General features: G+C 43.6%; 7 protein-coding genes across 15 annotated transcripts; all 7 read right to left on the reverse strand.

Moving 5' to 3' along the window:
• Positions 1–793: 793 nt before the first annotated feature.
• nhsl2 (NHS-like 2) lies at positions 794–59,555 on the reverse strand. The gene is made up of 7 exons (XM_061233485.1): positions 59,052–59,555; positions 12,271–12,423; positions 8,463–8,599; positions 7,200–7,392; positions 3,353–5,677; positions 2,951–3,095; positions 794–2,602 (listed from the first exon to the last, which is right to left on the reverse strand). The coding sequence occupies exons 1-7, from the start codon at positions 59,326–59,328 to the stop codon at positions 2,293–2,295; spliced, it is 3,540 nt and encodes a 1,179-aa protein (XP_061089469.1). The 5' UTR covers positions 59,329–59,555; the 3' UTR covers positions 794–2,292.
• Positions 59,556–62,402: 2,847 nt separating this feature from the next.
• On the reverse strand, positions 62,403–67,808 carry rps4x (ribosomal protein S4 X-linked). Its single transcript, XM_061236500.1, has 7 exons — positions 67,731–67,808; positions 66,925–67,002; positions 66,479–66,659; positions 64,967–65,064; positions 63,534–63,705; positions 63,002–63,159; positions 62,403–62,590 (listed from the first exon to the last, which is right to left on the reverse strand). Exons 1-7 carry the CDS (start codon positions 67,731–67,733, stop codon positions 62,489–62,491), a joined length of 792 nt encoding a protein of 263 aa, XP_061092484.1. The 5' UTR covers positions 67,734–67,808; the 3' UTR covers positions 62,403–62,488.
• Positions 67,809–71,936: 4,128 nt separating this feature from the next.
• On the reverse strand, positions 71,937–76,436 carry cited1 (Cbp/p300-interacting transactivator, with Glu/Asp-rich carboxy-terminal domain, 1). 4 transcript variants are annotated; one of them, XM_061236371.1, is made up of 2 exons: positions 76,311–76,436; positions 71,937–73,446 (listed from the first exon to the last, which is right to left on the reverse strand). In XM_061236371.1, exon 2 carries the CDS (start codon positions 73,437–73,439, stop codon positions 73,002–73,004), a length of 438 nt encoding a protein of 145 aa, XP_061092355.1. In that variant the 5' UTR covers positions 73,440–73,446; positions 76,311–76,436; the 3' UTR covers positions 71,937–73,001. The 4 variants fall into 4 exon arrangements, with proteins under 4 accessions (XP_061092355.1, XP_061092353.1, XP_061092354.1 ...); XM_061236369.1 differs by having other exon boundaries at positions 71,937–73,482; positions 76,311–76,378; XM_061236370.1 differs by having other exon boundaries at positions 76,107–76,368.
• A 2,590-nt stretch (positions 76,437–79,026) lies between these two features.
• On the reverse strand, positions 79,027–98,148 carry hdac8 (histone deacetylase 8). 2 transcript variants are annotated; one of them, XR_009708196.1, is made up of 12 exons: positions 97,784–98,148; positions 97,545–97,597; positions 96,846–96,976; positions 95,171–95,312; positions 93,418–93,530; positions 93,079–93,156; positions 92,637–92,745; positions 92,145–92,317; positions 91,293–91,387; positions 84,273–84,378; positions 79,883–80,026; positions 79,027–79,587 (listed from the first exon to the last, which is right to left on the reverse strand). XR_009708196.1 is itself a non-coding variant. In XM_061233370.1 (11 exons), exons 1-11 carry the CDS (start codon positions 97,895–97,897, stop codon positions 80,004–80,006), a joined length of 1,137 nt encoding a protein of 378 aa, XP_061089354.1. In that variant the 5' UTR covers positions 97,898–98,148; the 3' UTR covers positions 79,027–80,003. The 2 variants fall into 2 exon arrangements, 1 of the variants encoding a protein (XP_061089354.1); XM_061233370.1 differs by having other exon boundaries at positions 79,027–80,026.
• Positions 98,149–98,489: 341 nt separating this feature from the next.
• On the reverse strand, positions 98,490–120,152 carry phka1a (phosphorylase kinase, alpha 1a (muscle)). Of its 4 annotated transcripts, none has more exons than XM_061233818.1 (34): positions 120,000–120,152; positions 119,417–119,567; positions 118,103–118,261; positions 117,657–117,704; positions 116,924–117,092; positions 116,317–116,399; positions 116,097–116,177; positions 114,858–114,956; positions 114,415–114,561; positions 114,247–114,300; positions 114,016–114,138; positions 112,874–112,969; positions 111,873–111,980; positions 111,694–111,772; positions 111,313–111,447; positions 110,886–110,995; positions 110,325–110,469; positions 109,363–109,441; positions 108,983–109,053; positions 106,743–106,913; positions 106,576–106,661; positions 106,226–106,371; positions 104,832–104,985; positions 104,304–104,383; positions 103,787–103,865; positions 103,326–103,455; positions 102,945–103,046; positions 102,358–102,473; positions 101,595–101,633; positions 100,868–100,912; positions 100,472–100,633; positions 100,052–100,105; positions 99,670–99,870; positions 98,490–99,554 (listed from the first exon to the last, which is right to left on the reverse strand). In XM_061233818.1, exons 2-34 carry the CDS (start codon positions 119,492–119,494, stop codon positions 99,381–99,383), a joined length of 3,603 nt encoding a protein of 1,200 aa, XP_061089802.1. In that variant the 5' UTR covers positions 119,495–119,567; positions 120,000–120,152; the 3' UTR covers positions 98,490–99,380. The 4 variants fall into 4 exon arrangements, with proteins under 4 accessions (XP_061089802.1, XP_061089800.1, XP_061089803.1 ...); XM_061233816.1 differs by having other exon boundaries at positions 108,893–109,053; XM_061233819.1 differs by lacking the exon at positions 101,595–101,633 and having other exon boundaries at positions 120,000–120,151.
• A 4,658-nt stretch (positions 120,153–124,810) lies between these two features.
• leap2 (liver-expressed antimicrobial peptide 2) lies at positions 124,811–127,354 on the reverse strand. The gene is made up of 3 exons (XM_061236153.1): positions 127,201–127,354; positions 126,196–126,356; positions 124,811–126,091 (listed from the first exon to the last, which is right to left on the reverse strand). The coding sequence occupies exons 1-3, from the start codon at positions 127,267–127,269 to the stop codon at positions 126,052–126,054; spliced, it is 270 nt and encodes an 89-aa protein (XP_061092137.1). The 5' UTR covers positions 127,270–127,354; the 3' UTR covers positions 124,811–126,051.
• Positions 127,355–136,673: 9,319 nt separating this feature from the next.
• On the reverse strand, positions 136,674–139,584 carry bmp15 (bone morphogenetic protein 15). 2 transcript variants are annotated; one of them, XM_061235848.1, is made up of 2 exons: positions 138,855–139,584; positions 136,674–138,339 (listed from the first exon to the last, which is right to left on the reverse strand). In XM_061235848.1, exons 1-2 carry the CDS (start codon positions 139,297–139,299, stop codon positions 137,486–137,488), a joined length of 1,299 nt encoding a protein of 432 aa, XP_061091832.1. In that variant the 5' UTR covers positions 139,300–139,584; the 3' UTR covers positions 136,674–137,485. The 2 variants fall into 2 exon arrangements, with proteins under 2 accessions (XP_061091832.1, XP_061091833.1); XM_061235849.1 differs by having other exon boundaries at positions 136,674–138,334; positions 138,855–138,994.
• Between the last annotated feature and the right edge of the window lie 4,595 nt (positions 139,585–144,179).

A 144,179-nucleotide genomic window follows, 5' to 3' on the forward strand; every position in this document is an offset into this window, starting at 1 on the left:
CTCTACATCATTACTGCTATGTCTACCTCCACTGTAATACATGTACCTGTAAGAGGCTCAATGAATGATGGAGGAACAGTACAGAGTACACAAGAGTAGTAATGACTATAATAATAGTAATCATAATAACAAAACTCTGCATACTCCTAAGAAAGTGCAATACCAAGGCATTTAAAAAAACACAAAGGCATCACGCCAGAGTACAAGGCAAACAAACACTGGTTTTCTTTTTTGTTTCATTCACTAAATATTTAAAACAAGCGTCACTCACTGGTTTTACGTAATAATTTCATGTTTCTTTTTTAAGTCTTTATGAGTTGTCGGATTACCTGAAAGACTGAAATATGTAGAACATCCAGAATCCAATCTGGAGTACGGTCTCTCCAAGTCTCTGTTACATAGTCAAAACAGATCTGAGCCAGTTGGGTTGTTCCGTCTTGAATGAGGGTGGCATTCTGGCTCGATAGCACCAGGACTTTGTCTGTTTTCTGATTGAGAGCCAGATGCAGTCCATCATAGAAGCGCTGTTCAAGGAATGGATGAGGAGAGGCCTATGAGAGCAGTCACCAAGTGCACTCGTGACCCTCCAGGAATGCTGGCCAACTCTCCCTGTGCCAAGCTCTGACAGACCAGCTCCTCCACGAGTCCTCCACAAGAGTTTGAGCCTTCTGTGTTTTCATCAATGTAAATAGTGGTATTCTCTAAATGTACTGTGCATTCCTGTATGGACCCGCCCACATTGCACCACGCTGTGTCACTCCCTTCCCCAAACTCACCCCCCCCACCCCCTCGTTCCATGAATGAAATTAAAACCAAATCTTAGCTGAATGCTGCTGAAGGTCGCATCCTCTTTAGACATTCATTTACATTCACCAGTCCCAGGCCGTCCATCCAGCTTTGATGCATAGTCTTTATGGCAGTAAAGTGACTGCATTGTGGCATAGACACATGTCGCAGGTGATTATGCGGTGAAATAATGATGAAGTATGGACATAACAGTCCATGCCTCATCACTCCAAAACCCAATGCAGTGCAAACGGGGCGGGGGACAGCTTCAGACACCTCGGCCATTTTGTTGACCACAGGACAAGTGTCTTTCTACTACCTGAAACTTCATAGCTCAAGCGTATGTACTATAGGCATGATGCACATCCACACCAAAACTGAAAGGGCCTCCTGAGTGTAAGGAACACCTGAGCGTACAGCAATACAAGACAGCCATGGTCGTTCGAACATGTCTGTAGCGTATCTCCTGCCTCCTCTTGTGTGTGTCACTCCTGTTTCGCCACAACCTCTTCCCGTCCTGTCCAGTCTGATCTCGAGAGTTCAAAGGAGAGCCATACCCTTATCGACCCTTTGATTTTTGGTGAGTTTAGTTCTGTGCAAACTTGTGTGTTACACACATGCTGCACAGTATGTGTCTAGGCAGTGTGGAGATCCTTGGGAACGATTCAAGCTGTCTTGCAGGGCGGTACTCTTTGTTTCTCTTTGATCCCAAGTGTAATGCAGCGAATACCGTGTAGGCAGTTTTAGCAGGCCTGGTTACACCTATATTTGTATTTATATGGATGTATATACTTTTAATATATTTAAGTATGTACTTATGTATAGCTATATACAGGTTAAACATCATCAAAATGTATAATACAAACAAAACGGACAGTCAAACAAAATGCTATATCCAGAAATGTTCCTTATAATGAAAGTGCTTTTTCCAAACGTGAGGGCTACCAGGTCCTGCTTGCTAATATTTGTGGAATGTTTTCGATTACTCATTTGTTTTGTTTTGTTTTTTTTGTAGAGATTCAAATGAGCCTCACACTACGTCTTCAAAAGACACACATTCAGCAAGGTTCTGAATTTTTTAAAACAAAAACGTTAAATGAAGCTGTCACTACTTTGCTTTACATTATTCCATCCGGCTATGTCCAGCATGTACACAGGTACCTCCATGGAATCTGTCTGTGTAAACTGGTGTTCAGCCATGGGCCATTTCCTTCTGTAACCATAGTGACTGCTCCAGGGTGGCTGATTTCCACACAGAACTTTCAGGCATCCTGTGTTCTAATTTCCTGAATAGCAGGCAGCCCCAGCTACATGATACTCCTGGATTCTATTCCCCCTGTTTACGCTGATTTTGACTGTTGCTCCAACAGCAAATAATAATAATAAATGCTTTCTCAAAATCAGGATTCAAAAACACACCCCCACCTTATAGCACGGTGAAGGAAGATGGCTGTAAATAAAAGCCTCACGACGACACAAAAAAAGTCCCAGCATGGAGCAGGGCAGTCAGTGGTCCTGGGGCGGTTTGGGGGTGCCGACAGACTCCGAGTCGGGCTGTGAGAACTCGGTCACTCTGCGAGCCAGCGGGTTTGTGCTCTTCAGGAGCTCCATGGCAGAAACTCGGGCCCCTGTGCTGGGCTTGTGGCCTTTCTTCTGCAGGAGCGCCATGAAGTTCTCATTGCGGGAGCTGGACCTGGGCGTGCTGCCGAGGGTCAGGGTCCTCAGATCACTGCTGCTCTTCACTGGAGAGACCAAGCTCTGCCGGCTGCCAAACGAGTCCGCCACTTCTTTGCGCCCCAGGACTTTGCGCTTTGACCTGGAGAATAAAAGAGACAGGGTACCCCATGAGGAAAAACAAATAGGCAAAAAAAATGTTTCATAAAAGGAGCACTCAAACAAGATTTTGCACGTTGGGACTTAATGTTCCTGACTAGTAATGCTGCCCAGGCTGGAATTGATTTACAGTACAGATAAGACAAACACAGCATGGCATGCCTTTGGTAGAGAATGAGAATGATTTTTCCCAGAATTGACTGAAAGTGTCATTGCAGCACAGTGGCTGCAATGTCTTCAACTGAAAAATTCACAACCTTCACCTCCCACACATCTTGGCCTCCAGGAAATAAAGGGCAGAAAGTCTCTGGTATAGTCTCGTACTCAGTACCTGTGAATGATGGTGAACAGGTCTTCAGTGGTGTGAGGGGTGGGTGGCTGGGGAATGGCATCCTCTTCAGCTTCCTCTGTGATGTGCAAAGCATTCTTCTCACTGACTGAGCTGCTCTCCGCGATGCTTTCATTAAGCAGGGTTTCTGTTGGCACAACCATTATGATTATTTATGATCAATTTCTGACATATCTTGGCTTTTGGATACATTCTTCCACTGGTATTTCTGTTAATAAATAATAATCATTAACCATGCACAGAAATGGAAGAAAAATAGCGTAAACAAATTTATTTTGAGTTTAGGCATTACACAACCATCACTATTAACCATTGCAACCAATGGCAACTTGCAAATGAGTATCTGAGTATTCCTATTCTAGCAGGGGCTTTTGTGTTTCCTACCTATTAAAGGCTCAGAGGTTGGGGCCTTTACATCGGGCTCTTGTTCGGAATCCTTTTCGGCAACTTCATTTGTGGCGACATGGTTTTCTTCATTGACAGTAGCCTCCTCAGATGTAGGAGCACTAACAGGGGATTGTGAGCCACTGTCCAGTGAGATGACTTGCCTGTCTGTCGTTCCGTTGGTATGGATGGCATTGCTAGGCAACATGAGGACATTAGGTTTCTTGGGCACTGGCGGGGGGACCTTGGGGCGCTTCTTATCCAGCTCAGCCAGGCATGAGATGGTCATCCTGCTGGGCAAGGTCTTGCTCTTGTCTTGCCTGTCGGGGCTGCTGGGGGATGGTAATTCATTGTGGTCAACCCCTTGCTGGAGGTCCACAGCTGGCTGCTCCTGCACCTGCTGTTTGGGGGCCTCCTGGGTCACCCCAGGACTGATTGGAGACTGTGCCAGCTTCTTGGGCTTGGGCTTCTTCATCACCTTGTAGATGTTCCCCAACGGCACGGGCCGATCCACTGGGGAGGGCGGAGGGGAGTCCGGGGCAGGCGGAATAGAAGAGGGGTACTTCAGCATTAAGTTGAGGGGCCGTTTTGGCAATGGTGGTTTCACGGCTACCGGAGGCTTGGGTTTCAGCTCGGGACTGACAGGGGGGCTGAGGTCCCTCCCTTGCTCCTCTTCAATGATGTCAGAAGAGCCATCAGGGCTATCATCGGCTTCTGAGCGGCTAACCGAACGCAGGCGGATGTTCCTGAGGTCGGTCTGAGTCACCATAGGCATCACCGACTGGCTCGGACTGAGCTTCTGCACCGGCTTACCAGCAGTGGAGGAGTCAGAGTGCCTTCTGCTGGCTTTGGGCTTGGGTTTGATGGAGGACAGATCCAGGTGGGAAGTCACAGGCAGCTCAAATGACAGACGTGACCTCGCAGTCCTCTCTCCGGGGGAAGTGGCAGGCAGGGAGGACTTCCTCTCTGGAATTTTGGGTCGCATCTTGCAGCCCAGTGATGACGGTCCAGAAATGAGGGAGTTGGGTATGGTGGGGGTTGGAGTCTCAGACTGGCTAGAATAGCCGCTGGAAGGAGACATCAAACCAAGAGGTTTGAAGGGGGAGATTTTGGACTCTGCTTCTACCGAGAGCTGTGAGGGCGAGGTAGCACGGGAGGTGGAGGGAGAATTGAGGGACTCGGTGCTGCCACGTACTTTTATGCACTCAATCACTGTGGTTCCTGTAGCCGTACTAGAGCCCGACAGTGACCTGTAGGGGTCATTGGCCTTCCAGTCATTCAGTTGCCAGTGGCCAGGGTACGACAGCTCCGGCTCTCTGTCTGGACCCTGAGAGTCTGCAACTGTCTGCTCACCAGACATGGCCAGGTCTTGCTCCTCCTGCAGGGGCTTGGAGCTAATGAGGAAGTCTGGCTGGAAGGAGTCATCCAGGTGGTCCCTGGGAATAAACAGGCTCTTGGGCCGGCCGTCACAGAAGTGCCCCTCCGTATAGGAACTGCTGCCGCTAAGGTTCTTCATCAGAGACACACTGCGCACCGGCGGGGGCGGCTTCTTCTTTGGCTTCTTCAGGGAGATGCTGCGAGACCTCATCCGAGGCCGGCCGTCGGGCAAGAAGTCGGCCGCCGTCACGGATACATTGTCGGTGCTGGCGCTACCCTCGGAGCTGCCGCTGGGGTAGAGGAGGGCGTAGCTCTCGCCCTCCCGAGGCGGCTCCGTGCTGCAGACAATGTCGGCCGAGCAGAAGGAGCCAGAATCGGTCGGTGTGGAGAGGGAGCGCTCCCGGAACTTGAAGACGTTGGCCCGTGTGTACCTCTTCTCCCGCTCTCCGGGGCTTGCTGTGTCGCCTTCCATCTCAATCCTCTTCCCCACACAGGTGGCGGCAGTGGCAGCTGCAGCGTGCTGGGCTCTGGCAGATGGCTCCATTGATATGGAGGTGAAGGAGCTGGAATGCGACCCTGAGCTCATGGACAGCCCTGAACTGCCCTGGGAGGGGCAGGCGAGCATGCCGGCCTCGTGTTGTGATGAAGGCGTTTTGGCGACAGGGCTGGGTGCCAGCACGTAATTGAAGGAGTTGTTCCACGACGGGGAGAAGGTGGAGCCCTTGGGCCCATTCCAGGATGGACTGGGGCACATCAGCGTGGCTTGCTCCATCGTGCCCGAGGAACTCTCAGGTGACTGAGGCAGACTTTGGTCCAAGTTACTGCTGGCTTTTCTCAGCGGTAAGTGGTGACTCAGAGATTCAGAAGACGGTGTTAGAAGTCTTGGGTGCGAGGCTCCAGGGGAACAGGTGCCTTCAATCAGGTCAACAGCCAGAATTTTCCCATCATCTGAGTGAGCACAAGCAGACTCAAATCAATCATGAAGCCCAGTGAAGATACACTCATCTGACTATGCTGAACACACATTCATGTCAACAAGTCCTGGTAAATGAACATGGTATTTGAGATACCTTTGGTGCGAATACCAAAGTGGACATACTGTACCGATATATACGTATATTTTACCCATTCTATTCAGTACTCATTACTCCCAATATGTCAGTGCTGGTCAAAGTAGAACTATAAATGTATACTGGGTAAAGGTGGAATTAAATTAAACCTTGGCCTTTTAGGGAGTTCCTGTCTGAGCTATGGAGTCACCTTGATGTTGTGGTATGACGTCAGGGCCTCCAATCAGGCTCCGCCTCCTCCTGTAGGCAGTCTTTGGGTTGACTGCAGTCTCAATGTTAAATAGGGACTGGAGCACACAGGCATGCTTATCAAAGCTCTGTCCTGAATTGAGACACGAGATATTTCTAAATCCATTGGCATTATCTTCGTACCTCTGGGTTTAGGGAAAAGCTATAGCTTGCATGAGGATGGTGGGTTAGTTGTTAAATTTGGGGTGTGGCCTCATGAACAAAATCAGATATAAGAATGAGGCAGAGCGACTGCAGGAAACATGACTGCTTCCACTGATTATGGCCATTTTATACCTCTTCTAATCCATGGTGCTGATTGTGTTTTAAATTGCCATTTTAATTTCTTAATATTCCTTGCATGACTCATCTCCTAAAAAGCACAAGGAATCTACAATGTGAATCCATTTTAAAACATGCACAAGTGTTTTACACTACATTGTATGGCATTGCAACAACATGGTGCATTCACTGTGCACTAATATTCCCAATGTGTTTTGGTATGTAATTGCCGCAAAGAAAAATAAGTGAATCAGCTTCCTGCCTTTGGAGACTCATTACATGTCTGTGTATGCGCCTGCTTCATTCATGAAAAGAGTGAGGGAAGGGGAGAAAAATATCCCCCTGTCTAACTGCAGCCTCCCTCTGTCCTCGCCTGACAAAGGAAGAGCTAGGGGTTGCCATGGCAACAACTACCTGTTCATCATTGGTCGCAACCAGGGAGCAGAACGACACTTCCTGAGAACCAGGCCCCAGGAAGACCATGGCAGTATTGATTCTGTTTGTGTACTTGACCTACTGTACTATACAATGTAAAGGGGAAGAGAAGGGCAAGACAGAAGTACTGGATGAAGGAAAAAGACAGGGCAGCTTCGTGAAACGGTGAGAGAATTGGTGGCAGAAAATAAACAAGAAAAGAAACTTGGAGGAAAGAGAAATGGAATGGTACAAATAGAACCTAGAAATCACATGAAAGAGAATAAAGAGAGGTACACATTGCACAAGATTATCAAGGAAACAAGAGGCAGAAAAAAGATGAGTGCACTACAACAGAGACATAGATAAAAGAGATGAAAGGTTGAGCTTAGAAATAACAAATATAGTCTTGAAAGCCTCAGCAAAGAGACAAGAGCAAAAAAAACCCTGGCACTAAAGAGGTAGTTATGGCGTACCTGTTACATCGATGGGCACCAGGTGCGCTGGGGTGTGGCGACCCAGGTACCAGCGGGGTTTCTCTGCAACAGGTGGTCCCGCTGAGGAGCTCCAGCCCAGTAGGGGGCGCTCTGACCCACTGCCTGATGATGAATCCTCGGCCCTGATCCCTACTGATGTGTTCTCATCCTCACACACCTGCTTGCAAGCTGGCTGTGGATGGGAACATCAATTTAACAGTTAAGTTGAAGCAGATAAGGTGGAATATAAAACAAGCCATATAGTATGTATTGGCATGTAATTCTAAGAACATAAAACATAATATTGCATCATGTCAAAAACAAGGTGTTCAGCCTCTCTTTTTATCATTCATTTACCAAATGCTCTCATCAAGAGGGATTTACTATGCAAGAGATCATAAGGACATCGACCAGATGTATACAAGCAATGGTGAAAACCTGGTTATCAACATTCCCAGACCAACAAGTGTTTATGCAACATCACAAAAGCAGCTTTTCTATAGTGTAGTACTATAGTTAACTATAGAAACTAAGCAGCAAAATACAAATTCACAGTTCATACAGATTACAGCCATAACAAGACCTAAAAACTGAACAAAGTTAAACTATGAAAGTGGCATAACATGAATTAATCTATGCTCAGTTTCTATCTCAGTTTCTATCTTATATAATATTTAATTGTATTTACTGTTATTCTCGAGAAGTATACATTATTAAAACTGCATCAGAAATTGTTATATTTAATACAGTATTTAACACCCTGTCATTTTATTTATTTTACACATTATTAAAATTTTAACACTGGGCTTAAACTGCCAAATGTTTCACTTTGACTAGTTCTTGAATTATGTCATATTTTCATGGGTATAAGCAAACTTCATGATCACAGTTTTCTAAAAACAATAGCACACCATTTGAGACCAATGCAAAATCCAACAATTAAAAGTTGTATTTTAGTTAGTCTTCACCATATTGTTGCTTTTGACTACCAAGAATACATGTAAATAGGACTACAGACTGGCCAAAGACAGACAGGCCAAATAGTTCCATTTAAATTCAAGGATAACTAAAGGAGCAAGGACCCTTCATTTGCATTTCAGCTGTTTATTATTCATGATTGTCAAATGATTGTGGTGTGAAAAGAGTTTCCAACCCACTGAGTACAATGGGATAGCCTGCAAAACACAAAGTTAGGAACAACAGAAAAAAACTGAAAAAAAGTTTGCACAAATCGGAAAGCAGAAGAATGAAGTTAACATTCACCAGGAAGACAAACTCCGGTCTCTTGTTGTTGGCTGCAATGGGAGATCTGCTCTGCGAAGTGTCCTCTGAACCCGGTGAAGAAGGCTGTCGAAATGTCTGTCCTGTGACTTTTTGGTCATAGAGCTGCTCCTCAAAGTCTTCTCAGCACATGGAGGACACAAAAGCAGAGCCTAATGAGGGAACGCAGAGAAACTGGTGTCCACCTCCATCCTGTCTTCCTTTTATCTGCCTCTCTTCAGTATCTAGTGTCTAGTCTGTCCAATCTCCCTCCATTTCAGTATGGAAACTTGCAGGGCTGCCCCCAGGCCCCTGTAAACAATCTGATTAACATTTCACTCCTCACACCCCCAGAGAAAACTCCCCCATCCCTCCAGCCATTCCACCCCCACACTTACCCCCAATTCCCCCACTTCCACCCCCACCGTGTGCCCTCACATGCCTCTCACTCCCTCAGACAGTTCAGGGAGAAATGAACTTGCTCTCTGGAAAAATATGGATGCCTGGCTCCTAGTGCCAGGTTGCCTAGCAATGTTGGGCGCTCGGAGACAATGGCAAACCACTTGAGTCAACAAAAGCCTCTAGCAAAGCCCCAGGTTACTTTGAGAGGACCTGTCTCTTGTACTGGGCTGGGACAAAATGCGATGTCTTTTGACTGGGTTGCATTTGTTTGCCTTTGGAAGATGGGGTGGAGCTACGCAGTGTGCAGGCTGTTTTAGTTTGGCAAAGTGTGTGAAATATTTTGACACCAGTAAAACCCTTTGGCATCCATCTGATGTTATATATTTGGACAGCTAGTAAATCATTACATAGCAGCAGCAGTGATTGTTCTTTCCTTATAAGAAAATAATATGTGTTAATTCCTGATTTCAATTCAATCAATGTAAATTCAATCACTTTAAGGTCTATGGGCAGAGCCAATATTACAAAATACAGGAAATCCTCTCTGCAATATTATGCAGTACGTACATGATGTATTTATCTACTTCTTTCCAAATACCCTTAACTCGCTTCATGTTGGTGCCAATAAGATGTCAGTAAATTGGCCCATATAGGGAAAGAACAAAAATGTAACTGAATGCATAACATGTCTAAATAACATTCTAGCACACATTTTGCTTGTATAACATGATTTATTTTGTATTATAGATATGTTTATCAGTATAGCTATCCCTGTTCACCTCCAGACTATAATTCCAGTGGAAACTCATTTAAGCTATTTTAATTAACATTGCCCACTGAATGGGAGCACACTTGAATCAAAGAACTTGAATCTCAAATGCAGACCTTAAGTGCAACGGTAGAGTTGGATTAGCCATGCACACTTCCTCTGAACTTCAGCAGCTTGCAGTAACAGACACACACATTGCACACATAGGTAGAAAAGAAAAGAAAAACTCACAAGTGCTCACAAATGCAAGTAAAACAGGTCCTCTGAGAGATGGTGGAGCAGGTTTGTGAAAGACAGAAAGAGAGAGAGTCCGGTGGAGGTGAGCTGTGTTGTGTTAAGGTATTCCACCAAACCGTCAGTGACTGCCACTCTCCTGACCCAGCAAGACAAGACATGAGCCCTGTCAGTGGAGCACTAATGAGACACAAACAAATCTGCACCAATCAGCCCCTCGTCCCAACAAGCTGCTAGCCGACATGGCTGCGTTCATGCGGTAATAACACCCCGCCAGCACTGCCCTTTCATTAATACGCACTAAAGCGCCTAACAAGACGCACCCCCAGCCTGCTAAAATGGGTCATCTTTTCTTGTCCTCCAGAGTAGGAATGGGGGGGGAAACAATAGCCCTTTTTTTTTTTTGCTGGTCAGGGCTGTTTGGATTTTGCTCTCTCTGCAATATTTGAGACGTGAACAGCACTATTTATAAACATTTGACAAATAAGTCTCACGCTTTTTCATGGTTGCTACTGCCCACCTGCCCGGTCCAGACAAGCAGGCTCATTCAGCGAGCGTCCGGGTTTCTCAGAACGCTTGCGTCGCGATGCCAAAATGGGAGAACATTTGCGCCGTTTTATTCCACGGCATAGCTCAGATACTTGACCTTTTAAACCAGCCAGCTCCTTTGCAGAGTTGTCTACAGATTGCAGGCGTGTCATCTCGAATCCAGAGAAGGCCGTTGGGAACTGACTTCACCGGGCGGTCGGCCGCCCCACCCCTTCCACGAGCGCTTGGGAGGCACTGTCTGTGCTTTACAGAGGCCCCCAGGGCGCCTTCTACACAAAGCGTGCTGGCTTCAGCGGATGCTGCCCCTCTGGCCATTACCAATGCTAGCAGATAAGAGCACTCAAGAGAGACGTGCAGGGCGTGTGCACCTGGGTAGAAGTAACCCCTTAAAAGCAGCTTCAGAGAACTCATGGGCAGATGTTTTTCACACTTTATCCGCCCACCCTTGTGACGGGACAGCCATCCGGGTACGGCGAGATGAAAGACTTTGTCATCAAAATCTGACGGGACACCGAGTGATCAGTCGACAAGCGTGAAAATCGAAAGCGATAGTTTTTTTTGTTTCATTTCATTTGGTGTCATCTCCCCCTCTTTGTTTAAAGTATGTCTTTCCTCCTCTCCTTTTCACCTGTCATATCACAGACTGGGTCCACACGCACTTATAGCAGGTTATGTGCACTGCAGCATCACATGTACGCGAACGCACAGCAGGTGCTACGGACCGATGCACCTCTCCGCCAACGACTGTGCAGGGGTCAGACGACGTTACAACTGCGCGTGGAGCCCACGCACTGCTCTCCTACAACCTCTCTCCTGCATTCAGAACACCTCCTTTCAACACCAATCTGTAAACAGACCGATTCGAGCCAAAGAGAAGGAGGAACACGAGTGAACAAACCTATCCGTAAAAATTCTATGCGATTTCACTGCCCATCTCCAAAATCTGAATCTGGATAAAGTCGAACATTAACAACATAAACGTGTTTTGCAGCTGCGATGGGTTGAAGTAGGCAGCAGGTAATGTAGAAGGCGCTGAATGAATCAGGTAATCGAGCTCAACATTCCTGTTAGACACAGGAGCAGCACTGTACTTACTATGCACATACACCCTCACGGATACATACACAAAACTGCAATGAAAAACGATCGGCTCTGCCGATGAAAGCTCGGTAAGTCTCGTCGAGACACAGGGCAGTAAAATTTACAACACCAAACCCACAGCACAGCTCGCATGCACGGACAGGCATTCCAAATGCTCCGTGCTTTCGCCGATCGGCACAGTGAGGAGGGAGAGCGAGGGAGCAGAGAGAAATTCAGCCAGAACACACAAGTAGAGGTGCTCTATGAAGCATCTGCATTCATTCATTCAGTCAATGATGTATTCATTCATTCACTCACGTGCACGGGAAAATAAATACACGCACGGGGAACGGAGGGGTGAATGAATAAATACAGAGGTCCTTCAAAAACCATTTGAAATGCCAGTCAAAATAAATCAAACGGATGAGAGGGAAGGGCAGGCACAGGGTAAACTGAGAGAGAAAAAGAGGGAGGAGGGAAAAGAGATAAAAATCTGAAGGTAAAAGAGGCAATCCCCGCATGTCTCCCGGACGACAGGAGGAAACAGACGAGAGGAATGAAGACAGGGAACATCCATTAACAGTGTGTGTACATATACATATAAACACACACACATATGTGCGCGCACACTCGTGTATATACACACACTCGCGCGCACGAATACACATGCTCGCACTAACACGCACGCATATACATCGCTGGTCGGAGAGCAAAATAAAATGGATGAAGGGGAAGGAGACCTGGGAAAGCATCCCGGACCCCGGTGTCCGCCCCTACCTTGCAGCAGGCTCTGGAGATTGAGCTGCGCCTCCTGATGCAGCTCCTGCACGCACTCCGGCCTACTCCACGAGCCGAACACATTCACATGCTGTTGCCATGACGATCGGAAGTGGGCCGTTCGCTTGTTCTCCGAGTCCAAGTTGGTGGTGGCTGGGAAAGGAGGGGGGGAGAGAGAGAGAGAGAGGGAGAGAGGGAGAGAGAGAGGGAGGGAGGAGAGAGAGGGAGGCAGAGAGAGGGGAAGAGAGAGGGAGAATGAGAGAGAGGGAGAGAGAGTGAGAGAGAGAGGGAGCGGGAGAGAGAGAGGGAGGGAAAGGGAAAGAGGGAGAGAGAGAGAGGGAGGGAGGGAGACAGAGGGAGGGAGAGAGAGGGGAAGAGAGAGGGAGAAGAAAGACAGAGAGGGAGAGAGATACATAAATATAAATATGTGAAATTTGCATAACTAATACCAGGAGACGGCTGTTAGATAATGCACAATTGTAGGGGGAAGTACCACAGAAATGGTAGGATGTACTTGCCTTCGAAATAAATGTCCAAGTAGTTTGCTAATCACAGAACAAAAATAATCCAGATAATCACAAGTACAGTAAGAGTTTAATAAATAGAGGTGTGATATGTTCGTCAGGCTCTGAGTAACACGTGCAGCTGTACGTGGTGACTGTGTGTGGTGGGAAAAGTCCATCCAATCAGACTGCAGAGAGGAGGATTTCTGTAACTACAGAGAAATGCATGGCTCAAAGCCTACAGCCAGTGTTCCATTCTGTTCAAATCCCCACCGCTATTTCACAACACTAACCCTAACCAGATCCACATCATGTATTAGGGCACACTGTCACGATGTTCCATTCGCTGCAATAGTAAGGGCTGAAATATGTTGCTCGGCAGAATGATGCTATATAGGCTTTACAAAATAAGAAAAATATCTTCACAATGTTTTTTCTATAATTCCTGACACACATATTATGATTCTACAGATTAAAAGTATCTGTAGAAGTCATAACTGCAGCTGTGAACAGCAGGAGACACTCTCTTTGAAATGTCTATAGAGTCCAGCAATGCAGAATACTTTTGAAATTATCTGCAGATTCACAGGTGTGAATTTGGTTGTGTATCCGAATGTATTACTGTATTGAACGCAATTATCCCGATTACAAAGACAGCGCATCTTGAAGGCAGGTAGTTCCAATTAAAAATAGCCGAAACATTTCTGCCTGCATGCTGAAAGGGCATCATCACTGAACAATGGCACTCTGTAACTCCCAGATCATCTCTGCAGTGGTGGCACTCAATGCCATTCCCCCAGTGTAAAACGCCTGGTCTATCCGCCCTGACATCTCCGACTCGGCTGCGGCCCGAGTTCCCTCATACTACAGTACACTTGCCTGCAACTGTCAAGGATTGTGATTTGTGAGACTTAATCAGGCCTCGAAAGAAATAAAGCTGAATTGAGTCAGTTCGTACTGACAGTACTGCCGCTGCTGTCCTTTTCTCCCACTACTGCCTCTGGTGGCAAGTCTCTGTCAGTGCACATTATTCGGTCAGTCAGTCAGTCAGTCAGTCAGTCAGTAGGTCAGTTAGTGAGCGAGTGAGACACGTGGCCACTTCTGCGGCTGTTCCTGCCAGTCACAGAAACTTCAAAGAGATGCAGCAGAAATTCATGTCAGCCTGTAACAGAGAGTCTTTTCACCAGGGGTAAGTGTTTACAGTAATAAACTAAATCTAAAAAAGCCACAAAAGTGAGCCCCTGAGTGTACTTATTCACAGCTTCAGCACCATCTCTCAGGAGAGGAGTTATTGTGCTTTTCCTTCCTCTGACGTACTTCCTTCCTCCGACTGAGGAAGAAAAACAAGCCAGGCTGCTGCAGTGTGGGGCACTCAGACCGGCGATGGATGGAGACTCAGTTACTATGCAGGGTAGTGTCTGTCCCCTGAGTTCCCACGCCTCTGTGGGGTGATCGTATGCACTGACATCACCTCCACCTTCTGAGACCACACACCCGAGGTGCCGCTAAAGTCATGCCAGGGGAAAGCTACCACTTCATTATAAACTGGAGAGAATGATAGGTCTTACATATTGGTGTATATTGCAGGACACCTTACATGTTTTCAATTTATTAATCAAAGCAAATGGGGAGGGGCCTGTCTTTGCTCAAGTGAGATTTTCACAAGGTGACAAACACACAGTGTTTTCAGAATGGATTCACATTTAACAGGGTCAAAACAGTGTGAGCGAAATTCAACACAGCCTGCATTGTGGTTGCCAGATAAGAGACTACACACAAGCCTATTACATCATGCAGCATTGTTTTATGTGAGTAATACATTAAACCGGTAAGTAAGCATTTATGGTGCCTGTGAGGAGGTGTAATGTACTGCACGTTGTGATTTTCACAGCACAATTGTTACAATGTATATATATTCAATAATGAAGCTGGGAAGTTCTCACCAGCTTGAAAGTGCCTTTGTGCAACTCAAAAGTTTAAAAAGACTCCAGAGAGAGTGCAGTAGTCAGGGTGACACAGATCAAAATAAATATTAGCTATTAACCTTGTGTTTACTGTGTCCCATAACACAGAGTAAGGCATGGGTAAGCAGAGGACAGGTACAATATATAGTATGCCATTTAAAAGGCTGTTACTCTGTCGGACAGAATCGAGTGACACAGAAACTGCACTATGGATCGTTTGGGGAATGCATCATTTTAAGAGCCTGACTTCATTGCAAAAGGGATAGTTGCACATTTTGGGAAACTTTTGGTCATCTTACCCATAGTTTGATTGATACCCATTTCATCGCTGTGAGTCCAGTACAAAAATATTAGACGATATCTACAGGCTGCATGCTAACTGTGCTACCTCTATGAACGGCTGCAGATGGAAGCAACATTAGCTTCGTGGAAATACAAGCATGAGTTGGGCGTTGCCAGATATGCACGCCACTGACTATAACCTTCCTCCGCCACTGACACTCCCACAGCAGCCTATAGTACTGCATGCCAAGTAACCCGAAACTCACGCTTTATACAGTGCTGTAAAGCTACGCATTACTGTGTCCAGATGAAGGATGCATGGTTAGAGTGTAAGTCAGATTTTATTTCCATCACTAATTAGCAAAGCCAACATTGCTTTCATCTGCAGCCATTCATAGAGTTAGCACAGTTAGCATGCAGCCTGTTGATATTGTTAAACAATTTTGGACTGAATACACTGGGATGAAACTGGTAACTATTGTGCCATCTAACTATCCTAAAAGATAATTCTTTAGATAGCTAAACATTTCCAGCTGTCCCTTTAAAGGCAACCCTTTGTCAGATCGGCTCTGATGTAACTCACTTTGTTTTCCCATCAACCTCACTGTTCCTAAGATTGGACAGAAGACATCCATTTGGAGTTTGGAGTACTGAGAAGACAGATAAAATCTAGTACTCCATGAGCATATGTTCATTCCAATTCCCATTGTGCTGAAAATACATGATTTTTCAGGATGTAAATGTAATGTAATATAATTAGATAAAAATGAGCTCACTCCTTTTTTAAACAGAGAAAAACTAAAATATATGAGCTACCTGAGTATTAAAGGGGACTAAATCATGCCACATTACTAGGATTCTCATAGACTACCCTCTCCAATGCTATAGCTCTTCCTCTACCACCCCCAACACTGGAGATGTGTCCAACAGTAGACCTTCCACCAAATTAATCAAATGCATTACATCCTATTAGCAGTCTGATTAATTAACCCAAAATGGCTTTGTGTCAGCTCCAAGACTTAATTAACCCCACTCTAAAGTGCTCTTCAAAACCAAATCTTATGGAACACACAGCACAGCATGCATGCCAGAGTAATCCACAAAGGTCCTTTTGGGGAGCAACTGTGTGATGGGATGGCAATGGCAGCCATTCCAGGTGTGTGGTCCACAAGAGAACATAGCTGGCTAATTTCAGACAATATTGAGATGACATTACAATATGTATCGTTTACTAGATGTCTGCAGCCAGGGTAATTGACATGCTACAGATGACACTGTTACATATTTATACATTTTTAAGGTTAAAGGTCTTGCTCAAGTGAGTAACAGCAGTGCCTCACATTTGAGACAAACTTTAAGCTGATTACAAATCCAGCCACTTTACCTCTACCTCATAATTATCACCAACATACCGACATTCATTGGACTTCAGGTGTGGTGAAAATCCAACTAAACAGGGATTTTCTTTCTTATGGATATTTATTTCCCTGGGCTGGTTAAATCTTGTGAACAGCACTACAACTGACTGATTTAATTTCAAATGGTTAAAATTGCCATTTTGCCCATCAATCTACACTCAATAATGCATAATGACAAAGTGAAAACAGGTTTTTAGAAATTTCATTAAAAATCTAAAATTTAAATCTTTTATATCCATAAGTATTCAGACCCTTTTCTGAGGCACCAGGAATTATGGCAAGGTACATCCTGTTTGATTTAATTATCCTTGAGATGTGTCTAGAACTTGATTAGAGTCCACCTGTGGCACGTACCTGTGTATATAAGGTCCCACCACTCACACTGCATGCAAGTCATGAAGTCCAGGAAACTCTCTGTAGGCATTTGTAATAAAACTGTGGTGAGGCATAGATTAGGGCAAGTGTATAAAACCATTTCTAAAGCTTTGAGTGCTCCCAGGAGCACAGTGTCCTCAATAACTGTCAAAATGGAAGACGTTTGGAACCACCAAGACTCTTCCTAGAGTTTGCCGTCCAGCCAAACTGAGTAACTGAGTAAGAAGGGCGTTAGTCAGGGAAGTTCACTCTAACAGAGCTTTGGAACTCATCTGCAGAGATGGGAGAACCTGCCGGAAGGACAAGCACCTTAGCAGCACTCCATCAGGCATATGCCCTCTTGTACTTTGAAAGCATGAGGAAAAATATTCTCTGGTCTGAGGAGACAAAGATTTAACTCTGAGCTGAATTCCAAGCACTGTGTCAAGTGAACACCAGGCACTGCTCATCACCTGGCTAATACCATCCCTACAGTGAGGCATGGTGGTGGCAGCATCATGCTCTGGTGGTGCTTCTCAGTGGCAGGGACTGGGAGACTGATCAGAATTGAAGGAAGGTCCTTGAAGAAAACCTGCTGGAGAGCGCATGTGACCTCAAGCTGGGGCGACGATTCACCTTTCAGCATTACAGTGACCCGAAGCATACAGAAAGTACACCGCTGGAATGGCTTCGGGACAAGTCTCTGACTGTCCTTGAGTGGCCCAGCCAAAGCCCAGACTTAAACCCCATAGAACATAGAACATCTGTGGAAAGACCTGAAGATGGCAGTTCACAGATGCTTCACAATCTGATGAAACCTAAGAAGATCTCCCAAGGAGAATAGGAGTGCAAAGCTTGTAGAGACTTGAAGCTATAATTGCTGCCAAAGGGGCTTCTGCTGAAGCACTGAATTAAGGGTCTGAATACTTCTGTAAATGAGAGATTTTTAAAAAATTTGCAAAGAATTCTAAAAACATGTTTTTACTTTGTCATTATGGGTTATTGAGTGTAAACTACAAATTGTATCCAAAAGTGAAGGGGTCTGAATATGTTCTGATGCCACTGTACATCATTCCCCTTGATCGTGTTGTCCTACAAAATATTTCATACCTGAGGAAAAAGCAACATACTGAAAATATTACATTTGATCATATATTTATTTGAAGTGCATGTCTAGTGTATAGAGTATATATTTACTTAAAGCCACTCAAGACTGAGTACAGTCTAATGGGCATAACAGCACTGTCAGACTAGGAATTCCATCCTGCAGCCTTTCAGTAATTAGGAGTCCAAATTCTTAATCTCAACAATGCCGACAGGAACACTGAAAACAAAAGAGGTGAGGCCAAGGGCTATTTTGTTTGCTTACTTATAAAAGGGAACTTTGTCCTTGACTGCATAGACACAGCCAGTGGAGTGAAGTTTCTGACCTTGTACTTAATGTGAACCAATCAAGCCAAATCAAAGGGGTTCATTTTGCTTTGTAAAATGGGAAATAATATTTGTGAGTAGAAGTGAATTAAGAATGCTTTGCAGACTCATTGTAAAGTGTCCTTTAGCAGCTTCAGTAGTTTTCTTCAAGCAAGCACAGATATCTATTTGAAACAAATTATTATTGAGCTATGCTTGACTTCTAATTACATAACATGTAGTGCTAATTTAACAGCAATTTAACTGCAAGCAATTATGTACACGTCTCTGTCACATGCTCTGAGCTGTTTGAGAGGGGTGAGGAACAGTGGTCATGTGATGTTCCTGTAGATGACAGGGGTCAGCCATACCCGCTAAAATGAAACTAAAACAGATCATTTTGAAGGATGCAGAGCCAACACGGTGTGCCAAGTCAGGAGGGGCATGACATAACGTTTGTATCTTTTTGAACACACAGACTCACCCAGTTTCTGAAAGAGAAGGTGACACTGTGTGCCTGCACAGGTAGGCAAACTGTTGTATGTGTGTGTTTCCTTTCTCCAGTTTATTACATTACATTACAATATTTTAGCTGATGTTTTAATTCAGTCTGACTTTCCCTCTATGTCCTTTTATGAAGTTTTTGTTTACAGAATGGCTCCACAACAACTATTTCTTACTCCAGCTCAACTTTATCACAACAAAAGAAGCTTGCGTGCTTTTTTGTTCCAGTAGGTCGATAGACTGTGAATTTTCTATCTGAAGCAATGGACTAACCTGTAGTTACTCTTTCTCCAATTCATTACATGACATTACATTCATTTAGCAAAAGCTCTTATCCAGAACAATTTACAATACGGGAGGAACATAAGTGCATTCGCCTGATTAATATGAACAATAGAGCCAGATCTGACAAACAGCATTCCCAGGGCAGGGAATATAAAGATGCAACACTAAAGCACTAATGCAAGTTTACTGTGCGAAAGTATATATTCTAAATACAAACAGACTGCAGCGCTGAGAAGAGAATCACAAAACCATAAAAATATAACCAATAACCATAAAAACACCATAACCTGAATTAGAACAAAAATGTATCAGTGTTATGGGGAACGGATGGGAGGAAAAGCACTGTAGAAGAGGCTCTTCAGTCTGCGTCACATGATAGACCATGATTCTGATATAATGACCGCTTTAAGAATTTCTCACCCTCACTGTGGGTCCAGTACAAACAGGCATCGTGACAGGGAGAAGTGACCACGCAGGAAGTGGGCAGCCCATTGTTTTGAGCTCGAGGAACAGAGAGAGGTGGCCAGGGTGTGCGGCAGGAATATTAGAAGAATGGTGGTGCTGTTCCATTCAATTTCCTGTAGGCTAGAGCCAAGGTCTTAAACTTGATGTGAGCTGTAGCAGGTAGGCAGTGAGGATGGGTGTGACATGAGACATGGGAAGGTACTAAACAAGTTGTGTGGCTGCATTCTGTATTAGCTGCAGACTTGGGTCAAATGCCTAATTGTTTTGGATTCACATACTTTTCTACCTTTTACTGAGCACTTCTGGTGTATTGGAACCTATGAAATACTCTCAAAAAGTGCAAACCTCACCTTCTGGTTCAGTTGCACTCAGCAAGATCAATCAATGAAAACAATCATGTATTTGACCCAGGTCTGATTAGCTGTGGGGGTTTACTGGTGTAAGCAGGGATACCAGCGAGAAATTTCAATAATCCAGGGCCTGTTCTAGGAACAGTCTTATATGGAGAGAGTAGGAGGGTTGGTCATCGCATCAGACTCATCACATCACACTCACATAAATACAACAACTCAAGTGCCACCATGGTTAAAAATAGGAGTATCGTCAAGGCAACAGTATTTAAGAAATTGTGTGGCTGCCAGCTCGTGAAGCGATTGGAACTAGCCAATATTATGTGCCACATTCATCTTGACAATGCTCTCTGTAGTTGGAGAAAGAGCAGCGAGACAGCTCATACTTAGGCAGCGTGACTGATTTTTGGTTTTTGATGACAGCATGGGCTAATGTGTCAAACTCAGCGAGCAGAAAATAGGATGTACACATATGATCCAATCAAATGCAATTGCTTTGTCCTTTCATGCAGGGGTCTACAGTGATTCCATTTCAGGGCATTTTCAACTGAAAATTGATGTTTGTGAACTGCAAAAATAATTTTGGCGCATTGGGATGCATTAGTGTGCTCCTACATTTTTCAACTTACAAGCATATGTGCTCCATGGAAAACATCTCATGAAGTTTTATAAGCATTTCTTACCTTATTGTTTTCTCCAAGTCCAACTTTATCAACAAAGGAAGAATGTTTTTTGTTCCACCGGATTAAGAGATTGTGAATTCAACTGAGATAAATGGCTATATGAAGGAATGGACAGAGCAGAATATTTATTTTGCTTTTAAAATGGAGATTGTATGAACAAATATATTGTGCAGTCATTGCTACCTATTTTATTATAAAATCAAAATCCCAGCTCAGCTCATGTTTTTCTCCAGTAAACACACCACGACACCATGCATTCCTTCCAGCACAGCATGGCTCTGTCCCTTTACTCTCTGCACTGATCCTGTTTGGCTTTTTCAGCTATACCTATTTAGAAAAACACAGCCAGAAGTGGAGGGATATGGTCATTATGACTTGGGAGATGATGGTCTAAAGTCTGATATTCACAAAGCTTTAATATAGATGGTCTTCAAACATGCTATGTAAATAAATTACTTTGTATATGCCTGCCGTTTTAAACCCACACTACAATACTGACTTTATCCAGCTGCCCACATCTGTCCCTTTGTGGCTGAAGTCTCTCATAATCCACATTAATAGAAGAAAGCACCTCCTTAATTTGAATGAGGGCATGAAGTGAATCCAATTTCTCATGACAAAAGGATTATTATTTCCATTTAAAAAAACAATGGGACAAAACATTTCAGTTGGCACCACAGAAACACAAGCAAGATACAATACGCCATTTAAAACTTTCACTGTTGTGTACGGACAAGCCTTCTCACCGCCTCCATTCAGTAAACACCAAACTCTGAAAATGGAAACGGGCAGCTGACAGGGTCAGAAACAGAGACTGCACTGAAACAGAAGGGGACGAGACGCGCATGCGGAGCAGATGCCAGGCAGCTTAGTGCAAGCTTGCAGGTCGCTGAGAGATGCCCGGCCCTGCCTTTCCATGGTACAGTAAGGGAAGTGTTGGGTGTGCACACTTCCTGTAGACCTGCAGTGATGGATGTCCTTGCCAACACACTTAGAATGCCCATATCCTCAGTGCTAAAACCCTGCTTTCACAGAGAGGAAGACATCCCGGCATAGCAGGAGGAAACCAAGCAGGGTCTCCTTGGGTAAGGGTATGTGCTTGCGGTGAGCCCTTGGGGAAACACCTTTCTCTTGACCCGGCCCCACAGGGAGCGCCTCACTAGTCCAGCCTGCTGCACAGATGGCTGCTGCACACAGCCATGGACAGATGGCACTGGACTCCACCTCTTTAACCTCTGCCAGGCTCTCCCAACCAGGTGACTGCCAGCTCCAGAACGGCTCACATTTTGATTTTTTAATCACTCTGCACTGGTGCACTTCAGCACAGTGTCTTTATAGACGATAAAAAGGGAGGAATGTTTCAACAACCTCTGTGTCTGTTTAATTTTTTCTACAAAATAAGTGTGCACAAGTCAGTTTATTTTTCTGAATTTAGCATTCTTTTACCTTATATTAAAATGTATGACTTGTTTATGCACAGTTTAAGTTGTTTCCTCTGAAGCTAGCAGGCAATGGACACAGTGAGGTGAAAATTGGCATTGTGGGGGAATGTTATGCACTTGTGCTGTCGCACCCGTCTGAAGGAATGACAAAAACATAGTCAGACACCCATAGTCACTGAGGACAAGAAACCTGGTTTTATCTTCTCCAGACAGTCTTCTATGACTCATCTGAAAGCACACCTTTAACACCCTCTCAGCTGTAAAAATCTAATTCTGACACAACTTTGCAAGCTGATGAGACTTCAGTCTCTGTTTGAATAACTTGAAACGACAGGGATGAAATTGTACCTACGGCATCACAAGAGGGACATCTGTATAATGATGGAGGCTAATGTGGCTTTCAACTCCACTATAAAACAGCTATGGTCTCTGAAACAAAAAGTAATTAGATAGTTTTACAGCTGTTTCTGGTATGACGGCTTGTTCAATCATAATGTTTCATGGTGCTTAAAAGCTGATGCACGCCTGCTTAATCAATTGGTAACAGCATGTATTGCAGGCTGTGTCAGGCAGTTCCTGGATTGGCAGACAGCTAGGCTTTATCAGACAGGAAAGGAGGTCCTTCCAAGAAAAACAAACTGACCGCATGTTCCAAATACAGGACTCTACATTATCCTTCTGTTATGTGAAGAGTATCTGAATGGTATTAAATTGATTCTATGTGTATGTTTATTATTAGCTTAGCCAACCTTATGTGTTTTACTTAGGGTGTACCGACTTAGTCTTGCATAAATGGAGGAAACCCATCCACAAAATTAGAAATAATGTAACTCTCCTTCATATGTAATGCTCCTCCACATGTTGACATCACCTGCTGCTATAGAGAAAGCTCTGGCTACTGTCACATAAGTCTTGAAATGTTACTTTGGACTGTAATTGCATCTTCTTACAGCTTGCCCCACAGTGTCACGTGGCTTCCATGCTGAAATGTGGACATTAATGGAAGTGGAAACATGTTGTTGCCTTGATTAGTTTCTTGCCATGGTGATTCAAGCTTTCTACAAGCAACCTCAGGACATCTTCAGGGTTTTTTTAAGGCTATTTAATTACAAAGCAAGCATACTAGCCAATGACCACCTTAATCACCTGTGAAATATTGATGTTGTTTCACATGCAACCAATATGCTCGTGTTGGAGACAGTCCAAGGTGTAATAGCTCGACGTTTTTAATAAATATTACCCCACAAATTAGCTGAAATCACATACCTGTGGTCACATGGACATTGTGTCAGCTGAAATAAATTCAAAATGTTCAGTGACCTGGTTGTGGATTTTTAAAAATGCATTATGTAAGACTCTGTTGTGCAAAATACAAAGCTAATATTGGTTTATTTACTTTGGGATTAGTTTTTTTTCTAGGCAGAAAGCATCTTTGTGAGGAAAACTTCACCTGGATGGGAAATTATAGCACCATGTTTCTGACTGTTGACAGAAGGGAGATGGAGGAACGAGACTAAAATAGCACAACAGCTATTCAAGCCCAAATTACTTCTGCATCAGACAGTGATTCAAAATGCTGGAAAGATTCTGCTCCAAACACACAGGCAGCACCTTCCTGAGGAAAACACCATTAACATCTGCAACAACCACATTGACAGTGCCATGTATCAAGGTCCTTCTGGGGAAGGGCTTGTCATCATTGGTCATGTGAGAAGACTTTATTGTCTGAAGATAATTTTAAGGGCTCCTGCAGGCCTTCTGGAAGATTTCAACAGATAATGTCATTTACTGCCTACTTCAGACACAATCCCAGTCATTGCATGTGTGGACATTGTACACAGTTAAATCATGCTCCCATGACCAAAGACAGCTGCAAAATACACTGAGAACATAGTTTGGATTGTTCATGGTGGATTAGAAGAACCATTACGGACGATGAGAAAAACCAAGCGCGGTCTTTTTTTAAAAGGCAAAATGAGGGTGAAAGTCCATGGTGACCGACTGGCGGAGGCTTTAGCTTCGCCGCCCAGGCTGTGTTTACACAAAACTTCCAGAACAATTCCTCAGGAAGGCATTGTAATGATGTCATCGCTGGCTGTTTCCTGTAGTACAGTGCCGACCGCGGCACTGCCCTCACACTCCCGTAGCGCTTATCGTAGTGGATCATCAGCCTTGGTTTCTGCAGCCTGACACTTTGCACTCTCCAGCTTTCCAGTCCAGCTGGCCACGGAGCTGTTAATTAGCCGTGGGAAAAGAGTCACACACATTCTCCATCACACACTGGTAAATGAACATACAGTGGTATCACACACTGTGGTAAAAGCACAGACCATAGAACCAGGCCCAGTCTGAGAGAAACCACCCAGCAGAGTCCTCAAAACGGATGCAATATCCAAACAATACACAACAAACTGCGCGAAGTATGCGATAACTTCTGCGAAAAAGTACTAAAAGTACTTGATATGCTCAAACACGGACACTAATGCAACTATAAAACATTATCCTCTGGCATGAGGGAGAACAATAAAATGCAAACCAACATGAGCATAACCGAAAACAACAAACAAAATGGAAACTCCTAATGGGGAGCTTAAATGTTCCAGTGCTTGTGTTCAGGCAATATAAGGAAATGTGCACGCACGCACACACAGACACCACAGACACACACGCACACACACACTCAGGCCACCCTGCCGCACCATCCAGACTCACGGAGAGTGGATATGGCAGTGGGAGCAGCCCTCCTGATTACTTCCAGGGCCCATTGTCTGTGGCAGAAATTGAGGGGAAACGGCACTTCATCTCTTTCCTGCCACAGTGCAGAGAGCTTTAATAAATCTGAGGCCTTTGTGCTGCCGTGCCGGTCCGATGGCGCATGGCTCCACACCTCAGTCATAAGGAGAAGTTAAGGGCAGCAGGGTGGAGGACAGGGAAGGGGGATATTGGGATGGGTATTGCTAAATTACCTTGCCATTTTCCTTGACCAAAGCGGCTTTAAAAAGAACCCAGCTGCACATCTTCAGGAGAGATATTCATTGCAAGTTATCCAGGGTGAGTCAGAAGGGCAAATAAAACAACTCATTACAAACTGGTGAAAGAAGGCCTCAGACTGCAGGAAAGACAAGACATGGAAAGAGTGACAGAATACAGTGTACAAGTCACAGAGAGCCTTGAAGAGCTGACCGAAGGGAGATCACTTCTTTCCACTCCAATTACAGCCCACTCTCACTCACACACTAAGCGACGCACTCAACAAAAAATCATACATATTCCAAACCATGTCACTCAAAGGTCAAATCCATCTTCTCAATAAACGCTTTTCCCGAGCATTGTGGCTAGATAGTGCGTAAAACTGTCCTATTTGTACTCAGGTACACATATAATATGCAACTGATATGTGTGTTTGAGAGGGAAAGTGGGCACTTATGTTTATGTGATCCTTTAGGGCATTAACTAATATGCAAGTCTAAATTGGAACCTTCTGGAAGGCTTAGTTGATGAGTGGGCCAGGCCAGAAGCCTCCAAACACATAGCAGAGAACTCTCCTATGGATTTATTCACGCATTTGTGTTCGACCTGCAACACACAACACCCCCACTAAAGAGCGCACAGCATCACTGACAGCGCTTACTTCATTACTATCTCCCCTCAGTGTTATTAACACTGCCAGACACGGGCACCTGGCCACAGTGAAACAAAGCCTTCCTTTGGAGGCTCATTTGCATAACATTTCTGCGAGGTTTAATTTCCCTCCTATTCATATTTCCTGATAATTAGTGCGCCTTGGAAATTTCATTCCAAGTCCAAGTGAAATGTTCTGCTGCCTTGGTGACGCGCGGGAAAGTCAGGATTCCAGTGGGTTATTATTACCGAGGGGTTGAGCTGTGCTCACGGAATTCTGTGGTAAAAAATGAGCCCGTTGGAAGTGAAAGCGGAGCTCAGCGCTGCTGGTTTTTCTTCAGAGTCGAAGCAGAAGTGACTTGCTGTTGTATTGCATCTTGCTGTGTGCAGGCAGTGCCCTCAGCAGACTGAGTGTTATTTTCACGCCAGGGTGACAGGACTCCATGTCTCAGGGTGAGAACACCGCTACCCCAGCAAACATGAGCCTGTGCCTTAACACCCGGAGCTTGTCCATCAACACCCATGGCCAAACACGCACAGACTGCCTCCATCATGTGAACCACACGCATGTTTCATTCAGGCACAGAACATATTAGTACTTACTGCTTGCATAGTGACATCACTGCGTGACAACAACATATTGGTCAGGTACCAGAACAGTTACACCCTCGTTATAGCAACCGTACTTAGCATCATCAGTTAACCTGCTGATTCTGTCACATACCTGAGGGTGACCTTCCTGCAGCACTGTATGGCTTAAAAAAGGGAAGATTGCATACCCAAGCAAAACAGAAAGCACACGCTTACTTCTTTGAAAACATTCCACAAAATATCCCATTTCCTTCACCCCCTCGGAAAACCGGGAACCAGCTCCCGTCCCTACAGAAGGAGATAGAGATGGCAGGCTTTTCGCTTACCTCCCCTGCTCCTGAAAAGTTCCATTCTCTCCATGTTTACTCGCCACGCGCCGCTACCCGACCAGAACACCCGCCGGGTTCTCTACTCGGAACCCGCAGTGGAAGAGTCCCGGACCCAGCCGGAGAGAACCAGAGGAGGGAGCGCAGGAGGATCACTGGGGCTGGGAGTGAGTGAGTCACTGAGCGAGCAGGAGACGGTGAGAGGGAGAGAGAGAGGGAGGGAGAGAGAGAGAGAGAGAGGGAGGGAGAGGGAGAGAGGGAGAGAGAGAGGGAGAGAGAGGGAGAGAGAGAGAGGGAGAGAGAAGGGGACTGCAGGGGAACATGCTTCCTTCACCACATTGGGGGAGAAAGGCAGGAAGCGCACAGGGGCCGGTGTTTCTGTGCACCCCCTGCTCCCGCTCCATTGTCAGCGGCCCGAGGCTCTTTCCTTCCCCACGCTATCGCCCCTTCCTGCTGCGCTGGAGGTGAGGGGGAGCCAGCCAATGGGGAGCGTGCGACTGCGCAAACCTGTCGCAAGGGCAGAGGCGTGTGAAACTGAACTCCGGGCTTTCAGCGGGGGGTGGGAAATCAGTGCCTCACGCATGCCGCCGTTTCACTAAATAAATAAATAAATCAATCAAAACAACTGACCCCAGCGCCACCACCGCCCTACACCAGGCTCCTGATGAACGTGTTTACACTCGAGGACTCCATAGAGATTTTTCATATTGCATGCGAAGATGCGGCTTACCCCAACAGACCACGGCTGTGTACGTCAGACATGGCTGCTGGCTAAACGTTTTGGTGGACCTACGAGCAAACGGTCTGACAGTTGATACACCAGAGAGAGGGGGGAAAGAGTTCCCAAGAAAAAGGAAAAGGCATGTGTTTGTGTCTATGACTTCCCATTTCCGAGTACGGTAGCTCCATGGACCACAATAAGATTGTGGAAACGCGCATGCGTACACACACACGGACGCAGTGTAACCCTGCGCTCACACCAGCAGACAAGTATACAAGTGAGCTCACAGACACTGTATGCCAATGTCACTTGTGACTTCAAAAAAAACCCAGGACTAGCACTGCAAAAACACTGTGCCCCCGAAAGTAATGCTGACACAGCAGCTCTGAGATTCAATTTTCCTTCAGCAGAAAACAGTCTGTCCACGCAATGCTTCCCTGTCGTAACAGCAGGCTAAATCACTGACAGTGCCCCGATCTACTGCTGTGGCAAATGCTCTGGATGATCTGGTCAGTCGGCGTGGTAAAGAACATGCAGAACCTTGAGCAGGAAAGTATACTCGGCCTGCTTCAACACGTCAGTCACCGTGACAACCATGACCCGGTCTTACACACTCCTCTCTACCAGTCTGGTTCTCTGGGAGAGTGACGTCATCGACCACAGAATATATGAATGAAAGACCTGGCAGGGTAGAGTAGCGCGGTAGGGAACGAGCAGGGCTCTTTGTCTCCTGGCCGTTTGAGCGAGGACGTACCCACCATGTCCTGGAGCGGCGCGTTTTCAGAACGGTGAAATGGCAGAGGGTCAGGTAGCTGGAGAGAAGGGGGATAATGGAAGGGGGGACTGCACAAGCAGCCATGACATTTCTGTTCCCAAGTCACTCAGACAGTTCTACCAAGGCAGACACGGAGCGGGTCACCTGCATTCCCCGGGGTGTGAGTGCACGTGTGCACGTGCGACCGTGTGTGTGCGTGTGTGAAGCACTCACAGAACCTCCACAGCGCTACAGATGAAGAAAGCGACTGCGTCGACCCCTCAACGACACCCCCTCTTTGTCCCCTGCAATGGCTCCCTCTCCTCTCCCCGCAAGCCAAGGGACACGTTTATAAGGGGCTGTCAGTGCCCACCTCATCCCTCTCATCCCTCTCTACTACACGGGCAAGTAAATGATGAGCACAATCCTGAGAAAAGAGAACCTGGCAAGGAGCAATTAGACTCCAGAGAAAAAGACATCGCTCAGATGTAATTAAAAAAAAGCCCAACAGTAATCCAAATCAGTCATGCGGTACAGTACAGTGCAGTAGAGCACGTCCTTCCACTAACATCACCGCCCCCCCCAAACACACACACACACCCCACACACACCCCCCTCACAACTGCTGCAAAGCCGGGGTTAGAAAGCCCAGGACTGGACCATACCTGGACCACATGCGTGCCCCCAGCCCCTCTCAGTGAGGTGGGTGGGAGAGGTGGGGGTGTGGAACAGAGGGATTGGTACCTGTTGCCCCCTTGCCTCTGTGCCTCCCTTTGGCTCGGCGTTGGGAATTGCCCATGAGTCCGTGCTTCCTGTCCCAGAACATCACCTCATCCCCTGTGCTCCTGCCTCCTCCTGTGACCGAAAACGGGCTGACTGCGGGCGAGGGAGCGAGAGAGAGAGCGACGCGTGTCTCCGCGTGTGAGCGCCTGGCTGAGGGCTACGTGCAAGCGGAGAGAGAGAGAGAGAGAGAGAGAGGGAGGAAAGCGTACGAGCCTTCTCTGCATTCAGCTTCAACCAGCTACACACCGTAGTGGAGGCTCGATTCATTGAAAGACGGGGAAGGTGGCGTGGCGCGTGTGCGGATTGGCGGAGGAGGGTGGGGGGTGGGTGTATGTATGTGCTTGGGGTGGGGTGGGGGTGGGGGGCTTATCAGTGAAGAGTGATCCAGAGGGAGAGGAGCTGGAGTGGAGAGGGGCGGAACCACCGCACCCAACAAGAGAGAGAGAGAGAGAGCAGGAAAAGAGAAGAGAGCGAGAGAGTACGGGCTACAAGCACAAGCGCAGGGAAGATGGAGAGAAAGGGGAGGAGACGGATTGAGAGAAGATGAAAGAGAAGACAGAGCGGAAGGGAAAAAGGTGACGGCAGCAGGAGCGTCTGCGTTTTCTAGTGTCGCCGCAGAAGCGCACGCACGCACGCACACACACACACACACACACAAACACACACACACACACCTTGTCACTAAGAGACGGTGAAAACGGCGGGCTTTGGAAAAGAAGGGACTCGGCCCCTCCAAGGACGAGCGCGTGTCATTACAGAGGGAGAGGGGAGAGGAAAGATCATAAATAACGGGCAGAAACAGGAGGCGATAAAAGGGCAGCACGTGACCGCTGTGTCGCGCTCTCTCTGCGCTCTGCGGAGAAGGAGGCAGCAGAGGACAGCTCCCCAGTGCCCCCCCCCCCCCCCCATAGCCCGCACCCTCTGCTGCAGCCATGGGCTTTAGCATTCCACACCACACCGCCGCTCTGCATTATCAATTCATCACAGGCATCAGTCTGGTAAACACCACGTGACTCGCAGCGGTCGGCGGTCAAGATCCCGCGAACACACGCGCGCACGCACACGCACCACGTTCTGGGCTGAGCCGCACACCCGCGGTGCACACAGCGGCTGGGCGTCTGCAGGACCGGCGGTTTAGCGATCAGCGCCGCGGACGCTACATTAGCCGCCGGAAGAGTCCATCCACTGAGTGTGCGGACGGGGGGGGGGCACAGATCAAGCGCCTGTTTCCGATGGACTGAACCGCATGGAGGAGTGTACAGTAGGTGTGTGCGGTAGGTGTGAGGCTGGGCCAACGCTGCAATGATGTCATGAGACGCAGGTCTCACCTGCTCATGTGCGGGATAAGCGTTAGACCTGTGACCTGCTCCCTAGAGCAGCGCCAGCAGGCTCGGTAAACAGTTGATGAATACATTAACACATCTATTTACAGAGCAGCTGCAGCTGGAATTAACCAGATAATCCACACATTAGCCTGCGTTTCAGCACACTCTCGGACTCACTGCAAAAAACAAAATAAACCAAGTCAATCTCAGCAAGTATTTTAGTCTTATATTTAGACTTAAAATCTAATTACTGTCGCCTTGCTAAATAAGGCTAAAATATTGCCAATGAGGTGAGACAGTCTGACTCATTTCAAGATTTTGAAAGATATTTTTGCTTGTCAAGCAAATGGTAGCTTAAAAGAAGCTAAAGAAAAAACATAAGTGCAATACAAAAGGTTTCAATACAATTCAAAAAGCACTTGTTATTGAGGTGCTGGGGTCGGGGTGACGTTTACTGGACATTCTCCATCTCACCTCAATCAAATACAAGCACACAGTTTGGAGGACAGTGCACACTTGTCTATGCTGCCTGTTTTTGTGGAGAAAGTCAAATAAATGATCCCAGTTAAGAGAAAAGTGAAAATTGGGTTATGAAATGGTCAAAAACAAAAACTAGTTCTCTCCCACTCAGGAACACGAGGGTGAATTCCATTACGTTTCCTTAATAAACAGAGAGAGGAGGAAGGAAACGCCGTGGAAAGTCTGTAGAATGGTCATTTCCGAGGCACGGCACATCTTGTATCAAAGGAGGCAAAATGAGGTCACTAGGCAAGTCAGACCCCCCTGTTTACACACAAGCGTTGCCCTTCGCTAGAGAAGCGTGGGTAAACAGCCTTCGAAATGTGAAAATAAGGTCGGCCGAAGCCTGCCTCGTCCCGTCCTGCTTCCTGTTTGGCAGCCAGCTACTCAGCCACAGGTCCCCACAGAGCAGAGAGATGGCAGCAGTGTGAACTCAGCACATCACCCCCCTACTCCCCAAACTCATCCACAACCACCCCCTCCCACTCCCCTGACCTTGCAGAAATCAATGTGTCTGACACCTCAACATCAAATAAGTTAATCCCAGCCCTTTTCCTCATGAAAATAACGAGCATGGAAAAACCACTCTGACTGGCTCCGACTGACCTTGCTAAAGTCAGAACAGGAAAGGGTTAATACCCAGCCACAGCTCTTTCAGATCAGCAAATTATTCATATGTAAAACACAATCATGTGCGGCATCGAATGGCTTTAATCCAGAAAATAATACCATAAATGTATAGGATTCTCAACAACCCAACAACCATGTTCTGAATAGTGGGAGTTCTGCAGAGTGACATAAAGCATGTTGTAAGATATAAATTCATGGAATGGCTTGATTAGAATACACCATTTAAAGGCACATTTTGGCAATAGACCAATACACCTCTCAATAAAAATAAAAAGGAACCTGACGACAAGTAAACATGTCCAAAAACCATTTGCATTTTCACAGGTTGCCTTATATGCAACCCACGGTAGGCAGATTTTACTTCATGAGAGGTCAGTTGTAGTGGGCTCCAACAGGCACTGCATGTCTGTTGTGTGTTGTTTTGGAACATCTGAGCCCTTTCTTTGTAGACCCTACGTAGCTGTGTATCCCCTTAACACTCCATAGCATCTCCTCAAAGCAGAGAATCCATTACGGACAGCTTAACAAAGGCTACGCTTTATCCACAAGCTGAGTAAGTCTAATGTTTTTCAGTGGCTTTGTACAGGGCTGGCTGGTCCTTAATGTCCAACACTGCAGAAGTGCTCAAGTCTGCTCAGAACCAAAATAAACAAAGCCGAAGTCGGTAAGAAAGCAGCGGATGTTTAGTTTCTGAGCATTACGGTTTTTACAAGTCAGGCCTATCACAACCTGAATCCCAGAGCGTGTGTATTTACCCCAAGCTCCAGTTACAGTACTTCTATCACACACACATTGAGCCCTGACCTCATTCCCTCCTGTTCAAAAAGCCTACATTTCTGCACACACAGAAAAAAAAACTATCCAGTTAGCCAGAGCTTTGCATGTGTTTGCATATTGAATGTAAATGTGAAAATGTGGATACAAATTTGACTTTTGTGTATAAAGTACATGGGTGAAAAAAAAATCCTATTTCTTTGTAAAATTGCTTAGCATTTTATAATTACTTAAACGATGAGCATCACTTAAAATGTGACAATTATGATACACTAGCATTTCAATATTTACCAATTCATGTCAAAGCCTCAGACAGATTAGACAGCATGAGGAGCTCACCTAATTTATTCTTAAATGATGTGCCAACACTCATACTGAACATCATCATAACAGTCCACTGCCGCACTGTGCTGATTTACTTTCACCCGCAATGTGTTGATTTACTTTTAGCACAAAAGACCGCAACATATAGGCCAGCATATTTACTGTATAATCCAAGAAAGTTATTCCCCACCAGATCCTCGTATGTCCACCATAGAAACAAATCAACACAGTACACTGCACCCCAGAACATCCTTCTGTACTAAAAACTATCCTGCTGTATATCTACATGGAAAGCTAAACACAGAACACTGTAATATTAATGGTTGCCCCTCATCTCAATAACAATTGCACAATTCTCCTGGATAACAGAACAGACTTTGTTTACTTCAGTATTCATTTACAGGTACCTTGGCTTCAGTAGATTGTTGTGCCAGTGTGCGGTTTGCCTTCGAAGGTGCACTTCAGAAGGTTGTCTGTCGCGTATGTTCCCTGACGATGAGTGCGGTCTGGCCCCGTTTTACAGAATGCAGAGCTGCAGACATCTGGCCTGCTGAGATTATGGGCAATTAGTTGCATTTTAATAATGCAGCTCCACTGTCCGTCCCCCAGAGCTGGACACATCCCAGAGATTACGCCCTGGATTACACACGGCCCCGCAAATTCCTACTCTTTAATCCCATTCGATTTATTTCTTTATTTCAGTTCCATTTGTTTATTTATTTATCTCCTGCTCCAATCCCCCACCCCCACAGCAGTGGATTACAGCTGTGTAATTCCTGTGTTTTTCAAGACACAGCTGAGCAAAAATCTATTCTGGAAAATAAACTGTGTTTCATATGCCTAGTGGTCAAGAACAAGCCTGCTCTTGATGCTTGGATGCACTTGTTTTTTAGGTGGAAAAGGGCAATAAAGAATTAAGGAAACTAAGGGTACAATATAAAATCACTCTCGAAATTCCCTTTCAAAGTTTTTAGTTGTAGTGCTCTGGACACCTACTTAATTTGACCATGTTAGAATGACCACAGCCTGTGACTAGTTTCCCACCTTCCCACTGAAAGCTCCCAGTGTTTTTACGATAGTGAAATACTAAGCACAAGGGCATATGCACATCTGTCACATGTCCCACTGGTGCCCCAAATAACAAAGCAGAATTTGTTGTTGGATAAATGTCTCTAATGTTGTAATCTTCATCAGATTGTCCAAGGCAGGCCAAGGAGGTCTCCTTGGGAAAAGGTCTCCTCTCCCACCGCTAATTTCCTCAGCCCCTACGCCAAGCGCATTAAAACACCGTGCTGCTTCTGGGCGCTCGTGTGTGGAAACCCCACGCATGTCACGGTTTGATTGATTCTGACGATGATGTGATGCCCTTGAGTAAGGCTGCAGAGAAGCGACCATCGCTCTACAGTGGGGGAGAACAGAAACTGTCTCAATCAGCCTTTTAGAGTATGTGTGCCCTGTGTGATGGCTTTCATAGTATGTGTGCCCTGTATGGTGGCCTGTGGGATGGCTTCTAAAGTATGTGTGCCCTGTATAATGTCCTGTGGGATGGCTTCTAAAGTATGTGTGCCCTGTATAATGTCCTGTGGGATGGCTTCTAAAGTATGTGTGCCCTGTATAGTGTCCTGTGGGATTGTTGTTAAAGTATGTGTGCCCTGTATAATGTCCTGTGGGATGTTTTTTTTGAGTATGTGTGCCCTGTATGGTGCCCTGTGGGATGGATTTTAAAGTACACGTACCCTGTATGGTGCCCTGTGGGATAGTTTTAAAGTACACATACGCTGTATGGTGCCCTGTGGGATGGTTTTAAAGTACACGTACCCTGTATGGTGCCCTGTGGGATGGTTTTGAAGTACACATACGCTGTATGGTGCCCTGTGGGATGGTTTTAAAGTACACGTACCCTGCATGGTGCCCTGTGGGATGGTTTTAAAGTGGGTGTGCACCGTGTGGTGGCCTGTGGGATGGACAGGCCTTTAATCTGTTAATGCAAGGGCTGCAGAGCGGCCTTAACCAGGGCCATTCACAGGAAGTACACTCAGTCACTTCTGCCATCTCATCACATCTCCCAATCGAATCATCATTTCCAGAATGATCTCACTCATAATTCCCTCAGTTCCACTACACGCTTTTTCCTTATTGCCACAGGTTGCATTCTGAACACGTAGTTGCACATTCTGAAATCACCAACCGCTTCATGGCGAGAATCAAATGTTTCAAGATGTTTTCAGCTCCCTGTCAAATTTATACTTGGATGACAACCAAGAAAGACTGACAGGAGGTTGTGTGGCTGATTACTCGGGCATCAGCTGGTGTTTTGTTTATGTTCCACACAAATATGTAAACAAACAACCTTTAAAAATGAGAAGGTATGAAGATATGTCTCGAACCTATAATGTCTGCGCTATTCCAGGTGTGAAATAATGGCAAGCCTACAATTTAATTCAGTACATCGTGTTCTGTTAATCATGGACCATGGTTTATCATCATTCTGTCAGGAAATGGTTTGTTAATGAGAACACTCACGAATGCCATTCATATTCAGTATCACTGCTTTCTGATGTATCACTGGAGGTGCAAAAAGAGGTGAGAAAAATGTTGTACACAAAGAGCTTAACATCGGAGAGGTATGTGATGTAGTTTCCACATTCCCAGCATGCATATGGGCTGTGCATAACCATGTCGTTATATCAGTTTATCTTTGTTTATGGGATACACACGTTCCAAAACAGAGGAACAGTAGCCGAATTGGGTGTAAAGCAGGGGGGTGGGGATAGTTTTAATTTCTGTGGCAAAGCACAATAATGCTAGGCCACATAACCAACCAATGCAACTTTAACTGTAACTAGCTACCTAGCCAGATTAGTGACTTGCTGTGCCCTTGTTACTTTTTTAAATACCAAACAGCACTACAATATTTTAACAATATTTCCATCAGTTACCTATTTTATCTGACATTAATCTTTTAAACACATTTTTAACACATTTCAAAAGTCCTATTCAAACTGCTCTGCATATTCTATTTTTTTGTGGCATCACAAACGTAACTAATTTTCTACTCGATGTGCAGACTACAGCAATTTTTGCTAAGAATTAGAAGTACAGGATTCCTTTACAAATCTGCCACTCTGGGAGACAGCCAGAATCCCCTCCCACATTCACTCACCTCACACATTAACCCCAGTAGCTGTATTCTGAGTGTAAAAGATTGGATGCTCAAATGCTAACTGAATATGTGAGACAGGCAGAGAGAGCGAGAGAGGGAGGGGAGAGAGAGAGAGAGATAGGGGGAGAGAGAGTGACCTCCATGTTCTGTGGTCTGTGTCTTTCTGCATGACAGCCTTTTCTTTGCCACCTCACTCAAGAGTCCCAGTGGGTGTGTCTATCCACTCCATCATTTATCAATGGCTGCTCAAAACATACTGAGCCAGCACTGCAAAGAGGGAGATGCCTCACCTCCCAGCATCCTCTCTGTCACCCCTCCCTTCTGTTCGCCTTTCAGGGACTAGTCACATCTCACAAGCTCACCGTGTGTTCAGTTACAGTCAGGACATTTGTACAATCAAAGTTTTGCTTTTGTAAATATTAATATACAGTACACACAATGCACATTTTCACAGTCATTTCAGAAACTGATGCTGCTCTGCACAGCTTATTTTCAGAGAACTTGATTAATCTGAGACATACGATATGGCAATACTGTTAACAAAATGCTAAAGCTAGTGATTATAAAACATTTCCGTTTAATATTACATAAGTCGTAGCAGTAATAATTGAAAAGTAGGAATTAGTCTAGTCATTAGTCTACCATGCAGACTGTATCTTGCTCCAAAGGGCTTTAGCTAGAGGGAAACACAGTGAGTTAAAACACTGAAGCATAAAGATGTCCTTAGTGTGCCAGTTAGAGATGGGCAAAACTCCCTGGTGCTAAGCACCCAGCTGCCTGGCTTACCAGTACACAGCCTAGGCTGCAGATGGCATCCACTGGCATTGTAACAGCATTACCTTTTAATGAGGACCTCATGAATAGAAGACCTGAGGAACTGATGGTTCTGCTGTGTGGTCCAGCCAGAGATGTACTGGCAGGGAAGCCTGAGGCAGTGAATGCAGCACCCAGTGCCTCCTACATTCATGTACTTAACTACTGAAAACATTAGTCCAACAGTAGGCAAGTAAACGGGAAATGGTACATTTACCATTACAAGTACAATCAAATAGAGCAAGCCCCCTTGATCAATACAACCAACTCTACAAAGACTTGAATGGCAAGATGCTGCTATTGCTCGCTAAGATGCCATCATATAGACTAAGATGAAATACAGTGCCCAGGAGTGCTTAACAAGTTTCTTTATTTTTCCAGGAAGGAATATTAATTTTTTGCTGGAAAAATAAAGGGTGGCTTTCGGGTTCCATCAGACGAAAATGAAGCTTCTTGAAGAAGAATTTGTATTTGAACATTTAATATGGGAAAGATATTAATCAATATTTATACAATCATGTATTATTAACACAAAGTACACAACACTGAGCCATTGAACAGAAATAACCTTTGAGCCCAGAGTAGTTACTGCCCAACTTTATCCAACTTTATCCAACTTAACACCAGCTGTGACAACTCAAATTATTTGTGTTGGAGTAATAACACAGTAAATACACAGGAACTACCCATCTGATACCTATCCTTGAGGTATATCATTGACATTCTTGTCATAACTGGGATGTTAACCTTGGCTACTATACTGGGTCACCGGTGTAAAAGGCCAAGAAGAATATTTACTTTCAGAACCCCTCTGTTAGACCCTAACATAATGAATATATAACAATCAATCTCACTGTTCCTCCACAAAGGCCATTTCATATGCCCTCAAAATCCAGCTGGAATGCCCCAATAGCTATATCTGCTGCATCTGCTTTAAATGGACTCCGGACAGTAAACTTTGCAAATGGAGTCTGTGTGCCGGTGAAAGCCAGTGACTTAATGGGGTAATCACAATATCCATTATCCTGCGTCTGCTTGGTTAAAATCCTGCGGTTTGGTGAGTTTTTTTAAACTCATCTAGTCGCATATTTCAGAATGAAGTCATACATCTCAGAGTGCATGGTAACAATCGTAATAACAGCTTTCACAGACCCTAATGATCAGCAATTTTGAGCAGTTGTGGAGACCAAGCCACATTCTGCTGCAAGGGTGAATGCACAACTCGGATGTGGCCGTTACCTCTCAACACGGATCATCCTTCAGGCCCACTGTCTACAGCAGCACCAGCCACCAATGAGCTGACATGCACAGGAGAAGCCACCTGGTACCACATACCTGTCCAGCTGCTCCTGCTGCCGAGGTCAACCTGGCCAAACTGTGGCACAGAGAGAGGACGGAGAACTGGGTGGTGAAAGAAGGTATGTCTCCCGTTCCTGAGTGCCAGACTGGAGGGGACAAGGAAAAGACAGGCAGAGCTAAAGTTGGGGTGCTACAGGGGGGAGGGGGTGGGAGGGAAAGCTCCGCCTCTTTTCGGCTTTCCTAACTCAACCCAGACTTCCCAATCCTGCAGGGACGCAGCTGAAGGAGAAGAACGGCTGTTCTATATCCTCCCCCCTCTCCTCCTCTCCCTTTCTCTCCGCATCTCCCCCCTTCTATCCAAGCCAGCCATTTCCTGACAATACTGAGAGGGTCTTATAGGTGGGCTTGGGAAATGGGTCGCTCAAAGCCCCTCGCTCCAAAAAAGAAATGACAAAACAGGGCCGCAAACTGAAGCTCTGCAGCACACCTGTATGAAAACAGCTCGCATGCAGTGCTCTTCTGAGTCTGATACACTGCACCACTGTTGTGGTAATGTTGTGAAATGTGAGTGCAGGCCCACTTCTGCCTTCACTTTTCTACTGTGGACCAGAATCCTCCGTTTCCACAGAGCTGGTACATTTTCAGCCGCAGCTGGCAGGCTAATGTATTATTTGCCTTCCACTGACACTGTTTCATCCTCTCCGTATGGAAGCGTGATGTTGCTTCATCAAGGGGTCACAGCAGAAGAAACACAGGCTGAAAAACATAAAGAGAAGCAGCCCTGAAAGCATAGAGATGAGATGATATTAACAACCCGTGAGATTGGTTTCTGTAATGCAGGGGTTGGCAATCTGAGAAGCACGTCATGCTAGGAGCCAGCGAGCATTGCGTTTGGCAGCCGCCGGTGAATTCCTCATATCGCCCGTGGTCCCATCTGGAGAATGCCCTGCCAGCCGTCAGGGGAGGGTCTGCGTATTCGCAGTTACGGGGGTTATGGTACTGTTAATCGAGAGAGAGGGGGCACGTGGGAACCTGACACACCGAGCCGGGCAAGAGGTGGGGCTGAGTTCCGTGGCGCACATCTTCCCACACCACAGCACTCGCCCCTATCCATCTCTCACCAGGTGGAGGAGGAGGAAATATGAGCAGGGGAAAGGGGGAATAAACAGTCTGTGCAGCACTGCCTTATGTTCACCAGTCTGCAAGGACTAAAGCCGGTCAGGCAGAGGCACATTTGATACAGGCTGAAAATGCTCCTGTGCTACACCTTTGATGGACACCTGCTAAGTGCACATCTATTTATTTGCCATTTAAAACTGTACACTCAGACCCAAGCAACAGACATTAAACCTGAAAGATTTAGTCAGGGGTACTTACAGTGCTTAAATCTTAACCAATTTATACAGCCGGATACACACAGAAGCTGCTAAGATTAAGAACCCTATTTTAATGCACGACAGGGCAGGGCAGGGTCTTACCTGGGAATTTAACCTATAATCTTGGAGCTGCAAGACCAGTTCCCTAACCATTGCACTACATAGCTCTAAACCCACATACTGTAGTTCTCTTGCCTGCTTGGCATTTCATTAACCAGCCCTTAGGCACACTGTTAATCTCTGAAGTTCTGAGGTTCATCCGTAATGGAAAATGGAAAATGGTTGGCATTTATATAGCGCCTTTATCCAAAACGCTGTACAATTGATGCCTCTCATTCACCCATTCATACACACACTCACACACCGACACCGACCTGCTTGTCAGGAGCATTTGGGGGTTAGGTGTCTTGCTCAGGGACACTTCGACACAGCCCTGGCGGGGGATCGAACCGGCAACCCTCCGACTGTCAGACGACTGCTCTTACTGCCTGAGCCATGTCGCCCCCATGTCGCCATTTCGTCCCTGTTATGAGTGAAAGACTGCAACTCGGCTGCAACACTGACCCCAGAGCACTAATTTATTAATTTATTAATTCATTTATTGCTTAAATCTTAACCAATTTATACAGTCGGATACACACAGAAGCTGCTAAGATTAAGCACCCTATTTTAATGCACGACAGGGCAGGGCAGGGTATTACCTGGGAATTTAACCTATAATCTTGGAGCTGCAAGACCAGTTCCCTAACCATTGCACTACACAGCTCTAAACCCACATACTGTAGTTCTCTTGCCTGCTTGGCATTTCATTAACCAGCCCTTAGGCACACTGTTAATCTCTGAAGTTCTGAGGTTCATCCGTAATGGAAAATGGAAAATGGTTGGCATTTATATAGCGCCTTTATCCAAAACGCTGTACAATTGATGCCTCTCATTCACCCATTCATACACACACTCACACACCGACACCGACCTGCTTGTCAGGAGCATTTGGGGGTTAGGCGTCTTGCTCAGGGACACTTCGACACAGCCCTGGCGGGGGATCGAACCGGCAACCCTCCAACTGCCAGACGACTGCTCTTACTGCCTGAGCCATGTCGCCCCCATGTCACCATTTCGTCCCTGTTATCAGTGAAAGACTGCAACTCGGCTGCAACGCTGACCCCAGAGCACTAATTTATATGCCTCCCCACACAACTGTATGCCAGTAACCAAGAATGAAAATGTCCTATATCTTTTTCTTTTTCTTGACAATGAGGCCCAATGAACCCACCACCACCACGCAAAGCCCAGATGTTGGAATGTCTTAAACTGGGGAAGCTTTCTGCTTTTCAGGACGGACTATTTTCACAGCGCCAGAGCGCCATATCCCCACGGGGCCCCTGAGGACTCGGATGGGAAAACCATTCAGAGAAAGAGAAAGAGAGAAAGGGCGAGCAGGAGAGAGGGAAAGAGAGAGAACAAAAGCAGCAGCCGCGGAGCTCGGTTCCGCTCGGTCAGTGCGGTGACGCTGGGACCACATGACGCTTTCATCTCTAATGAGCTGCTTATAAAGGCTGTGGGTCTGCGGCCTACAGTGGACCTCTATGGGAGACCAGTCAACAAAGCAGGACAAGGCAGTGGGGTGCTGGTCACACCTGTACCTCCATGAGGGGGACTGACACACAGGCCACTAGCACTAAAGATCTTTCCTTCCATTAATACTATTTAAATGCAGTATTTTTGGTGTTACTTAGTTGTAAAAAATATCAATTTATTGGATAATGCTATCTTATACTGGATGACAACATGGCAAAGATGACTTATACAAGGCCATCCAGAATATGCATCAATATAATTAATTCCAGCCTAATTAACCTTAAAAACGCATGAGTACTATATGTTTCCAGAATGTTTTTCAGTCTTGAGCCAATTTTCAAGCTTAAGAAATTCAAAATACAGTATAAAGTGATAACTTTATTAGGTAGACAGCATGTACACCAGCTTGTTAATGCAAATATTGAATCAGTCAATTGTGTGGCTGTATAAAAAGCATAAACTGCATAAAAGCATGCAGACGTGGTCAACAGGTTCAGCTCTTTTTATGCGGTATGTGTGGTATGCAGAAGAGCATCTCTGAACACACAACGCGTCAAACCTTTAAGTGGATAGGCTAGAGCAGCAGAAGCAAAAAAAAGTATTATAAATACCTAATAAAGTGCTCACTAAGTGTATATGGTTCTACACATAAATATTTTACTTGTAAGAAGGTGAGGATCGAATGTTTTAAGTCTAATTACTGCTTTATGACAGCTATGTACAACACCTGTTGTATGTTTATCTGTCCCCATTTCATGTTTGTATGAGATGTCCTCTATCGGCACTGTAGTGACAGTGACTTGCTTTGGCATGTTTACTTTTACATTTACAGTAACAGATGTCAAAAGCACACATCGTGGCAGCATCCTGTAAATTTTGGAGGAAAGTTTTGGCTAAGCCCAATTATCACACATAAGCCCACCCTCTTCTCCTACTCTACTCCAGTCTGATAAGGTAACCCTGGATGACCCACAGAAAAAAGGGAGGAAGAATGAAATGTTTCTCCTCCATGTCCCTCTTCTGTCTATTCCTCGTTCCTTTTCCTGCCTTTGGAAGAATGACAGTGAGAAGCCAGACAGCTTGCCGTTCTGCTGCAGATCTGCAGATTTCCATCTTCACAGATTTCCTGTGACACTGTTGTACTGTTGAGCTTTGTTAAGGCACATAGATATAACGTGCCAGCATCCAGTGACGTTACGAGGTGAAATGCTGGCAGAATATGAAATGCAATTAAAAATATTTTGAAGAACCAAATAAATACACAGAACTCATTTTGACAAGAAAGCTATCACGGTTAAACCTCATATGAATCGCCTTTTATCTCTTCCCAATTCCTCCTAATTCACCTCTACTTTGGTCCCGATTTCAAAGTCAGATCTTTCCACAATTTCTTAAAAACACTTAAAGCTGCTTTTGAAGCCCTGCTATATGTGCCCACCACCATAGAGATCTGTACAAATGATGTTACATTACATGTCATTCATCTGATGCTTTTATCCAAAGCGACTTACAGTTGATTAGACTAGGAGGGGGACAACCCCGCCTGGAGCAATGTGGGGTTAAGGGCCTTGCTCAAGAGCCCTTAACAGCTGAGTGGATCTTATCGTGGTGGGTATTGAACCACCAAAGTTTTGGATCCCCATCATGTACCTTAACCACTACGCTCCAGGCTGCCCACAGGTGAAATCAGATATACTTTATCTGGGGATGGGTGACGGACTGTGCATTGGGAGAAAAATCTGTAAAAATAAAGCACAATTGCCCACACTGAATTTCACCGTCAGAAAATAACTGCTAGCATGGTAACCAACAAAGTAGTCAAGGGCATAGGCAGCCCTCTGACAATTTATTATGCACTCACGGCCCCTAGTGGCCATGTATAGAACTGCATATATTTTTCAATCTGTCAATACATGGCATCCATCTTTGTGCTCAGCTTTAAACGTAGGCTCCCAACAGAGGCTCAGTTGTTTACGACATGGGCACCTGAATAAAATAACGGAAATACAAGTCACTGCCTGATAATTTACTGCGGAATAAACAGTGTGGGGGAAACCTCGGACCATTCTGTCAAACTGAATGAACGATGCACTGATGCTATATTGTGGTATTATTTCTGAGGCATGCACAAACAGGGAGGAGGAACTCATTCACATCACAGCATTGAATGGCAGCAGACAACGAGGGGCACCCTCTCTATTTCTCTCTCACGCTGTCACTCCCGCTTAATAGATTTTCCTACAATAAGTGTTTAACTCCTCCATTCCTGGAAGTCATAAGGGCTCTTTCAGTAGCTTCACAAACAGCCTTCTGTTGAGAGACACTGATGTAGCAAATGTCATTTCTGTGTCCTAACAAACGACAGAAGTCAAGTCACACTGAGGACATCCACAGCAGCGTTGGGCAAAGCAAACCCAATCCCTTCATCAACTCACAGTTGACTGCTTGTAATTGTGTGAGACTCCTAGGAGCTGCAGAATGCTTAATTCTGCTAAAACACAATGTCGGACAGGATGCACTCCACAGACTATGAAATCCTGGCCATGACAGTGCCTGCTTTGGTCAGCAATCGTGCAGGGGGCGCAAGACTACAGTGTCACTTAAAGGAGACATGAAGCGCTCAGTACTATGACTGGCTTGTTTGCTTTTTACCTTAGATAAGATATGGCTCTGCATTCAAACCTGAAATTAACACATTGCTAGAAACATACAGTTTTTTGCAGCAATTAGCATCAGACTGCTGACTTTCAACAAGCTCAACGATGGATGAGTCCACCTGTGGGACAGGGACCATCACCCCAGTCCCACAGCCTCTTCTGAGCAGCCAGCCAGCAGTGCAGTGGTTGCAGTCTCATCAGAGGCAGTTGGAAAATGAGCAAGTTTTATTTGGTACTAGTACTCATTTGAGCATCCCGGAGCAATACAAAATGACCCTCCTTGCAGGGCTCTAGGCTAACATGTTTTTCAAGGAGCACATGTGCTGAAAAATAAGTTTAAATATTTAAGAGCACACTAATGCTTTCCAAATAGTACCTGTATATGTGCTCCTAAATTATTATTCAGTTAGCACATATCAATTTGCAGGAGCCTAAAATGGGAGGACTGTAGAGCCCTGCCTTGGGTTCTCCGGTTTGCTTTTCCCCATTGTTGAGCTCCAAAAAAGTAAGCAGGCAAGTAAAAGAAATAGCTTCAGAAGCTGAGACAAGCCAACCGAGTGACATCACAACCTGGCTTGTTCCAAGATGGCTGCGCCCTAGTGCTAGTAGCTGCAAACTTTAATTTATTTTTCTCTGGGTCAATTTCAGATCTTAATGCAGGGCCTTATCTTATCTACAGTGAAAAGCAAATGAACCAGAGTCATATTTCAGAGTGCTTCACCTCGTATTTAAGGAGGGAGGGTTCCAGTCAGTGGAACTGTACTCCTCTCACCAAACACAAACTTCTCCGGCCAGACAGGCACCTGCTGTCTACCTGCTGCTGCTGCACATGAAGTGTACTCCTCTAGTTCAAAGTGCTGTAGAAGGCACTACTATGAAGAAATGTGAGTGTATGCCTGCAAGTTTTAAATACTCATACTTATCATTCTGAACAGCCTGTACGTGGCATCCAGAATAACAACAACCAAAAAAATTTCCTTGACAGAGTTAGCACTAACACTTGCTCTATAGCCTGGAGGGAAATGCACCTAAACCCTGGAACACCATTTTGTTTCACCTACACCAGGTAGGATCCAGTGAGCTCAGAGTGCAGGACTCAGTGCTGGACACCCCCCAGCTCTGTCTATCACCACCTCTTCAGGGACAAGCCTAAATCTGTGTGGGAGATTGGAATCTCCCTCTGTCTCTGGGATGACAAGCAGCCGCCAAATGGAAGATAAGAGAGGCAGTGACCTGTAAAACACAGCCAAACAAGGAAGGGCAACCCGAAAGAGGTATTTTACATCCCTATATGACCCTCTCTGAAGTTTCTCACTGAGTATTCAAAATTAGCAACTGAGGAAAATTTTCAGAAAAAAGATGATGCAACTACTTATATGAACACATTCACAGTCTGAGAATTACACCCCTGTATCTTTCCAATTCAGGGTGTCAGTGAATAGATAACGCTGCATGTTCATCCAGAAAAGCAACCTCACACTGGATATCTTCACTAGATACTGCCATGCCTTTTCAACTGGAGGTTTGGTCACCCCGATGACCAGAAGACAAATCTCACAAACAATGATCTTACACCACACAAAAACAGCAAACCGCATCGCGCCCTCACCTTGTCCCCCTTTACAGACTGCCGGTCCAGCCACTCTGGAGATATCAGATGACCTGAGCGAGGAGAGATGGGAGTTCTCTCTGAGAACCGTGCGTTGCTCAGGAAGCAGGGAGACTAAGACCGACGTGCGGGCGGGGGGAGAGGGAGTGCACACAGGGCCGGAGAGAGAGAGTGTGTGTGTGTGTGTGTGTGTGTAGGGCGGTGGCTGGGTCCTTTTCCCCATGGTCAGAGAGGAAGGGGTCTCTAATGCACCCCATTGAGCATCACCCAGCTGGCCACCCATTCACACAGCACTGGGCCTGTCTGTCCCATCACACATAAAGATGCCACTATCTCGGCTCACAGGGCAGCTTCTGCTCAATTCAGTCCAGTTACTCCTCTTTGTCTCCCCCCATACTTCCATTTCTCTCTCTTCCTCTCCCACTCACTCACTCTTTCCCTCTCTCCTTCTCTCTCTCCTTCTCTCCCCCTCCTCTTCTCTTTTACCCTCTCTCTCTTTCTCTTCCCCCCTCCCTCTCCCACTCTCTCTCATTAACCAACACTGAACCAGTGTTAATAAGTCACAGTTAAAGCTTTGGCTCTTGGCACAAATTCAATCAACCCTCTTTTTCTCCGCTCACTGTGTCCTTCTGCTCATAGGCTATGCTTCTGTGTGGCCTCTGACCTATGAGAAACACGTTGAGGAGTTTATGCTAATATAAATTAAAACACACACAAAAAAATGAAAAAATAAAACCATGTGCGTGTGAATTTCACTGCCATATATATTAGGAGGAGTCTTGTTGGCAGTGATCCTAGATCTGGAAGGAATAATTCAATGTTTGCACACAAACAGAAAAATAAAAGACTGATGCTGATTAACGGCATGATGACAATGACGTAAGTCTGTGAACTCTTGGAGGCAGTCATCGATCCAGATGGGCCACAGGCATCTCTAAGATGCGCACGATTATTACTCAAAATAATTTATCAGTCTTGGATCTGTCCACAGTAATTAGTTTAATTATGCTCACAAGAAACAAACACCCTTCAGGCAAGGAACCCATGGGAGCAAATGCTGCATGCTGATTGGCCGGTTAGCCAGCACTGACAAATAACAGCCTATCTGTTTTCAAATGCACTTTCTGTCCTGACTGCTCGGTGGTATATTGCTGCAATTGGGTCTGCAGCTCCAACAGAGAGCGCATCAGGACTGCTGTAAATGTCACTCAGAGACACAGCACCTACTTCACACTCTTATGGACAAAAGAGGAGTCGCTGTCATCTGCCAACACCCTCAGCTCCCTACTTCGATCCACGGGGGGTTGCAACAAGAAGGCAATTAAGGCCTTCTCCCACTGACAAAGCAACACTACCAGTCACAGTTACAGGCCAAGTTAGCAGAAAACAGAAAGACATTTCACAACTTGAATTTAAAAGGCGTACGGGAATTGTTGCTGTAAACTTTTTTGTTACATTCTCATTAGTGTTCTCTTCAGCGTGTATAGTCTGTTTAGAAGCTCAAATACATTTTGAAATGCTGCTAGGAAAAAAGTGCTGGGCTGGCTATACCAAGCAGAGGTGTTATCAATTGATGTCACAAAGCTGATTTGTATATTTCTGGGTTTTAGTTTAACACAGTGCCTCACATATTTGCAGACAATGCCACAGTAAAGCCAGGAAAATGTACATTTCTCCAGAAGAATCCGCCGCCAGACAGTACAATCTTTGAGTTTACCTGTTTGTAGAGTAGAGAAGTAGAATTTGCATCTGGAATAACATTCCCATGAAGGACAGCACCCATCCTCTGCTCATCCACTTTTAGACTGGTGCAGATCAAAACTGAAAAGCAACCAGTAAGAATTCCTGCACAGCCTTCACAATGACTACACAGGAACTGTTTTTCAGACAATGCTAAAGAAAAATAATACGCGCCCAAATAAGCTGAGTCAGAAGCAGATCTCGCTTTGTATTTGGATAAACAAAGCAGGTAAAGAGCGCAATTCTGTGCAAGTGTTTGTCGAGTGCGGAGCTCTTTTCAGTTCCAGACAGGTAACATTCCACAGTCCCGGTGTGAGCAGAACCAGTCTGTTCATTTAGTAGGAAATGCATTCATACACTGCTTCACACACACACTTCCCCATTCCCAAAAGACAGACACGGATAATCCAGTCCACTTCACACGGAATGGATATTAATTCATTACTTTTATACAACCGGACAGGTCAAATGACGTAGTAAATTTTCACTGGTAATCATTACCTAGGAAAATAAAATAGCAGAACAGGAATTCAAGGGATTTTGCAGCCAGTGAAATATAGGAGGCATGATTAGGTACTGTAGATAAATATAGAGAGCCAGTGTTGCAGGTATTTGATCAGGACACCAGGATTACTCTTTCGAAAAGTGCCATGGGATGTTTAATGACCACACAGAGTCAGGCTTGGCTTGACTGGTCATTTAAAGGGCAACATCGACAGCACAGCACCCTCCACACTGCGTAGGGGCACTGAACTTAATTTGGCCCTGAGGGAAGGGTGACACCTACTGGTCCACCTACACCTTTGTAGTAGCAATGCATTTTTAACAAGACTTCTCAGATTCAAGTGCAAACCAAAAGCTAAAGCAGGGTGAATGTGTAGGCAAGAGGGGGCTGTAGCTCTTCAGTAGGTACAGTAGGTCACAACAACAGCGATATGCAGTGTCCTCTCTCTCTCTCTCTCTCTCTCTCTCTCTCTCTCACTCTCTCTCCCTCTCCCTCCCAATACTGATCCTCTGATGTCAGGCCCGGTGGTCCTGCATAGTGCAGTGCTGCCACTTACCTCTGAACTGGATCTAAAGGAGAAGGTGCTGAGTGACGCTCCAAAGAGCCCATTGTTTCAGTGCATCCCACCTCAGTGCTCAATACTCACTGGCCCCCAGGCACCACTTCCACCCAGACACTGTATAAACCAGCTCTCGCTGTGAGGGCCTCTGTCATCACTATCGAATCAAAGAGGCGACGGACAGGGGTCGGGAAAGGCAGGGATGCCATTTTGAGCTCAGGTTGATGAACAGACTCTTAATAATGGCACACTGAGTAGCAATACATGGCAGTGCATTCATACAATACACCTGTTTAAACATCTTCAGAGCTGAATAACTGGGTTGGGTTGCATTCTGTGGTTTTATGCAAACAGGAAGTGATGCGCAGCATGATGAGACTACCATTGTATAACAACAGCCTGATCCAAAATGAATCGACTACAGGGCTGCCAGCTGTTAATACCATGTCCCTCCAAATTGCAAGCCAATCTGAGCTGCAAAACTCCACCATCCTCATACAAGTCTATCTTTCTGAAAGAACCCTGCTAAAAAAACAGCTCAGGCTATGTTTTGAAACAGCTGGTAGCTGGCTGACTAGTTCAGACCAGGTTCCAGCTCAGCATGGTTTAGCTGGTTGACCAGCTCAGACCAGATCCCAGCTAGACATGTTTTGACCAGCTGAAGCTATCTTTTGAAATAGCTGGTAGCTGGTCAGCTCAGACAAAGCTACCTGCACTTGCTGGTCGACCAGCTAATACCAAGCTAGACCAACTTATGACCATCATGACCTGCTCAATTTTCAAGCTGTTCAAGCTTGCATAGCTGGATTTTACAGCAAGGAAGATAATAAACAATTCAGTGCAGCAACAGGTCTGGGGTTGTAGCACATCAACCATTGCTGCAAACCCAAGCCAGCCTGTTACACAATAGGGTTTCTTTGCGGTAGTTCTGGCCTCAGTAGTGCTGGGAGGTGCCATGTGGTCACCAGCGTTCTCTAATGTGCGGTTACAGGCTTCACAATGACTTCATTTGCCAGACTACAGTGCAAACTCTACAGCACAGAAAGTATGTCCAGCCACACACATGCAGAAAAGTAAACATACATTGGCAGTAAAAAAAATCAAAATCTGCTAAAGAATCTAGAACAACACAATTTGGGGGAATCTAGGGTTATTGACTTGAAACAACTATAAAGAGCTCTTGAGATGAACTCAGATTTTCACAATCTGAAAATCTGATACAAAAAAGCTCACATGAGAACATTCCTGCCACTCACGATGTGAGAAAGCAAAACACTACAGAACCCAAAATCCCCTGAAATAGACCTCAGAATGTTCTGGGAAAACAGTTGTCCGCTGGATCTCAGGCTACACACTGGTTCCAACCTACACCGTCTCCAGCGAAACACTGCGCTGATGCCCGTGTTCTCTGAGCACCCCTCACAGGAATCATAATAATAAACACACCATTATAACCAGCATGAGCACATTCATAACCCAGGAGCAGCAGAAAATACTGCACACATCGCAGCCTCGTATGAAGGTTTATCGTTGACTTACGGGTAAATAAATCCCAACAAAGTGAATGGCGAGCGTCTGAGAGCAGAGTTATGGGGCAGGGAGAGGGGGAAATTTTGGAGTGAAAGTTATTGTTTTGGCACCGTTCCCTCTGGATCACATGACGCTGAATTAATAAGAAGAAAGTGGAAAACATCTGCTCCTCATTACGGGCTGCAGGGCTGCGGGGACGCCTCTTACTCACCCTGCACCAGTGTTCGCAGACGCAGTCCACACAACGCTCATTTCCTGCAGTGCCGGTATCAGGCCTCTCCCTGTCCCCCATCCCCCACACTCCCTCGTGCTCAAATACCTCTCAGGAAAAACCCAACCATGACACACGCCGTACCTCACACCAAGCTAAAATTATGTATTCGGCCCGGTACAGAGTTGACGATTCATTAAATTGTTCGCACTGCAAGTACGGTCTTGGACAGTGTTCAAGGGCTCGGTCAGGTGCATGACTCTACAGATAAAACTAAGAAGCGTAGTGATTATCACAGTAAATCTGACAGGAAATATAACTTTGACAGGATAAAACTGGAATTTCCACCGAAGCTACCGTTATTAATCATACTTAAATCCCAGTGCAGAAATGAAAAGGTTTGTGAAATATTGACCATGGCATTTCATTCATGACAACAACTCACACATTTTTGATTAAATATATAATAAATATACTATGTAATTATTTTGGCTTGGCAGGGAATGTATCTGCTTTAGGTACAGACATGAAATACCCACTGAACAGGGAGCACATATATCTCCCCTACCAAACGGGAGAAATACCCCCTGCACCTCGAAGCAGATCTAAACAACAGGTGAAAGCTGGGTAGTAGAGGGTGAGTGCAATTCTGTAAGCTGCAGCAAGCAGAGCATGCATAGAGCAGCACAGCCAATCAGCAACACCTGAGAGGTTGAACAGACCAATTAAAAAGATGCTCTATTAGTGTGCATGTGATTTGTTGAATATGAGAACATGTAGTGATGTATGTGATTGGTTGAGTATGAGGCGAGATCATGTAGTGATGTATGTGTGGTTGGTTGAATATGAGAACCTGTAGTAATGTGCGTATGTGATTGGCTAAGTATGAGGACATGTGGTTGCTGAGGCCAACCAATGGCCGGCTGCTGCAGCAAGAGTTTCCCGCCCAAATTTGCTCTGCATATTCAGAAATGTGTAGCGCACTTTTTTTTAAATCAAGAGGCTACCCCTCGAGCTGTGAATGGTTGAAAACAGATTTCCATTGCTCAACATTTTGTCATGCCATTCAGTCTTTCTAAATGTCATTTCAAATTCCTTTCGTGCTCTCAGTGGTCCGAGGCAGGACGAGGAAGAGGCAGAACATGGCAGTAGGATTCAGTCACTGCTGGAAGCGAGGCAGAAGAGAAGCCAGCACACAGCGCTGTCCAGCCAACCAGCATGTCAGTGGCACTCATCCCATTTCTGGCACCAATGACATGCTACTCCGGATAAACCTGTATCACTCTCAGAGACAGCGGACAAAGCCCAAAATAACACAAAGTTCAGGTCCTATAGGTGTGTCAACAACTACAGTTGGTGCTTGCACCTGCCGAGAGTTACAGATACCAAGAAAATGCATGTTTTGTCTACAAATGACCACGTTCAAAGGCCCATGGGGCCTGCTGACCATGAGAGTGGTACTGCTCCATCAAAAAGGCATGAGTTTGGTGAAGGGTGTCACCTCCTTCTCAATGAGTTCACTCACCCGGCTATTGGCTTTAGGACTCCCTAAAGTTCCCATTAGCAAAGCACAAATTTCACTGTTCCGTGCAGTTGAAAAATTCCATATGCTGCCTTTCACACAAACGTTCTGGCAGTAAAACCAAACGGCCCCTAAAAACAGCATGCTTTCCATTTGTCTAAAGTGGAGCCTGTCCCCATAAACCACAGCCTTTGAAGCCATTTCATGAAAAATGTATTTGGTGATGAGAGCAGCTGGCCCCGATCGCCCGTGAGATGCCCTTCCGCACAGCCTTGTTTTGTTTGGGTGTTTTCACAAACTTACGCTCAGATTCCTGCGTATTCCAGTCAACGCTGTACAAATGCATTACGTAAAGGCACACGTGAAAGCCTGAGCAAAAAGCAGGGTAATATCGAGAGATAAATACCTGTGCAGCCTGTGTGTCTGCCGACAGACAGCCCGACCTCTCCACTGGGAGCCTCTGCCTGAATCACAGACCCTTCCAGCACTTTGTGCAAATGTCATGTGTGAGCACTGAAATATGGAGTGCTTTTCTCTTCCTTATCGGCCGAGGTCATGGACAAACAAGCCCTCTTTTATGGTGTATTTACATGGAAAAGGATTAAAAATAACTTCAGCTGGTGAGTCAAGCCTTGAGTATCCAGAAACCCCTACTGTAATGGACAGTAAGGGAACAGGCCAGAATTTTGTCAGCCATGTGGATAAACATGGAGGTGTCCTCTGTAGTTGAGTGAAATATCCATGTTATAGATATTTATACCAAATATGCAAATGAGCAAAATATGGATTTAATAAGGTTTACTAAAATATTTATTTTTTAAATTCATGAGTTATCAATTGATGCTGTGACCTAGATTAAATGAAACTGTAACTAATCTACCACTTAGACTAGCTTAAAATGCTGCACAATTAAGCATTAAAGTAACTTGAGCAATATGGAGAGAGTGTATAATTAAAGTACATTTACAGTTAAATTACAGCAAATAGTAGCAGAGAGGTCAACAACACCCAAGACTTCATCCAACCTCTTTGAATGATCCAAGCATTAAACCTCATAAAACTGCATAATCAGTAACGATAAAATAAACTGCTTTGCCTCTCTGGTAGTTTGAGACAACCAGATTACATCAGGACAGTTAGGAGATAGTCAAGAATTTCTTATGAAGCATCTCGTGGAATAAAAATGTAGTTATTCACAGCACTATATCTCAAAGATGCAATGGATCTTAGCAGAACCAATGTTGGGTGTTATAACGCCCAGCCACAAACTTTTGGTAGTAGCAATCATTTGTTCCATAGCAGAAAGCGAGGACTAAAAACAGAACGTTTTAAGAAAACAACAGATGACCAGCCAACGTCCAATTACTTCCTAGCTCCTGATTTAAACTGGAATCAGTAAACTTGAAATGACCCACCCCAGTAAATGCAAACCATTGCCTCAGGGGCAAGAAAAAGGACACTCCCTAAAAACAAGCGCACATTAACCGGACACTTTGCCAGATTTACCTCTGAGGAGGGGCACGGAGGTCGGTGGGCCGGCCCACTTCTCCTCCACCTGCCCTGCCCGCGCCATCGCTCTCCTCCGCCTCCAACGCATCGAGGCGCGGTCGCCAGCAGCAGCCCCGGACACAAACACGCACAAACGGCACCTGCGCCTGCTCTTCCCTTTTCCCCTCCTTCCAGAGAAGTCCTCAATCGGAGCGGGGCTCTCGGTTCCACAGAGACTCCTCACGCCTACTCAAGTTTATAAAAAGACGGCGCTCCACCGCATCGCATCACGCCACTCTGTGCGTTCTGCAGCGTCAGGCTGACACGGCGTGAGTCCGGAGCAGAAGCCCGACTCCGGACCTGCTGTCCTGCAGGCAGTGTGACGCCCAGCACAAACAGGCGCATACACTCTCACAGACCCAAACTGTCTGATGCGTACACACGCGTGTGAGCTCATACACGGGCACATACACTCTCACAGGCTCAAACCCTCCAATGCATACACGCGTGTGTGAGGTCACACACAGGCACACTCTCCAGGCAGCACTCAGACGCATCCACACATGCAAACACTCACGTTGCCCAACATCAACCATAATCTCATCTATAGTATACTCTCAGGCACACTAACACAGGATCTAAAAATTTGCCACCATTATCCTCCCTTCCCTGGTCAGTCTATAACATCATAAATTACTTTGAATATGAAATATCAAGAAATGGATGCCCTTTCAACAGAGGCACAATTGCAGCATGAGTAATCATGGAGGAAAACGTGATATGCACAGAGGTGGTGAAACAGTACTGCGCCATTCTAGTGAGGCGCATGGCCAAAGCTGGCGGGCATCATGTGCTGCTTCAATGAGAACAGCCAAATGAAAACCCAGCATGTGTACTCCAACTCTGTTATTGTTTATGTTCTGGTGTCTTTTACTACAGGGCTGGGTTCATCACTGCTGCCAGCGCACACAATTTTACCACAATGCAATGCGGCAGCAGTGCCTGGCCTTTCTGGAAGGTTTCCAGTCAACCTCCCAGCAACCTTTGCAACAGCTCTCTCCTGTCTCAAACCCCTTCCATCTGGAAACAATCTCCAGCCTATTATGGCACTGGCTGACGAGTCTGTTTGTTGACATTAACAAGGGGCCATTCTTCAGCGATAGAATTTCTTTGCCAATTATGAATCTATGATTCAAAACACACAGGGATAACATCTCTTTGAGGTATCACTGCACACGATGCTGCACCTAAATTTCGTATTTATCTCTCTTGTCTTTCAGCTACGGATGAATGTCGCCATAACTTTTTTTTTACATGCGTGTGGGAATAATATGATGCTATGTTTTCGTTGGCTTTCACCCCACATACTTTTGGACAAATATGGCAAGGGTGGAATAAAGAGGGGAGGGGCCTCCTTGCATCTCTGCATAGGGCTAACGCCTACTTTCTTCTGGTTCTTTGACTCAGGGTCTCCATGGAAACGTTGGGTGGAGGTGGCAGAGTTAGAGGGGTCGTTGGTGTCTCTGGACCTGCTCTCCTGCACATCTGCCCCGCTCCTCTGCCTCCTTCCAGGGCCCAAATCCAAACACCGCAAGGCCAGAGCCGCAGCCCCTGCAGTTCACAGCTGTCACAACACTATCGCACAGCTGTGCGCGGTTTCCGTGGCAACGTCCATCTCGGGCCTGCTTTTAGTTACCTTGTTGAATTAGGAGCGTATGTGGATTTAGGTATTGGCTCATCCCGCCTTTCTCGCTGCCATCGTCATACTGGAGCAAGGTTATGAACCTTCTAGGCATAGCGCTGGGGCTTGTACAAATGCTGCGTGTTATGTAAATAATGTGAGTTTCCAGTCTCCTTGCCAGACTACATATAAGGAGGAACAGAGGGAGGTCTCATAGATAAATATGAACTTTTGAAAAGGCCTCATCTCTCAAATGAACAGTTGAAGGTAACAGCCTTTTTTGCATTGTGAGGGCGCTGTTCTCACAGACAACACTAGAAACCCTGAGGGTGTTTGTGAACATCTGGGACCCAGGAGAGCATTCGCTGTAGGAGAACATCTCTCCCAAGGTTCTGCCATGCTCTCAGTGCCACCCCATCCCAGCTGGTGTGACAACACCTCCGGCACGCTGTGAGCAACAGGACCACAAGCCACACGCAGAGAAAGAAAGCACCAGCCAAGCTCCTGACCGAGAAAAAGACAAAGAAGAAGAAAAAGAAAAAGTGGAGGGTGGGAGCGCACTTACGCAAATGCCTTTTCTGCATGACGTAAGGCATGGAGGGATATGTCAACAACTGCAGTGTGTGTTGGAAACCTAGGACGACCCAGAGGAAGTCCAGTCCCTCCTCCCCTCGGAGCTTGGCTGAGAGTAAACCCTGGAAATAGACGCCTCCATGCGAGAGCCTGCCAGTCCACTCGGAGGCAGGCCAGTGGAAATCGGCAAAGCCGCGGGAGAACTGCAGCCATAGAAAAAAAACACACGGATGGGCTAACTTGACAGGAGACCCCTAACCACTGCCAAGAACAGCTGTGCTGCAGTCCATCGCTGGTCTCCTGTCGCTTCACAGAAATCTTCAAGCGTTACAGCGGATGCTTCCGGATTGAAATGTGTGCCGGTCATCTGCTCCATGCACACAGAGACCAGACCCTGGTGACCTGGGACACATAAATCCACAAGTGCTATTAGCATGGACACGGAGCAGTATTTCACCAAGAGAACCGAACGACAAACTCAAAAACTGATTGCTAGCAAGAGAATACAGCACTTGCTGAGAGGCCCCACAAGACTGGTTGAATTCAGTCCATTCTGAGTCATCTAGACAGCAGGACAGCATCCTGTCACGTAAATCCAGTTTCACCACACTTCCCAGACTTGCCTTGCCATGGGAGTCTCCCAAACACACAGCAGAACAAGCGAGGGCTCTCAAACAGCTTCACTTGTTGCACAACTACAGCTTTTGTTGAAGAGACGCACATCTGGTCTTTTATTTTATTTTATTTTAAAAGCGCAGATGTGTCAGGACAAACAAATGAAGAAATGCCAATACAATAGATGACTCTGGAACTTTTGTCCCTCCTCAAGAAGTTCTGAACCAGTACAAACTGGATATTTGAAGTGCAGAGAGAATGAACCTGAAACCAGTGGGCCCTGCTGACCATAGTTCCTTCTCCAGTCACAGTTGAAAACAAAAGATGAAAATGGGAGGGGGCTCCTTTTCCGGCCTTCACATCTGGATCATAGCCATGACAACCAGGGAGGAGCTAGGAGAGAGTTGATAGGAAAAAGCATGCCATTTCAAAAAAAGTTTTGTATCTCCAGAGAAAGGCCCAGTGCTAAGACAGGAAGTTGTTAGGAGCTTCACCTGAATTTATCTTTCCCTCAGATCCCCCCTCCCACTCCTCTCTCTCTGAAACAGCTATTAATCCTAGATGCTGGAATCCCATGAATACACTTTGCTCCACCTTGCTCTGATAGCGACTCTAAGAAATCTGAAACTCAGAAGCTCAAAAACAGCTCACACTCTCCTCAGAAACAGAACTGGGTTTGTAAATAAATATAAAGTTCTCCATATGATAAAATGCAATTCAACCACTTTGTATAAAGTCCATCCAAGGTTTTGAATTCTAAGGAATGTGACTGAATTTTTCATATAAAATCTATTAATAAATTACAAGCAAGGTTTATTCATATAATATCAATGTTGCAATTGTTTCTACCATTACTTGCAAACAGTAATGTACCAACGACTGTTTAGTGAATCCACCTCAATAACTTTGTGAATGAGAATGAGAATTTCTAGAACACCTACCACCAATGCAAAGCTGCATTTGCATATATGAATTACAGCAAAATGTATCAATCGCAGGCAAAGTTCACTCAAGAGAAACATTAGTGTAGTTTAGAGATTTGTTACTAATCAAGTTATATTGTTGGATTTTCAACTTATTAAATGCATGGCCAAAAAACACTGCTCCCAAATGAACCACACTTGCATTCAACACACGAAAATCGCCAGCCTCGTCGTTTCACCATTCTGGGACCAATATACATGGCTTTTTGGTAAGGCAAGCACGCTATAGCGTTGTATATTTTTGGGATTTGGCTCTGTACTCCACAGACAAGGTGACCCCAAACTTTTGAATGGTAGTGTACATAAATGTATGTTAGTAATGTTACTCTCCGATAAACCTGTCCAGTAATAATCCTTCAGTTTTTTGCTATTGGCATCCACTGCCTCTCTCCCTCATTTCTGCACAACTGTGTCCCTGTCTTTTGGGAAGATTTGAGAGAATAGACAGGGGGATGCTCGAAGATTCAGCAGCTTTACTGTTCATTTTCACAGACTGTTGATTAGTTCATGATGTTTTTTCATTGGCAGAGAGAAACTTTATTTTAGCTGCCCTGTTACAGAGCAAACACTCGTTCCATGTGATCTTGTTTACTTGAACATGTATGTGAGGCCATGAGATAACAAATAGGCTGCGCAAGAGAGGGAACAGGTTTCAAATGAAAATGGTTCCTATTAGCTCATTTAGTATTCTGAAAATTAATGGGGAAAATTATTATGCCAGTACTAGGGAGTTCTGTGAATATTTATAGTTATGACTGAGCTGAAAATGATTCTTTGAAACAAAGTACCTTATTATAACTCGCAGAGAATTTAAACCGCATCTGAATAGAAGTGATTCTAGCCTACAGATTGGGTTATTCTTATATCCAACATGCTAACAAGTGGGTTTCAGTTTAACCAAGTTTTCATAAAAGCTTCCAAAATGTATATTCTTCGTATCGCTCTGTTTGGTTAATGCCCATATTACAGACCACAGAACAGCTTGAAACAGCCCAGATTGTCATAATTGATATATTCAAAGCAGATTTCCAAACACAGAATTTTCCAGCCAGGGAGAACCTGCTCTAGATGGCGTGGGAAAGTCAGGACGGTGTTGGGTTAAGAGGAGCTGATCCTGTCTCCCACACGGTTGTTGGAGTCTTGTGACTCAGCCTCTCTCTGACTTTCACATGAACCCTGTGCCTCAAGCAAACAGCCAGGATGGGCTGGAAACCTATAAGTTTCAGTTTAACTCTGACATACAGTGACTGGGGGCATGTTCATCCTTTCACCACAATGTTTGGAAAGGAGGTGTTACCAGCTGTCAGCAGAGGGAACATCATGCCATTGATCTCTACTAAAAAAAAGTGGGGTGCAAAGCACTTTTCCCTCCTCGTTGTCCTTATAACAGAACTCACTGCTCTGTTTTTGTTGTGATTTACAGTAAGATCCTGATCTGGCTTACCACTGGCCAGCTGTGCAGGGCTCAGCCAGTCACATCCTAAACACTGATAAGGAAAAGGAAGTTGACAAAATAAATATTCTGAATATCTTCACTTTGCAGGATTCCACCATAAGCAATAATGCAAAATGAGGAAACCAGACAAGAAACATATATGAAAAAGTGTCAGACATGAGAACATATTATGAAAACATTAGATATGCATTAGGTAGCACTATGCACCTTGGGTAAAGTTTAGAAATTATCAGTATTAGCCAGAGGTGGAAAGTCCAGGGGTCAGAAAGTAGAAGTCCCCGTCATGTGTTTTTTCCACGCATGAAATCAGCCAGGTTATTTCACTAATTAGATATACCTCCTAACTGTGCTAATTAGCAAATCCAGGTGGTTGAAACAAAATACTGGGAGGAGTTTTAGTCTACTTTCTGAGCATGGATTTTCCACCTCTAGCTCAGTGTAATGTGTTCTTCATCCAAACACATATTTGCAATCCTACTCTGTTTTAATAAAAACCACGATATTGACGATTCGGAAAAATATAGTATTAAGTGATCTACATTATTAATTTCGCTATGATTGGCCTAATTGTTGCGTTCTCCGTCAATGGCAAACACCCACGCACATAATCGACATCCAAATGCGTAATTTGCCCTTTGCAGAACGCTGCAAATTTACAATGAGACCATCCTTGGGGAGAATGTTGTAAATATGCTTTTCTAAACGTGTACATTAATCCTGATTCCATATGACGAGTAATATTTGTATTGCAGTCTATCCACGGATCTTTTGAGTTAGGTGTATTGACAGGCAATGTCTAAATTTGCTTATGCCGAATAGTAACTATTCACAAATTAGGTTTAATAAAATATAATCCTACACATTATTTCCAGTCAGAAACATTGTCTGGTTTAATGACCAAAGTAAAGTACGTAGTAGACTCATGCAATGGTTTTGTTTTGCCAGTTTAGTGACTTGCTTTTAATTAGCAGGAACATGTGCAACTCTGCCTCTATTCAAGGTTTGTGTGTGACGTAAACGTGCAATCAACATATGTTGCCCAAACTGTCAAGAGAATAAAATTGCCACTGGATTTGATCGACTGGCTATCATAAAAGTTTCCGATCAGCTATAATTGTAGCATAAGTTACACAATATGCCCCTACTTACTTTATTATATCACTTACTTAAGAAAAAGTCGACGCGAAAAAGCTTGCAGGTACTGGAGTAGCTAGACAACTAGATTAATCCGAGGCTGCATGACATTTTATATCTATAACCACAAGTCCTGCTGCAAAGGTATTTTAAAACGGCACATTAACAACTCACATTTTACAGAAATCTGTGCAAATGATTCAACAAGCAAACGCAGAAAAGAGGAAAGTAGGCTACTTTGCATTAAATTGCATCGCTTACTCTTTTGTGGTGGCTTGGTGGCCAGTGCAGAAATGTGTTTTTGCAAACTGATGACTTTGTTCTCAAGCGTTCCCGACCGGTGATAAATGGACACAAGTTCCCCTTCCAGCTCTTCCAAGATGCTGACCGACTGCCTGGATAAATCCGAAAGCTGCCGGAGTATTGAGCACAGAGTGAAGCCGCATACATCCACCAAGTCCCCGAAAATTGCGCTCTGTCGCTTTGTGTCACCTTTACAGACATCTTTCGGGGCTATTGTCCTCTTGCAGAAAGGCATTTTCTATATTTTTCCCGCCTTTCCGAAGTACCCACTCCGAAAAACACGAGGACTCCGGGCGCAACAAGCTCACGGTGCTGTGGGAGAACCTCGCTAAGAATTGCTTTTACTGTACTGTATTTTCATTTTTTTTTCTCTTTTGCATTACAATTGATTGTCCACTGCGCGGTGCTCTCTTCAGCGGATACTGCATTCCTTCCAAATCGAAACCTGTAAGTTTCAAATCTCCATGTCTTCCGACAGCTGCATAGTAGGATACCAGACTTTGAACGTGGCTTTGAGTTGAGCTGTATTTCTGCAACCAGTTATGAGCTGGCGACGTTGCTGAGCGCAATGCAAATCGCTTATACAAAATCAAACGGGTGTGACCAAATGATAGATGTGTTTTCTTGGGTGCTATCTCCTACAACGCATATAAAACGTACGTAATTCCGCTTAATTTCAAGTATAGCCTTCATTTGAGCCCAAAGTGTTTTAACAATAACGATAACGTTGAAGCCCTTGTTCAGGATGACTTGCAGAGTAGTAGAATGTATAAACCAAGAATACAAAAAGCAGGTCCTGCCAGGTAGGCTTCCCATAGCCACTGCATTTTGTGGACATGTTTACCCTACAATCCTCACTGTTTTTAGATATTAAAGCTGCTGGTACTCATTAAGCTGAGCACGAACAATAATAAACTATAGAGTAAAAGCACTCTAAAGTACACCAAGTTTAACAGCTATGCGGGCCAACCTGTGCAATCCCAATGTTGAAATTTACATAGGATTTGCAATACTCTGCCTTATTCTTCAAATATAAAAACACCCCCTACACATCTGGTTTCCCCCACCCAAAAGGGAGCTGGGCCAGCCTGGATGTTTGCGTAAGCCACTCCGCCCAGCATGATACTCCGGTGACCAGAGGAGAAGCCTGCACGGGGGAGGACTGATGCAGCACACATCACTGAACACAGTAATCTTATCAAGAACTACGCTCACCATGGATGAAGTCAAGTCTATCACATGGAAGCAATTGATCAGAAACATCTGCCCCGCAACCCCCCCCCCCCCCCCACACACAAGCCAAACATGAATGTTCCCATTGTTCCTGGTCGTCCCGACCCACTCCACTGCTTCAAAAAGCCCAGAAGAAACACTCCTGGACCACCAATGCACCCACCCCCTTTTATTTGAATTCTTTTGTTTTTCATTTTTCTTTCTATTTTATTTTTTACCTTCTTTGACTTGCATTGTGCCAAATCCATTTTCAGGCCAAGGACCTCCTGGCTAATCAGATCAAAGTAATGTTTTTATCAAGGAAACAAACAATGAAAATGGTGAGGGCCAGAACACGCCTGGTGAAGCTCACTTCTTATTTTCAAAGGAAGCCTGTCAGCCTCCTGGCTGGTGTCAGCCCAAAACCGTTTAGAAAAACCGATGGACTCAAGGCAAAGCAAGGGAACATAATACAGAACCCTGCTGTCAGGTGCCAATAACTCATTTCAGTAACAGCATATATAATTCTATTAATGACTATTCAGCGTCACATAACTATATAAGCACAAAGTAGCTCAATATCTGACCTATTGACAATAAAATGTATCATAATACAAGTAATGTGCAATACTTCTCTCTCCCAACAAGCTGAACAGCGGAAGGAAATTCACCATGGCCTAACCAATGCCATCCTACCCCACCCCTCAGTGCCCACTGTAGGACACGCACACACAACAGCGCAGAACACGAGGACGGCGTGGCCAAATCCGAAAATGCACAGGAAATGATCCGGCCCCTGAGACACTTGACGGGCAGGGTAGATGGATGTCCTAAAATAACCCAAGGACAGTGTGGCCTCAGTGAGCAGCCTGGTGTCCTGAACGGTCCTGGCCCCCGCTGGGTGTGCAGTTCTGGACGGTGACACGCCCGGGGTCCCAGGCTGCAGGAAGAACAGCCTGTGGCCCAGCAGTGCCCATATGGTCTTCTGGATCCGTCAGCTCGGCGAGAAAAACGCACACGCCCTTAACACCCATGCTGGGAAAGACGAGCAACCGGCTCCAAGAAGAACTATATCCGTGCGGCCAAACATGAGGTAATCGAGAAGGAACTGGGATTACAGCTTTCCCTCCTGCTTACTTTCTCTGCAGGCTTCTGCCCTAAATCACACAATGGGTATAAAACCACAGACATCCTACACTCTACAATTACAACCAAAAATGTAAATATAGTGATGATGCCAAAAAAAGCTCCAACTAGGGGCCAAAATAAGTAAAGGCAGCTCTAAAGCAGATATCTAAAGCTCTCCAGCACTAAGCTTAAGGCGGAGGCATCTACTTTAAAACCTTTTGCATATTTAATCTATCGATTGTTATACTGCTTGGTCCAAGGTTGTAGTGGCAAAGCAGACCAGATATCTCTCTCCCTAGCAATTTCTTTCCTATGCTCCCGGGGGATCCCCAGGTGTTCCCAGGCCAGCTGGGATATGTAGTCCCGTCATGGGTCAGCCCCGAGGTCAGCTCCCAGTCAGACGTCCCAAGCACACCTCCAGAGGGTCACTGCTCCTAACCAGTAGTCAATCTCACCTTATTTACCCTTGTGAAGACCCCAAGATACACCCAACTACTGCTTTTGTTGCCCCCCACCCTTCAACTGAAGGGGACTAGCCATCTATTACTTATAAAATTGCTTCCAAAAAACGTAATTACCAAATTACGACTGCACAAGCTATTGATTCACCACTGTGGACTTCCACAGGTAGAAGGAGTTGGGCTCAATGAAGGAAGCGTAACTTGCATCCTGTTATCGTTAAGTCTTCAGATGGGTACTTTTTAGCACTTTATGTGAAAAATGCTAAGTGCAAACCGATGCCGTATCCTCAGCCCAAGTTTACTTTTAACGATGGTGTCATAAGACAGCACCAAGTTGTTCTTCATGACTGCATTCACTTACTCATTTCCCCCCAAACAAGCAATAACTATTAAAAACAAGCCAAAATATTGAGACAGTTTGTGAAAGCTTTGAAAATGACACTATCCCACCTAGATTAATGTAATCCAACAGTTTGAACCCCAGAAATAAGATTCAGAGATGCGTTTTTTGTAAATAACTTTTTATTGAAATCATCTTGTGGTGTCAGGAGTACAGGGCTGCCTATGCTGACTGGGCTTAGCTGCTGCCCGGGCTTAGCTGCTGCCCTGCTTGGCAGCCAGTCTCTTGTCCCTCTCCTCGGCAATGGTCAAACGGATTCCCTTTCCGCGGGGCAGGGAAACCCATGGCTTGTTGCCCTGGTAGGACAGAAAGTCAGGATATTAAAAGATGCACTCACATTCTCACACCCCTGAAGTACATGCTATACGTTTAAACCACAGCATTTTAACTACTTCAACACTAACTTTTCCCAGAACTTAAACCAATAAGAAGGTCCCATTAGAATGCTTTTAATAAGGCAAAAAAAAGGTGCATCAGTGGCAATCTCTGAACATCCTAATTAGTTCCGAGCTGAAACCGTTTAGTCATTCTGAAGTTTACGCTCTCAAAACAAGTTACATAGTCTTCTGAGATAAGCCAGATCAACTGGGAGGCCTTTAGTTTGGCCCACTTTAAGAAATCTGCGCAAGTCATGCTAATTATATCTAGTGCTGCTATTCCACCTCAACAACGGGTGCAAACTGCCGTCCTTCACCACCCGCGCTCACCTTGCCGATGACGAAGATGTTGGACAGCCTGGTGGCGAAGCTGTTGCCTGTGCTGTCCTTCACGTGCACCACGTCGAAGGAGCCAGGGTGCCTCTCCCTGTTGGTGATCACTCCGATACGCCCCAAGTTAGCACCGCCGGTCACCATGCACAGGTTAGCTGCAGAAGAGAGGCTGGTTATTAAGAGGGACGGCTGGAGGCCCAAGTCCATTCTAGGTACGAGAGACTTCACAGAGCCTTTCGCCATGGCATGATAGAAGGAACACTCAGCCTGAAGAACTAACGCTTTGCACAGCATGAACCAAATGTACACCTGGCAGACAGTGGTGCCGAGCCAAATGCTTGGAGCACAAGCACGGCCTGCCATTGTACATCTTACTATGGGAATATAGAGCAACCCAACAATTTCACTTAGCAGCACTTAATTAATGCAAAGAGCTTACCCTCTCTGACTGCAAACAAAGCGAATGTCAACAAAAAATAATAAAATCAAAACTAAACACAATAATGTAAGGAAGAGGTACTCCGCTTACCGGTGTCAAACTTGATGAATTCTGTGATCTTGCCAGTGTCCAGGTCAATGCGGACGGTGTCGTTGACCTTGATGAGGGGATCAGGGTAGCGGATGGTGCGGGCATCGTGTGTGACCAAGTGGGGGACCCCCTTGGTGCCAATGATGAGCTTCTTCACTTTGCAGAGCTTGTACTGGGGAGGAAGAGGAGGAGGAGGAAACAAAGTCAACAGAGTTCAGCACAGTTTTCACTTCATAAGCTGGGTCATTCCAAACACAATGGCAACGTCACACCTTAAGATAAGTTAACCCATGTGTCTGAATCTCTGCCATGCTCCATTATGGAAAGACAGTGATACAGTTCCCACAATACAGCAACGAGTAACCCACGTAGACCTTTGGACAAGACGCATGGAAAATGAGTTCAGTGAAGTGTGGAAGACATTTTGCAGACGCCCTGATCTAGACTTAGAAAAGTACATGCATACACTTTTAGGCAACAAAGTGCTGATGCCAAGAAGTCAGGAACAACCAATAGTTGTATATGCTGGTTTTCATTCCAACCACAATTTTGAACCCAGAATTTTTTACAAACTTCTCATTAATTAGGTGCTTTTCACGTTGAGACCAATCCTCTTAAGCCACATTGTCAGAAATAGCAAAGCATGCCATGAAGTCTCATGTTCACACTGTTTATTGTACATTATTAGCAAGGGGCCATGTACAGTATTAAATAACTTGCAATTTGACATATTGTACCAATTAGCTTAAGCTAATTTTCATCTACAGTGCCCAAATCCAATATTGAAAACATTTGCATAAGAGTAAAAAAAATGTATAACTGCTCCAATTAAAGACAGAGGAGAATCAATAGGCTCATACATAGTTTGTTGAACATATGGATCGAAGTTGTAATTTTTCCTTAAACGTATTAATACAATGCATTCCTTGGCCTTCTAATTCCTCATGATCTATATCAAATAGCTTTAGTGGCTATATGCCCACACCTTCCAGCGAGTATGATTCTACTGATTCACCTCAGATGTTAATTTGATCACAGTTGGCTTTACTTGCATGCAGCAAAGCACAATGCGAATATGGGACAATGTGGTTTAAGAGGGTAAATAAGCCCTTTAAACATGAAATGAAATTAAGGAAAATTAAAAGCTTGCAGAAATTATCGGATTGCAGTTGTGGCTCCAACAATAAAACCAGTATACATAGTGGTACTCCAGAACTGAACTCCAAATGCCAATAATGTCATGGTAGCGGTCAATAAATAATCCTACAAATTATTTACAGCCAGAGTTAGCGTGAGCGGGAAATGTAGTATTAGAAAGAAATTGGCTTAGGAATTTTACCATACAGCCAGTAAACTCATGCAGAACATTCAGTTCAACATTATGGTCCAAGGGGCAGTTTAAATCAATGTTTTTAGCTTGAGGTCCAGCTGACCTTGGCCTCCTCTGCGGTGATGCGGTGAACGGTGAAGCGGCCCTTGACATCGTAGATCAGGCGGAAGTGCTCTCCAGTCTTCTCAATGCTGATCACATCTGAAAACAGAAAGGGGAAAAACGTCTATCCACGGACCTTATGGGCAATTAAGCATGGCAACCACCTCCATCGCGAGTCTAGTCTATGCAAACACCCATTTTATACCTCTTCTCACTCAATAGTTCTATGATTGACTACTGAACAGGTAGCGTAACTTTCAGTAAAAACTGGCGGATAAAAGTTCTGGCAGGACTCGAGTGTTTATATAAAGTTGACACTGCTTTGGGCACCAGCAAATGCTTGATGCTTCAGCATGCTGTCATGGTCGTGAGGTGAAGAAACGGATCGAAAAATACAAACTTCAGTTCTTTCCAAGAAGCAGATATGTACTCAACAATATTGGCAGGCCTACTCAGTGAAATGCCATATAATTTAATTGCATCATGAAGATTAGTGGATACAATGCTAGATTCTGGACCTGAGGGCTATGGGCTTGACAATCTGAAAGGACAGTACTGTTCCCTCTCAGGAAAAGCCCTTTACTCCAATTCAACCAAAAGACAGAAGGCACTTGTCAAATCCCAACCGACACAAGGCTACATTTTGTTGGAAAACAAAAAAATTGTCAGAAAAGTACAAGTCCATTAAGTAAGCAGACAATGTAGCAGATGTGCCTTACACCAGAACAAAACTGCGTCACAAGCAACACCAAGGGTGCTACAAAAGAGCATTAACGACACATTGGGCTCCAACAAAGCTATGCTTAACAGTCACTCCTCACTGTAACTACAGCTGGCCTTGGCATGAGTCAACATTTTTGATTAAATCATGACCTTCTATAAAGCGTGAGAAACTTGCGAAACATTGTTGCGGGAGCCATACTTCTATAAGTTTCCCCCTGAGACCTGTAGTTAATTTAGAAGTGAAAATGGCTCTTAGGGCAAACATTTCACAGCTGAACCAGTTTCAGGTCTAAACATCCCCCTTTGGAGCATCAAAGCTAAACTTCCAGGCTAAAATGTGAGTCACACCCTGAGCAGCACTTAAATCCTATACAAGGTGATAAGACGAGATGAAAAATAGGTATAAGATGCCTGCGGTTCCACTAAAGCCTGTGTTACAGTGCTGGCTGCAGCATTTGTCATTCCACTGCCATTGGGTCATTGTGCTGTATCAACCCTTTATTGGAGACAATAACACCTGCAGCACCCTACCCCATACAACAGCAACACTGTCTGCATATGACTTCAGGTACAATTCAGTTACAAGAACAGTGCCCTTCTGGCAACCTAAATCAGTGTGGAAATGGTTTCTTGGAACTAAGAGCTGCCATGCCAGAGAGGACACTGATGCGTGAGACACTTGAGCATTGGCACAACTGTGGGTATGCATCCACGGAAACGATGTCCGAAACCTAACCAACGGCTGAACAGTGGACAGAACTCAGGTAGGCAAGTCCGCCATGCAACTCACCCATGAAGCCTGTGGGGTAGGTGATGTCGGTGCGGACCTTGCCGTCAATCTTGATGAATCTCTGCATGCAGATTTTCTTGACCTCATCTCCAGTCAGGGCATACTTCAGCCGGTTCCTCAGGAAGATGATGAGGGGGAGGCACTCCCTCAGTTTGTGGGGGCCAGTGGAGGGGCGAGGAGCCTGTGACACAAGACATGGGGTAAGCGCATATTCTGAAGGATGACACTGACACTGTTCAGGGTAGGGGATTCATATGGCTTCTGCTTAACAAAACATTCAAATAAGCTACATTCCCTCCAGCAATAGCATCTGAGGTAAGATTCGCAGATTCGTTTTCAGTGGCCTGAATAAAGTCAGCTATGATGGGACCACGTAAGGAAGATGAACTACATGACAATAACCCGGCCAGGACTAAACGTCAACATTCTAATTTACCAATACTTACGAACACGCCGGTGAGCTTGTCCAGCATCCAGTGCTTCGGCGCTGCCACACGCTTCAAGTGTTTCTTCGGTCCTCGAGCCTAATGAAAATAAAGCTACGTGTTAGTCCTTCAACTACAACAGCAAGCCACCGTTTAAAACTGCCAGATGGACGCCAGCTTGGAGCCCAGTAAGCAAGCATCATCTCTCGGTCATTCTAGTTAACCACCATGCTATCGTACAGTTAGCGAAAAATGCTACACAGCGCAGACAACGTGAACAATCATAACATATTACCTGTCAAACAAATCCCTTTAATGTATATTAATACATTTGCACAACATCCAATACAAAACAGTTAACAATATACATGCAGAATAACTATAGCTAATTAAGTTGGTAAAGCAGTTGGTCTAGCTTGCGGTACTTCCAATTACTAGCTAATGGTACTGGTTCCGAATAGGGCCTACTTATCAAAGCCGGTTACTACGATTACGACTCCACACTTAGAACTTTCAAAATTATATTTCTGAGAGAAATATCCGGCTGAACTGAATTTTTAATAAAGACTTGAACAAAACTGCTAGCTATATGAGCCCAAGTGGACACACTGCCACATCGCAAAGTATTGGTTAACGAAGTGTGATGGATTCATATTTGTAACTATTTTACATCAGACCCCGCAGACTTTAGGAAGACAATATTGGGATATATAATTAATACACACATTACATGTGCTACATTTCAGTGAGGATGAAGCACACTGCGCGCAGAAAAAGGGATGTTATACAGTGAATTTCTACATGAAGGGAAGAGAATTTCTGCTCACCATGGCGGAGTCTGCGGGAAAAGGACCTCCTACTTTCAGGCCAACGATGATAACGACGGAACGGATGGGTGCCGGAGAGGGACAATGTAAGTGGATGTACTACTTTTTTCATACCTGCCCTCTAGCGTGGAGGGTTTGAAAGTACAATCACAATTCAAATTGTACTGTGCTAGATATTCAGCTAAATAATCTGGTAAAAGTAATTGTTCCGTTATATTTATGGCAAGGTAATACAAAATGTATAGTTATTATTATTATTATTATTATTATTTGGTTGACGCTGTTATTTTGTTTAAATACATTAATTAAACACATCACAGCAGAAACAAGACCAATAGTAGACCTCCCTATTATGTTTTTGTCTGGATTTTATACACTTTTATACAGTATAGCCAATATTTGTGAAATAGTGTATCAATGCTAATATTAAATAATATATCAAATAAACTGAAATTAATTTCATTTAAGGAAGAATGCAATTTGACTGTTGGAGTGGTATCCTTGGGAATATTTGGCAGTGCTAAAAAATGTGACTTGCCCTCTTTTCATTGTGCATCAAACATTTGCATGGTGTTGGATATTTTCTAATTGACATTAAATCAGATTTTATGTCCAAAAGGACAGGAACATGTTACTTTCTGGAAAGAGCTGTGATCAGCACATGGTGTTCTGGAAATTGTACTGAGAGGAAATCATCCAGATAATTCAATTTAACTGTTTTACATTATCCTAATTATGTTTTTTAAAACTGTCATAAAATCCTAGATATAGTTTCTATAGTCATAGTTACTCAAAACAATGCTATTTTACTGACATGAATGATCCATGAGTCTTTTTGAATGGTTTATGTTCAGATGGTTACGATGCCATAGTCTACATGCAGTATATTCACTGCAGAACATCAAGATGAAAACAATGGAAACTGTGGGGCCATGTGGAGATTCCTCTTGCAGTGTCAGCCATACATACTCTCTGGTTTAGTACAGACTCTGTGCTTGGGCCTATTGCCTGGATGGACAACCTTCGACAAACCGTAAAAATTCAGCTGCAAATTATCGAAAGTATTAAAGACTCAAAATCAAACATTCCTCTTTTTGAAAGTATCTTAAACTGTTAAAAGTATTATTTTAGTTGCAATTCAAACAAACCGATGAATATACCAGAGTGTGATAGAGGTCGTAATTGGCTGAGATCAGATTGAGGCCACCAGAAGTCTATCCTCTTTCCATTTCATTGGCTTTGCTTCCAGATACAGAGAGAGACAGTGTGGGGGAAGAGAGACCTCCATGTTCTGTGTTCTGTGTCTTTCTGCATGACAGCCTTTTCTTTGCCACCTCACTCAAGAGTCCCAGTGGGTGTGTCTTTCCACTCCATCATTTATCAATGGCTGCTCAAAACATACTGAGCCAGCACTGCAAATAGGGAGATGCCTCACCTCCCAGCATCCTCTCTGTTTAAAATCAACAAACGTGTTTTAAAATGGGAACGGATATACAGTATTCAAACAGCCAGACACAAGGAATGTGGGTAAATGGAATGGAGCCACAGTGTGTTGGCCCAAATGTGGGTCACAGGGTATTGCTGACAGAGCCACCATTACAATCTGTGACTGACATTGTACAGAGCAGTGCTCACTGCTCCCGTGTTTAGAAATGATATATTTTCTGCCATCAAGCTATGGCCACACACTTAAAAACAAGTTACCTAATGTTTGTTAACAATTATTCAGAAAGGCATAAATATATTTCTCCTAATATTAGCCAGCCAAGGATTTTATATATTTCTAGACAGAAAAATCTCACTGTAAAAACAAGGGTATATTCTCTGATAGAAACTCTCCAGGTGCTGAAATACAGTGATGTCAGAGGAACGCAGTCTGAGCAGCCAAAACTGCTAAAGAAAATCACACACACTAAGCAAAATTGAGTGTTAAGCAGTTTGACACGTGTATGTGTGCATTTAATCTTTAAAGATGAAAGACACATTCTATGTAACTGTTATAAAAGTTGAACGCTGCTACAACATATGCAGTGTTCATATTTTCCGCAGACTGCTTGTGAATGTGTGTGTATAGATACATGTATACTTAATTTTGAAGTAAAATGCATCACACTGATATATAGTGTATCAATGTGTGCTGCAATTGTCCGTCATTTTATCTTGACTCTGCATATGTTACATAGGCCCAAACACCAGAAAGTACATTAACTGTACTGTTTCTGTCCTAATGTTTGCTTCCTTTCAGTCTTCCGGGATAGCTATCTCGGTCAGGAAATGCCAGCACTGGGAACAGAGGTCCTCTGTTTATTTGGTGTCAGATAAAGCATTGCTTGATCCTGTCTGTTCCTCTGCCAAATGTCAGCCTCGCTGCTGAGCTGTGTCTTACTCATGCCACAGAGTTCTGATTTTTGGCACTGAGTAGTTGTCACGTTAACAAAGAATGTTTATTTACTTGTTTGTTTTATGTTAATTCAGACCATGATTAGCTTAGCTGTTTGATACTATGGTGCACAACCTCTGAGCCAAATGGACCATTTAAATATATATATATATTTTTTAGATAGATGGATATTATTTTCTTAAATTATAGCATTTAATGGGTTTATTAATCTTTCATCTTTTCCGTTAGGTTGTGCCCCGGGCGATGCACGTCGAATGCTCCCGTATTACTAGTTCATAATGAACACCACTAGATGGCGGCAGTATTGCACTACACAGAACTCCGAGAAACCCACACATTATGAATACAAAACGTTAAACTGTAAGCCGAACCTCAAGCCATCAAATAAATTCTTGATATACTAGAATAAGATTATACATTTAAATGTATGGCAATGTAAAGATATGTTTTTCAGTGTAATTACCAATACATTTACTATGACTTGGTTAGGAAAAGATTAAATAACTCACAGTTTTGAAGAGTTTATTTCCCAAAAATGCAGAAAATAACAAAATACAAGTATTAAATATGGTGCAATAATTGTACATCTTTTCATAGAAATATACAAGAGGCAATGAAAGTGCTAAACAAAATTAAAGTAGATTATAATTCACTCCATGATTTCAATAACAAAAAGTAATTCTGAAATTGATAAACAAATGTTACCTCAAGGATCTCAAAGTCACCATTTTAAGAAAAATGGAAAACAAAGATACTGGGAAATAGGTGACAAAATGAATATTCATATTAACATTCTTGATTCGTGAGTTTATTCCATATTCAATTTCTTTATAGTTCCCACCCCCATTACAAAGAAAAACTGGTAGACAAAAAAAGCCATGAAACTCCACTGAAACTGGCACAAACATTGAAAGCAAATCTAGTAGTGCTTAGTTGAGCTGCTCTTTCCATACAATATTGCATGTGATTTGACTAGGAGGACATTTTTTCACAAGCAAATGTTTGCAGAAATCAGAAGTCAGTGAATTACTTTTGGTTGCTGTGGCATTTCCTAGGCAAAAAAACCCCCACAACTTGCAAAGCTTATGCACATGCATTCTCACATATCCTCTCTCTCTCACACACACACACACACACACACACACACACACACACAGACACTCCAGTGATCCAGCAACTGGAGCTACATTGATCTTGAAACATTTATAACTCGACTTAGGTTTACACCTGCTTTTGGTTGTTAAACTGATATCCCCATATCACAAGATAACCACAGTATTTCAAAGAAGTGGTAGTTACCTGTACAGTATTTTTCTCTAGGCTTAAAAGCTCTACATTTCCATGTTTTAAATGTAAAGTTTTGACAACCTTAACAATACAAAGAGTGCCAAATGATTCTCACATCTTCTATAACCCCTTCTATTGATTGATGTATTAATTCACACTTCAGGCATTTTTGCAACAATAAAGCCTTTAGTAACAGCAATGCTCAGTCCTTTATTCTAATGCTCATTCCCCATATCCAACAATCACAGACAGTAAAGAGCTACAATAGTCGCTGAACAGCAAGTGGTCCATTTTCAGTGTCAGAGACTCAAGGATAGGGGAAAATTGTCGGTCGCTGGGCCTACAGAATTACAGGCTGACAGGAAGACTGTCGAAGGGGAAAAACAGACGGGGCTCTCATTAATTTATTTAAATATAGAAAGCACTGGCAAGATCAGGTTCCTCTGCGACCAATGTAACTAGCTTTACGTGATGCAACACATTGCCTGCCTGTCCCCCCCCGCCCCCCCTCCCACACACACACACACACACACACACACCTCCCTAATGCTGAGATAACAGAACAAGCACAGAGCAGATCCCCGTTTCACAGCCCCTCCTTCAGTTACAGGATAGTAATATCAGCCTGGCTCACAGGAGGCCCACAAAGCTGTACTGACACAGACATCCAGCCCCTGGGCTCAGGTGAAACCTTTTGTCTTCGAGGGGCTATTTAAAGAGCCGCCTCCTCATATTTAGCTCCGACAGATAAAATATCAAAGGAGAGTCCATTGTCAGAAAACAAAAGTACAAATGATTAATATACAACTGTCTGTTGACTGTAGATAATTGACAGGGTCTCCATGGTATGCAAGTGTAACAAACTCAAATAATCCCAATACAGCAGAGTCCTACAGCTGCGGCAATAACAGTAAATACAATCCATTGGATGGTGAAGGTAAAGAAAAAAGGAGCCTTAATCTGATCTTGACCTCTTTTGGTGTGGCATCATTCCTCCTTTGTAGTGTACTCCTTAGCACCGTGATAAGACACAAATGATAATTACAGCATGAGAAAAGGACTCGTACATACCTACTGTCCTTCTGGGTCAGACTGAACACAGAAAGACCTCTCTCCCAGCACAAGGCAAATCAAAGGAATGTTCAGTGTGTTCAGTGTGTTCGCGCATGAGTATTTTAGATTCACTTTGGAGTATTTACATGAATGCAACAACGCACAAGCTTTTACCTTTCAACTGCAAATATATATATATTTTTTTTTCTTGATTCTTTGAACCCCTTGCCAGTAGGCCCACCGTGCCTGTGACCTCAGCCACTGCGTTTCCTTTTAAAAAGATGAAAGAAGCACCAAGGTGTGAGCATTTAACAGCACTGTCCGCAGCCGTGAAGAAACACGGACAGGAACTTACAGCAACCCCAACCTGGGGGTGAGGCGATTGCAAGGCGTACATGGACAGACACACTGGCGCACAAACTGGTGTAAAGGGCTGGAAAAGGGCCGGTGCGTGGCACATGGGCCTGTGTTCTTCAGCACAGCAGAGTGACGGGAAGGGGAGAAAGAACGGGCGAGACAGGGCGTCGGGGTCAGCAGCCGGCCGAAACGTCCGAGATGAAGTCAAACTCGTTCTGGCCCAGCCACAGCTCTGGCAGCTCATTGGCCCGGTCCAGGCCCAGCTCCACCACCAGCGACATCAGCACCTCCTCGTCCACGGGGTCCGAATCGATGATGCCGGGCCCCTGGGCCGTCCCGGTGGAGCCGACGTGCGCGGGCCCCGTGGCGGTGGTGCCGAAGCCCCTGGGAGGCCCAGCGGGGGCCCCCGAGGCCCCGGTCAGACTCTGGTAGTGGCTGTTGAGCTTCTGCAGCTGCATGCTGGCCAGCAGGTGGGGGCCGGGCTGCAGGCTGAAGGGTTGGGGCTTGCCCAGGGTGGAGGGGGACGAGTGCAGGCCGGAGGCTGAGAACTGGCTGTTGGCCTTGCCTGAGCCCTGGTAGTGGAGGAGAGCTACGGCCTCATGGTCCTTCATACTGCAGCTGGAGAAAAGCAGAGAGCTCATCACCTGGAGACTCCTACAGAGAAGGACACAGACATGTTAGAGTACAGCCCAGCGGCAAAGAGCAGCACAGGAACTCTACACATAGAGAACTGGCCATTATGCTGCGAGCATATCATCAAATATTGTTCTGCTTATTCAGAAACTATAGAGGTGATGTGGCCATTTTAGATAAGCTATACCTTAATGAACCCACGTGGGGTAATTTGTCCTCTGCATTTGACCCATCCTAGTTACATAGGAGGGCAGCCATAGTGCAGTGCACGGGGACCAACTCCAGTTCTGAGGCCAGTACCTTGGTCAAGGGCTACGGCAGGAGTGCGCGTAATCTCACATGCATGTCTTTGAGTTGTTTTTCAGATGTGATGTGCCAGTGCTTGATTAATTACATGGCCATTTACATGGATTCACTTCATAAAATGTTGTCTTATTGAACCGAACAGTTCATATCAAATTTGATCTATTGAAATGACTCTTGAAGCTACAGTTGTAATATCTCTCCCCTTAATGACCTTGAAATTATGCTTGTGTTTAAAGCTGAAACCTGAAAAAGTGGCGATTTCAGAGACAGGTGCGTCACATGACAGAACAGGCGTATGCTACATAATTTCTCAGTCGATACCAATTCATTTCAAGCACCACATCAAAACAAGAAACAAAAGGTCTGAATAGGCCCAAAAGGTAATCCCACACTTCCTTCAGAAAGACATTTCCTATTCAAACACATTCACTCCTAACTGTCAACTGTCAGACGGTCCTTTGGGAAAGCTAATCACTTAATTATGCATGTCGCTCCACTCCCCCTCCTATCTCTTCCAAACGTACGTTTACCGCATGTTCTCTGGTGGCAATGTAGGTTAACAGCTTTGTAACACTGAAGTGAAACCTTGCTACCTCTCACTACTTCAGAACTGGCAGGGTCTGGTACAATTTTAACCAAAAAAGCACATGGTCCTTAGCCGACAGCTCGATTGAAAATAAGAGCAAGAAGAATGGCAGTAGTACAAGTCTAAGAATGATTGGAATTTTCTTGGCTTCTCCAACTCATTCCTTCTGCTTATTTGGGATGTTTGAAATGCAGAATGGCTGCCTTGTTCTTTAACTGTCCTTGTTTAAGAACTTCTCTGTAGTGCATCTCACCCCTGACATGAATTTCTAACCAGATCAGGAAATAATTTGATTTTGGAGGAAATAAGCATTTTCCCACCCTGTTCCCAGGAAGAAGGAAAGGGGTTTCATTTGGAAAAAAAGATAAATATCTATTTCCCCCCCCCCATTTTTCAATACCACAAAAGCCACTGTGATGTATTCCTTTTGCAGTTAATTTCAAAGATAATTTCCCTCAAATTCAGATAATGCTTCAGCTACCAGTTCAGACCAATTGAATACAACTGGCAACACCATCATGCACATAGGTCTAATCAATTGATTCCTGGATGGGGGTGTGGTGATCCACATTGAAAAATGTGTTTCTGTAACAAAAGGTGTCATCTAGTCCAAGGAGAATGCTTCAGTAACTTGCAGTTTAATGCCTTACTTAATAGGTTTGAGTTATTTAAGACGACCTAACAAAGCCATGGTCTCTCCTAGACCCAGACCACGTGAAGATAATTAGTGCGTGCCTGGCCCTCTCGGCTTCACAAAACAGTCAGTTTTCGTTTGAGTAGCTCGGGGCGCATAAAGATAGAACTGTGTGAAGCTTTTGTGAAATAGTGGTTAATGTATGCTACAGCTATAGCCATCAGTTCCAGCGGTCTTGAGCGACTTTAGTAGACTCAAGATGACAATGCCTACTCAACAGTATTTGAGTGCGCGTAATGCATTTTATTTATTTATTTATTTATTTATTTATTCATTTATTTATTGAAGGGTGTACTGAATTTATTTGTACCTTCTACGTCAGAATCACGGGGATCCTAATCTACATATTTGATTGGACAATTAAGACCATCCTGTTTAAGGCAAATTATTCTTGTTGGCTAATTTACCTCTTTATGAAGTAAAACCTTTAAAGTACCGTTTTTTGGTCATTAATTTCAAATTTGGCACATATGGTTACACTTACTTCCTTACCAGTTCAATTTCTATTTCATCTTGGCACGGTGAAATCTGCCGGCTAAGCACTAAAGTTAGTTGACAGATCTCAATTAGTAACTATGCAGGACTTAAACGTACAATTCACCCATTAATTGAACGAATGTCTGGTTGTTAAAAACAACCAAAATGTATTAAAATAGTTTGAAATAATGTACCCTCGCTGTATTATTACAAGATGAAAATAGGCGATATCCTCAATTATTAATCCGACATGTATCCATCTACTGCAAACCAATGAATTAATCATTAACAAGTTCTGTATATTGACAGGGTCTATATATAAAATAATAAAAATAAAAATTGCCTACCTATATATTATCCACAATTACTTATAGAAAACAATACTTCTTGAACTTATGCAATTTTGATGGCGCAATTCAAAGTTTGATATTCTAAGTAAAACACTATAGCATGTAAAGGAGAATGAAAGCATGCAATGCACTACAATTGTCTATTTCCTCCAGAGTTAAAGTATTTCATATTTAATTAAATAAAACGTTCTGCATGTTCCTTTTCAAAACAAAAATATTTTAAACCACATACCTCTTACAAAGCCACTTTCAGCTCAGTCTGGGTTGGAAATTGGGATGGTGATGTATCCAGTCGGAATTGACCAAATAAGCAGTGAATAATCAACTACTTAGAATAATATAGACGTCAGACTTGTCGAACCAGATAATGCGTTCGCGAACGCAGAGATAAAAAATATATGTATATAGCCTATATCCTTAACTCAGCGCATTGTACCTTCAGGAGTTGTCTGTAGTTGTATGCTGACTGGTACCCGGAGAGTTCCCACAATGAATCGTTGCCTCATCAAAAGGATTAGCCTATATACACTGTCAGCGAGAGACTGAAGTGCGTTTATGCAGGGTCGCCACAACAACACGGAGTGGATTCAGTGAAGAAATTGGACTGATCCACGGTTTTGCATTTAGAATGGATATATACTAACCTACTAAAACAACCATCAAACCTTTTTTTTTCCTTGCAGAATTCCAATAAATTCCAATAAATTAAGATGTATGGAATCTTTTTATTTCACAAAGCACATTAATACGAAAAATATGGCATGAGCAAATTGATTAGGTAATTAACCAATTAATTATTTGTCTAATGGGTAGTTCTTCCTCATAAGTCGCCTAGCACACACCTGAGGTTGTTTTTTTTTTACAAAAATGACAATCATTTCAGAATTTAAATTTGACAATTCTCAAAATACAGCATACTGTCGCCCAAACAGATACCCCAGATAGGAAGTGCACCATGCAGGCAGATGGAACAGAATATAGCCCGCGTTTTCTCCACAGTTTCCGTATAACCGTTGTGAAAATGAGCTAAGTGGGCAGATGTTCACTATAAAAAGGGTTCCCCAATCACTGGACCTATAGTTCTGTGTCCAATTATTGCCATTCATGAAAGCATAACGACCCAATCGCTTCTACACACTTGACAAAAACTGCAACAAGGCATGCGTGCAGGCACTTCTATAATGACAATAAGGTAGGCTATAGCTCAGGCTCACTGCAGTTCAGTATACACGCTCAGGAATACGCATTAATATGTAGCCCATATACACCTAGGCCTATTTACAGAGACTGCATTCATTTAATCAAATAACGAAGTTGAATATATACCTCTAAAATCATTAGGCTTCAGATAAGATTGACAATTTTTCTTGAATCAGTGGATGAGTAATGATATCACAGACTTCATAATCCGATCTGGACATCATTATCTGTCTTTTAAATGCTTTCCCCTACGCCTAATATGAAACTACAGTAATCAAACATTAAATAGGCCATGATTCATAACTTTATACGGTTTTGCTTTATACAAACTGATTGCACTCTCAGTCTTAATCAATTCAACGTTTACTTTCGGTTTTGAATTATAGCTTCTTGGATGTAGTGTAGACAATTAGTACTGTGCACCCAGACATGCTGGAAGTGACAGCGTCTTTTCTTCTCAACTCGAAAAAGGCCGCATCTGTCCTGTTTTGCACAAAGCTCAAGTCATTCGGTCGGATAGGTCAGATGTGGATTAGACAATTGAGACTGATGGAAAGACGTACTGCTCTAGGGACGTTTTCTCCCTGTTGGGAAAAGCTATGCAAATTACAGAAACGGTTTTCAATCCCACCTTTATGCAGCCTAATACAAAGCCCAGTATACGTTCATGACATTTTACCAACTGGCTGACTCTGTAGATTATACAATTTAAAAATAGACCTAACCCTGTCAACAGCCAATCGAATGCCTCATGCAAATCACGATTCATTACATACACGAATATTTGGAGTGCAACATTACAGAGCTCAGCAAACGCGAGCCTACTTAAAAATAAAACGTTACTAGATAAATGGTTATTGTTATTGAGAAAACAATGTACTGTATGCTATCTGGTAGACGAGTAAACCATTCAATCACCGCTTTAACCAAAGAGGGAAATGTGATTGCTTTGCATAAAATTCGTTAGGAAGTAGCTAGCTAGTCACAAAGAACTTTACGAACAGGTGTGTGATTCACTAACTGGGCTCATGTAGCTTCAACAAAACAAAGAGGTTGGAGGAGGCGGGGGCCCTTGCGATATGCCACAGGACATAAACAGTGTTTATCTTTCAATGCTTCACAGGAAATAAATTAACATAAAAACGGTCTTACAGTTAAAAAAACGTGGACATTAAGATATGATTTGTCACTGATTTGTCAAAATGTTGAGCACGTTGTGATGCAACCTATGGAATTTTACGCACACGCTAGTACCATAATGAGCAATACAACACAAACGAAATGCTAAATTTTGAGGCAAAGCCCATGACACAAATCAAATCGCCATAGTCCCATTAAATGAGATTTCCACTGAACTCTAGACTCAGAGCCTTCCAAACATGACACTCGCTCTGCTTTTCTCGGCCTCACCATGTCGAACAACGTTCTGAATAATAATTACAGTACTATATTTGTCATAATAAAGTGGATATTTTGCATCTGTAATGTTTTAACAGTACCCGCACACTGGAAAATACATGCGCACGGTGGCTGGGGAAGCTGACAAACTGCGTTCTTTCATTAATCTGCCAGTGTTGAGCTCTCTGGATTTCATTACTCTTATGCTCACAAAGTGTATAGCCCTTTCCCTTCCGTTTTTTGTAGAATTGGCATCCACTGTTTCCAAGCCATCATCGTCACCTCTAACGCTGTTACAATAAAAATGGGACGTCACGCTGGCGCAAGTGTTTTCGGTCTCCTTGTATCAAAGACCCTTAATTAAGCTTGCAGTGGAAGGCTAATGCGCCTCCTGAGTCTTTCTTAAAGGGGTTCAAGATCTTTTCTTCATAACGAACTAATTTAATGATCACTGAATTTCACTTGCAGCTTCATTAAAATAAACCACCTTCTATGAATCTAAAATCAACAATTCGCAGCAGACCATCTCTACAATGATGACAACTACGATGCAATGTCTTTCACCGGCCTTTATTCTAGTCAATGTACAATCGTCTTTCACTTAAAAATGAAGGTTTTGTTAAATAAATACGCACAGTGAGAGCAGATGAAATATGTAATAAAAGCATTCATAAACATCATTTCCAAGGTTTAGTGAAACAGTGTTACCACATTACTCTGTTCCTGTTTAAAAGAACATGCAGAAATGACTGGAAGTGGTCGTTTAATTTGTCTTAGGGTTTGATCTGCGGAAAAACAACAGAGCGATCTCTTCCCAACAGCACATGACACTGAACTTCCTGTTGAACCCCAGAGTTTGGACCTGTACCCTGCCCCAGATTTCACTTGGGATCTAGCTCCTCTTTTCAGCACAGCTGATAGGCCAGCATACCTCACAAAGGCTTTTGGCGGACTAGTCATTCCAATAAACATTCCAGGTTTTGCCTTCGGTGTCATCCAGCATATCCTGGCTGTAGAGAGCAGATTTTGTCCGATAGGAGGAGCGAAAGCACTTATCACAGGGTGTGGTAAGTCAAATCCACGAGGATGGGGCTGGGCTGGTCCATACATCTGATCTGCATTTCAATCGGAAAGTATCACTACATAACACACAGTGTCGAAGCCTCCCTCTAAGACACCGGCAAGTAACGACCAATTTCAAAAGACATTAACACAGCACTTAAACCCCGTCTGCATGTTTTAAGCAGCACATAACATAACATTACGCCGAACACATGGCTAAAATGGATTCCATATAATATTTGTATGTGTGTTTAATCTAATATTAGTTCCAAAAAGGACTTGCAATAAAAAAAACCACCCACCCTTTAAAAAAAGAATTAAATGGGCAAAATCAGCATACTCGTTTACCCATTAAAGAGTCCCCTGGAAACATTCAAGTAATGTTTTCCAAAGCTCCCTCTGGCAATCTCTTCCACATACTGTCTTCATTAGCTTGGCCTGATTTCGAAATAGGAGCTGAAGCTTGGTCTTAAACTACATTCTTCAGATTCCCTGTAAACAACAAGAGAGAGGGAGAGAAGGGGCAGAGGAGAAAAACGGGGAAAAATTAATGGCACACACAAATACAGATACAAAAACATTTCTGTGTGGCTGCACAACAGAAAAGCTTTTGATTCAAATTTGCATGCACTCATTTGAACATCATTTTGGAGTTGTTTTTGGAGTTTTACCTTTCACTCAACACTGCTCTTAATGTTAGATGTTATTGTTGGTCAATGCAGTTCTGTGTGCAGTGCAATTGTGCTTGCATATTTTCACGTAAAAATAATTGTCAGTACTTGAAACATGCATCCGAAGGATTATACATTTTGGCACGGCTCCAGAAATCCCTTGATGTATTTTCTGACCCTGTGACTCAATTATAAGTGATGACTTGTATATGTAAAGGCATCACCATATCTGAATAGTACATTATTTGCTATACCTGTTGCATGTGATTGTGCGCTTGAACCTCTGACAGAGACGGAGTCAGAGTTTTGTAAAGATGCAAAACGTGTCAGGGCGAACAATTTCCTTAGGAAAACCGCAGATATGTAAATATGTATCGCATATCATATGCAAATGATTCAAGTTTAGCAGCCATAGCACAGCATGAATGATGTCCCTATTGTTTAAACAGAGTCAACAAAAGAAAGAGCAGCATTAAATGAAATCCATGATACGGTTTCTTTTGTCACTGAGCATACTTTGAACACTGTCTGTCAGAACGCATTAAGAAAAGTCCTTTCCAACTTAAGCAAAAACATAAATGGCCAGCGTACATTGACTGACACGGCCCTGTGCGCATGGGTGCCCATTTGATTTGGCACAGAAATGCCATATCAATTCAAGCCAGACTTGAGTGGCACGTTGCATCTGTCAGAGCTGTGAGACTTTTACGACAATGGACAATTTAATAAACAAACACAGATCCCGACCTCTGCCCCACAACAGAAAACACGGTACACTGACATCACATACCTAGTTATGAATCATATTACAGGCTTGCATAATCAGGATTTTGTTTTTTTTATATAACCAAAAAAATATTTTCAGAATCAATATTTGGGATTGGCGTCGTTTCAAAACACTCCAAGCGTTTTACTTCATTATTTTCCTCCCTGTTTGTTTGCAGTGTGGTGTGTTTTGTATAAACCTGTCATTATACCAAGCCTGCTGCATATATTTAAAAACACTCGGAGCCAAGGAGGATTTAAATTGCCCAAGCATATACTAATCAGGGTCAGCGAAAGCAACCATGTGTGGTTTTTATTGTCCTTTTTTCATTCTCTCCCTCTCTCTTTTTTTATCTTGTAAATGTTCCCCAGATGTGCAGCACAATTCCGGTAAAGCAGAACAACCATGGGGCCCAGCATTTATTACCTGTGCTAATCAGCCACAGCCATTTTGTGATGTGTTTTGGTGTGCCATCACACGACCGTGAGAAGCCTTGTGGGGACTTTAATGAGCAAGCTGTCAGAAGCACACGGGTGCTGGCTTCCTCCAATCGCTTCATCTGGTCACCGCCGCCCTCTAATCTCACGCCTTCGCTCCCTAATCTCCCGGCGACACTTTCCACAGCTCGTAAACCGCAGCTCACAAAACGGATAAAGCCTTAAGTTAACGCCAAACCTGCTGTCCAATCACGATTAAACGTAGCTTAATTAATTTCGTCACTCAAATTCGCCTCTGCCCCGCAGACGGAATGTCTTTGACAGACGGTGAAATTCACAAGGGCAGAAAAGCCACACTGCTGTAGTGATTTAGTGTGATTTGTTTTTTGTAATACAGAGAAGTACAATCTGAGGTGGCTTGTGACATATGACCTTGCGCAAACGTACAGTAGATGACAATAAGGCAAGACGAGCAGGGACCAATTTCCATTTATATGACCCGCACACTTCACTGCTTGTCCAACATCCCATTGCACGTCCAATGTTTTTCATCTGACCTGTAGCTTTACTGCTGGAGAGCAGTCGAGCAAACTGCTACTCTGGGACTGCGGTTCAGTGTGTCTACAAATTATGGACAACGACTCGCTGGTTTCCCGTGGACTGAGAGCCCTGGCAGGCGCTGGCTGGCGGGTAGCGTGGCTCTGATCGACGGCTTGTGGAGAAAGCAGCAGAGGGAGAACGCACAGCTGCACAGGGCGGCCCTGGCCCTGTTTGTTCTAACATGGCCGCTCGGCTTCTTAAACAGCACTTGAAGCGGGCGCGGCTCCCGCTGGTTTGAGCCCTCCCCAGCGGCCGGAGGAAGAGCTCCAGAACGGCCGGGGCGGTTGAGCTGACGGTTATTCTAATGCTAATGCTAATCCCTTTTAATTAGTCCCCGGACGAGCGGCAGCCAGCCAGAGCATGGCCTGCACCGGGAACCAAAATAAACAAGATGCCCTCTGTAATGAGAGGAGCGCAGAGCCACAGGGGACACAGGGGCCCTCACCTGCAGGGGGCCACAGGCTCGCTCATCTACAGGGGCCACAGGCTCGCTCACCCGCAGGGGCCACAGGCTCGCTCCTCACCTGCAGGGGGACACAGGCTCACTCACTCACAAGGGGGCCAAAGGCTCACTCACTCACAGGGGGGCCACAGGCTCGCTCCTCACCTGCAGGGGGCCACAGGCTCACTCACCTGCAGGGGGTCACAGGCTCGCTCACCCACAGGGGGGCCACTGGCTCACTGACCTGCAGGGGGCCACAGGCTTGCTCACCCGCAGGGGGCCACAGGGGCCACAGGCTCGCTCACCAGCAGGGGGCCACAGGCTCACTCACCTGCAGGGGGCCACAGGCACGCTCACCAGCAGGGGGGCCACAGGCTTGCTCACCCGCAGGGGGCCACAGGGGCCACAGGCTCGCTCACCAGCAGGGGGCCACAGGGGCCACAGGCTCGCTCACCAGCAGGGGGCCACAGGCTTGCTCACCCGCAGGGGGCCACAGGGGCCACAGGCTCGCTCACCAGCAGGGGGCCACAGGCTGGCTCACCTGCTGGGGGCCACAGGCTCGCTCACCAGCAGGGGGCCACAGGCTGGCTCACCTACAGGGGGCCACAGGCTGGCTCACCTGTTCTCACTGCGAGCCTAGAGCGGTGTGGCAGTTAGGAGATGCTCAATAACTGACATCGCTGACTTTGAGTTCTTCAACCCCTTCCCGAAAAACGCTGCCATTTGTTGCACAGCAACCCCGCCCCCCCCTCTCCCATCGCTGGTCTGTCAGTGAACTCGCGCTCACCCGACAGGCTGCTCTCTGTTCGCATCAAAGACTGCCATTCACCGATGTGAGCGAGAGAGGGAGAGAGGGAGAGGGAGAGAGGGAGAGAGAGAGAGAGAACACTAAACAGACACGACGGGGTTAACGGCAGAACCGCACAGCCTCGGGCCGAGAGGAGAAGAAAAAGACGTCGCATACATACAACTATATAAATAAATTCAATTTCAAAACAAAGCGTCTCTGAACTTGCGCGGGAGCAGATGTGACGCTGACCGCCAGCATATGCTCCCGGCTGCTTTCCATTTCGTTCAAGGGTTTCATTTTCCCCCGTTTCCCCCCTCCTCCAGACTCCCCTCCTCAATACGAGAGGTCAGAGCCATCCCGGGGAGGCGGCGGGAGAGGGGCGGTGTTCCTCTGGGTCGGGCGCGGGGCCGGAGCCTTGCGGTACGCGGGGCCCGGAGTGAAGCGCGGGTCGGAGGGTGAGACTCGGGTGAGACGGTCGCCCGCAAGCCCCGCCCCCCCCCCCCGAGTGACTCTGGGCTGTTCCTCTCATCCCCTCCACTGGAGCACTGCTGCGGTCTCATGCTCCGGGATTTATTTACCAGACGCGCCAGAAACCGTTATTTTCCACAAGTGCTCAGGTCCGGTTGGGAATGGCAGTTGGTCCGGACGTTCCCCAGGGGGGGAGACGTCACGGGCGGTGAGGGGGGATTGAAGGAGTCAGGAGTTTTTGCGTTCCCTGGGGGCCCCGAGGACACCCCCAGCTGCACCAGCTTTGAGGCCATATGGACCCAGGGCCGTTTCTGCTCCTGCCTCCTCCAGAAAGCTGCTGGAGCTTTGCTTGTCCTCTCTCCCCTCTCCATGAAACCCGCCCAAACAACACTTTCATAACGGTTTACTTTACCGCTCCCAATTAGTACAAGTAGCAACTGATCAATGCAATGAAAAAGCACACACAAATTGAACAATATGCCATTTTCTATCAGATATTTATTCAACATTTTAAATATCAAGATTTGTTCTTTTTTTATAATCGTTCATATTTTTATTGATTACCTTTAATGGTGCTGATGACCCGGTCCAGATGCTGGGTCTCGTTGCGGTCGGGTCGACAGCTCGGGCTGATCTCCAGGGAGTAGTCCGGCCCATACTCTGTGAAGAACTGAAGAGCAACAAACGCTCTAGAACTTTCCAATCACAACACAGCACTGCAGCCATGAGCAGATAAGGGCCCTGACAAACAGTCAACTCCCAGGACAACCATTAAAAAGAACACAACTAAAATATTGGCAATCGATAGGCTTAAACGTGTGGAAAAGGGGAATGTAAAGCAGTATTTGTGAAACACTATATGCACCAACGACAACACAACTACTCTGACCTTTCATTTCATAGTTCATGCAGAGGCAAGTGAAACAGTTTCAAGCTGCCCCTTTAAGAATGTTCTCAAGAAGATGGGACTGGAAAAATGAGCTACGTTCTGTCCCATACTCTGAAGGAAAATAAACTGCATTTCATTTATTTGAAACGCTGTGATCACGCCGAGCTCATGTGGCCTTTATTTACATAACTTAGACTGCAACAATACAAAGAATTCCCTACACTGAGGGGGGAACTAGCAAGATAGTGAGCTGTATAAAAACTCAGTGTCTCTGTATACTGTACGCTTGGGTTCAGCCAGAACTTGTCACGAATAACAGCGAAAACAGAGAGAATTAGGTAACAGTTAAAACAGATGTTCTCTCTTTCCCAAATGAGAGCTTTAAATTGAACATGAGCACAGCAAACTGTATAAAAGGCTGACAATCTCATTTTGGGGATGTCTGTTTTTGGCCAAAACGCTGGAGCCGCAGTAAGTTCACCAAACACTGGACCGCACTCTGGTTTTCTAGTCTCCATTTTGTCTGACCTAACCAACGGTCCTTTGACCTGACGCTCCTCTGGCAGTCCAGTATATCTGAGCACTTTACACGCTAGCATACATTCTAACATTCACTAAGTGCGCACACAGACTGGCAGTAAACATGAGCCCTCCAGGTTTCCCATGAACCTGAGTTCCCCGCAGCGTGCGAGTCAAACCGAGGCAGGACGAGGAGCAGCCATGTCGGGTGTTTGGCTTGGACCAGATCAAGACCAAATGTGAAACGGGGGGTTGGGAACCGTCTGATTCCACCACTCTGCTCATATCAGGCTTCAGTCCAAACAAACAAGTACATCCAAATGATATACTGTGTACTCTTCCTTATTTATTTTTAAAACTTGCCCATTTGTTTTAAGTGTTTATTTTGAGAAAGTTCATTAATTGCCAAAAGGAACCGGGATTTTGCAGATAATTTTTTTGAATTACTCAAAATAACTAGAGCAATAACTTTCATAATAATGGCGTGATATCCATGTTGGATCAAATTCGAACAAAACAAAAGAGGAATTGTTCTCCAGAGTAAAAAGAAAAAAAGAAAAAATCCTCCATTGTCCAGACACCATGTTCTCTCTGACTCGTAACTGTCTCATCAGCCGTTCTGATATGACCACTGACAATACTACCCCAGCAATGCCCCCGCCCCGCCCCCGTCAGCTCCATTCCTGCTATTTCCGTTATTTATTCAGCCCGGGCCTTTTGGGTGCATGCCACTTCCCCGGCCGGCAGAGGGGGACACGCCCGGGCCAGGGGAGGAAGTTCTGGGGGCCGGATACTTCTCAGCATCCAATCTGAACACTGATGGCAACACGCCTAGGGCCACAATCCTGCATCCCTTCTGTACAGAGCGTCCTTCCTCGATCCTGCCTGCCACCGGCCGAGCTGCTTTCCAAGGAAACGGAGACCTCCTAAAAACAGCAGGAATTAGCTCACCTGCTAATCAGAAGCAACTGACGGACAAAAGGCATGTACAGCAGAAGCGCCCCTGATTCTCAGGTCCGCAGGAGAAGGGGGCAATTTATTCCACCAAAACAGTGCGTTTGTTGTTTGTTGCACATCGATAAAATGTGAATTAGAAATGAACAAAACCGTATTCTTTCTTCCATGATGTGGAACAAAGAAGTGTATTATTGTACAGTGGTCTATGAAATGACAAATCTACTAAAGTGCGTGATTCATAAAAACCCTGTGACTTGGTGTATCCCTTCAGAGACAATGTTGTTTTCAAATCCAAGAGCAACAGTGAATGAACCTTGCCAAATCCCCCCCCCCCCCCCCACAGACACGTTTGTGTCGAATGAGGACTGGGCTAGCCTTCCAGTTATTCCCACTATAAAAGACCCTGTCGAACGGGCACTGGGCTAGCCTCCCAGTTATTCCCACTATAAAAGACCCCGTCGAATGGGGACTAGGCTAGCCTCCCAGTTATTACCACTATAAAAGACCCTGTCGAATGGGGACTGGGCTAGCCTCCCAGTTATTCCCACTATAAAAGACCCCGTCGAATGGGGACTGGGCTAGCCTCTCAGTTATTCCCACTATAAAAGACCCGGTCCAATGAGGACTGGGCTAGCCTCCCAGTTATTCCCACTATAAAAGACCCCGTTGAATGGGGACTGGGCTAGCCTCCCAGTTATTCCCACTATAAAAGACCCTGTCGAATGAGGACTGGGCTAGCCTCCCAGTTATTACTACTATAAAAGACCCCGTCGAATGAGGACTGGGCTAGCCTCCCAGTTATTCCCACTATAAAAGACCCCGTCGAATGGGGACTGGGCTAGCCTCCCAGTTATTCCCACTATAAAAGACCCCATCTGACCACTGGAGCCCTGCAGGGAGGAGCACCTGAGTGCAGGGCAGGTTCTCCAACAATACACTGCAGCACGCACCCATCCCTATAGCTTCCTCTCCAACTCGGCCTGGGCTGACCAGCAGCCCTATCTGCTCAAACAATCAGAGGACTGGGAAAACACAGACGCAAACTGCTTCAGAGACGCTACCCAGACCGGTGGAAATGGGGACAGCGAGATGACTAATACGCCGTACATGTAAAAACACGAAGTACAGCAAGTACAAAGAAGAAATAAAAAATATCAGCGTAACACCATTAACAAGAGCTGGGTTGCGATCCAAGCCTCCACCCGTTCCTTACCACAGACACAAGCTTGTCTGCTTGTTAAAAAGCAGCTGGTGTTACAATCACCAGAAAACCATGTTTCAGAATCAGCATTAAAGGCAAAGTGTCACAATCTAGCTTTGAGTTATACCTACATTTTTACCTTAATAATGCTTACTGTACGATGCAAATAAGTCTTTATTTTACATGCGAGAGTAGCATTTGCTTATTCTGGGCAGGGCTGATGAAGATTTTGGCAGCCCAAAACAAGAATGAACTGGGGGGGGTGTCAGCCCCTGCGAATCCCGCACAATTAAAAGGTCTTTGAAGTACGCACACAAAACAAAAAACATTTAAAAGCGTAACTGTGTAGCCCACGTATGGCTGAATGCAGAGAGCGTTTACACCAGCAGCCAGCCCTGACTCGGGGGGGGGGCTCTCCTCCCTCTTCACACAGGAAGGGTTACTCGGCGTAATCCCGTTAGGAGCGTTTGGGATTGCGTGGACACAGCTGTCGGCCGGGGACTGACAGTGCGTCGTGAGGGGTCAGCCTGCCATTGTCGCGGCCCCGTCCGACTCTCCCTTTTCAACCCAGCTCTGGCTCCTCTTCCAGGGGAGTCTTCTCCCGGGCCTGACAGCGGTCACACAATGGAGGGAAATGATCCCAATTCGCTCTCTTTCACCCCCCCCCCCCCCCCCCCCCCATTCCACCCAAAGGCCTCAGCTCCGGAGCTCTTGGGAAGGAGAATAAAAGAGGGAGGGACGCTGGGAGCTCCGCGTTTGTTTTCCCACCAGGGTTGCGCTGGGAATCGCGCAGCGGAAATCAGCAAAAACAAGTTTTAAAATGGCAACGGATGTGCAGTATTCAAACGGCCGGACACAGAGAATGTGGGTAGATGGAATGGAGCCCTGGTGCCACAGTGAGCTGGCCCAAATGTGGGTCACAGTGCACTGCTGACAGTCACCATTACAATCTGTGACTGGCATTGCACAGAGCAGTGCTCACTGCTCCCATGTTTAGAAATTATATATTTTATCATTTTACTTTTTAAAATTTATTTCCAGACAGAGAAAACTCACTGTAAAAACTAGGTGCTGAAGTACAGCAACAGTAGAGGACCGCAGGTCAAAGCTCACATTCTGAGCAGTCTATGCCATACTGCTAAAGGAAACATACTCAATGACAAGCATTTATGATATGTGTGGGTGAACAAAATGTAAATACAACACTGCCTGTCATGCGATTTAAGTCTTAAGTCTATATTCTGTAAGAGCAGTCAAAACTTGTCCATGTGCCATTTTAATCTTTAAAAATTAGATACATTCTATTAAACAGCTATAAAACTAGTGAAAGCTGCTGTAATATGCAATGTTTATATTTTCCATAGACTGTACGTGTGTGTAACGCTGTGTGTGTGTGTGTGTGTGTGTGTGTGTGTGTGTGACAGGAGATCAGTGGCAGACTTAGATAAGAATGACATTCATTGGCCTACAGGGGGAGATGAGAACTGCACAGTGACAGAGGATGTCAGTTCACACGACGTTATATTAGCCCACCTGCGCATCACCCACAAACCGCAAACACAAAGCCACTTCCCCTCTGAGGAACGACTGCGAGAGGGGAAAACCTGGAGCCTGGAGCGGGTGGAACTCTGACTCACGCACGGACAGGCGAGACTTCAAACCGGGGTCTGGCACTACTTCACTCGCACCTGCATTTTCCACTGATTGTTTCAGCATGTTCGAGGCGAGCATAACATCGCTCCACATGAGGTGGAACTTCAGCTCCGGACTCGTCCGTGAACAGCGCTCGGGTAAATAAACGCTGCCTTCGCTGGGAACGCGTGGCTGCTAATACAGACAATCAGGCACCGATACCAACCCAACTGCATTTCAGACTCTCAGTGCCAACGGTATTCATATGCTTATGAAAGAACCCAATCCTACACACATCCTAAAGACCCTTTCCACCATTGACCGTCCCTTGAAAACGGGGACGCAGACGGGGAACCCCATCTCCTCCAATAAGACAGCGGCTTCTGTTTTTTTTTGAGAGACGTTCCCAATTTAAGGGTCTCAATGAGCCCCTTGTGTGCCCCTGTCTCTGGCTCCATTGTTGGGCCTGTTGCCTCGGTCCTGCCTTGACGGGCCTCTGTGAGCCCGCAGGCAGCAGCTGGGGAGGCAGGCAGGAATTGCCCGTCAGGTACAAAGTCCTTTTTGTGTCCCACCCCCCTCCCCACTCTGGACACCACAGCTAAAGGCTACTTCTCCCTCTCCTACACGCCCGCTCTCTTTGGCTTCCCAAGGCCAGCCACAGTTAAATTGTGTTTTGTTTGGAGTAAACGGGCAGACAATGATAGTGGTAGTGGTTGGGGCAGGGGGGGGTAGTTCAATGGGAGGAGGAGGAGGAGGAGGGGGCTTGTTCTTTGATCGAGAGGCATGAAGGACAAAAGGGAGCGGGGCAGAGGGGGAGAGAGAGAAGAGGAGAGAGAGAGAGAGTAAGCATAAGAGATTGGACTCGTCCTGGCTGTCTCCATCTGAGTGTGGTTCACATGTCCCTGAAAAGAGATCGCAGACACAAAAGCTTTGGAGAAGGAGGGGTGTGACTGTGGGGAAATAACACTCCACTGTGGCACCGTAGGTGGTATCGAGGCCTACGGTCACTGCCAGCTATTGTCTGTGAGCTCACAAAATAAAGGACAGAGAATGAGACTGTGTCATGTACAACAAATCTTATTTCATATTCTTCCAGCCCCCTTCTATTCCAGGGGGGAAGTGAGGACTGACATTCATACAAAAATTGGCTAAATCAGAATATACTGTGTTCCTGTGCTACAGCATGAGCTGAAAGTGTGCTTGTATAAAATAAATAAATAAATAAATAAATAAACTGTCATAGCTGCTAGGATAGCTCATAGCATAGCCTCCCTCTGTTAGTTGACAGCAGCCATCTTAATTCAACTAAGTATTGTATTGGGATTTAGGTTTAAAATGTATGTACTGATGATGAAAGCTTTAGGATGAGGAAAAGACAAAAAAAAACATTTTGTTTTGCAGGCATGTTGTGAGGAGAACATTCTGGAATGTCTCAGTTTGAGCAATTCATCATTACAGGATGTATACCACTGCCCACTCACCAAAACAAGGGGAGACATGTTTTGATCACTATCTGTACCGCACACTAAAATATGTTTCATAAAGGTTATATAAACTTTTATTAGTAACAGACTTTGCTTCCACAAGCTAACTGATCTACAGTAAGTTCAAATTTAAAAAACCCATCTTAATATACACAAACCCATTCCGCATGACGACTCATCTTTTTATATAACACTATACTTCTATATTAAGAGTTCTACCGCTTGAGTTCACTAAAGTTGAATATGGGTAAATATGTCAGGAAGAAAGTGTGATTGTGCGTGGCACTCGTTGAACGTTTCCTGGTTTGTATCGGCGCTGTAGCTTCGTTAGCCGCCTGAGCATCCAAGGTCACTGAAGCGGCCTTGTTTTCATGTGCGTGCCTTAATGAGGTCACAGGTCTCACAAGGGTTAAAGGTTGGAAGCGGAGAAACAACCACATCTTTTATTTAGTTGACCACAAAAACCCCCAATTACAATAAAAAGACCCTCTTTGTGTGGCTGGTAAGAGAGATATCTGACAGTGACTGTACACCGCCCTCCCTCCCCCCTCCCCACACACACACACCGCTCCCTCTCTCCTCCAAGGTAATTATCTGGGAATTTACAATCCTCCTTCCAACACAAAAAAAAAAAAACAACTTAAAAAAAACTTTTGGAATAGAGCTCACAAGGTTTGTCCAAGAAAGACGTGTGGGAGAGGAAAACACAAGCTCCCCTGTGTCAGTCTGCAGGGACAGAGTGGTATTGTTCCCCCCAGTCACCCCCCGCCCCCCGGTGAGCACCTGAAAACAAACCCGTTTATTGAGAGGCGCTCGGGCGTCTTTGATTAGAGCGAGTGACTCAGCGCAGATGGAGTGGGGGGGAGGAGGGGGGATTCAAGGGTTCGGCGCTGGTTCTTTACCTCATGGTCCGGTATCTCCGAGGGAAGCGCTTGGCCCAGCACCGCGCCCGTCAGATAGGTCCAGCATCGGGCGGTGTTGGCAAGGTTGTAGCCGCCTGTCTCCGAGAGGAGGTGAGAGAGAGAACGGAGAGGTAGAGAGCGGCAGAGAGAGAGAGAGAGAGGGAGAGAAGGGACTGAAGTCAGTAAAATGGCCTCTTTGTGCAGGTCTAATTAGAAGCTTTCATCTGTTCCATGGATAAGGGGCCTGGAGTAGAGAGCTCATTTTAAAAAGGAGGGGGAAAAAAAAGGCTCATGAAGGGATAAAATCACTAAGTTATCTTTTTTTTAAATTAATGACACGCTGATGGTCTTTTCGGGAAATGGTAGCAGTCTGGCTGAAAGCTGGAAGGGACAAGAGATGGTTGTGGTGAGAAAAGGAGGGCTCTGTCACTGAAGCCTTGTCTATTGATGTCTCTCGAGACATTTTCTATCAAGACATTGTGACTGGAAATATTTATGCCAGATTTCGCTGGACTGTTTCCCATATCGAAAAGCCTGGAAGCAAAGACGAGCGCTAGTGCACAGATATACATGCAAGTGTGCGCACACACATACACATAAACATTACATTACATTACAAGGTATTTAGCAGATTCTCTTATCCAGAGCGACGTACAACAAAGTGCAGATCAAACACAAGTACAAGTGCGGACCTGAGAGGACAGTGCAGTTCCGAGTCCTAGTGTAACCATACAGATAAAATCGGAACCCTTGAAGAATACCATCAACTTCCAAACTTAGCATACCACAGTTGGCAGCTAGAATACCCTGAGTACAACAATAACATATGCGCACACACACACACACACACACCTCCTCCGAGCAGCAGTGTCGGTAGATCCCACTCCAGTACGTAGCACAGGCACTTCCCAACACCCACAGGGGTCATATTGAAGGAGCACATGGGGTCCCCGGCCATGGTGTCTGCTCCCAGCTGCATCACAACTGCTTCCGGGTTAAACAGCGCACGCACTTCCTGTATAACACTAAAAGACATTCAGAACAGTTACATGTTACATGCCAGTGAGGTAACCAAACAGGCATGGATAGATTATATATCAGAGATATTATGTGTGTGTGCAAGTGAGACTGACACAACTCAAACACAGATACTGCAGGGTCACACATGAAACATTTTGTGTAGATTTTTATAGCCACAATTGAAATGTGGAACATATTGAAATAGTTTAAATTATTTACCTACAATCATCAACAATACAAAAGTAAATAAACTGACTAATAGATAGTTTGGAATTGGTTGGACTTTTCTATCTTTCTAATACTGCAGGAAACTGACAAACTGACCTGGTGAACACCTGGAAGTATCTATCATCTCCAATGCCATCCTCCAGGGGAACGTTAACAGTGTACCAGCGTCCTTTCCCAAGTCCAGTATCACACAGCTCTCCAGTTCCTGCAGGAACATGGTGTCAATCACAACTTTGAGTTTGAGTTGACCAATGAAGTCCACAGGTAAAGGTAGCAAATGGCATTTTATCTAGTTCTGGACCTTCAACTCCCATGAACACCTCAGAGAAACACCTGAGACACTTTGAAAGTGATGGAAGATATCAGTTCACACGCTTTGAAGTTAAATTTGTTTATCGTAGCTTCTGAATAATCCCCACTCATTACTGAATATATTCATTTTCCCCAATTTACAAAATATACACAGCCTAAGCTCTGCTGTAAATAGCTGTAGATAGCTGTACCATGAGCAGAATGAGGACTTTGTGCTGGGACTCACCTGGGAAGAAGCCAGGAGAGAACTTGTGCAGTGACACGGTCATGACTTTAGATGTGAAACTGAAAGCGTCCTCCACACCTGTCACCATGGAAACAAACCATTACCCTCGACCGACACAGAAAAACAACGGAGACAATAAAAGGCCACATCCAGGTAATCACTTCAGCGATCGAGCCTTGCAGCTCTGTGATATCAGTGTCATATCAGCTGACTCGTCACTTTATCTGATTCACTCCCAAATCTTTTATCGCTGTTTTTATCGCAAATGAAACAGGGTTAACAGTAACCGTTATCTCAGTTTGTGTAGGCACGCTATCGGTATGAGGTTGTTATGGTTACCATCGCCGTGGTGCAGGTCCACGTCCACGTACAGCACTCTCTCATACTTCTCCCTCAGCTTCAGAATGCCCAGCACGGCATCGTTGATATAGCAGAAACCAGAGGCCTCGTCCCTGCGTGCGAGAGAAAGCCCTTTCGCAGAGTCCACGCAAACCGCAGAAGCCTACAGCTATTCTAGCCGCCACGCGAGGTACATAACAAGCTAAAGTTAAATAGGTGTAATTATATAGTGAAAGAATACAGCTTTACAACAGTGCACACCAGAAAAGGTCCAGTCCACAAAATACAATTCTAAAGGAAAGGGAAGCAATTCCAACGGATGCTATAATTTACTTTTTAATTTTTCAGATCAGATTTTTCTCTATTGGTGCCCTTTGTACACACTGTACATCATCACATTGTCTCACTCTCTTTTACATTCCCGTTAAGTGCTTTGTGAACCTGCAACAAAAGCACTGAATAATTTAAGTTATTATAATTGAATAACTATTCATCGCGTTGTTTCAAAGGTATTCATGGTTTTTTGCATTTTCTGACTGCACCTTGTAGGTGGAATAATTTACTAAACAAAATTAAACTAGAGGAACAAGTACCCAATCCTTGCATAGTTTTAAAACTGTTTTTCACTGTACTGTGACCGATGAGTGTAATTGTTTTTGACTGTAGGAGGTTGTATTCTGTGGGTTGCATTAATTGACTTTGTATAAGTGTTCTGTGCCTGGTTGAATGGTTGTGTGTGGTCTTTGGAATTACACTTTTCATCCTGTATTTTATGACAGCTAAATAAAAAATTATCTTTGGTCATATTATATAATATGCCACACATGCCCAGGTTCTTGTCTTGTTGCCATGTCAAGACAGTCTCCTCATATTATTTCTAGTAGAAGGTGACTGACTTGCTTTCAGCGATAGCTAGGGCGAATCTGGCTGTGGTGTACAGTGACTTTGGAGCGGGGAAGACAGAGTGACAGTGGAACAAAGCTGGCCTTCAGGGCGGCGGATGAGGACTGGTCATGGCGCTGAAAGCAGGCACTGTGCTGGTCGCTATGCCGCGGCGTGGAAGCGTCCAATCGAGGGAGAGGGCCGAGGGGTGACGAGGGTTAGGGCCGGAGCGCGAAGGGGAGCCCCGCAAGAACCGCGGCGGGTCAAAGGGCAAAGGCCCTCACTTCCAAATAAAAGCCCCAAGGAGCCCTTTTACACAAGCGAGGCTTCTGGATCACAACCGAACAGGGGGGAAAGACCTCGAGTGATGAAAGGGCTTCTTGTTATAAAAGCGAGGAGGACACATGTGCGGGGAGAGCCCGGGGATTCTGGGAAGGGAGCAGCAGAGGGCAGCTGCTGTGGCAGAGGCCCTTCACAAAGAGCCCCACTCACTTGACCGTCGCCACCAGGGCCACGGCAGAACTAAGGGCCTTTGAAAGGTGCGGCCAACGGCCACAATTATGAGCCGCTGAACGGAAGCTGACCAAATGAAGCCCGCATAGCTCATCCGTGCTCTGTGGGGTCCGGATAACGGCTCCGTGTGTATTCACAAACTCACCCTCACCCACACCATGCCCGTTCACACGCCCACTATCCACTGCATGGCCAGGGTGCTGCAGGATAATATCACTGAAATGCTTCAAGTTGGCTCAATGGCTAATTTCAGACAGAGACAGACTATCTTGAACAACACATAGGCAAGAAACAATATCATTTGTTGCTGTGTGTATTTGTTGTGAGTGTAATTTGACCGTTGGCTAATTCCTCTTACTTCTTGGCGTGGTGCCAGCCCCCGGCCCAGTTGATTGCCACTTTGCACTTCCCATCAAGGAGGCACTGGGCCGCCGTCAAGGTGGCTCCGCCTACCGCCGCGGCATAGTCAAAAATACCCTCCACCACTGGGCAGTCGTAACCTGAGAGCGCGGGCGCGAGACAGCACAAGAGGAAGGGCGGTTGAGGAAGAGACAAATTTGAAAGAAAAGAAACAAAAGAGATGGAGACTGGGTCATTTGAAATAGACATTTTGGCAAAAGGCACACATTTTCCAGCCCGTAACAATAGTTCCTGGTTGTGCTTTGCTTTTTTTTGGGTTTCCTCTTCTAGAAGCATGCTGCTAGTGTTGACATTTAAGACAAAAGAGAAAAGGCTTGAGTGTCACGCTTTATCAGTAGGAGATTGTAAATAATCTGTGAGGTTTGCCAATAAAAACTCACTATGCGCATTACCCTGCGCACGTGTGGCTCCGCTTTGACGGAAAACAGTTTGAAAAACATCCTGAAGTCAACTGCATGTTAATGTGCTGGTGCTGGATTTTGGCTGAAGTGTGCCCTCTACAGTCTGAATGAGAGCACTGAGAGCATTGTGTGGCTGAGTCGATTATTCCCACTTTCACCCAAGGAAATATGCATATAAACGAATCAATTAATGCATTTCCCAACATTAACAGGGAGTTCAGTAAAAGTAAACACAATGGTTGTGCAAGCTCTTGAAATATGTCAATGTGGCTGACAAGTGATTGGATAAAAGGAGTGAAGGCAATGAATTCTGTACAGTCACTAATGACAATAGGTGTTCTATAACGGGTGACTTCCAAATCCCCGACCTGCCACTCTCATGGGAGTCTAAACAAAATCCCACATTTTGTCTTCACAATGCCTCCGACAGAAGTATAGTGGGCTTCCTGTCACAAAATGACTGCTGTGCATCATCCAGGTGGGTGCTACACAGTGGTGCTGGCTCAGATGAATGTCCCCCCTCTTCATTGTAAAGCAGATCCCCAGAGATCCTCAGGGGAAGTATTCCTATTACTTTGTTAGTGTGCTTGCACCATTCGGAAATAGATATGAGTGGTACAGAATGACCATGGCCCAGATACACCTTGCACTGCAAAAACCAATAAATAGTCAACTTACGTATTTTTTCTTATATTGAGACGTTAAATATTATTTATATTACTTTTTGTTAAATAAGACAATAGCCAATGCCGTGAGACAGTTTGACTAATTTCAAGATTTGCCAATGGGGTAAAACAATTTAACATGGAAAGCAAAAAGCAACTTAAAACAAGCTAATATTTTCTACTTGAGAGAAAATAATAAAGATTTTAAGTCTCATTACAAGACTAACACTAACTTGTTAAAAGACAGTTTTTGCAGTGTCAGTCTTTGGCAGGGACACTCAAATCTGGTCCTGGGGACCACTAATATGAGTGACTGTCATTTTTGGCCAATCAGTGACATTGACAGTGACTATGGACCATCAGGCAGAAGAGAAAACCAGCAGTACTACTGGCCTCGACCCTTGAGGGCCAGTTTTGAGTATCCCTAGTCTTCATTTATTTTTACAGTAGAAATACTTTTGCAGAATCTGAAGAATAGTTATCAAATCTGTCACCCAGAAGTGGCCCATATGCATTCTAGAGCTGTTACCGCACGCCTTCAGCTTACCAAGACCAAAGTCAACAGACTGAGGATCATCATTGTCCCCCTCTTCACTGATCTTATGCAGGTGCTCCAGGTATGATTCCGTGTGAAAGACTGCCATATCCTCCATGGTTGCTACACGCGGTTTCACCACACTGGTAAAGAGAAAATTATTCACAGACAGTTCTCAGCAGACCACAGATTGTGCAAACCATATAACAGAAAAGTGGTGAGGTATGTAACGGATACAGTGTAGTGAAGGAAGTGCCTCACACCAGCTAAGTTCTTGTTTTTGGCACAAAAGGCAATTTGATGATAGATAATGTGACCTACGAAATAACACAAACATTTTAACAACTTTTGTTAATCGTGTACTGGTGAGGTTCCTCCAATCTAATTCTCACATTAAAATCGATAAGATAATTAACATGGAAGAATCCTCATATACAGCTTGACAACATGAAACATGGTGGCAGGATAGTGATGGTTTTGTACAACTGATGTTTGAGGATCTGGAGTCAATTCTGGAGTCCATCATGTATACTTTCGTATTTGAGGGGACCACAATGTTGTGGTTCGTATCGTTTGCCATTAGATTCAAGGCTGGAGGACAAAACAAAGATAGCTACAATCACTGCAATCAATGCATCATTTTTTGCATTGTGCAGCACAGTTAACCAGGCTCGAATATATTTAAAACTTCACTCGGACGAGCGAACGTACCTCATATGTTTCAGTAATCCATAGGCTTCTATTAGAGAGTGCACCATACTTGCCTACAATAAGAATAATGATTGGAGAAAGCATACTTATATTTAGCACGCAAGATAGCAAATGCTTAGCGATACATTTCCTCATGATCATTCTAGATGGGTAATTGTTTACACTAGTGACTGTTTTGATTAGCTAGCTAATGGTAACTTATCTATCTTATTTCCCACGTGAACCAATTCATAACTTACCCTGTTTGGGACTTTTGATAGTGAATCGCAAGTTTCGATATACTGTGAACTGTAAATGTAAGCCACGTTACGCTCGGAACGGTTGCCATTGTGGGAGTCGCTTTTACTACTCATTTAGCTCTAGTTAACTCGTTAGCTAACCAACTGTTTAGAATGAATAACACAAATTTCGTATAAGCGTAATGTTGATATCAAGTTGTTCTGGACACAAGGGTGTCACACTAAAAACACTCCTCGGGTAAAAGCGAACAATATTTCTACCATTTAGTTCTGCTCTGGCATTATGAACTGAATAATTACCAAAATCATTTGGATACGTTTGTTATTCATCTATATAAATCTCCAAAGATACATCATTTTCTATGGTGACCGACTTTCAAAACGATATGGCTCGAATCTACTGGATCGAATAATTTATTAAATGTTTTCTAGTTACGACCATTTTACCAGAGGACTGTCCCGCTGTAGCCTTCTGGGAAATGATGTTCATTAAGCATTTCACGTTTAAACATGTTGTTAACCTTAGAATTTCTACCAGCCACAATCTTAAGCATATAAATTATGTTACAACAACAATATCCAATTAGTATTTTGCTTATTTATATATGATTTAATTATTATACTGTTATCGTTATGCCATAAGCCCTGCATATACTGCATCGATCAAAGCCACCAAACACAGGACACATTCAAAGATGAAACGGCAGTAATTAAATGTAATTTTTATTATGCTTGTTTACATAAAGTGCAATTAAGATAAGTTTTACAGCATGTAATAGCATGTTACATTTACCTATATGGCCACAGACACATGAAACTGTCTTAAAAGAAAACAGTTAGTCAAAGTGGCTTTAGTCAGGAGTGTAACATTAAATTCACTTAATTGAACTCATTCGTTTCAAGTGCGCTAACTTCAAAATGGCGGACGTGACGTTATACATGACGCTTCAGAGACAACAGTCTGCTTAAATACAGTAATTCATATTATGCTATTTTAAATAACACAGAGTCCTGATCTTTGAATATGGAGTCAGCCTGTAAAAAGAGCTTAAACAACAAAAGGATCTGTTGAAAAAAAGAACAGTGTAATCTACCAACAGTATATTGTATGCTTTCTTTCAAACGTGCTGCTCCACATTACTTCCTCCAACTGGTACACTTTTTCATTCTGTTTATTCAACAATAATTGATATTAAAACAAACATATTTTTAAAAACAGTGCATTTATAAAAAATGACTAAAGAGGGTCAGAGGTACATTCCAAGCCTAAACCTCTGCTTTGCAAGAAAGCAAAATGCTCTTCCAAGGCACATGCTGACAAAGAGGGAAATTCCTATCAAACAAAATATGTTTCATAACAAAATCCAAATACTATCTACTATGAGCATAGACAAATAATAACTTAAGTAGTGTTCGACAGCATTAAAATGATTCTAATCAGCAGTCCTAACACCAGAGTATACAGTGGAAACTGACCTATGTTGATGCCACACTAAGGGACTACTCCTACTCATATGTGACAGGAGAGCTGCCTGGGTGACCTGCTGCAGGGTTTCGCACAAGACCGGTTGACCTATATACATTCACAGATGCCACATCACTGCAGGGCACAAGCGCCGCTTGGCAGGAAGTCCTGGACATAGGTGGCCACAGCCTTGGTGAGGTAAGTCATGCTGCCGTATCGACCACTGGGTGCACTGTCATAAAGCAGCTTGCAGATCTCAGTAGAGTGGTCTCTTTCTAGAATGCTCTCCTCTGCTCCCAGGTCTTTCTGCAGGGTATGCACAGGGCAAACAGAGTGATGAGACTGGGTGGTGAACACACTCATCTGAGGGCAGAACATGACAGGGAAGAGAGAGAGCACTGTATACAGTGCGGACACTAACCTGGTCCTGGTAGAACATGTCATTAGCGATGTGGACAATCTTCTCCACGTGAATAATGCTGCCGATGCTCTGTATATCGATGTCGGCAAGCATAGTGAGCACTAAGATGGCCTCCACGAGCAGCTGCCTGTACTCAGGCTGTGGAACGCGGTTTAACACGGTCTCCACGTGCACTGCAAACTTAATCTCGCCGGGGGTCATCTGGAGTGAAGACAGAGAAAGATTTTACAAATTTGGGCTAAGTATTTTGATTAGTTTTGAGGCTAATAGGCTTCTCTTTCAAATTTCTGGAAGAGGCAGACATGTTACTGTTCTCTCTACAGATTCATTTACTTGTATATATATATATTTTTTAAATGAAGGGGGGGCGTATTCTGCCTACCTCTCGAGTGGTTGAAGATGGGAGAACAAACCCCTCAATAGACAGACCATGACACTGCGGGAGAAAGCAACACACATCCAGACTCATTTGAATTTAAGGCTCACAGGCGTTTAATTACACTACTTTTGCATAATTGCATGTGAACTGGGACTGACAGACGACATCCATCTAGCTGTAGAATATAAAGTTGTTTAAAAAAAAAAATAGCTTGAGCTTGGTCCAATATGATCTCTCCCAGGGCAGGGTAGTAAAATCAGCAGATTTTACATGGAGACTGATGAGAGATCCTAGCTCTGAACTTACCTTTCCATCAGAACCTTTCCTTTACAGTTACCCACTACGAATCCCATTCAGATTTACTGTCCATACAAGGGAGCTGTAAACTGACAGATATCAGATTCAAAACCACCATTAACTTGCCTTCTGCAGGATCTTCCACACTTTCTGGTAGAAGCCAACGGGGACTCTGTTGAGGGCCCCGTCCAACCTTCTCCTGCGCAGCCACTGTCCGTGTCGACTGTCTCGGGCCGGGAGCACGCAGAAAGAGCCCTCAAACGTCTCCAGGGATGGGAATTTGTATCGCTGTGACACAAGGAAGTTGCATCACTAAAGATAGGAGTCGTCATCTTTATCTGAGGCAAACACATTTCTGCATTTCTATGAATAAACCCAGCTCCTAAAATACCATTTCATGATGCCCCTTTCAGTCTCTAAGTGCATACTGTACAGGAGCAAAAATGATAAATCTCCCTCATTTAAAAACATTTTTTTCCAACCACATTTATTTACTTTCACATTGCTTATCCTGCTACTTACCCCTGACTCAATGTGCTCCATGTCAAGTGAATGTGTAGGTAAACTCTGCAAGACAAGACAGTCATGTATTATACATTCCGACTCCAGTAAGAAGACACCTGCAGATGGCAATAAGTAATTTGCCTTCAGATTACTTGTGATTGCAGTCACCACTGTTCAATTAAGGACATAAGAATTGTAATTCATATCAGTCCATATTAATGAGATAGAACTGACCCTTCATTGCCCAAAGCAGAAAAAGTGTAACATGCTGGTTTAATCTTATGAGGAAGGAACACAGTGCTGAAGACCAGAGCTTGCTGTTCTCTGTGAAGTTTACCTCATATTTAGAACAATGCACTGCCATTTCACTAGTAGCTCCTTTGACTTAGAGGATTCAATGAACACAATATAATATTACATTACATTACTGGTAGACGCTCTTATCCAGAGCAACTTACAGTTGATTCGACTAAGCAGGAGATAATCCTCCCCTGGAGCAATGCAGGGTTAAGGGCCTTGCTCAAGGGCTGCACAGGGATTGGAGCCACCGACCTTCCGTGTCCCAGTCATTTACCTTAACCACTACGCTACAGGCCACCCTAATAATAATAGTTGTAAAACCAAATATATGTTGGCATAACTGAGAACAGCAGTCAAACTAAGGCTTTCAACACAGGTTTCTGTGAGTGGTCTGGAGAATTAACCCCTATACACCAGCTAAAGCTGAACCAGACCACATCATCACCTGGCTCTGGTCCACCAATGACAACCTACGCTCCTCCATCTGAAAGGGAAAAACATTTCCAGTGACCCACAAACAAGAATGGCTTTGGTCCACTTGAATCCTCAATTTACACTGAACAATGTGCTCAGTGTCCAGAATGATTTTTTTTTTTTTTTTAATGTAGAATTCATATCTCAGAGCACATGCATTGACTTTCGTTTTGGAGATATTTGGCCCTAAACATGCACTTTTTTCACCAGGGACCAATTTTGGTACATAATTCTGCCCAAAGGTAAACACACTTTTAGTGTAATTTTATTTCAATTTATATGAATTCTACATGGAAAATATCCCTACATACAAATTTACAAAGATTTAGGGTTTTGGACCTTTATATATCAAATTTCGTGGCATGACACGTTTTTCATTGCGACACCCAACAAACTTTAAATGGCTGTAATTAAATGGAGTATGAAGCTCAAGTTTTCAGGAATCTCATAACTGTCTACCAGCACACAAAAAAATCCAAGAGATGCTGTGGTGCAACCTCCTGCAGTTGGTGTGGAGTTATATTTCATGTTTTGGTGCGTAGTTCACATTTTTAAAGCACATGAACATGGGTTATTGTGCATCAACCACTACTAGTTCCTAAGACACAGCATTATTCAGCATTACTGAATACTGCGAATAATAAATATACATGGTTAAAAGCCCAAGTTCTGAGAAACATAGTCACATCCTCTTGGCAAATTTGTGGTTAGAAGCAGAAGTGTGATGACCATACCATCTTCATGTCGCTCTTCAGCTTACTGATGCCAGCCCTCTCACTCTTGGTGGCACCCACGTTCCCCATCTCATGGATGGAGATGGCTGGACTGATGCCAGTGTCCCCAGCGCGCACTGCATGGCAAGCACAGACACCCAGCATGACCACAAATGCAATGCATGCTTTGGAGAACCAACAGTGACTGTCAATTCATGCAAGAATGGTTTTCCACTCTTACAAATATTCCAAACAAAAAATATAAATTTTAAGTGACTATAAGGCAGGGCAGCCCAACCGTGTTCCTGGATATCTACTGCCCTGCAGGTTTTCACTCCAAACTCCTGATTTGACTACTAAATAGCAGCTCAATAAGATCTCCAACTACTGAATGAGACGTGCTTTGTTAGAGTTGGTGGGAAAAGCTACAGGGCAGTAGACCTCCAGGAACAGGTTTGGGCAGCCGTAACGTACGATATGTCAAAGCCAGAAAAAGCAGGGACATTGAAGTAAGCACACTATGACACCCTCACTTGACCTAGCCAATGTCATAACAGTGCATTCTTGGAAAAGAATATGTGAGCAAGTAGCCTTTTCACTCCACTTACTGCTTTTCTGTACCCCAAACTCTTTCCCACTGAGGATGTGGTGCAGGAGGTTCTTCAGCTCTGAGGGACTCAGGCTCATAAGACTCTCTGTGGCTTCCTCACCTGTTGTGCACACCCCACAAACACAGAGACAAAATAACAATAATATGCAAGTACATGCATACACTACCCCTACCATCCCCTACCATCGCAAGCACTGTCTAGCGAAAAGTTTGTCCACCTGGTCTTTCAGTTCTTGTCACTCTCACGTTTTCAATGAATCAGAAAGCTTTAATCTTAAATACTACTAATATTGTATATGCTTTGTTTTCACATTAAATAAATAAATAATCATGTAATCATACAGCTATATGCCTGGGGCCCCTACTGGTGGAGAGGTACCTGAGCAGTTGAGCGACTGGGCAAGTTCAGTGGCCATGACCTGGATGATGAGTCCAATCCTCAGGCGGAACATCTCGCTGAAGAGACTGGGCTGGGTGCGGATGTTCATGGCCAGGAAAACCATGATCTCCTGTCACTCAGAAGAAAAGGTCAGTGTCTAAACATGTTAAACAAACAAGGCAAACCTCACCATTACCCAATTAATGGTCACATTTCCACATTCAGGCCAGCCAGTTTGAGCGAGTTTGTGCCTAAAGTTCCATGTCAAAGTGTAAAGACTGCCGATCACCTTCCTTAGTGTTAACATCATACTCCCACTGCAAGACAACTACTTTCTGTATTAGGAGAACAAGCTATCTCTGATAACCGTGCCCTTGTCCGTGACCACACAAACTGAGCCTGAATGGCTCTATGAGAACCAAGAGGAACACAGTGGTGTGAAACGGTTCTTGTCCGCTCACCTGTGTTAGTATAGCAATGCTGATGTTGCTTTCACTCGCTTCATCAATCAACTTCGCCAGCTCGTCCGGAGGCATAGGGCTGCAAGACGACACGGTGAAAAAAATAACAGCCATTTCTCAGGAAAGAAGTCATACAGTTCCATTACATTGCTGACACTAGCTAGAGGCTAGACGGCTACTATTAGCAAGCACAATCGCTCTGTTCTACAAAGCCGACACAGTGACAGTTACAGGTCTCATAATAAAATCATGCACAGACCTCAGATCCACTTCATCTGCCAGTGATGGTAAGGGCATTAGGACAGAGACACCACAGTTAACTCTCAGGGGTCAAAGTTTTAAAGGAGAGACAAGATGGCAAGAGCTGTGAGATGTTCTCTCTTAACGGTTTAAATGAATATGGATAACGAGTTTAAGCTTAAGTTTAAACTAAAACAGAGGTGTGAAGCAACATTCTGCCAGCGATGGTCGGTGCATTAGGACAGAGACAGCACAGTTGACTCAGAGATGCACTCACGCTGTGATGGTCTTTTCCCGCGGCTCTGGGGGTAATCCCACCGTCAGGTGCTTCTGATGGGCGAGAAGATCGGAGCAAGCCTGCAGAGAAACACATCAGTGTGTGTGCAACCTTCAGCTTTCATCAATCCCATTTTCCCCAATCACTCTTCCCATCACCAACACATTCATATTCCCCATGTTCATTGTAATCGTAATCTGATTCTTTGAAAGCAAAATACTAATTTCAAAATGACATACACAAATCTTGACCACACAGCTGTTGCTACATTGTGTTATGGGACCGCTAGGAAGCACTTTGGACAAACTAGGAATCAGTGCAGATACACTGGGGCCTATGAAGTTCCATCTTCATTCCAAGGAGGTAAGGACGTTCTAAGAGACATTAAAGCAGAGGCCTCACTCTGCATATTACTTCCATAGAAATTCCTGTCAGAATTTCTGGAATGGAATTAAGTGGACTACGCTGTTTCACGAGACACTGAACAACACCGGTACTGAAAAAGTCCAGAGGAGGCCGCAGCGATACCTCATCCAGCTCCTCCACCTTCTTGCGCAGCAGTCCAGAGGTCATGCGGATGAGGCTCCACTGCCGCAGGTCTCCTGCCTTCTCGTACAGCTCTGTGAGCAGGCTCCTCACTGTCGTACCCTTCCCATGCACCTTCGTGTCCCAGTCCATACCCCTACACAACAAAAAGGTCAGCTATGGACAGCACTGCAAATAAACTTGATTTTAGTCTTACATTGAGGATAAAATCTAATTTCTTCCAAAAACAATACCAGGTAAGACAGTTTGAATCATTCAGGATTTGCCAATGGGGTAATATGATTTCACATTTTCTACTTTTGCTGTGAACGGCTCCTCAGATGGCTCAAGCATGGTCCCTTCGACCAGTGGTTCCCAACCTCGGTCCGGAGGGACCCGTGTGTATGTGCCGGTTTTCATTCCAACCACAGTTGCAATCTCAGAATTTTAACAAGTTCTTAATTTTCCTTAATTATGTGCTTTTCACATTAGAGAGATAATTTACTCTCCTAAACCACATTACGTTTGAAATAGCTATGCATGCCATGTTGAATAAATGTTCACATTGTGCTACATTGCAAACAATTTCATTAAAAGAGGTCACATTTTTTAAACTAATGAGATTAAAGACTGAATCAATAGGCACCTAATTGGCGAAAGTGTGGGCATGTAGCTACTAAAACTCACCACTTGGCATATAATAAAGAATAAAAAAAGAAAAGAAAATAAGAACCAAACTTGCATTGTGTTAATAAATTTAGGGGGACAATGTGTTCAAAAACCTGATTAGGGACCTACAGATTCACATTTTTAAGTCTTTAATTTGATCAGTTAAAATACTTCCTTTTGTGTAGGCCTAATTGTTTGCAATGTAGCACAATAAGCAGAATGTGAACATGGGATATTAATTCAACATGGCATGCACAGCTAATCCTGATATAATGTGTCTTAAGAGGATAAATAATCCCTCTAAACATGAAAAGCACCTAATTAAGAAAATTAACAGCGTGTTAAAATTCTGGCATCGCAACTGTGGTTGGAATGAAAACCAGCACACACAGGGGCAAGAGCAGGATTGGGCAGCCTTTTTTATTGTAGTAATGTCTTGGATCACAAAAATTTCATCTTCATATCTATAGGTCCATACACCAGTAACCTGCCCTGTGGAATTGTGAAAACAAATGATTTCAGCATGCACATAATCTCATAAATTTATTCCATGGAGAATACATGTGAAGCAGTGATATTGCTTCTCTTTTCTTTATCTGGTGCATGCAGTCTGGCACAGACTGTAGACAGCCTGCCAAACACTGCCAGGAGAGGAAGAAGATGTGCCAAGGTGCCAGCTGGAGCCAGAGCTGAAAGCAAGGGATGGGAGGGAGGACGGAGCAAGTCACTTGTCTTTGAAGAGGATGTAGAGGATGTCCGACTGGTCCTGCAGGTTCTCCGTCTCCTTCAGCACCTGTGTCAGGGCTTCATAGTCAATGTTCCCGCTCGAGTCCCTGGGCAGGTTGCACTCGGAGACCGCCTGCGCCTGGGGGCCCTGCCAATACCACGGGCTCTGAATCAGCACATACCATTCACAACCCCACTGCCCAGAACCGTTACAAAATGGAGGCCTGTAACACTGATGGGTTCCAGGATATATAAACACAGCCAATGAAGCACGAAGAATGAACTATGTGGAGTTCAACAGCTAGACCACACTGGTTCCATACACCGCAAGATAAAACAACAGCTGCAATACCCGGTTCTCATGGGACTCCACGTCCGTCAGGTTGAGAGACGGTTGGGGGGAGTGGAACAGCTTGCTGGGCAGGAACATCTGCACATCTGAGGATGAGAGAAGCGCCTTTAGATCTGTCTGGCAGACTGAGTGTAGCAAGGGAGCGTGTGAAAAGGGATGCCTCTCACTGTCGATTTTGAGGTCCTTGGCCTTGGCCACGAGGGAGACCATTTCGCGGGTCTTGCGGGCGGCGGACTTGAAGCGGGTGAGGCTGCCCTTCGCACGGCTGGCCTTGTGGCTGGGCCTGGGCGCAGTCATGGCCAGCAGCTGGTCTAGGTACTGTGTCAGGTCATCAGACTCTACAGGAATGGAGTGGGCAGACAGCCACAAGGAGTGTGTCACCAGCACTGAAAGGGAATAGTGCCTCCAAGCAACAACACCGCAATGTATGAAATATGGGAAGTGACAGGACTAGCAACTGGGCTGTCTCCCGTTACATAGGATGGCATCCTTCTAAACAAATTAGCTGAATGCTCTTAAAAGCTATGTGCTAAACAGACAGAACGTATATGTATACCAAAAAACAATAACATAATGCTTCAACATGCACATTAAAGTTCAATCATATCACTGTTGTACTCTTTTCTTAACTTACCTTGTAAATGCTCATTGAAACATGAATTCCACCTTTATGCCAATGCATGCTACATTTTATACAATGAGAAAATGCATTCCATTGCCGAGCAAATCATTTATTCAAAATCTCATTACATCAACCATTGTTAAAGCCAAAAAAACCCATGTATACTGACATGCAAGTGCATAATTCAGTTTAAATGGCATCATTTCTCACCCAGTATTGTACCACAATGCTATTATTAGTGGACCCATGCACCCATATTTCCTGTCAACTCACACAAAATCTGAGGAACCAAGTGCAATTACTATTAGTAAGCACAATCAATCTGTTCTTCAAAGCAGACAGGAACAGCCTCAGACAGTCAAAGGTCTCCTAATAAAATCATGCACAGACCTCAGATCCACTTCTTCTGTCAGTGATGGTAAGGGCATTAGGATAGACACACCACAGTTAACTCTCAGGGGTCAATGTTTTAAAAGAGAGACAAGATGGCAGTTAGCAAGAGCTGTGAGATGGTCCCTCGTAACGGTTTAAATAATGAGCTTAAGAGAAACCAATCACACACCAGTATATTGAAAAGACTGGCCTGTGTTTCCGGTACCAGTGCCTCAGCACTTGTCTGATGCTAGCCATACCGCACAAAGGAATCCGACACAATGTAAACAGGCAACTGAAGAAATGTTCCTCCACACCCAAAACAATCAAACAGTGATACAACCTGCAAGGTGCGCAACTGAAGCAGAGGTATTATTTGGATTGATTGTTTTCTTCATGGTTTTATTTTTGGTATTGCTGAAAATAAATTGTGCAAAGTATCTTCCTCTTCTGCATAGGCCTACCTCACAAAAAACAGGATATTTATTCCATCCACTCCCCCTGTCCACCTGTCCACCAATCCACAAACCAAAGCCAAAGCCCCACCCCAACAGCCACATTTTCTAGAGTAAACAATGCTGCCTATCCCATCACCAGGGTTACAGGGACAAGTAAATTAAATTCACATTGGAAGAACCTCAGGGACTCCTGACTGGCTTAGAGGCCATGAATGGAAGCAGTACCATGACATCACAGGTTCGCACCAGGACTATAGACTGCTACAGGACAATGGACTACAGCTTCCTTCACTCTGTCATGTTGGATTGGGTTTAAGTCAGCCAGGGCTCCATGAGTTACCACGACATAAGCATCTCCAAACCACACAGCATGTACCCACAGGCTGCTAGCCGTCAGTGAGACATGTACCTCTCCTTCAGCTGTATAGTTGACATAGGCACTGGTTTACAGGTGAATGCAGTGTACCATGGGATTGACTGCACTTTGGTTGCAGTGCTTGCCCAAATGTGGGAGACACAAAGATGACCCAACAGCGAGGGGAAAAAATTTAGAAAATGTTTGCAAATAATAAAAAAAGGAGATTTGACACAAAATAGTTACACTTACCTCATACACTCTTAACACAAAATATGAATAAATAAGAAACTATACCTCCTGTTGCCTTGAATGAACGGTGGTCGGTTCCATTATTCCCTGAGTCCCTGGGTGTGGTTTCACCAGCTATGTGTAATGGTCCATTGAATGGAAAGCACATTGACTACAACTGGACTTTGGATTCAGTGTAATAAGAGACCAGAATAAGAATGGGCAATGAACAACATTCAGCACAGCTGGTGAGACCAACTTATGGTGGCCTTTCCTTACCATCAAAGTTTAAATCATGCACTGCTTCTTCATCAATGCAGACTTCATCATCCTCGTCGTCACTTTCACAGGTGCCCTGTCCCTGCTTACCGCCATCCATGAAGCTCAGGTGAGCAAAGCAGGAAGTCGTCAGGAACTCTGACAACTTCCCCGTCTGTATCCTATGTGGGTCCAACAGAAACAACTGCTGAGTGACTTTATAACACATATTTACATCTACTTGCTTTATGTCGAAGAGCTCATCCACCGTATCTACTAAACATAGCAGTATAGAGCAGTGTTCAACAAATAAACTTCTCCATTCCACAGTTAAACTTCTCAAAGCAAAATAATTTGCTGCTTGATTTGAGGCACAGGCCACACCAACCAAAACCCATATCCTATTCAAATTAAGGAATCTTTCCAGATGACCATAACCCTTATGATGTTACCCTGATTGTATTTTTCGTGTAATTATTAAAAGCCCTTACCTAGCTCCTCCGAAGTAGCCCTCTTGTAATTTTTTGATCGTAGACAGTACAGCAGGATCCAGGTCCGAGTGGTCTTCAGCTGGAACGCATGGGTAAAGAAAGCTAATCAGCTATATATAGTACGTCAGACCAAGCAGCTCAAAGATGCCCATTGAAAATGAAACTAGCTTGTGGGCTGATGACCACGCATACTGTCGTAGAACTAAATATGTTGGTTTACTTACAAGTGAGTTATGAATCATCTCAAAACCCATTCCTAGCCTCTGTCCTTATTTTATGGGTATTTACCATAAAAATGGCTTTAAACCAGCCAATAGCAATGCTATCTCAAGCCAGGTTACAAATGAAGATATAATTATTATGCATGGATTCAAAAGTATAATACATTAGATATCTTGCAAAAGGGCATACAGTCCCCTCCAAAAGCATTAGAACAGTGTCACTATAGTCACTATACATTCTGTTAAGCATTCCCTTCACTTTCAGTGCAGTACTGGAAATTCTGGAGGGAGTGTTCAATACTCTTTCTGCTGAAATAAATCAAGTGTATCTCACAGTGCCTGCTGGCCATTAGATAAGGGGAATACTTCTCTGCTCAACAAGAAATAGAGCATTTGCCCATTTCTATTACTTTTCTAGTGCCCTGTGTCAAACCCCATGTCAACTCTAGGGTGTAGTGGTTAAGGTACATGACTGGGACCTGCAAGGTCATTGGTTCATTCCCCAGTGTAGCCACAATAAGATCCGCACAGCCATTGGGCCATTGAGCAAGGCCCTTAACCCTGCATTGCACCAGGGGAGGATTGTCTCCTGCTTAGCCTAATCAACTGTATGTCGCTCTGGATAAGAGCGTCTGCCAAATGCCATTAATGTAATGTAATGTACCTGAAACAAAAGAAAATGTAGCTCAGTGCATTTCCGTGGGAGAAGGGTAGGAATGCGTATGCACACGTGTAACTCACTGAGCATGGTCTGAGAGATGGGGAAGGTGACAGTGGGGCGGCCGGTCATTCGCCAGCGAGAGGAGAGGTAGGCCAGGTCAGTGCGCAGCATTTCCACAATCATTCGGTTATCCAGAGCCAGGTAAAACTGCTGGTGGTCAATGAACTGGAGAGCAAAAGACAAAGGGCTCAATCCAATTGCTATTTTATCCATCCTCATTTCCTGGGTCCTCACGTGACCTGGAAATAGATCCGGGTCTGCTATCTTTAAATTAATTTTTTGCTGTTGCACTTAACATATAGTCTGAGTCTGATTAATAATTTTGGGTTTTAATTAAGTGCCCTTTTCTTGGGTAAGCCAGTCCAACACTGTTATGATGTACTGGGTTGGAAGTCAGGAACCAAACCAGGGGATAACAGGTTTGTCAAAGGCCATCAACATTGCCACAAATAATGACATTAAGAAATATTAACAAAATAAATAGGTTATGAAAATTGTTACGGCAAATCAGTGACCTTAATTCTATGTAACAACGTCAAGTTCTCTACTTTGCATGTCCACCTGCAGTAATTCACTCTCACCTGAGGGGTAAAGGAGAAGATGGTACTGCGGATGATGTAGAACTTAGAGGTTGCCAGAACTCCCATGCGACGGTACGGCCTTCCAGTCAGTCCTAGTCTGGGGTTGCGGCCTGCAAGGTCAGGACAAAAGCCTCTGAAGAAAACGTACATATCACTTGGCATAAAGCCACCCAGGGCAGAGTCATTTAAAATTATAATGAATCATCCACTTGGTAGAAGCATTCAGCTTGCACTGAACACACAAGCAAAACTACACACTATAAGAAAGTAACATAGTAATGCGTTTTAAGACTATATACAGTGGGGATGAACCATGGAAATATAACAACTTATAACAATATATCTGCAGTGTGAGCATTATCATGTGTTCCAGATTGGGGAGAGAATGCCGAAATGACCGCTTCATAGGGTCACGCCATTTTTTTACCAAGCCTTGCATAGATGTGGCTCAGCACTCTTGACGGCTGCACTCGAATCGGATGGATGTCCGCCACAGTCTCTACATCAATTCCATGCTTCTGAAGGTGTTCCTTAATCTCCTCCGTCTCCGCCAGGATACACACTGAAAAAACAAACATGTAGACTTGCATTCATATTCCACCTACTACAGCCTTTCATTTTGTGTAGTTTCAAAATGCCTGTTTTCTGTTCTATCAACCAATACATCTTCATAGTTGCTTCATAATATCACCCCCACATTGCCTGTTTTTCTGTTCTCTCTAACAAACAGAGTATTACTTTTTCATAACAGAAATCCCCTTACGATGTGGTTGACCTTACAAAAGCGACTGGAAATTAGAGAACTCACCCTGAACCACGACATCAGGTTTTGGGATGGTGGAAAATCTCCGATTGAGTGGGTCAATCTCACCAGGGGCCAGGAAGCCCTGGAAAACAGAAAACAGCAGCTTAATAAAAACAACATCTCTATAGGCATAACATAAAGCATACAAATTAAGTTTTTAATTGTTTCATGGAGTAGAATACCTCAGCAAGTAGGTTGCCCAAGATGTAAAGTGACTGTCCCCACTTGAGAGGGAGCTTCCCCATCGGAATTCTGTCCACTGAATGGGGATTAACATATTCCTCTTCCACCTGTGGTCAATAAAGCAGAGAAATATTCTGCTCTCATCACTGACTGGAATGGGCATCACAGGATCTCACGTGGTTAACTCTCTGATCTTTCCTATCGACTGGGAGGGGTTCACCACAACCACACTTCTTATGCCAATGTCAATGCCACGGTTATGCCAGTGAGACCAAACTCTTCCTTTCCTTCCCTCCTGATACTCAGGTCACCACGCAGATCTGTGCGTGGATAACCTCCAACCATCTAAAGCTTAAACTTGGCAAGAGAGCTTCTTTACAGCCCTGCTCCCTCTCTGACAATCAACCTTGCACTGTCGAGGACTTTGTAGTATTCCTCTCCTGCACAGGCAAGAATCTAGGAGTGACCCTTGATGACAATCTCAGCTTTGCTGCACACGTATCCACCACTGCCATTGCAGGTTCTTCCTCCACAATGTACAACGAATCTGTCATCTCCCGACAGAGAAAGCCACGCAGCTCCAGACTCTAATTAGTGCCTACATCCCAGCCAGATCACTCTGGTTGTCCACCAGCTCTGGTTGTCTTGTGGTTCTGGTTCCTCAGTAGTGGAATGACCTGCCTACCACTGTCAGAATGGCAGAATCCCTCCCTTATTTTGACACAGACTGAAAACGCACCTTTTCAGACTTAGTCCTCCCTCCTGACAATATCTATGTTCTGTACTCTTAAAAAAACAAAAAAATACTTACTACAACTACTGTTTTTGCTTTTCACTTGTTGAGTAGCCTATGCTCTTGTAAGCCGCTTTGGATTGAAAGCATCTACTAAATGACTAAAATGTAAATGTAAATGGATGCCCTTCTGCAGCTAGTGCAGTGTAGGTGTGATGTCAAATGAGATGTGAAACCAAAGAGGACCCGTGAGGATGAGGGCATTACCCGGTCTGGAGGGACGCTGTAGAGCTCAGGTAGGAGGCGGACACCATCTTTCTGCTTGATGAGAATCCCTTCCAGAGCCTCTCTGTACTCCTGAACCTGGAGGCCACACAGAAAGGCAGTGAGCACACCCTTGCACTACCTCTATTTCAGCCTGGACCACTGAGCACAGCAATGTCCTACCTCTGCTTCAGCCTGTGCTTCAGCCTGGACCACTGAGCACAGGGCTGAAGCCACACAGAAAGCCACTGAGCACAGCCATGCCCAACCTCTGCTTCAGCCTGGACCACTTAGCACAGGGCTGAAGCCACACAGAAAGCCACCGAGCACAGTCATGCCCAACCTCTGCTTCAGTCTGGGCCACTGAGCACAGGGCTGAAGCCACACAGAAAGCCACTGAGCACAGTCATGCCCAACCTCTGCTTCAGCCTGGGCCACTGAGCACAGGGCTGAAGCCACACAGAAAGCCACTGAGCACAGCCATGCTCAACCTCTGCTTCAGCCTGGGCCACTGAGCACAGGGCTGAAGCCACACAGAAAGCCACTGAGCACAGCCATGCTCAACCTCTGCTTCAGCCTGGGCCACTGAGCACAGGGCTGAAGCCACACAGAAAGCCACTGAGCACAGCCATGCTCAACCTCTGCTTCAGCCTGGGCCACTGAGCACAGCCATGCCCTACCCTCCTCAAAGGTACAACACATCAATGCTTTCTATGCATACCATGTAACCAAGCAATATATGCAGGCATTTTAACCACTCCTATGACTGTAAGGACTGGGAGAAGACATATCACTTATTTATCACTGCAGCCAGTATCATTACCAGAAACACAGGGTAAGCTGCCAAGGCACTCTGTTATCAGAGTTACTAATGCTGAATGATAACAAATACCACCAACCCAAGTTAGATGGATACTTTTATTACCATGCATCTAATTTCAGTAAAAATGACACGTGACATTTACAGCCAAATACAATCCAAATTTTAAATATTTCCTGAATTTGAGCATGGTCTGAGAGACGGAGAATAAAGCCAGTGCATTTAGTAAAATGTTATGATTACTAACCATTGTGCTGGTTACCATGTCCATACACAACTGCGAAGCACTACGTCCATACTATGAAGCAATGCGCTCCCCTCTCACCTGCTCTGGGCTGTTGATGAAGATCCCATCCAGGATGAGGTATGTCCAGAACAGAGGCCACTCACACTCTATGTTCTCAAAGAGCTTCAGCTCTGCAGACTCGTAGTAGAGCCTGTTGGGGTCCTGGAAAAGGGATAGGCCTCATTGTCATTGAAGTGTCCTTCAAGAAAACATGATGACATGCCAGAGACCAGACACCACAGACTCCATTTTATCCTCAATGTCCCTCACCTCTTTCGGGGTTTTGTGGCCATCTCTGAGGAACCTGCAGCATCCATACCTTCCCTGTGTGAGGCAGAGAGCGAACAGCTGAATGAGAAAACAAAGGGCTAAAGGGTATACTGCCACCCATTCTATGCAAGGCCAATCATACCACAGGTGTGAGAAACTGGACTACACCTGAAGTTTGGCAATGATCTCCTCCTTTGTGATGTTGACAATACTAATGTCCTCCACTGCAAAGGCTGGGTACGAAATGATGGAGAGGATCCCTGCATCAATTTCCTTGGATGTTGAGGCCCTCGGCAACATGGAATTGAGGATGGACTGCGAGGAGTAGGAGAGAGAGGGAACTGGCACACAACTGAAGAAGACTGGCTCTACGCCCATGCTGTATCAAATACAGGCTGTAATTACACACAGCGAGCTTGCCAGATCATTTAGCATAAATGAGAACATCAATGAAATATGAGGCTTGGACTTTCTGGAGCTTCAGTATTAGGAGACTTGAATGCGACCGACAGCTTGTGTTAGCAAAAGCGGACCTCAGAATCAATTATTCATTTGTGTAATGGGAGCTCCGCTTTCATTTGTTGCGGACTCATGACGCAGCCCGTTTTTACCTGACAGTGCTGTATATCATCCGCCAAAGCGTGGAGCACAGACCCTGGACCTCCTTTGGCACCAAAAAGGTTCAGTTCATCCAAAGCTTCTAGTGCAGCCTATCATCACACAAAACAGCTTCATTACATTTAAGAACTAAGGGGACATCAGGGACTTTACAATTATGTTACCATAAAATCTGCAGCTCAAGAATTTTGTAGAGTCAGTTCTCCTTATACTTTCAGAGACCAATGTTACAATGAGGATCATTTCTATTTGTCTAGGAGTCATTGCATGGGCTCTTACTTTTGGGATTACAAGCAAATCATTTTAAAAAATCATTAAAATAAATGTAAAAAATTAATCACAATTTTTCTAGAAAACCAACATTTCCTGAGAATTATGTGCTTTACTCCCACTCCCAGTATATACAATACATAAAATCATGGAATTAAACTCTGTAGTTTTGTGTGGCAACACTATATATCAAATATATATTAAATACGGAAATAAATATGTAATTCATGGCAAATAGTTATAATCTGGAGATCTGGAGGGGGCGCATTAAAGATGAGACACGCTGGAAATATGTGAAACACATACCATGTGATCAGTGTGCATTTGAGTTTGTGTCTCATCGTCTTAGACTGTCCTGGGGCCTGTCTCAAGAAGCAGGATAACGGAGTAAAACCCGGAACAGCTCTTTTTACATCAGTCCATGTTTGAGATTTAGGATGGTTCTGGGTTTTATTCAGAGCAGTTATCCAGCTATCTCAGTAAGCCTGCTTCTTAATACAGGCCACTGGAGCAAGAGGTCTCCGTTCAAAGGTAATTTTAGGTTAAGGATCAGCACATGGGAAGCAAGGGCGTGTGATGGTTCAGCTAAGGCCAACAGAGAAGGTCTACATGAGAAGAGCATTTGGGGTTCCCCATCAATCACTGGGGCATTCCCAGCTGTTTCAGGCCAAGTGCTGGAGTCACTGTCCCGCCTCAGCAGAGGAAACTTCCGGAAATATGTCAGGTGCTGCCAGTCTTTATTAAGCTCTTTAGATGCCACCTGACAAAGGTCTTTGGGAAAGTATGGTATATCTCAAATTCCTTTCAACTGCCTTTTGAAAATGAAATATGGGCACAAAAGGCACCAACCCCAAAAGGCAGTTACTCTTTCTTGCTGGGTATTTTCTGTGTGTTTGGTCTACTATGCATACGTAGGTGAACATAAAACTAGGCAATGGTACACTTCTACAGCTGATGCTTACCTTGGCCATGCCGATAGAGCTGGCATTGATCTCTGGGATTCCCTGATTTGTCTTGTCACCTCTTTCCCACATACCATAATCCTGAGATAAAACAGACACAGAATGAACATCTCACCAAAGGTACATTCGCAGAATGAACATGCTACAAGACCATTACCACTACAATGTGAACGATCACCGTCAAAACAAAGAAGCACATTGAACATCAACGGAAACTTACTGCAACTTTATATGCTGCCTCAATGTAGAACATCAGGTTCTGAACTACGTCCACCTCGTCCTGTGTGTAAACAATATGCAGGCCTGATGGGGACATAAAGCAAGTGTCATCAGATCTCCTGATTTATTTATCATAAAATTCATTAGTTTTAAAAATTTATATTAATTTCTGAGTAAGTAGAAGCGATAATATGGTTGTCATGTTATTAGGAAAATCAAAAATTTGGTAATTTGATTAGCACACTGGAATGAATGACCATATGAGTATCAAGTGCTTGTTTTAAAGTCCCATCTGAAGGACAGCATCTGCCACATCACAGTGTCCCCATCACTGACTTGGGACATTGTCTTTTGGTCCAGGGGGAAAGCTTCCCCTCGCTGGCCCACCAACACCTCTTCCAAAAGCAACCTGGCGTCCCAAGGAGGTGAACTGCCATCAGGCAGGAGGCAGTAGCGAGGTGGAACAGGAGCTAGTAAGGCCCGTTAAACCCCGCACCAGCATACCACACCGGTAGTACAGATTAAAAAGCACCAGGGGTGAACACTGAGTGGGATTGACCTGTCTGTTTTTATTCGTAGTTTCATGGGCGTGCCACCAAAGCCTGTACCTGAGGCAGTCATCTGGGCTAGGAAGAGCAGGAAGAGTGAAGTGGCATCCACCTGCAGATGCCCCCACTCCTCGTCGCCCACCACAGTAGCACAGGTGCGCGTGTTGTACTTGGCGTGGAGGGAGTCCGAGGTGCTCTTGCTGTATTTGAACCTTTCCACTTTGTTCAGCTAAGAAAAAGGCAGTTCATTCAGAAGGCCTTCACTCCATTAGATTCCAGGGTGAAGCAGAGAGGGCACAAACAACCAAAACACAACATAGAGACACCTACAGTGCAGTAAATGGATTTGCCTGCTTAGAATTTCACATTTGCAAGCAGATGTAAGCAGAAATATCTTTGTGGAGGTAATTGACTATCAGTGTAAAAATAAACTCCTTCAGTAAACTGAACAGATGATTCAAGTTCAAGTCTGTTTTTACTCTGTTACACTAATATGCAATGAGCAATATTGTAATTATGGAATCCCTCTTTGAAAGACTCAGATCCATGTCAAGTTACTATAATTACAATGTGCTGAACAGAGTGTTCACTTGTTCTAGCTGCTCAGCAACGACTGATAGTGGGCGTGTATGGCACCAGTGAATGCTTACTGAAAGGAGTGGGGCATTGTTCTAAGTCACAATGTCCTGCCCACCACGACATTTTTATGTCACCTCATTCATTCAGCAATGCTTCCCTTCTGTGCATGAGTGCGCCCACAATTGCTGTATGTGCGGGCATCAGCGAGATGTACCTGTCTCATCATACACTGCAGGACTCCTCTCATTAGTTTAACCACGCTCTGCAGATGAGAAATGGGGGAGAGAGAGAGACAGAGAGACAGAAAGACAAACAGACAGAGAGTGAAAGAGAGCAAGAGAGGGATTGAGACAGAGAGAGAGAGGGTGTCAAATGGAACAGCATGGCTTAGCGTCAGCACTCGGTCAGATTCAACCTTGACCTTTCCCACATCTCGTCTCTCAGCGGCTGTAATATGAGACCGCAAAGACCTCCACTGCCTGAAATGGCTTCTCTTCACAGTCAATCTTACAGTCACACCTAGAGGAGCCCCATTAGAGGCTGTCTCTTGCAGTGGGCCATGATATAACTCAAGACCCCCCACAAAACATTTCAACACTGACTGGCGCATAGTGCAGCAGGTTGCCCGCTGACAGCCCGGCCCTCAGCCCCTCCTTGTACCTGCTCCAGCTCATAGGCTTTGGCTTTGTCCTCATCTCGGTCAGCGTTCTTGCGATAGGCCAGACTGAGAGCCCACACAGCCAGGATGCTGTAAACGTTATCGCGTACCCAGGCATCAGGCTGATCCCCGCTTGCTGGCATAAGCCCTGTCACTGGATCCTGGGTGTTACAGAAAACAGTAGAGGAATACAGTAAGGACAAGAAGAGTGATGTGAAATGTATAGGGACATCGAAACTGTCTGAATGCATTTCAGTGAATTTGCCCCTTGTCATGCCAGGAAATAAATATGTGCCATATCTGCACAACTCAAGTAGCGTTTGGGTTTCTTTATACATTATACTCTTCAATACATCTACCTTAAAATCTGTAGGCTATATTAGACTGTCCAACACATAGCCTGAGAAACATAGAAACTCTGTACCTCTGTGATTGCTAGGCATTTTCTGGCAGATTCCAAGATCAAAAATCTTTGTTGTTTATTTCTGCCCAATTTCCTCTAATTTGCTTTTCTAATTTCCAATGTTCTTTCCACAGTTTACACAAATGCTTCTAGAAGTGATAATGACTGAAAGAGTCTGAACACTTTCATCACAAAAACCCAAAGTTGTTCTCTACAAACTTAAATCGCCAATTAAAATCTGTATGATTCAAAATAAAGAAAAAATCATGCCAGGAAGCACTGAACTGTGAATCCCAAATGACTATGAAATGCTTATTAAGAAAACAACCATTGTCCCAATATAACACACATAGCCTGCCAATGTGTTTCTGTTTAGAAATACTGTAGCATAGTAGCGGAATATAGGTTTTCCCTGAACTTACATAAATGTAAATGAGTTACGTAGCGCTTTAACAGCACATGAACTATTCTGGAAATATGCGTAAGATCCCAATTCCCCCTAGAGAACAGCTAATTAATTTCCAGCATGTGCTGAATAGGCTACTGGCACAAACAACCAGGAGAGAGGAACAGCTAGCTAAAAGTAAAACAAGCTGGGATCCATAGCAACACATCCCACAGCAAAGACTGAACCTGGCACAGTTTGTTGCCAATTAAAAATCTCCCCATTTAACGACACTCTAATGAACACATTGCTCAAATGTTTCAAAGACATCTGTTATTTATGTCGTTGCTGTTTTTCTTACACTTAATTACGTTAAAAGTATTAAAACTAGTGCGTAGGCTAGGATATATGACGTTGTTTTTTAGGCCTGGGGAAAGTATAATTATTGTATACTGTGTTGTATAATTTCGATGTCTCTAATGAGCTATTAAAGTGAATTAAAGTTGAAAGTTGAATGCTACAACTCACTTGATGACTCAGTATCGTCTGTTGCACGATCCGGGCATAGTTGTCAAGCTTGACCCCGGAATTACTGCGACTCCTCATGATGTTCGTCCTCTCTTAGCACAACTTCAGATCTTGGAATTGGTTGACATGGTTTTGCACAAGCAACAGTGTGCTAAAATGTTGCAACAAGAAGATACAAGGCTACACATAAACGGGAAGTAAAGAGAACACAGCCAATACCGTAACATGAAATACTTAGTAGGTGTTAAGTTACGGCTGCGACTAACTCTCAAATAATAATGCCAATAATAGAATTGAAATCTGTATCAATGCATCACTGAATCCATAGAAATGAAGTTAATTTCAGACTAAACTGCTAGTGTTAAAATAGCTAAGTATCAGCCTGCCTGCAATGTATATAAACAAGTCGTAGGCTATTGGTTAATAACTAATTTGAGCATACCGTCGAATAGTGAGTTTTTATTAAACATTTTGATTTTATTGTAAGTATAAAAACTCGCATTGATACATGAACAATAATATAAATGATCATGAAATGACACTTTTAACGTAAAATTCACTCTTCAGTCCATTTGTTCCTTACCCCAACGCAGTCCTCTCGAGCTCTGCAACCTCGAACACGAATTGACAACTCAAAGATCCTGGAATAATATAACATATTAAACTATTTTTATCTATAGAATAAACACTCACGCTAATCCCACAATACCCTATATATTTAGGCATATATACTTATTACACCCAAATGTGAATATAGTGCCAGAATAACGTAGACTCAAGACAGCATGTTAAAAACATCATTTGTTTTTTACTGACTTTCAGGACACGGTGAGAGCCATTATGTCGTGAGGTCACACAAACACGTGCAATCCGTTCATATCGTAAAGCATCTCTAGTAATAGACATTTTCTCCTGCCAAAACATTGTTCTTGGAAAAGCCAAACAGATACGTCTGGACGAAAATAGTAACACTTATTTTTCATATGTTCTGCATACTTTAATCTTTAATAAGATAATACATAGAAATGGAAAGTTGTGTAATTCGTTTTTCAGACCACCTTAAAACTTGCGGATGTGGTCATGTTCAGACTGAATAGTAACTGTTTTGGAAAAAGCATTAATATATATTTTTAAATAATAAAATGTACTTCCCGCAAAAGTTTCGCCAATATGTGAAGATACTGAAAAAGCATCCTCACAAAGTTCCTTGTCCTCATTTGTTGAGAACAGTTTTGCTTTCCATATTTACACTTGGCTAAGTTACGAACAGTCTCCCATGAAATTCTCGACTAAAATATGTATACTATATTTGGCGCTAGATGGCGACATTCAGCGCGCAATGAAACATCCATGATATTTCAGTTTGTATGTTTTCCATAGAATCCATCTGAACAGCGTTTTACTGAAACAATTAATGTTAAAGTGGCTGGAAACGTTTGAAATAACCATAAATTAGTAACGTTAATTGCTATAATAAGACACATTTCAAGTCAGACATTGATCAAATTTTTCTCCATTCTGATGGTTGATGTGAACATTAACTGAATAGGGGTACAGGTGTTCCTAATAAAGTGATCAGTAAGTGTATATCTAATTGTGCTTATGCGTAATCCAGTGTGTAGTTGCTGATGCTTTGTGGATACTCTGTAAATAAAATCAATGTTCTATAAAGCAAAGATGATGTATCAATTCCCTGTTTTGATGTAAACAGTTTTTTCCAGCATTGGTTACGTTTTACGGTTTGAGCACACTTGGTCTGGAACCATCTTCTCCAATTCTTAGAGTAGAATCTTGGTAAATCGTCGGCAGGCTCAATTAGGCCAATTAGGACCTTGCAGGGCTTATGAATTGCATACCATTTGGGATTGCAGGGCTACAGAAGTTAAGGTAACACTTTTAGAATTCACTATTGCAAAAAGGGAGGGGAATAGTGATGAACTACTCAGCAGCTACTAAAATTAGTTCATGAACAGGCTAGTGCTATAGCTGAACAGACCTCTCTCCAGGCTATATTAGAAAAAAAAAATTGCACACAATTTAACATTGACTGCTATCACTACTATATGCTGCTTGAAACGGGTGACAAACATGAAAATGAATCATATAAGTAGCAGCATTCTCTTATGTGCATGTGTGTCTAAATACCTAGTTTTAGTGCCAGATCACAGAACATTGCATTCCCTGTGAGTGATCTTGCTTCTTGTGAAAAAAGACTTCCCTATGCCAGCTGTGAGAGATTGTAGACTGGTAACTATAGTGGCTCCACGCTGGCTCACAGAATCCCCAGCTAAAACAGCAACAGTCCCAGTTTGGTTTGCTGTAAACAATAATATTACATTTGAAAAATACACCTGGGCATATTTATTCAAATTTAAAATGCAAAACGGTTGTTTTCAAGATTAAATGGCAATTTATACTTGGTTAAGTCAATGACTGACAGTTCAGAAGAGATTTTTTTTCAAACAAAGATAATTAATATTTCACTTCATCCAACTGTTTGCAGTTTTTGAACAGGCTTGTGTTATGGTGAGCCCTTAACCAAACTATAGCTTAAATCAGGAATGTACCTTGCACACTTTACTAGTATTGCTTACTGGATTGAGTGTATCTGAGCAGAACACTGGTTCCCTACAACCTGCTCTTCTGAAATGTGGATTTTAATTTCTCTACACATAAGAGTAGATTCACAAAAAATAAGTGTCGGTCCTGTCTACTCTGAAATGAATGGAAATAGTTCTCAGTTTTGGGTCATTTGAGGTTGTTGGGTGAAGGCAACTTGTAATAACATAATGAAAACATTACTTTGTACTTTATAAAAGTAAAATAAGTCTTCATATTAGCCTAATTATTTTGTGAGATCACAGCAGATTAGATTAATTTGCTAATGTTATTGCTAATGTTGATGAATTTTGCCCAAGAGTTTTAGGATTGTAAAAAACTGTGACAGTGCTAAAAATGGAAAGTGAGAACTTTGTTGTGAGTACATCTCTGGGTGACAATAATATTTATTAGTATCCATCCAGCTAAGAAATTTGTGGCTGGAAGAAATGCAACATAACAGACATGACTGTGGAAAATAGCAGCAGTAAATTTGTTTTATACCCTTGAAATAGTAAGGACTTATTCTTATTACATACCGGTAAATCTTAGTACAAATAAAATGAAGGTCATTTTGAATTCCTAGGAGAAGGCTATTCAGCAATTCCAAAACCATTCCTCCTAAGTTACGCAACAATAAGAGCTTGCTCAGAGATAAAATGTAGTCCTGGAATCAAAAAGGAAGATACTGCATGATCCACCAAATTTGAAATAGAATATGCTGGGACTAACCTGATAAAAGTTATCACTTAAAAAAAAAAAAAGTATGTTCCAAACCGTGTGTCCATACGAGGTCAATTAATTGTTGTGGGCATTGACATTCTTTTCTAAAACATCTGTGACATATGAACCTTAAGTCTTATGTTCACCAAACAACTTTGTCAGATTTGACACAGAGCATGCCAGGAGTAACCCCAATAAATGTTATCACTTTTTTTGATGCTACAAACCATCAAAGACATATCAATCAATTGTTGTGGGTGTGGCCATTTATACTGACACAGCTGTAACTTTTGAATGCTTTATATGACCATCACACAAATTGGCAAACTAGTGGCGCTATAAAAGGAATATAATTTTTTTTTTCCACATAGTTTGCATGTTCTCGTAGTGCCAGTGCAGTTTCTTCATTAAAGTCTCTGTGCTTGCTGACTGCAGCTATGCTGCTTGGACCCCGTCAATTGCAGCTATATTTTGTTTTGTTTTCCTTTTTGAGATGACCCTAGAAAAGCATGTCAACTGTGGAAAGAATGTGATATGTCCCTGAACTGTTTTTGTTTCCTGTAAACTTTGTAACCTTCTCAGGTTTGAATAGAGGTTTGATCTTAAAGGACACCGAGTGCATTTAAAACAGTAAAGGAAAAGAAATGTCCCAAAAAACAGGACATTGAAAATGTCCCTCAGCAATACAACTCCTTTGGATCAGATGTTTCCTGGTGGTAGCTTCAATGGAGGTAGCCTGTATCAGGTACTGTATCCAATGGTGAAGGCCCAGAGAAGCTTAGAAGGCCATTGTGGGAAACACAACAAAGTGTTGTTGTGATATTATGTTCATATGAACATTCTGTAGTGCCAACACATGATAATTCAGTTGCTTGGAGCCGTTCAACCCTCCTACTATGTTTGGGGTCAGTTTAACCCCATTTAGTATTTGACATCTTCAAAAAACCTGTCAACCTTGTTTCATTTGTTCCTGCATGTTTTTTCTAATTTTCTAATTTGGTGGGATTAAATGGTAAACATGCAATAAACATACTTCTATGCTAAATCCTGTGTTGGACTTAGCATAGCATTTACAAATGTGTTGCGTGGGGTTTTTCTGACTGTCTGTAACTGTAAGATTTATGAAAATATACAACCATTTTTATTTTTATCTCAGATTTCTTTGTGGATGATTCTGGTGGAACTTTCCCATACAGGTGCCAAACTTTCACTTACTATAAAAAGTTTGTGAGAAAATCAGATGTTTCTCACATATTCTTCATATTTATATATGAAAACCTATAAACGGCATTATCATTTTGGAAACAATAATAAGGCAACAACCATTACATTACTTTGAATACATTGTAATTATGTTACAATAATTGTGTCTTTATATAAACCTTATAGAAACCTTTATATAAACGTAACACCCAGATGACTTTTACAATGATTAGAATTATTCCAGGAATTATTATCTTCAACAGCTATCAGACACATATTGCTAACTCTGTGATTTATATTTTTCTAGCTGCACAATGGTTGTGCATTGTTTTTGCATGTTGCAATCTTATCTTGGAAGTAAACAGTGCATATTCTGTACACTTCCATGTTTCTGGATTTTACCTGCAAATGAATTTAATCAGCTCAAGGATCCAAAGAACTGGGTCAAATCCTTGGGACACTGAATGCATTTTTATGCAATGCAATCTATTTTTAAAAAGCATGACACATGAACATTAACAAATCTCAGCCAGTGTCCTAGATAAAACTGTCTATTCAAACATAGGATATTGCAGTACGTGACTGGGCTGATCTGTGCTGGACAAAGGGTCACCTGATTCTCTACTTGGTGTTGAACAAATGGTGTTACAAAGGTCAATTATTGCATACATTGTGGCACTGTACCCCTTTGTAGATATATAGGCTCCTCAACTGAAATTCAGCTATCCCGTTGGAACATTTCTTAATGTACATCACAGTGTGTTTCAGACAGCTGCCTTTCTGGATTTACATAATTATTTTCTTAAATGAATTTGATTTATGGGGTTAATGCTTAATACAATAAAACCAAAATAAAGATATACACACAAATTGCATGAAAAAGTTTATTAGTGAAAACGACAGACTTGCGTTTACATTTTACAATGTGCATAGGACAAGTCACAGTACAATGAGAGTACAGTACAGTCTTAAATATTTCGCTAAACATGATTGTAACAAAGACCATATTTTGCACAGACACATCTGTAATACCATGGCAAATCACCATGGACTTCTCTTCTCTATGGAATCTAACATCTGGAAATGGATAAATATATAAGGCACTTCTTGGGTCACCCATTAACTGTTGCCATAATGATCAGGGGGTCAAACACTTATAAGTGCCCAGACAAATTCATGGTTGAGTAAAATTCTGTGAAACTCAGTTGATAAGATACATTATAATATTAATATGGATATAATACTAAGAATGTGAATTGAAAAAAAAAAACTAACAAATAAATAGTCAAATAATGTTTGATAATAAAAGGAACAAAACAAGATTTTAACATTTATGTATATACCTGAAGAAAAGTATTCATTTGAAGCTATATTTCATATACTGTACATTACATTACAATTCATGCATAGATATCAAGGGTTTACATGTTGAAACACCATCTGAAAGGTTTGTCTTTTATTTCCATATCCATCAATTACATTGACTATCACTTGTACTTTTTCAATTGTGTACTCTTAAGCACGTGATTGTCTACAAAGAGTATCATCATGGAAACAATATTGATCATTCAGAAGTCATGCACTAATAGTACCTTGAAGGTGAGGACCATACTAACACGTGTGCATACATGATCAACATCAATGCAAAAGAATAGGCAAACTGGTGCCAAGGAATGTAATGAATTTACAGAGAGGACATTACAGACGAAACAGCAATGATCTTTGTTATGCTCATTTCTGGGAATAGGTTGAAAGTTCATGCTTGACGTATGGTGTAAATCATACTTAAAAAATTCTTGAGTATGACACATGCCAGTTTCCATTAAGCAAGTACAGTACCTTCCGGGAATATCCTTTCCAGTCATTCCATGAGTCATTTTAGTCGCTTCCACCTTAGTCACACAGCCATCCATTTGTGTACACTCAACTACTCATGACAGAGTGTAAGTTCAAGTCAACACGTTTCTTTCTATACATTTGTAAGCAAGTTAAAATCGTTTTCTGATTCAATGTCCATATCGACTGTTTTCAGAGTTTATTGTTGAGCAGTAATTGCGTTAGGTACAAAGGAGTTTGGCCTGGAGAGAAATGACTGTGGTCCTTTCCTGCTTTTAAGACTTGATGGGCATGCTGAATGAACAATGTCCACCACTACGGAAAAAAGCACATATTACATATATGCACACACATGCACACATACATGCTTACATAAATACACGATTAACTGAATTAGCAACCCATCGACCTTGCCTTACCTGCATATTCCTGTAGAGCACTCATGGTGGTTCTTGCAGTAGGCCCCATGGGGCTTGCTTCCCATGATCCTCCACAGGGGTGTCATGCGGGCTATCCGCTTCAGCAGTCCTCCTTCCTGAAGATGTGTTGATGTGCTGTCTTGAACAGGATTAGCGCACACCTGTATCAAAGAAGTGCACAGAGACATATTCAACATGAACCAGAAAACTACATTTGCTAAATGTCCATCACATTACTGAACAGTACGAGTTTATAGAATGTAAGGGAAATCCATTAAACAATAGTAAAACAGAATGATTTCAAAAAGCATGAGAGAAATATAATCACTTAATTGAAATCCTTTCTTTGGATTCCTATCTAAGTTATGTCTCATGTACTGAATGCACATTCATTTGAGGTAACATATCATTAATTTCATTAGGGTTCTTTAATTTCTAGTAATTGAAACAACTGCAGTAACACTATTTATTTATTTAGTTATTTTTGTTTAAGGCAATTTATTATTAAGATAACAGTAACATTATTATGTTGTTATTAACACAGAAAAAACTATGTTTGAACACTAGACTAAAGAAAACCAAGAACAAAACTTAGTACAAGGAAATGTACGGATGTTTGATATCGAAAACATTTTGCCAGAAGCAGCACCTTACGATCCAAAAGTTTTTGTGTGAGCAAATACACTTTCTGCATATTTGTGTTTATAATCATTTTGCCACATAGTTTACACATGTGTGAGTATAGATTCTCCAATAGCACTATCCTAAAAACATAATAAAAATCTTCAACTGAAAAGCACAAATGTTGTACTATATACTATATCAAAAATAGTTGTGATAATTGATACATTCATGCATTTATTTTATTGTTTTATGACATTTTTGTTGTTGTGGGTCAACGCACATTTAACTAGTATTGTTAACATATTACACTGATATTGTGTACTGAACTAATAATCATAATGCTGCAAAAAAATATATTAAATGTATTTTTTATTTTTTTACCTGGTGGATGAAGACCAGCAACACCAAACCCCAGGCAGCACTTGCCCTACTGCAGATCTGTTCTTGCATCTTGAGGGAAGACAGGAGTGAGATGACCGAGGCTTGGGGAGAGTTTCTAGAGAGGTCGGAGTAGTGGTGGCACTGTGAGTTCCTCCCTTTATATCCCTGATCAAATCCACAGAGGCAGGCAGTCTAACTGCGCCCCTCTCACTCCCAAGTCAGCTTTCCTGCACCCTGATGATGTCACGTGTTTAGTAAATATTTGAGCACCGCTCAGATAAACTGTCCCATGGGCTCTGGTGTGAGCCAAGAGCTCGGAGCTTTCTGGCACCGAACGCTGATAGACAAAACATGCACATCATTGCCATCCCTACCTCTCCAGTGCAGTCTCTGAATACTATCCCTGAATGAAATAAGTTTTGATATTATGCACTGTTAATAAGAGTGTGAAAAACGTATCCTGTTAACATGCACCAATCACTGTTTCAAGTCTGACCACTATCGACCAGACTGAAATGGCTGCTATAATATTCCATAAGGAAAATCAATCACAGCCATGAAAATTCCCATTGCAATCATTGTGAGAGGAGGCATAGTTTGGATTGACTGTGAACTGTAACAATTGCATGAATCATGAGCCTCAGTTAAGAAAAGTGTGGCCACAGGGAATAAGCATGAAGTCGTGAATGTGTCTGAATCAAACATATAAGATCATGTTGATCCAAAATTTTGAGTTTACAGGACACAATGTACTTCAAGTACTTTACTTTTTGTTCGTATTGTAAGATTTCATTAGTATTTAGTTAAGAGATATTGTGATCCCAGAGGACTTAAACAGACTAATTCTGGTATTCTATTTTGGTAAAGTATTGATTAAATGTTCAGACACATGCAAACTATGTGACACACATCCACAATCCTTCCATCATATATTGATTTAGCACCTTACTATTCATTCCAGCAGGGCTGCCTTCTGAAATGGGACATTGTTAAAATAGTACATACATGTAATCAATTTTAAACTTAAAACCCATTACAAGGAAAACAATTTGAGCACAAAATGTGTAAAGCTCTTCTAAAACAAATACTTTTTTCAACCAACACTCAAGGTGTGCTCCTGTCATTTGCAACAGAAACAGTTCCAACCAAATACATTTTGTCTTTGAGAATGAAGTTTCAGCATGATTTAATTATTTTTAAAACAATATTATATATTATGATTTCTTTTTTTTTCAAGCTAAGCAAGCAGAATGGGGACACAATCTCAGTTTCCAGTAACACTGCCAATCAAATATGCTCAACTAACAGATACTGTAGCTGTGAAGATAGCCTTTTGCTCACAATTTATGGAGATGTTTTACGTGTTACAAAGGTCGGATGACAGAATACCCAGTGGTATTTGTGCAAATGTGTTACATGTATCATGCGTTTCACTTTCACTTGTGCATTCCCAGATTCTATTGATTACCGACATAATCAACAGAGCATTCTGGACTCATCAACATCAGAACTGCACATTTGAATCCACAACTATTTCTTCTATTGCCTAGCTTCAACTGTGTCCTCACAATCATCCGCCGAAGCACATCAGCATTCTGGGGCAAAGTGTATGTTTTCTTCATATTCTGACATTGTGAGATAAAGGAGTTTCAATATTGTCTTAGCACAATTTTGCGAAGGGAAGTTCGCAACTAGCTAATACGTGCACTTTCATGTTTACTTACGCACGCCAAGTGCAGCAAATAGGCAGCTAAAACAGCAATCTAAACAATTGACACTCTGCCCCACAATACTGGTGTGCTTCAGTGGATGCTCGCGAGGACACAGTTCCGAGCAATGGAATAAATAGTTCTGGATTTATTTTTTGATCATTGTTGATGTTCAAGTAACTGTGGCATAATATTTGGTAATCGAACTTTTTTTTTCGGAGGCTTCTTTTCCAGAAAAAAAAGGTCCGGTCCATTATATCACGGTGAACTGGGTGATATAATATAATATGTCACATCACAGCGAACCTATCTGGATGGATAGATACAGCAGCAACAGACTCCAAATTCAAATTCCATACCTGGAATCAACTCTCGACCATTTGTTAGCTTTGTTGTGCGTGAACTAATGATGCAGGTTTACCACAAAAGTTTGGAATATCATGAACAAAGAGAGCACTGGTGTATGTTTTGGTTCATTGACTTTGCTGTGTCCAGTGAGTCCAATGAGTATGTAAGCATTTGATTGAACTTGAGCTGATAAGATGGATATAAATACCCACAAATTAAAGGTAACAGTCTGTATCTTAACTTCATATTCACAGTTTAATTTCAAATTCAATGTGCTGCAGTGCAGAGCCAAAAGAACAGAAATTGTTCCAATGTGTCCAAATACTTATGGACTTCATTAGTAAGAGCCTGCCAAGAGCTGAGCAGCCAATTTCTGTCCTATTACTTTTACCCCCCTAAAATGGGTTCATAAAAAGTGCTGTAATTCCGATACGGATCACCTAATATGGATGAGTTGACAGTCTGCACTTTGACCTCATATTGATTGTTTCAATTCAAATCCAATATGCTGGAGTCAGAGCATTAAAAATGGTTTAACTTTTGCATTACATTTAGCTGTATGCATTTGCTTGGAAATATTATTTGGACACGCTGAAAAACTAGCGAAGAATCAATACTGGGACTTACATATTAGCCAGTTCAGTTCTTTAACAAAGGTTTCAACATCTTCCTGCAGAGGGATTTATCACTGTCAAGGTCTCAGTCAGTGGCATGGGGCCAGTGATGACCTTTGCCAGTATTTAATTTTTTTTGTGTGCTTGTTTATGAGTCTTGGCAGACTCTCATGTGATCATGGATGTGATTCAAGGACTGATGAGAGGAAAGACAAAGTGCATTGTCCTGAACTATAACTCTCGCCTTGTGCCAAGAGAGGGAAAGTGTTCATACCTCTCCACAGACCCATAAAGATGACTGTCAGAATAATCAATGCAGTCGTCTCAAAGGGTCATTGTGCTGAAGGCAGAGACTAGTCATGTAAAACATGATCAGAACTGCTCAAAGGTTGTAGGCACCCTGAGTGGCCTTGCCATTTTGACACTTCCTCCAAGAGTTGAGATATGCTGCATGGGTCAGTTCAAATTTGGATCGTACCAGTTCTAAATACGAAGTACACCACAGGGCCATGTATAATTGGCCATAGTGATGCGTAGGCTGTAGGCAGATTGAGTTTCAATCAGTGGGGTATTCTATACCTAATTGCTCAATGGGATAATGTGTGAGTCAGCTGTGCTGCAGTGTGGCTTCCCACCCGGTGAAAAGAAGCAGTGGTTGACTGCATGTGCTTCACTAGATTGTTCTATTCTGAATTTGCAGAGGACAAAAAAAAAAGAATTCTCATGCTTGAAGTCAATCTCAGCATAGGTTCACAGTAGGACTGTTGGCCACCAGAAAACACTAACCACAATTTTGGGACAAGAAATCAGGAAAGACACAAGCTAATCCAATCATTTAATGCTGACCTACATTCAACAAATTTCCCTTTACTCAGCAGAACCTTGCATTTCCATCATCGATAGGAGCAATAATAAATAACTAGTCCAGTTCTGTGAGCCAAGCAACACTGATCCCACGAAGAACTGCAATGCTGCCTGATAAAGGATTCCAGATAAAATGTTTCTCCCTGGGACACAATGGGCTTTAATCCCAGACATCTGAGAGCCGTGACTTCATCTGGGCTGGAACAGGTAGGGATGGGGAAATGCAGTCCACAGAATTAGCTGGCAGGTTACAGGAACACATGTAAAAATGTGTGTTGGTTATCAAACTCATGGGGTAATTCACAGAGCACAATTGCTCATGAGACCTCAACAAATGAAGTACTAAACTAGATGTGTCAGCACTGCACCATAAGAAGACAGTTGGAATTTGAAATGATTTGAAAATAAAAACTAAACACTGCTTAGTAAATCTATTACCACAGGTTATCAAACTGTAAATAAGGGGATTGGTAGCTCTCGTCCTGGAGAAGGCACAACTCATTCAACTGAGAAATGTCCAAATTGTCCCTTCAAATAATCATGAAGCTAGGAGTCAAATGTGTTGTGCCCAGTGCCAAATGTAGATTCCCAGTGCCAAATGTATAAATGTGCCCAGTTAGATTCCCCTGCATCCAATAAATGCTCTGGTCTCAAGGTCTCACTGAATTCACATTGCATTTTCAAAACGAATCATAAAGTAGCAGCCACGGTAGACCTCCTCAGTCAGAGAAGTATCAATCATTTACAGGTCAGATGTGTGCCATTTACAATGGCTTTCCCATACCGTAATACAGTATTTTTTCCCAGTAGTTTTGTAGTCTCCAGCTGCAGTGAATACTATACTTCAGGGGAAGTGAAACTGGGTTTCCACAAGTCAGCTAGTTTCTTGTGAATAGTAGATATTAGCCACACTCTGAAACTGTTCTTGTTCCTGTTGCCCAGGAACCCAGGGACCTCATGTACAAATGATGTGAACACCAAAAAGTGGGCTTGAAAGATGCATTCACAACTTCCCATGCAAAATTTGCGATTTAGTAAAAAAACCTGACTGGTCACAATGGGAACCATGAATACAAACATTTTGGAGCACAGAGAATTGTGAAATAAAGCTAAATGTTGTAATTAACCTTCTCAAACATTTAATTTCACTCCATATAAAATTACATAGCCTTTTAATAATTATATACCTTCTTGTAATGTACATCCAGGCCTAACGTTTTGTTCTTTATTTTTGTTGGATGCCTACCACTCCTTTCTATGTCAGAGTCCACTCTGCATAACATAAAGCTCTGTGTAACATAAAGCTCTTTCATTAACAAAAATACCTACATTACAGGCTTCAAATTGTTCCAATTAATGGTTGGGACAATAAGTAATGTTAAATGGGTAACAAAGGTGTTTTGTTTTCAGTTAGTCGCTGGCTATAAATACTACGTGTGTAATGACTGTGCACAGTGGTGTGCAATGGCAGCTTTGGCCCTTTAGCACAGGCAGACAGCAAGTTTTTAGGAACCACTTAGATTTATTGGCCCATGATGATTACTGGCTTATGAGTATGATTTAGATTGCCAACTGCTGTACTCTTGGACTTACAGTCCCCTCCATAAGTATTGGAAAAGCAAGACCAATTCCTTTGTTTTTGCAATACACTGAATACATTTGGGGTTGAGTTAAAAATATGGACTCAAGACAAGAGTTCAGAAATTCAGCTTTTATTTTCTGGTACGTAGAACTGGTATCAGACCCACCCAATTTTTAGGTGAGTAAAAGTATTGGAACAGAGAATATTGAATTAAATGAAAGTAAATAACACTTCATACTTGGAAGCAAATCCACTTGCTTGCAATAACTGTATCAAGCCTGCGAAACTGACACCACCAAACTGTTACATTCTTCTTTTGTGATGCCTTTTTCAGCTTTATTGGACAGTATATAGTATAGAGAGACAGGAAGAATGGGAGCGAGAGAGAGGGGAAGACATGCGACAAATGTCGGATGGTCGGATTCGAACCGCCGACGTCGCGGCTCGCAAAGAGCATGCAGTCAGTGCTCTACAGGCTGCGCCACCGAGACACTCCTTGTGATGCTTTTCAATGCTCTTTCAGTTGTTGTTTGTTTCCCTGCTTTTTTCCCTTCAATCTCCTCTTCAGGAGATGAAATGCATGCTCAATTGGGTTAAGGTCTGGTGATTGACTTGGCCATTCCAAAACCTTCCACTTTTTCTCCACAATAAAGTTTTTTTGTTGTGTTAGCAATGTGTTTTGGGTTATTGTCTTGCTGATGATCTTGTGGTATAGCCTCTAAGTCTTCTCTAAGTCTTCCAATGGTTGATTGAGATACCTTCACCCCTGCCCTATGGAAATGGTTTATGATGTCACTGACTGATGTTGTGGGGTTATTCTTCATAGCTCTCACAATGTTTCTGTCATCAACTGCTGTTGTTTTCCTTGTTCGAGCTTCCAATGCCTTCAATGCTTGTTCAATGGATTTCCCCTCTTTTCTAAGCTTGGAAATTGCTTGCTTTTTCTCCCAAAGACAGCTCTCTGGTCTTCAAGCTGGTTTATCTTTTCTAACACAAATGCAGTCTTCACAGGCAAAACCCAAGGCTAAAACCAAGAGTAGACATTCAGAACTATTTATTGTTGTTGAACCAGTCAATCTAACAGGACTCATCTGGGCAGCACAAAACACCTGTCAGTCACATGTTCTCATACTGTTGCTCACCTAAAAATTGGGTGGTCTGATACTAAATGTGATATTTTCCATGTTGTCTAACAAATCTAGTTAAAAATACCAAGAAATAAAAGCTGAGATTCTGATCTGTCATTGCATGTACATTGTTTGACCTCAAACTCAATTGTCTTTAATGTATAGCAAAAAACTAAGTAATTGACCTTGTTTTCCAATACTTTTTGAAGGGACTGTATGTGTTGAATTTGGCACCACTATAGAGAGACAAACAAAGAACAAGGAACATAGCAATACCGGTGCCGGTACAGGCTTAAACCACACTGGGTTTTCTCACAACTGGTTCTTTTCAGCAAGAATTGGCAGACTGCTCTCGTACAACCCAATCATTTTTAAGCCGCATCATGCCAGACATTTGGTATACTATAATTAGGCTCCACATTACATTAGGTTTGTCTACACTGCGGGAGAACAGTCCTCCATCAAAATGCAATTTCAGTCCATGAAAGTCTCTGACCTATGTTGCTGCTTAATGACCTAGGTCAATTCAAGACTCATTTTTACACACAGTGTCGGGGAGAGCTTACAAGCTGGAGAAGTACATGACAGTTGGCTATTTTTTAAGACACTTTGTCTTAGTTACCCACTACTTCACACCATGTATTGGTGTTCCAATGTACCAGCTAAGACCTATTTTTTATGACAACCATAGGTGACAGCAGCTATATCGTAATGCCACGTTTCCTCACCACTTTTGACAACTGCATGGATGTGCAGGAGAACCAGTATGAGCTGTATCAGTGGTGGAGCGCACCATTGGGCTATTCAAAGGCTGCACCTGAAGGGAGGCCATTTTACGAGCCAACCAAGGTTTGCTCAATCACAAGGGCATTGCTATCCTGCAAAATGCTGCTCGGAGACACAGTGTCTCTCTTTTGGCTAATCTAGAGGAGGTTAACGACCTTGACTCTGCCGCAGTACAGCTCGGTTCTGACATAATGTGAAAATGTGACATAAAGTTTTTTGTTTTTCCCACCATTCTCTGCAAACTCTAGAGACTGTTGTGTGTGAAAATCCCAGATCTCTTGTTTCTGAATACTCAAAGCACCCTGTCTGGCACCAACAGTCATCGGATGGTCAAAGTCACTTAGATCACATTTCTTCCCCATTCTAAGATTCGGTCTAAAAAACAGCTGAGCTGCATACTTTTATGCATGTAGTTGCTGGCACATGATTGGCTGATAAAATAATTGCACAGGCTGGTGTACAGGTCACTGAGTGTATCTCTTAAATCAATCACAGCATTGTTAATGACAGTGACTGTGTGTTGCTGCATCTGTGAGGACGTGCCCATATCTGTAGGGCTGAGTGCACTCTGGCACATGTGAGGGAAACAGAGGAGCAGTGGCCGGGCTGGGAGCAGACATCTGCTGGACCTCCGGTGGGACCCATGTCATCCTTGAACAGAACAAATAAAAGCGGCTTGCTTGTAACCTTCTGAAGTGCGTTCTTGAGTAACAAATGTTTGAATAAGTTGATTATGTGCTGCAACATTCATATAGCAATGTGGAGTGGTAAACTGAAATTCTTTTTACCTGAATGTTCTTCAATAGGGCAGCCAGTCACATCAGTGTCCCCATGTGCTGATTAGTTTCTGGTTAATGACGTACCCATTATAGATGTAAGGCTGATATCGAGTGGGGTAACATCTTGGGTCCCTTTGCCTACACATTATTATTATTATTTATGTACTAGAGGTCTGGATGTTGTGATTATGGGCAGGGAAATGGCGTTCTGAATCCACTTTTATGTAAATGTTTTCTCTCAAAACTGGTGGCAGTAACAGCCACAGTGACCTTTTCCCCATTTATCTCTTCTTTCCCACCTCATTTTCCAAGACCAAGATTTCACACAGCAATTGCGTTTCTTCTGCTTCCTATAACATATGAATTAAAAAAAAAACTGAAATATAAATTAAAGGACACTGAACTGAAATGTTTCAAAAGAGAAAGAAAGAAAAGAAAAGAAAAAGAAACTGAATGAGCGAGATCAACACAAAGGTTAAACTGTACATCTTGAGCTCGATTGCAAGCATTTCATAAGCACAGCATTTGAACCTGGTTCTGTGGGAAAAAGCAATGGCATATCCAACTTTGAACTCAAGGCACAATTATATTTCTACCTCCTCAAAGTGCTTTTCTTCATACATGGTGCATTGTGTGAAGTACAATAGAGCTCAGTCTATTTTCACACCAAAAGAGGTGGCAGCTTCTTATTTATCCAGCTGTAAAAAATCTAAACCCTGCTGACAATCCAAGAAATGGAGGGAAACAAAAATTAAAACAATTTTCCTCTGATTTTCTGACAGTATTGAATGGAACTGCCCCTCATACGCGATACTGCCAATTATGTTGAGTTTTAATGCAGCAGTGATTATACAGTGCTAAATCAAATGACACATTACTTGATAATCAAATTATGTCAAACGATTTGATACACTTTCAGAATGCAGACCAATTCAATGTATTTTCAGTACAGCTTAAATGCATATGCCTGTGAAGTCTAATGGCAAACAGCATTTACAGAGCTCATGCAATTCTGTTCACTGCAATCACAAGAACAGAAATCTTTTCACGTCATCTGCCAACCTTCCAGTGCCATTTCACTTTTTTCCCACCTGCCTATGCCATTTCACTTTGTTCAGTGCTACCATTGGCTTATTCCATCGCTAGTTTCACCAGTGCTTACCTTGAATGTACACTTAATATGCCAGACAATAAAACAAACCTGATTCCTTTGAGAATCAAACTTTTACAGTAACTCCCATGTGTATGATTTATCCACATTTGTGAAATCATGGCTTGAAGTGTAGAGTTAGAGTGCCCTCTGTTGACCATGTCATGTACAGAAAATAAAATGGAATGCCTCTTTGCTCCCTTGTACAGTAAGTCTTGCTTCCATAAGATAAAATGGCAATCCTCATGCTACCATGTATATGAATACTTAGTAATTTATCAAAAAGAGGCAAAAAAAAAAAAAAAGGCAGGGATAGAGTTTCAGGCACACAATATCTCTTGTTTGCCACAAGACTTGATGGCAGTGGTTTCTTCTTTATTAGCATAGCTCATATGCTACACTACCATCCCATCCAATCCAAAATAAGTGTTGTACAAATGTAAATTCCAATTCTGTTAACACACACATGCACATGGAAACTTATTTTGGTGTCCCAATAGATCAGATGAATGAATTTTAGAAAATATGCATTTTATTTTATTTCTCATTATTCATCATAAAATGTACATTTTGAATAAGAATATTCAATCTCTGTCACTACCAAACACTCATATCAAAGATCCTTTCATCAACACACATTGCACATGCCCCTTCATATTCAGCAGAAACTGACAGGTGGTGAGAGTGCTCATCTGCGTTTTACCAGGCTTTAACAGGGTCACTTCTGGCCGGAAAATGCGCAAAAATGTATAGGCCTAGATCTGGATAGAGGCAAACAGTCCCTGTCCAACAGCTCCCTAATCTCATGGGTTCATTTTTTTTTTTTTAAAAGGAAAAAAAACAAAAACAAAACAAGAAACAGAGGAGCCTTTTCACATATAAAAATCTTAGAGGGCAGATATAACCATAGAAAGCCTCTAGAAGTGCCAATACTGTACAAAGGTACCGAGCCAAAAGTATCTCCAATCCAATGCCTCATCCCTGGACTCCCGGAGGTGATGTGGACATGCATACAGAAATGCTCTTTGAAGCGGGAAGGGGGTGCCCCCAGATTCCTAAATTACACAAACCACTGCTGTGCAAATGTCAACTCAGCCCAACCAAAGGACAGGAAACAGACAGTGAGCTACAGTGAGATTAAAACAAACAGGTGTGGGCCCAGATTTTAGGGGCCCTGAGAGTCAACATCATACATTCCCACATCTCGCCCCCTATGATCAGAAAGGTAGGGGGAGATGGGAGCAGAGCCACACAACCTCAAGACATTGAGGGGCCACGTGGGCGTAAGTTCGCTTTGTGCGGGGCGGAGCCCCATCGTCCTCGAGCCTATCGGCAAGTGCAAGACTCTGCGATCATGTCCTCATACTCTTTGTATACAATGCTGCCATTCTTCTCCATCATTAGGACGCTGATTGGCTTGTACTTGTAAGGTACACAAGCAGGCGGGGGCACCTCCCCCACACCCATCTCGTGGATGAAGTTCTGCACGATGGCATGGTTGGGAGAGTTGTACCCGTAGTGGAGGATGCGCGGGCAGTCTCCTCGGCAGTAGCGGGGGTTGTACTTATGCGGGGCGATGATCCAGTGATCCCAGCCCAGGTCCTGAAAGGTCACTCTGTAGGGGTGAAGCTTGCACTGGTTCTTAGCCACACCGTTTTCACGTATGTAGTTGGGGATGTCAGCACCAATGCTACCAGGTTCTTTGGACCTGCGGGGCCGTGGCACAGAAGGGGCTCGTGCTTCCAGTGGGCCAGCCCAGACCCTAGGGTCCCCTGCCTCCTCCGCCAGGAAGAGGAGCAAGGCAGGAGCCCTCAGCTGTGTTTGGGAAGAGACTGGCTTCCCATGGGTCCTCCTCCCACCTCTCCTTCTCAACATGGTGATCTTCACCAGCCTGTCCTCCACACATTGGTACTGGACAGCCAGGGACAGACGTCCCTCACTCTGTGAGGAGATGAGGGGAGTGATGTCCATCTCAGTCCATTGGTCATGAGGCCTGAGGGCCATCTGGCCTCCAGAGGAGACTCTCTGACCTGCTGGCCCCAGGGATGAGACGTTGACTCCACAACTCAAAGGCACACGAGAAAGCGCAGTGCTGCGCAGATGGACGAAAGCTGCCCTTACTAGCTTCTCCAGAGGAAGAGCTTTCAACTCATACTGCACCATGTAGCTGTACTGCTGATCTAGACAGATATTTGTACATACAGGAGAGAAAATGAGACCTGTCATGTGCATGTATAGCCTTTCTCCAGTTAATTTACATGAGTAATATACCTTGTGCATTTCAAGCCAACAGTTGCCTGAAGTAATCAGTACAACTTTAACTGAAATAATGAAGTAACATGTACACAACCATAATACCAAAGTAAATTACCTTCATAAATGTGAAAATAACATTGGGCACTTAGTAGACTTGCCGAATTATCAAGAAGAGTAGCCTATGGGGATAGCTGCCATTCGTAAAATAAAGGCCAATATGGTACAGAGCAGCCATATTTAGGTAGGAAATTAACTCCGCACTGCCCATCCAGCAAATCTAACGCTACGCTATGCATTTCATTTCTTGAAGGCAAGTATACAGCCACGAGAAATTGTGGAACTTAACTGAAATGTTTTCAAAAAATGAAAAGGGATAACAAAATATTGGATTGGCTAATTTACCTAGTATGTAGCCAAGTTAGCAAAGTAGGCTACTTACCGGGTGACGATGCTGAGAACCGCTTTCGTGTTGAAGTGGACCGAATCAGTCTGACGGTATTGAACCCCAATATTCTGGGTTCTCTGGGCTGACCGTCTGTATCAGCAGCTCTGTTATACAAATTCAGCATGTACCTCAAGTTCTGGTCGGCAACCTGATCTTTAGTTGGGGATCTATGGTGTAACTTCTGTTGTCGGCTATTGTCTTTTTGTCGGGATTGTATCGTTGAAACATCGCCGTAAAACGACGAAGAGGACGCCATTTCTCCGTCATCCTGTGGCGGCGTTAAAGTTAAAGACATCGAAAAGAGACACGAAAATATTAAAATTTTGCATAGGCTGTGATTGTAGGTAGCCTTCATGTCCAACCTCTGGTGCGAATTATAGCAACCAGGAAGGCTACCACTATCCAAATTTTGGAGACCGTGATATAGGACGTAGAGCATGTTGGTTAATAACGTATACTGGCAGGTTCCTCTGTGACCCCAATTAACCTTCTTACATGCTGTAGCAGGTGTTCCGCAAGCAAAAGCACATCTCAGCTATGACCGGGGACCGGAATCCAGAGAAAAAGACAGCAATGTAAGCTTTTGTTTTCCCGCAAATTTTACATTCAACTCCAAATCTATGTGAATTTCACTGGTCGCACTTTTCGATCCTTTGTTTAAGTCTTGAAGGTTTTCTATCTAGGCTCGCTATATCGCAATCATTGCTTACGTTGGCAGCATGAGAGCCGCTGATCAAACAATCAATGTTCAGCTATGTAACGTAATGCAATGTAACGTAACGCTTTTAAGTCCGACAGCAAATGTACGCATGCTGCGCTTTTGCAGTATGAGTTAAGATCATTGAGCTGAACCTATGGCCAAGTGGACTATATGATTAAATGTCATAAATGAAATGTCACTAATGGGTTGTTGCCCTTTAGCCCTCTAAATTCTCAGTTGTCTAATGTATTTTTTTTTTGTACTGAGCAAGGATGTCATTTTTCTTGCTTTCATACTAATGTTTCATACTAATGTCAGTGCAACCCCAAAGTCTTAAACAATGGGCCCCATGTGCAGACCCCCTACTTGTTTCTGATTATGGTTGAAGTGGCTGCTTGGGAATGACAAAAATCACTCAATCTCTAATTCCCCACGGCAGACAGTCTTGTAGTGGCATGCTATCCATTGCACAGCTGGGCTTAGTCAGAAACACCATCAAGTCCTTGTTGGCAAAATCCGGAAGCCTTTGGAGATCTGCAGATGGAGGTAGTGTTAACTGTTATCTAAACACCATATTGTACCTGCCAAATCCCTCTATCCAATCTTAGGGGATTGGTAGGGTACACCTGTAATCACATTCTAGAATTGGAAAAATATACGTAGATTCAGCTGTCAAATGTTACCTCCCTGTTGAGATGTAAATGTACAAAGAGTATGGTAATGTTTTGGTATGGTTTATTATTTATTAATTTTACAGACACAGACCTTTTCAGAATGCCTTTAACGACTAGACACTAGACATAACACAGGAGAAACAACTAAATGCAGCATGAAGCTCAAAACAAATTAAAACAACTCTACAAATACAGTTCACAATTAATTACAGATAGAATCAAGTTTACTGTAACTTCTTTGGCCAAATGACCCCCAGGTTTACCAGTATCTCCTCCACCCATCAGTAATAATCTCAAGATTTTTCTGGGGGTCTTTTTTCAGAGACACAAACAAGAAAATTGTTACTATTGAGGATTGTGGGTGGAGTTAAGGGGGTGTAATTGCTATAGTATCAGGCAGCCACAATAGTCATTATCCACAGACAATAGCTGGAAAAGAGCAGGGAAAACTCCAGCAAATGAACATGCAGAAACACACCAATAGTGCCCCCCCCCCCCAAAAAAAAAAGAAAAAAGGAAGTGTATAATACTGGTGGAAAGGGATGTATGGCCTGAAACATTATTCAATCAGCCTGATTTATTGTACTTTCTCATAAATAATTACCATCAGTATTTCACTTTATTCAGATTCCAGTATACCAGAAGCTGTTTATCAATTTCCCCTAGCTGTTGAGGTTAAATGGTGGTACTGCTTATCAATGACCAATTACAGAGGGGATGAAAACATCTCCCTGGAGACTTTTTATTACAGTGGCTGCTCTATGTTTCAGTGTATGTTTTTGATTGGCCCAGTTTGTGTAAAAAGCATATTTTAGATACTTAGAGGCTTTGCAATAGCTGGTATAGGGGCATACTGGGGTCTGTGATCTAAAGTAAGAAAAGACTCTTCAAGTACAAAGCAAATTGTACAACAATATTTGGCCTGTGTTTCCAGAGACTGTACTTTGTCTTATAGTGTTTATTAACAAATATAAACTTAAATATCAGCTTTCATATCATGCCAGTATGTCTTTCCTTGATCTAATGCCAATGATATATGGTTGCATTAAATTCACAATAAGAAATAGGTTCTACTGTAATAAGATTAAGTTAAGTTTAATTAGATTAAATATATGCCTCTGGAGGCTCAATGCCACTTAACAAAATTTGAATTTACGAGAAGTGTATTTTATTGCTTTAGACCACAAACACCTAATGCCCTTGTTTACCTGCCATTGTAAAGCCAGCTGGTTCTGAGAACATTATAAATATCTCAAATATCCTTCAACCACCCTGTGTGCCACCAACAATCATTCCATGGTCACTTGGATCAATTCCCCCCCCCATTCTGATGGTTGATGTGAACATTAACTGAAGCTCCTGACCCACATTTGGCTGATTATATAATCACATGGCTAAGTAGTGTAATAAAGTGAAAATGTTCCTAATAAAGTGCTCGGTGAGTGTATTACATGTGTCAAAATCACACACATACATACTCAGTGACCAGCTTATTACGTACACCTGTAAACCAACTTGTCAATGCAAATATCTAATCAGCCTATCATGTGGCAGCACCTCAATGCATGAAACCATGCCGACGGTCAAGTGTTTGGTCTGAACAACAACTAAACCGTCAGAATGGGGAGGAAATGTGATCTAAGTGACATTGACTGTGGAATGATTGTTGGTACCAGACGGGGTGGTTTGAGAATCTCAGAAGTTACTCCTGGGATTTTCATGCAGAACAGTCTCTAGGGTTTACAGATAATGGTGCAAAAAACATCCAGCTGTTCTGGGCGGAATTGCGTTGTTAATGAGAGTTCAGAAGAGAATGACCAGACTGGTTCAAGCTGACAGGAAAGCGACAGTAACACAAATAACCATGTGTTACAACAGTGGTATGCAGAAGAGCATCTCTGAACCCACAACATGTCGAAGCTTGAAGTAGATGGCTTACACATCAGCAGTTCACCAAAACTGGTCAGTTGACGATTGGAAAAAGACATCACCTGGTCTGACAAATCTCAATTTCTGCTGCGACATGCAGGTGGTAGAGTCAGGATTTATGGTAAACGATGTGAATCCATGGGTCCATCCTGCCTTGCATTCAGGCTGGTGGTGGTGGTGTAGTAATGTAACATAACGAACACGCCATTCAGCCCAGCAATGCTGACCTTAGAGTGTACCTAATGCTTAGTGGTGTGGGGAGTGTTTTCTTGGCACACATTAGGTCTCTTAATACAGACTGAGCATTATTGAAATACCACAACCTATCTTCTTTTTGTATTTTTGCTGACCATGTGCTTCCCTTTATAGCCACAATCTATATCTTCTGATAGCTACTTCTATTTTTAGAATTTTTTTCTCCCAATTTGGTAGCCAATTGTACCCAGTCTAATTCAATTAGAGCTAGTATTAGATGCACTGCCCACACCCCGTCCCTCAGCGGCCCTACGAGAGCAACACGCCTTCTTCAAGCCATCTCACCACATGCTGGTAACCGTGATTCCGAGGCGCCCGAGGTGCCTTTTGTGCGGCGATCTACTAACCCTGCCAAGTCCCTCCCCCTGGAGCAGCGAGCCAATTATGCTGCTCCACATGAGCCGGCCAAACTTGGCTTTTGGCGGGACTGAGAATCGAACCCCGGTCCCCGGTATGCAACTGCAGCGAACTGCAACCGCAAGTCTGCTGCATCTTAGCCTGTTGCGCCACCGCGGCCCCGCCTGATAGCTACTTCTAGCATAATGTGCCATGTCACAAAACACACGTCATCTCAAGATGGTTCCAGGAACATAACGATGAGTTCAGTGTACTCCAATGGCTTCCACAGTCACCTGATCTGAATCCAGTAGAGCACCTTTGAGATGTGGTGGGATGGGAGATTTGCAGCATGAATGTGCAGTTGACTGTGATGCTGTCATGTCAACATGGACCAGAATCTGTGAGGAGGTCTTACCTAGTACTAGAAAGGTGTACCTAATAAACTGCATGCATGTCAAACTAAAATGTCAAATCCAAATGCTTTGTGAAACTGATGAAAAAAAAAATATATTTTGGCAAGATTTAGAGAAACTGCTTGAGGTGACGGAATACAGTGACATTATTTTCACATGTGCAAACAAGAAATTTGTGTATTCCAGGCAGTGCGAGGAATAAATGTTTTCTATTCAGCTGTAATCGATATTAACGTTTGAACGCACGCAATGTGACCACGGTTAAATACTTTAGGGCTTCTATGAGAGTACTTTGACATGTGTTCCCAGGACTTGCGGTATAGTGTTTAATGATGAGCAGAGCAGGGAAACAATGATTGCAAGGCTTTCCCAGCACATATGCATTACTTCACTAGAAGAGAAAATAGCTCTGCATGTGGCTCCATGACTTGGAATTTGGCACTCTTGAAGTTCTTTGCATCCGGGAAAGCTGTTCTTGAAGCAACTGTATCAAATCAGATTTTCACTATTTGAGGAAAATATATATTTTTTTATGACTTAGGTTTTTCTTCTTTGGGCATGTTATGAAGTATTCAGGATCTGTATTTTGGCTCTCGAGTGTCTATGTTAGTTCAGTTGCATTAGTACAGTGTCCAATCTTATACTAAAAGGGCTGGTGTGGGTGCAGGTTATTGTTACAGCCGAGTCTTATGAAACCCGATTTAACTAAATTAACTAATGATGGTTTTCAATCTAGACAATGATAAGTAACAGCAGGTAATGCTGAGCAAAAACAAAAACATCAGGTAAGATTGGATACCCCCTGCATTGCTGCTTTAGATTAGTAGTTCTCTAGCCAAGTCCTTGGGGATCCCTTTCTGATTTTTGTTCCATGCACAATTGCAATCCCAGAATTTTAACAGGGTGTTAATTTTTTTATGCTCCAGAGTGCACACGACCTCAGACTGGGGCAACGGTTCATGCCTTCAGCATGACAGTGACCTGAGGCATACAGCCAAGGCAATGCTGG

Source organism: Conger conger, chromosome 3 (assembly GCF_963514075.1).
Source record: "Conger conger chromosome 3, fConCon1.1, whole genome shotgun sequence".
NCBI classification, from domain to species: Eukaryota; Metazoa; Chordata; class Actinopteri; order Anguilliformes; family Congridae; genus Conger; species Conger conger.

Bases quoted from the DNA above. Each gene is read 5' to 3' on its own strand.
- nhsl2 (XM_061233485.1), bottom strand. From the start codon at position 59,328: ATGCCTTTCTGCAAGAGGACAATAGCCCCGAAAGATGTCTGTAAAGGT. The intron at 12,424-59,051 runs GTAAGCGATGCA...CTCCTTTCCCAG, and splicing joins CACCAAGCCACCACAAAAGA to CCACCACCAACTTGGACTCG. The intron at 8,600-12,270 runs GTAGGGGCGGAC...TGTGCTGAGAAG, and splicing joins TCTCCAGAGCCTGCTGCAAG to ACTTTGAGGAGCAGCTCTAT.
- rps4x (XM_061236500.1), bottom strand. The intron at 65,065-66,478 runs GTGAGTTGCATG...TTCTGTTTTCAG, and splicing joins CTACCCCACAGGCTTCATGG to ATGTGATCAGCATTGAGAAG. The intron at 62,591-63,001 runs GTGAGCGCGGGT...CTGTCCTACCAG, and splicing joins ACATCTTCGTCATCGGCAAG to GGCAACAAGCCATGGGTTTC.
- cited1 (XM_061236369.1), bottom strand. From the start codon at position 73,469: ATGAGCTCTCTGCTTTTCTCCAGCTGCAGTATGAAGGACCATGAGGCC.
- hdac8 (XM_061233370.1), bottom strand. From the start codon at position 97,897: ATGAGTAGTAAAAGCGACTCCCACAATGGCAACCGTTCCGAGCGTAAC. The intron at 96,977-97,544 runs GTACGTTCGCTC...TCTCTTTACCAG, and splicing joins GGATTACTGAAACATATGAG to TGTGGTGAAACCGCGTGTAG. The intron at 91,388-92,144 runs GTGTGTGTGTGT...TCTCGGAGACAG, and splicing joins GACACTGCTGCTCGGAGGAG to GCGGCTACAACCTTGCCAAC.
- phka1a (XM_061233816.1), bottom strand. From the start codon at position 119,494: ATGAGGAGTCGCAGTAATTCCGGGGTCAAGCTTGACAACTATGCCCGG. The intron at 114,562-114,857 runs GTAAAAACGGGC...TACTCCTCGCAG, and splicing joins ATGATATACAGCACTGTCAG to TCCATCCTCAATTCCATGTT. The intron at 114,301-114,414 runs GTGTAGTCCAGT...TGCCTCACACAG, and splicing joins AGATCATTGCCAAACTTCAG to GGAAGGTATGGATGCTGCAG.
- leap2 (XM_061236153.1), bottom strand. From the start codon at position 127,269: ATGCAAGAACAGATCTGCAGTAGGGCAAGTGCTGCCTGGGGTTTGGTG. The intron at 126,357-127,200 runs GTAAAAAAATAA...TCTTTGATACAG, and splicing joins TGCTGGTCTTCATCCACCAG to GTGTGCGCTAATCCTGTTCA. The intron at 126,092-126,195 runs GTAAGGCAAGGT...TTTTTTCCGTAG, and splicing joins TGCTCTACAGGAATATGCAG to TGGTGGACATTGTTCATTCA.
- bmp15 (XM_061235848.1), bottom strand. From the start codon at position 139,299: ATGCTCTACGTCCTATATCACGGTCTCCAAAATTTGGATAGTGGTAGC. The intron at 138,340-138,854 runs GTAAGTAGCCTA...ATATCTGTCTAG, and splicing joins GTTCTCAGCATCGTCACCCG to ATCAGCAGTACAGCTACATG.